General features: G+C 41.0%; 1 protein-coding gene across 2 annotated transcripts; it reads right to left on the bottom strand.

Moving 5' to 3' along the window:
- Window positions 1-16753: 16753 nt before the first annotated feature.
- ACTN2 (actinin alpha 2) lies at window positions 16754-114659 on the bottom strand. Of its 2 annotated transcripts, none has more exons than XM_030556963.1 (21): window positions 114224-114659; window positions 76228-76342; window positions 73785-73904; window positions 66328-66414; window positions 65261-65348; window positions 63938-64016; window positions 58377-58458; window positions 55862-55947; window positions 52887-52979; window positions 51008-51238; window positions 49646-49793; window positions 46268-46418; window positions 40537-40645; window positions 39487-39627; window positions 37856-38038; window positions 32185-32319; window positions 31471-31650; window positions 29701-29847; window positions 21826-21891; window positions 19985-20143; window positions 16754-18117 (listed from the first exon to the last, which is right to left on the bottom strand). In XM_030556963.1, the coding sequence occupies exons 1-21, from the start codon at window positions 114347-114349 to the stop codon at window positions 17959-17961; spliced, it is 2685 nt and encodes an 894-aa protein (XP_030412823.1). In that variant the 5' UTR covers window positions 114350-114659; the 3' UTR covers window positions 16754-17958. The 2 variants fall into 2 exon arrangements, with proteins under 2 accessions (XP_030412823.1, XP_030412822.1); XM_030556962.1 differs by lacking the exon at window positions 55862-55947 and adding an exon at window positions 54103-54188 and having other exon boundaries at window positions 114224-114656.
- Window positions 114660-115032: the final 373 nt, after the last annotated feature.

The raw sequence follows: 115032 nt of genomic DNA, 5'->3' as shown, positions 1-115032 counted from the left end.
GAGCAGTGGCCTGTCTAGCCTCCTATGTGCTCTTCTGCCAGTGGCCAGTGCCAGATGCTTCAGAGGGAATGAACAGAACAGCCTAGTTACTTAACAATCCATCTCTTGTTGGGCCAGTCCCAGGAGCTGGCAGTCAGAGGCTTAGGGATGCCCAAAGTCAGGCATGTTTGTGTTCTTCCCATTGCCTCCCTCCCTGCCTTGGTTGTTTCCGCCCTTTTGGAGAGGCTGTAGTAGAGTGAAAGAAAAAAGTCTCAGTTGAACTAGCTGATCCGCCTTTGACAAGATAGAGCTAGTCTGGCATTACCAGTGTCCATAGGAGAGGGCCGTCTGATCTGGGTGGCCTCCAGGAAGCTAGCACAAACCCTGGCTCCGTAATATAGCAGTGTGCTGACATAGCTAGAAAAGGTGCAGACTTTCGCAATAAGCCAAAAGCTTACCGCCAGCTTTTGGTTTAAGGTACTTAAATATTTGTAATTAGCCAACACAGTGCTGGTTACAAATCCTCTGTGGGACAAACAAGACCTAGAAGCCCCCATAACTCATGATTATTTCAGTCACTAATGCTGCTAATAAGTATTACAAATTCAACTTCATAATTCAAGAAAAGGGATTATTCACAGTGAAGAAATACAATTTGACAACAAATTAATTATGCTGGTATATGCAAGTAAGAAATTTAAACTTATAACTGGAGAAATAGCAATATAAAATTGACATGGTTGTTAAAAAGAATAGAGACTAATGTGGTCATTACCTCATATAAGTATTTATAAAGCTTACATTAAACCAGATGAAAAATCTGTTCTCGCCTTATAAATGTAGTGGAAGAGAGCAGGAACGAGATGTATAGTCAGGTAGAATGAACTCTTTCCATATATGAAAGGGGGGAAGTATATTAATACTAATATTTGCAAATATTTCTATGATGTAACTTGAGTGGAGTATTACATGCATTAGCCCTTTTAAAATTAATAACATGAGAAGTTAAAGTTTTGTCTGTGAATGGCATCTTGTACAGATGCTTTTGAGTATCATACACAAACATTCTGGTCTAATATAATAAAGATTTTAAGATGTGGTTGACAAAAAAATTACAGTTTAGTTATGTACCTTACCTATTGTCGAGCTGATTTCAAGAGTATAGTGAATTATATACCTGAATGTGTATCCTTAGAACTTGTAGCTAAATGAAATATCACACTTCAGACAGATGAAAATTACCCAGTGACATGATGCCCTGACATGATGAAAGCTGCTATGGTGGAGAAAGCTACAGTATGTCACACAGAGAAGAAACAGAAGATATCACAAAATACATAATATCAGATAAATAGATTAATGCTAGAAGGAACCATTATATTCATCTATAGTCTGACCTCATGCATAAACAAAGGCCGTAGCATTTCACTCAGTAATTCCTAGAGTAAGCTTTATAACTGGTGATTGAACTAGAACACACCTTTTAAAAAGACATCCCATCTTGAAGTAAAGACCTTATCACTTTGGAGAATTTATCACACCTGCTGGTAAGATGTTCCAAAAACTGACACCCCCATCTACCCCCCAAAACTCCAACCAACATAAAACATAAAACCCCTGAAAGAAATCCACTGTAAAACCATAACAATAGGGAGCAAAAACTAAAAACAACACGCACTACCCTATGCAGAGATTTTACCAAAATAAAGGAGAAGTACCAAAGACTCCATGAGGGCAGTCCACTTTGCTATTGCTATCAGTTTTGCATGGAAGTTGCTCAGGCCCCAACCCACAAAGGTACTTAGGCACCTAAACCTCAGATTTAGGCACTGTGATCCACAGAACTCTCACTGAACCCTGTAAGCACTTAAGTTTCTGCCTCTGAGCTTGTGCACTGTATTCTGTTGTAGTGATTTAGATGAGCCAAAGGTGTTACTATAACCCAGTCATCGTCCAACATTAAACAGTTTTAAAACAAGGTTCAGGGTTGAGTATAAAGTGACCTTAGCCTGCTTAGTGTCATGGCAAACGTATCATTTAAAATCCTTTAAACCTTTTATTAAAGATACAGAAAGGAAGGAAAAACAGTTAAACATTTGAAATGTAAGGAATTAAGTAAGATTTTATTTTTAACAACATCTCTTGTGCCCTTTCCCTTGAGCTGGAGAGAGTTTTTAGATGGAAAAGACCCCTTTTTGACTGTCTTTTAGATGGTATCAAAGATGGTAATAATTATCCTTTTGGGGAAAAGAGAAATTTGTTGAGCTGGGCTGGAGCTGTTGTTACTGCTGTTGTTGTTAAAAGCGTATCCCATTTCCTAAGAAGACAAAGCAAGACACACACAAGAGGGGAGAGGAAAGAAGAGCAATGAAAGAAAATGCAACTTCTGTCTCTAGTGTTGATTCTCAATTGTAGCCTCGCTGCTGGCTGGAAAAACACAGGACCAGCAAGCAGTCTGATCAGCCACTCCAAGACCTGGTAAACTCATATAAACATTGGGCTGTTTAAGACATTGCATTTAGTTGCCTTTTTCTGGTCACAGGCTTTCAGCTGTGTTACAAAATATGCTAAGCCAGCAGGGCCCGCTCCAGGCACCAGCGTAGGAAGCAGGTCCTTGGAGCAGCCAATGCAAAGGAGCAACACTCCGTCCGGTATCAGAGCCGCACGTCCGGGTCTTCGGTGTGAATTTGGCGGCGGGTCCCTCATTTCCATTCTTCCTCTTTGAGCTGCCGCTGAAGAGGAAGAGAGGGAGGACCCGCCGCCAAACTGCCGCAGAAGAAGCGGTGCGATTGAGCTGCCGCCAAAGTGCTGCTGCTCTTTTTTTTTTTTTTCCTGCTTGGGGTGGCAGAAAAGCTGGAGCCGGCCCTGCAAGCCAGACTCTTATTAAACAGAAGGATGGAGAGTTAGGCAAGTGAAGAAATATGGTAGTAATAAGAAAAAGGACACATGAGAGAGAGAGGGAGACAGACAGTCCCACATCCCAGGTGGTATTCAGGATTTAGCTGGAGCTGATGGAGGTGGCCATGTCATCTGGCTCCCTCTCTCTGGCCCAGTCCAGTCATAACATCTCTCAAGATTAGGATGAAGAAGGTCCAGGGTCCCAGGAAATGGTAGGGGTGGCAGCCACAACAGTGAAGCTTGCTCCAGTAACCAGTTTCAACCCCAGAATCTCTGTCTTTAAGGACCCACAAAAGGAGTGGTGGGTGGAACAGCCCATCTCCTCTTTATTTTGTCCTCCAATTCGGCCCAATATCTGAACACCAATTTTGGTTCATTAATTTCCAGTCCCACATTTTCTTGTTTACAAAGCATGATCTTAACACAGTTCTTGAGTTATGTCAGTAGGCCTCTTTGTTTGTACTAATTCAAAGAAGCCTATTGATTCCCTTTTGTACGTTTTCCCATCAACATTTGTTATTATAGGTTATTGTGACATTTTATGAACTTTCACCTACTTTTGACAGCTGAGTTCACAATTAAAGTAAATTTGTAGGCTCAATTATTACAACATGCCTCACTGTGGGTGTCTGGACACCTATTGCCCTAAGTCCCAGATTCACAAACCAAGGGAAGATTGGCATTCAATTTATCCACCTAAGTCACATGCAAGGCCTGATCTGGTAGGGGGCCTCAGAGGTCACCAACAAGATCAAATCCAGGGAGAGCAGTTTTTAACCGGATGATTAGAATACTTGCCTAGGCTGTGGGAGATCCACACCCAGGTTCAGTCCCCACCCACTTTTCTGCCAAAGGCAAAGAAAGGATTTGAACAGAGGACTCTAACCACTTAGCTGTGGGATATTCTGATGTAGGGCTTCCTCAGTCTCTCCTGTGGAAGTTGTTTCACTGTGGATAAATAATGAAAAGGTGATTGTAATAGAGGGACTGGGCCTCCACATTCCATATGGATGTCTTAACCACTGCACTACATGTAAGTGTTTGTTCACAGTAGAACAGTGATCGGAACAGAAAGAGAGAGTGAGTGAGAATGACTCTGTACTCCAATGGTTAGGGCACCCCAAATATTTGGGAGACATAGGGTCCCCACTCTCTCACTATTTATTCACAGTGGAACAGCTTCAACGGGAGAGATTGAGAGAGCCCTATGTATGTGCATACACTCAATATGGTGTCATATTGTTACAGCTACAATTTATTCAAATATACATTTATCATTAAAATTGAATTTGTATTTGAGCACAAGACAAGATTCTAAATTGTATTAATGTTGATTTGTTACAGCTTAGGGGATCTGGGGTTCCATTCCTTGGTTTCTTTATTTTTGCTGAATATTATAGAGGGAATTGGTAACTATCCTTATATTTATACTTTCCATTATAAAGGATTATTGCAACTTTTTCTGCTAAGACTTCTAACATCTCCATTGTTCGCAGCAGGTCTTTGAAATTCAGCAGTGAGGATGGCCTCAAGCTAGAGAAATACCTATTCTTGGTTCAAATTTAGCTATATTAGAGTGTTAAAAGATTATTGCCTTTCTGTTGCTTTCAAACCAGCATCAGCTCTGCACTAGGAACAATTGGGAACTCTGTGGTGGGGGAAAATTAAACCCTAATTCTGCCCTCCCCCCCAATTCTGGCCCCAGTCTTTAATTGCATCGTTACATGCTATTTTTACCACAGGAGTCCCCATTCATCCAGTACACGGATGGGACACACAAGGGAACAAAATAAAAGGTTGCACAGGCAACCATAAATCTGGCCTCTACTTTAGAGAGTTTGACTTTGCAACCTAAATACATACAAAAAGAAAATGTAATGTTATATATTTGGTAATTGTTTATTAATGGCCCTCTGGTTTGTCTAGCGCAGCAGTTCTCACGCTGTGGGTTGGGACTCCAAAGTGGGTCGCAACTGTGTTTTAATGGGGTTGCCAGGGCTGGCTTAGGCTTACTGGGACTGAAGCCAAAGCCCCAGGGCTTCAGCCAGGATCGCCACCAGCTTTTTTGCCACCCTAGGCAGCAGAAGGTCCCGCCTCAGAAATGCTGCCCCGACAGAGGCAGCGGAAGGTCCGGCCACCGCAGTCGCTGCCCGCCAAATGTTAGTGCCCTAGGCAACTGCCTAGGTCGCCTAATGGGTTGCGCCGGCCCTGGCTTCAGCCCTGGGCAACAGGGCTCAGGTTACAGGCTCCCTGCCTGGGGCTGAAGACCTTTGGCCACCCCACACTCAAGTTTGGCCCCCCACCAGCGGTGACTGGGCTCAGATGAGCTTAGGTTTCAGTTCTCTCCAGGGCTGTGTAGTAATTTTTGTTGTCAGAAGGGGATCACTGTGCTATGAAGTTTGAGAATCCAGGTCTAACATGTACAGACAAACCTATAGTGCAGTGGTCTCCAAAGTGGGGTGTGTGAACCCCAAGTGGTGCACAAGACGATCCATTGGGGGGTGCGGCAGGAGGAGCATCGCCGGAGGGAAAAAAAAGGGCTGCCGGAGGAGGGAGGGAGCGAGGAAGCTCCCCCGCCCCTCTGGGCCAGACAGGGCCTCCTGGAACTCAGGGGCTTTAGGGCCCTGGGCTAAGGGGGCCCCCAGGGCCCTGGCCTGCAACTCTAAAGCCCCTTTCAGAATGCGACCCTGAGTTCTCCGGCCCCTGGAGAAGCAGGGGCAGCCGTACAGCCAGTGGCAGGAAAAGAGCGGTGCTTTCCCCTTCAAAGCCAGCTGGAGAGAAACAGGGCTTTGAAGGGGAAAGGGCTTTGAAGGGGAAAGCGGCGCTTCTCTCTGGCCGCTGGCTGTGTGGCTGCCCTTGCTCCTCCTGAGTCCTCCGGCCCGTGCTTGCAGGGCCGCATTCCGAAAAAGGCTTTAGAACTGCAGGCCAGGGCCCTGGGGCCCCTTTAGCCCAGGGCCCTGCAGCCCCAAAAGCCCCTGCATTCTGAGTAGCCCTGCCTGGCGGCAGGGCAGGGGGGCAGCTCCCAGAATCGTGGCCATAGGGGCAGTGCCGCACTGCACAGATCACATGCACACCCCCTGCACCAAACAGGAGCTGCCCCAGGTAAGTGCTCTTTACCTCCTGCCTGTCCCAGCCCTGAGCCTCCTCCCGCACCTCCACCCTGAGCGCCCTTCCCGCACCCTAACTCCCTCCCAGACCCCGCACCCCACCCTGAGCACCTTCCCGCACCCTAAACCTAATCCAGACCTTCTAATCACTGTATCACAAAGTATTAAACCAAGTTTTTCAGAAATAATGAAGCATATTCATCACATTGCTCTCACTAAAAAGTATTAGTAATTTTTTTGGGAGAGCAAAAAGGTTTTTTGTACCTTTAAAATAAAATAATATTTTTAAAATATTATTTATTTCATCTTTGTCTCATCCTTTTTTAATTTCTATTTTTGTGTATATTTTATTATATAATATATTAGTACAGTTGTATGTGTATATAATTTATACATAAATAAATATACATATATTGGAGGGGTGTGCTCAAAACATTTTTACTGATAGGGGCACGCGATCAAAAAAGTTTGGAGACCATTGCTACAGTATACAAAAATACCATAAAGCTTTTTTATAATAGCACTCATGTACCCATCTCAGATTTGGGGAGGTGGATGTTTGTATTTAATCTGTAAAACAGGTGAAATGTTGTGAAATATTTCAGCATAAGAGGGGCGATATTATTTGCACTATGATAACACTGATGGATCCTAGTCGTGGCTTATAGCCCCATTGTGCCAGGCACTATACAAATAGTTTTTTGTTGTTTATTTATCTCTGCCTTTAAGAGCTTATACAGGTTAAGGGCCTATGTAAATTATAATTCAATAAAGCAAAAAATATTCTCTAGCTAGTAACATTGAGATAGTTAGTCATCAGAGCTCTAGAAATAGCAGCAACATCAAATAATAATGATCTATTTGGGCTGCCTTCTGTTTTACTTCTGCATCCAGCTGACTATGTGCAGATCCCACAGACATCACTTTCTCCAGATGTGCATGCAAAATGTCCTTCATGCTACTCAACCAAAAGGCAGAATTGTGCTATGGGCCCAACATAATATCTGTCAAAGTCAGCAGGAAGAGCCTGATCCAATGCCTGTCAAACTCAACAGCAGTCTCTAATTAGTGCTATGACAAGCGGTTATATTTCCTACCGGCTACCAATAAGTACCCAGAAAGCTGCAACACTCTATAAACTTCAAAAGAAATTATTTCTTACATGATCGTTAAGACAGAAGGTCAACTGGGTTAAAAAGAAGGGCCAATACAACACCAGTAGGAAACTTTCTTATTTAAACTAATATCAGTTCTACATATAATATAGTTTTATAACATTTGTGCAGGTATCTCTCAGCATGCACAGCATCCTGGTTTCTGCAGGAGACTGGAAATTTTGTGACATTGAAAATCTAATTTCTTTCTAATTGCATCAAAATGAAACTTTAAATCCAAATAAGTATTTTTAGCTACAAAAGGATTTAAACCATTTAAATCAGTTTGCATTCTAGTATTTCAAATATGTTTGGGCCTGGTTTCAGCTTTTTCCCCTTCCAGAAACGGCTTAGCTTTAAAAAAAGGGAAAAGTTTAAACCAATCAGTCTTTGAAGCGAACTAAGGCTTTGTCTACACTGCAGGGAAAAGTCGATTTAAGCTACGCAATTTGAGTTACATGAATCTACTTACCATGGGGTCCACACTACGCTATGTCAATGGGAGACGCTCTCCAGTCAACTCCCCTTACTCTTCTCAATCCAATGGAGTACATGAGTCGACGGGAGAGCGATCTGCAGTCAATTTAGCGGGTCTTCACTAGACCAATCCCTTGTCAATCCCCTAGTAAGCGTAGACAAGCCCTAAGTCTTTCTGGTTTGGTTTTCCAGTCATGTTACTTTACAACAAAAGTAACTCCTTTGAGTTACAGTACACCTCTTTGTGTTGTTTTGTGTATTCATAAGAAGGAGGCACAGGCTGGACTCTAAGAAGTAAGGCGTTATTAGAACTAAAACAGAGTTACATAAGACAGGGGAGAGCCATGCACCCCCAGCTGTATATCTGGCGAAGCTGATGCTAAACTGCTTCCAGATGGTTCTCTTTAGCCCCAGTCCAGCTCCCTCTAATGTATCCTCTGCTCTTAAAGGCATAGTACATACTCCTAATTCTCTTATGTTGCTGTAAGAGAGTAGGGAATCGGGCCAAATATATTAGAGTGTGAACTTTTAGCTGTTGAGCCTGTGCATTGGCCACTTCTATTATATCCATTACAAAATTATGGCCCAATCTTTCATCTCATGTGTGATCAATCTTAATTCATATGGGGCTCAGTTTCCACTATTTTTATTCACATGAGTAGTCTTTATTCAAGCAAGAACAATGGGATTATTTATTTCATCAGTGTTTCAGGACTGCACTCCTATTAATGCTTTCAAAAACATACAGCTTCAATTCTGAGACCAGAGCAAAAAACTAATCTGATTTCTGACACACAGATCTCGGCACGCTGTTTTGTACAAGTTAGCAGTGATTTGTACAGTTTTGTTGAGTACGGATTCTTTGCTCGTTAATGATTGTTATGTTTGCCCTTTGTATGCAGCATAGACCCTGTGTGCAGAATTTCAGTTTTATTTAAGAATTAAAAATGTTAGTCTTCATAGTTGTGAAAGTGATTTTTTTTGAAGTGAAACAAATATTAAACTGACATCAATGGAACTGAGATGTTAACATTTCCCGTTCTAAGGCGGACATTGGCATAAATACATTGGGTGGGTTCTACAAAGGGACTTAAGCATTGCGACACCCCCAGTGTCACAATGCCTAACTTTTAGGCACCTACAAAATCACATGAACAACACTGCAATCCACAAAGCCTGAGTTAAGCTCCCTATACAATGAATGGGGAAAGACTGAGGCACCTAACAACAGAAACCACAAAAGTCAACATGGTAGGAGGGAAGCCACCTAAACTAGCCAGTGAGAGATGCCAACAGAGTGGCATGTGCTAAGCCCCTCCTCTCTCTCTCTCTGAGATCCATGCCTATGGAAGGTGCCTATGTCAGCTTAGTGAGCCACAAACAGGAACTTGCTGCCTGGAGTAAGGCAGCTTAGGCACCTAAATGTCTTTGTGAGGGAATGAGTTAGGTGCCTACCTCACTCCCAGGAGCGGCTCCAGGCCCCAGCATGCCAAGCGCATGCTTGGGGCGGCAAGCTGCGGGGGAGCGCTCTGCCGGCACTGCGAGGGCGGCAGGCAGGCTGCCTTCGGCGGCTTGCCTGCGGAGGGTCTACTGGTCCTGCAGCTATGGTGGACCTCCCGCAGGCATGCCCTCGGAGGGTAGGAAGGTCCGCTGGTCCCACGGGAGGTCCGCCAAAGCCGCAGGACCAGCAGACCCTCTGCAGGCAAACCGCCGGAGGCAGCCTACCTGCCGTGCTTGGGGCAGCAAAATCCCTAGAGCCGCCCCTGCTCACTCCACACAAAACAGCCAGAGGAGGAAGTGCCACTGCCAGCATCCACTTTATAAAACTTTTAGGCCAGAGTTTAGAGCACTTGCCTTGGATGTGGAAGATCCAGCTTCAATTCCCCCTTTCCTTTCAGAAGAGGAGTAAGGCTCTGAAGGGGGGCGAGGGGGATTCCCACCAGCCTGCTCTAACCACTGAGCTATCCTGGCATAGGGCTGTCTCAGTCTCTCCTGGTAAAGCTGGTCTACAATGGATAAATACTGAAAGGGTTATTGGAGCAGGGGACCTGGACCCAAGGTCTTCTACTTTCCCGTTGTTTGCCCAAACCACTGGACTACAGTTGTTCTCACACTCAACTCTCTCTCTGGCCCACTAACTGTTCCATGGAGGATAAATACTTCCTATTCAGACTGCTGATTTAGGTGCCCAAATCTGTATGTATGGGGTATAAAATTGGACATGTAAGCCCAGATGCACAAAGATACTAAGCTGCCTAATTCCCCTTGAAATTAACGGAAGTTAGAAGCCTGAACTCCAGTGTGGCAAGGCACCCCTTCCACCTTGCTGGACTTAGCACTCCCTCCTCTGGCAGGGCCAGGGCCTGGGGTAAATCAGCACCCCACTCTGGAGCATGTCTGTCCTCCCTCTTTGGGATTTGTTTCTCAGAGCCTTCCTGGTAGGCCTCGGGGCAGACCTGAGGAGAGCTCCTCTGCCAAACAAAGGGAAAAAGTCTATAATGCACCAAAACAAAAGGGGAATATCTTTCCCTGGCTCCCTCACTGGGGCAGGTGTTGTCCTGTCACTGGCCCTGGGGTGTCAGTTCATTCCCTAAACAGGCACTGGGTTTTGGGATTCTCCACTATGGGGAGGAGCACAGTGTCTTACACTAGAGAAGTCTATCTCCCTGTGGCCTCCAGCCTTGCAGCAGTTTATATCCCGCTTCACTAGGAGAGAGATTTTAACAGGTTTCAGGCAGCCCTTAATTGGACTCAGGTGTCCCTAACTGACCTGAAGTAACCCCTTTCCAGCTTGTAGGAAAAAGGGTTTTTAGCATTCTAGGACTTACATACCTGTTTTCCCAGACCCTACTGCAGCCAGCTGGACTGACTTTGTCACAACCCATTTTTAAATTAGGTCTAATTGTCTGATTTTCAGAAGTGTTGAGCATCCATGAAGTTAATTGGAGCAACAAGTGCTCAGCACCACTGAAAGTCGGGACAAATGTTTCTTAAAACCAGCTAGATTTCCATTTTCCTTTCTGCTTGGAATTTCTGTCTTTTGAATTTACAAACATTCTTATTGAGAGGAATAAGAACATAGGTGGAGGTGAGACTATTTTGTTAAAAAAAGCAAATGTAACTACTTCTGAGGAAAATCTATTTAAGGAAAAGAAATCATCAAACGTACTGATGGCTAGTGTGTTTCTACTAATACCCTCTGTTGACTAGAATATGTTACTAGGCAGCTTCTGACACAGGACATGAAGAACTGGATTAAATACTGAAGTGTTCTGACGTGTCAGCCCCAAGCATTCCACAATAATGAGTCAAACAAATATTGGCTTAAAAATTGTGAGGGTGTTTTGTTTGCTTTTGTTTTTTTAATTGTTTTTTTTTTTTTGTGGGCATTTAAGCTTCATATTTTCAGGCTTTTCTCTGCAACCATGAAGGCTAGAAACTTATCTTGGGTTTGTTTTTTGTGTGTGTTTTTTTTTTTTATGAAAGCTGAAATTCTCTGATAATTACATGATTCCAGAAGCTGCATATTTTTTTAAAGAACACAGTAAATATCACAAGAGTTGGCACCACTGACACTGTTTGGGTTTCAGTTTGTTATTTGTAAATTTGTACTACAGTAGCATTTAGAGGCCAACTGAGATTGGAACCCCTTTGGGCTAGGGCTATACAAACACAAAGTGAGAGACTGACAATACCTGTCCTGAACAGCTTACAATGTGACTAGACAAGACAGAGGGGAAACAGAGGCACAGAAAGGGGAAGGGACTTGCCCACCATCACACGGCATATTAGTAGCAGTGATGGGCTTAGAATAGAGTTTCCCCTCACTCAGTCCAGTGCCTTGTACATTACTATACTACCTTCTCAATTAACATGATTTTCCTTGACTTACCGGCAATTTTTGGACCAGACCCTGTAACCTGTTCTTCATGGGAAGAAGGCATCAGCTTGTGTGGAACATCTTCCAAGATCAGGGCCTTATTTTGATTTCTTCCTTTGTGTCCTTGTGTTCCACAGATGTGCAATCCTATATTATATCCAGAGGTGAAAGTAAGCCAGTACAGGCTGGTACATGGCTGACATTAAAACACTGCCATGGCAGTGCTTTAGGCGCCGTACTGGCAGGGCAGCTGATGGGGAGGGGGCAAAAGGGGCAAATGCATTGGGGTCTGGCGATTAATAGGGCTCAGAGCTCCCCAGGTGGCACAGGCCAGGCAGTGCTGAAGGGCTGGCTGGGGGAGTCTGGCCCCAGCCCCGCCCCTTGTGCCTGAGGCCCTGCTCCTTTCGGGGGCCCAGAGCCACCCCCTCACCTTGCCCAGGACCCTGGCTGCCCTGCATACCGGCAAGTCCTTTAAGTTATTTTCAGCCCTGACTATATCTTCTTGAGAAGTATATTGGGAAAGAGTGTTTTATAGAAGTCTTCCTTTCCTTTATGAAGACTTTGAGCCTATATTGTTCATTTGGCTTGTTCTAAGGCTTAATGTGCCAGGTCTCCACATTTTAAACTCTTGAAAATTGTTCATGAGCACAGAAATAGCTGTAGTGATTGTGTGGAGGGTTTTCTTCACTCCTTAACCACCACTATCTCCAGTTGCTTCCAAATGTTTTGAAGCAAAACTGCCTCGTGTGTGAAGTTGAGTAGGACAGGCAATTAGGGGTAGGGTTAATTAAGAGAGTGAGGAGGCAACAGACAGTGGAGGCAGAGCTGAGAGAAAAATGGGATTGAGAAGAAAAGAAAAACAGATCCTCTTCCTTACACGTTAGAGGAGAATAAAATGAATTACCCTAGCAGCCTGGACAGGGATCTGTACTTCTGTGAGTCATTCTTAACAGACAGTAGAGAGACAAGGTGGGTGAGGTGATATATATTTTATTGGACTAACTTCTGTCGGTGAGAGAGACAAGTTTTCAAGACACACAGAGCTCTTCTTCCTTTATGGATGTCTCTTATTTATTAAGTCCACTTATTGTCAGGGCTGATCTTAAAAGCGCATGGAGAAACATTGTCACCAATGTGGGAAGTGAGCTCATAAATGCATACGCTTAGACTGTTGATTCCATAGTAGCAGCAGCAAACAGGGCCGGCTTTAGGAAGTGAGGGGCCCAATTCGAACACTTTCACTGGGGCCCTGGCAGGGATGACTTAAAAAGAAAAAAGTGTAAAAAAACCCCTTCCATTTCTTCCATGTATTATTTACTTTCCATAACTATATAAATAATAAAATTATATATTATGTACATTGCATCATATGCGCTGTTGATTGGTTATTAATGACTGCCGTTTCACATGTGTGGGTCCCTGCCACTCCCTGGGGGTGTGCACATGTGTGGGTCCCAGCTGCTCCCTGCCCCCCTCATTGAAGCAGGTGTGCAGGTTACTGCCCTGGGAACTGCAGGGCAGCAGTGGACATGAGGCTGGTTTGAGGCAGGGCAGGGGCTGACTGGAGGTAGAGTCTGGCTGCAGGCAGGGCAACGGGTGCGGGGCTGGCTGGAGACAGGGGAGTGTGGGGCGGGCTGGCTTCAAGCAGGGCTGCAGGGGAGTGCAGCAGGGGTTGGCAGGGCTGGAGACAGAGGAGTGTGGGACTGGCTAGCTTCAGGCAGGGGGGTGCAGCAGCGGTTGGCTGGAGACAGGGCGGGGCGGGCAGTGCAGGGCTGGTGCGGGCAGGGGTGTTTGTGGGGCTGGCTGGCTTTAGGCAGGGCTACAGGGGTGTGTGGTAGGGGTTGGCTGGATACTGGGCAGGGGGTTTGGTAGGGGCTGGCTGTGGGCAGGGGGTGCAGAGCTGGCTGAAGGCGGGGGGGGCGGGGCTGGTGCGGGCAGGGCAGGGGGTGCCGGAGCCCCAGCCCTTTAAATAGCCCCCAAGCCCCCCACCACCCTAGGGCTCTGGGGGCTATTTAAAGGGCCTGGAGCTCCAGCTGGGGGCATGGGGCTTGCCGCGCTCCAGCCAGAGCTCCAGCCAGAAGAGCGGGGCCGCGGGGCTTGCCGTGCTCCGGCTGGAACTCCAGCTGGGAGAGCCGGGCTGTGGGGCAGCAGCGCTCCCGCCGGCACTTTGGTCAGGGGAGCGGGGCCACGGAAGACCCCGGAGCAGACCGCAGCTGGAGTAAGTAAAAAAAATTAAAAAGGCGCCTAAGCGCGGGGCCCTCTTAGGTGCGGGGCCCGATTCCTGGGAATCGGGCGAATCGGCTTAAAGCCGGCCTTGGCAGGAAAGTCATGCCCCATAGAATTATTCTGAACCACAAACTTTGTGATAATCCAGAATGTCTCCACCTAGCATCAGAAATCAACTGCTCTGAGGAATTATCTCCTTCTTCATTACATCACCTGTATGTGGGATGGTCTGCAGAGACACCAGGAGCAAGTTGAGTATGTAATCAATAACACAGTATGATCCCTCCAAAAGTTTGGAACATGAAATCCTGGATATTCTAACGGAAATACAAGCCACTAAACTCTACTGGCATCTCTGATTCAGCGCTTTTGTGGCTAGTGAATAAGAAAACAAGAGCTTCTGGAATCCCTATTAAAGGTGATAAGCAGACAACATCAGCTCTGCATTTTGTTAACATCAAAAGCTGACATTACTGTCTCCCAGATACCCCAGCACCTGACTGAAGAATAGTTGGCTGAAAATGAACCAGGACAAATGGAGGCAATGCTGCTGGAAAAGAGATGTGCTTCAAATAACTGGTCATGTCCATAACATCTCCACCATCGAGGGACTCTGCTCTACAATTGTTAAGGCAGTCTACAACCTTGGAGTCTTTCTCGACTCCTCACTAATTCACAATATCCATGGGTGTTAAAAACATCCTCTAGCACCCACTACTTACTGGAAGACTGGTTCTGCTCTATCGTATCCCACTTTAATGTAGGAACATAGGACTGGAAGAGACCTCCTGGGTCACTGACTCCAGTTCCCTGCTGTCACCGGCAAACCTGTCATCTAATCCCATTCACAAATTTAACAAACTCAATCTTAAAACTCATTAGGATGTTTGCCCTCACTTTGGCCATAATGATCCATGAATGCTAGGGTTGAATATTGCAGGTCATTACACCTAGGAATCTGGCATGGATCTAATCAGAGCATCATAGTCAGCAAATGGCAATTCAGCCACCAGCCCCAAGTGTCAACAAAGTGGTTCAGTAGAACAATGCAACTGTCAGGCACAAAAGTGAAGGCTTGTGAGCACAACGGACAGTGCTTGCTCACTGGCTGTCCCACCACTCTGGAATTCACTCCCAGAAAATCTCAAAAAGACCACAAATGTCTCCCCCTTCAGAACAAAATATGGAACTCAATTATTTAACTTTACTATTTAAATAAACATATGGAGAGGGAGAGAAACTTTATAATTTTTTTCAGTGTAAGGAACAGCAAAGTGACAAGTACAGTGTAAAATCTTTAGGTAGGTTTGGATGAGGCATTAAAGCTCTTCTTTTGTAGGTTACCGGATGCTCTATGGCTAGTTCTGCTTGCTATTTTCTTTGGACACCACAGACTTGTTCCACGGATCAAAAATTATTTTACAAATGCTATTTCCTACTGGTGCTGATGGCTTTGTTCCTTGCTTGTCCCGATCAGTGGAACATTCAGATGAAAGAACGAATGTTTCAGTGCTTTCAAAGCTAGGGAAGAATTTCATGTCTTTTGGAGCAGCACTCAGCTGCATGTAAAGAATTTTGTAGCTTGTGGAAATGCCAGTTATAACCACACTGAACTGCTTTTGCATTAAAATGTCCAGTATAACTCTTTGTTTCTGTAAAACAGAGATTTTGTTTCCATGCCTGTGCCTAATTTGGAAGCTTGCTGGTTTACAGACACACTGTTCATTCCCACACAACAGTGAACATGGGATATACTCTGGCGGCTCTTTTCAACAGGATTCAGTTGTACAGACTCCTGAGCATTCGTTTGGCTAGAAGTCTGGGAAATTCCACAGTAATCCAAGTATTAAAATCAAATAAAGAGGTGATCATTCTTAGCAATTATATAGCGCTTCTCAGCTATAGGTTTCAAAGCAATTCATCAAGGTGGATAAGCATCATCTACCTTTTACAAGTGAGAAAAAAATAATGGTACAGACAGGTTAAGGTACTTGCCCAAGGCAGAGAGTAGGGAACAGAACCCAGTTCTATTCACTCCCAACCCTGGCCTTAAGCCACTAGATCAGGGACAGGCAAACTTTTTGGCCTGAGGGCCACATCGGGTTTCTGAAATTGTATGGAGGGCTGGTTAGGGGAGGCTGTGCCTCCCCAAACAGCCAGGCATGGCCCGGCCACCGCCCCCTATCCAACCCCCGCCCTGCTTCTCGCCCTGACGGGCCCCCCGGGACTCCTGACCCATCCAACCCCTCCATTCCCTGATGACCCCCAGACTCCTCACCCCTGACTGCCCCCCACCCTATCCAACCCCTCCTCTCCTTCCTGACTGCCCCCCGCCGGGACCCTGCCCCATCCAACCACCCCTTCTCTCTGACTGCCTCCGGAGCCCCTGACTGCCCACTGGCCTCCCCATCCAACCCCTCGTCTCCTTCCTGACTGCTTCCCCTGGGGACCCCTGCCCCCCATTAAACTCCTCTGTTCCCTGCCCTCTGACTGCCCCAACCCCTATCCACACCCCCACCCCCTGACCACCCCCCGAACTCCCCTGCCCTCTATCCAACCCCCCTACTCCCTGCCCCCTTACCGCGCTCCCTGGAGCACCAGTGGCTGGTGGCTCTACAGCCACGCCGCCCAGAGCACTGGGTAAGGATGGCTCTGAAGCTGCGCTGCTGGACAAGAGCTCACAGTCCTGCCACCCAGAGCATTGAGCCAGCGGCGCAGTGAACTGAGGCTGCTGGGGAGGGGGAACAACAAGGGAGGGGCCCGGGGCTAGCTGCTGGGGACAGGAGCTATGAGGCCGGACAGGAGGGTCCTGCAGGCCGTAGTTTGCCCACTTCTGCAATAGATCACAGCTGCTCCTCACCAACTAATTTGTTAGCCAGCCAAGACTGACTCCAGCAATGTTGTGTGCATTGTTCCAACTGGGATAATGCATGGAATGTTTACTCTGTTAGGCAAATGGAGAAATTTAAACCTCCTTTAATGTGGTTCTTTAGAGGAAACACTAGATGAATCTCAATGACAGAACCTTTATGAAGTTTTGAAAAGCAGAGTTTATTTAGTAGGCACATCATTGCTTTAGTAGCACTGGCTTGTACAGTTCACAACTTCACCATTTGTGAATGTTTTGTTTGGTTACATTGCATTTTCCAGTGTCTGTTAGGATTTAAATAAAAAAGTGATTGCTTTACTTCTCTACAGGTTGTCAAGATGGAAACATGACTCTGGTAAAACAACCTAGCATATGGTAGCAGAACTGCCATTCAACAGAAGTGAAGACAAACTATAATCTGAATTCTGTATGTGACATACAGTTAAAACTGCAACACAACCATACTCAGCTAGTTCAGATAGGATTCTGTGTCACGTGGGATGATGTAGGTTGTTCACCAGGAAAACAAAGAACTGGCTTTCACACAGTGGGAAGCAAAGAATCTGTTCAAAATAGACATGACTGAGGGTTTCAAAATAATACAACTTACATGTATTAGCTTTCTTACTATTTCCGGATTGTGAAAGTTGTGCTCTGTCAGCGGCAAAGAAAAAGGCTTAAAAGGAAAAGTACTGCTTGTTGATTTATTACAAGGTATTAAGATTATAATTATGACGGGTTTGCAGGATTATGCTTCTGATGTTACAGCTCTGTGTTAATAAAAAACAACCTTTAAAAGATATTTTAGTGGTTAAGTATTTACTTGATGGGTATTCTTCTTCTCTGAAAAGTTGCATTTTTTATTTTATTAAACTCCACCTGTGGAAGCATATAAAACAATAAAATCTGTAAAGTAATATTTTTATATGAAAGAAAAAAGTATGACTTCTAACATGGAGCTCTATGAACATAGTAAAAGCAGTATATATGGGATGAATAATTTTTGAAAATGGCAAAATATTTTGTTAGTCTTGATAGTTTCTATTTTCACAAGCTTTAATTTCTTTTATCTGAATGGGTCTCAAATGTAATATTTTTTTAAATTAGTGATTCACCTTTTCTTTAAAATACATTTTAATAATATATAGGCCAGATAAACTAATACCATCAATTCAGATACCTACTAGTGCTACACACTGAAATATATGCTAGTTATTTGCATTCCTAATATTCGACACAGATGAATGTACCTACTATATTTGTACAGATCATTTTTAAATTATTTTGTCAAAGCTTTCAAGAAGCAAACTGGGAAATCAGGGTTGTTGTTTTTCCCAAGGCATACAGTGAGTACTGCTAATTACTGAATTACAGGTCACTTTCTCCATACAATGCTGATGAAAATGAGGTATAATCCAGAGCTCCAGGAACAGCCCCTGGACCAGAGTAGGCAGGCATTCTTCTGATGCAATACTGAGCTTGTTCAGAAGGCAGTTCTCGCCGCAGCTCCTCTGCGAGAATATAAGGCTGAAAAAAAAGTTATTTTAAAAAAAACCCAGATACAGAACAGATTATTTTAAAAAACTGTATATCTTACAGAATGAATATTAATAAATTAGGACTTCCTGTCTGTTTTTGCAAGACCAAGAATATTTCTCCTGCTGAGTCGTAATTTCAACCATTAGCTGGTAGGAATAATCCTCTCAGCAAATAGACAAGGTTGAAGTCTAGCCTTAGTTATATACCGTTGACTTCAATATTATAAGTTTCTTGACAGACAATTTTATTATAATAATTACTGCTTTCAATTTAGAATGACATAAAAAAGCACCAATTTGCCACTCTGGACACCTGTGACATTATTTAAAATTTAAAACAACAGCAAAATGTTCATATCTCGCTTTCTGTGGGAATTTGGTTTGATCTTCAGCACAAACTCCTATTTGAAATGTGTTTGGAATTCAGAGTCTAGTCCTCATTAGTCGAGGTCACAAAATCAGTATTAGGGACCAGACTGAGTCTGCCCTGTGGTATTGCAGTCCTGTTCTCGCCTGAGCACAGAACTGCTTGTTGGCAGCACTCTCTGGGACACAGTCACAGACTACTCCAAAAGGGAGTGAGTTATGAAACACTTTTCTTCCCCCTTAAATCAATACTGTTCCATGGATATGCATGAGCAGAGCATGACCACTGTACATGCAGCTGTGTCAGCTGAGCAAAAACTATTCAGTGCATCTTATCTTATCAGACAATCATAGAAGTGTAGGACTAGAAGGACCTCAGTAGGTCATCTAGTCCAGTCCCCTGCACTCAGGACAGGACTATATAATAACTAGACCATCCCTGACAGGTGTTTGTCTAACATGTTCTTAAAAATCTCCAATGATGGAGATTCCACAACCTCCCGAGGCAATTTATTCCAGTGCTTAACCACCATGACCATTAGGAAGTTTTTCCTAATGTCCAACCTAAACCTTCCTGGCTGCAATTTATGACCATTGCTTCTTGTCCTATCCTCAGAGGTTAACAAGAACAATTTTAATTTCTCTTCTTTGTAACAACCTTGTACTTGAAAACTGTTACCATGTCCCATCTGAGTCTTCTCTTTTCCAGACTAAACAAACCCAATTTTTTCAATCTTTTCTCATAGGTCATGTTTCTTAGACCTTTAATCATTTTTGTTGCCCTTCTTTGGACTTTCTCCAATTTGTCCACATCTTTCCTGAAATGTGGCACCCAGAACTGGACACAATACTCCACTTGAGGCCTTATCAGTGTGAAGTAGAGCAGAAGAATTACTTCTTGTGTCTTCCTTATAACATTCCTGCTAGTACATCCCTGAATGATGTTCACTTTATTGCAACAGTGTTATTACACTGTTGACTCACATTTAGCTTGTGATCCACTATGACCCCCATCCCTTTCCGCAGTAATCCTCTCATTTTGTATGTGTGCAATTGATTGTTCCTTCCTAAGTCGAGTACCTTGCATTTTTCCTTATTGAATTTCATCCTACTTCCTTCAGACCATTTCTCCAGATCATTTTGAATTTTAAACCTATCCTCCAAAGCACTTGCAACCCCTCCCAGCTTGATATCATCCACAAACTTTATAAGTGTACTCTTTGTGCCATTATCTACATGTTATGTTAGAACTTTGTGATATGAAGGAATAAGGACCCAGCTTTGAATTCTACTCACATTCCTGTTGGAAGCTTGGGTCGACGTACAAACCAGTACCACAAGAATGAACGGCGAGCGCTTTAGTCTTCTTAATGAAAAACAGACCCTAGATATACTAGACATTTTGTGTATGACTTACATCAAAGAAAGGTTAAACAACACTGCTGTTGAAATACAGGGAATTCCTTACAGCTAGGAACAAAAGGACTGACCTTATCTGAAGCTAGGATTTTGAAAGAAGCTATGACTTGCTCAGCTGTGTCCGTGTCCGCAGTCTCTCTGGTCATGAAGTCAATGAAGGACTGGAAAGAGACGGTCCCCTGCCCATTGGGATCAACCAGGGACATAATTCGGGCAAACTCTGCCTCACCCTTTGACAAAATTCAAAAAGATAAAGATAGTAACCATAAAACCAAACTTCAGCATAATATATCTCTATGATATACTACTAGAGGCTCTGGGTAAAAATTATAAAAATACTTAAGTGACTCAGAAGCCTAAGTCTCATTTTCAAAATTTACTTAGGAGCCTAAATGTGACCAAAAGTCAATAGGACTTAGGAGCAAAAGTTCCCACATCAGTCTTGAAAATGGGATTTAGGCACTTTTGAAAATGTCCTAAAAGCATCATATGTGCCCTTCAATGAACTTTCTGCTTCCTGAAATATTTTCTACACTAAATCTAAATTATTTTTAATAGATCATTAATTTCCATCTTTTTTTTTAAATAGTGACATGATATAGTTTTGACTTAATCCTTTATTTAAAAAATCTTCTCTCTGTTTTTAGCATTCTATCAAGCTCCTCTGCTACTACGGCTCACTCCTGAAAAGAGCTGAGTGCTCTCGCCTCAGTCCAGCAAAGTACTTAATGAGCATGTGCTGAACTTAAGTTGCACTGAGTCCTTGGCCTTGACCAGGGTAGATGAAGCTGCATGGGTATATGATACACATTCATACGCCAGCGTCTCCCTTGTTACAAATGGAGTGAAAGGTTTGTTTATCTTTTCCATTTCTCTTCCTTTGTCCAGTATAACTAGTCTCCAGAGGTTTCACTTTCTCTTTACAATTAGTATCACTTTCTGCACTACCATAACAAAATTGTTACGTTGTATTTGGGACAACGTTGAAGAGCAATGGTTAAACATATGCAAAAGGAATGAAAACATTTTGATTCTTATTAAATTTGGAAAGTGCCCCCTCACACATTTTTTTCAAACAGAATCTAAATTTGGGGCCTAAACCGAGCTGTTACTTTAATGCAAAGCGTTCAATTCATGTTCAGTTCTGCTCAATGTCATACTGGTTCTCTATTCTATGAAAAGATATGTTAAATTCACATGTTCAAACAATAAATTGATGCTATCATCTCTTCTAAATCTGATCTGATCCCACTGAAGTATATGAATAAAAATTAACTCTGCACAGATGGACCCTTGCATCAGTGTGGTATGACAATGACATTAAAGAAGCTTCGACCCACATAGAGCAGCTTGCAAGATTGGGGCCTTTCTTAGTAATTAACATATACTTTGTTATTATAGTATTTACATTTGGCAGAAACAATTATTAAAATAATCTCCCTAATACATGGCAACAATAAAATTTATTCCTAAAATTTTTTTTCAGTAACAAGAGAATGAAAAATGTAGAGATTTTAAATAAATAAATCTCAACCCTGCAGTTTGCTTTCAAGAATTAGGAGTATTAAAAGCCTCAGAATAATTCTGTCTCATGCAGACAAAAAGCTAATTTATATATCTATAAACTGAAAGGACTTAATTGTATATTTATTTGATACAAATGTAAATTTCATGGAATACACTTCATAAATCAAAGCTAAATGCATCAAATCATAAAATAGGTATCTTCAGGGAACATATTTTTATTTTTAATGTTTTTACCTTTTAAAAGTATAGAAAAAATGGAATTGATAGGCAAAGTGTAAATATTATTGTTTGTAATATGTGCAAACTATGGTAACCTTTAATGCTGGTGGGGTTAGCATTATTACCGATATGCAAAACCAATTTCATTGTATCTTAAAATTCATACCAAATCATAACCCATTGAAATTAAGCAAGCTCTGAAATCATCATGGTCCATCAGCCCATTCTTCTTCTATTGATCCAAGTAGCATAAGGAATATATGAGGGAAGGTTTGAGATATCAAAGACAGGCAGGAGACCATCACCATTTCCATACAGATGACAAATGTGCACCATCAGAAGATTGGATCCATGGAATGAGAGGATGTTCATTGGAGGTATTGCCAAAGCAGGTCATGAGGAGCACCATCAATTTAAAGGAGGAAGAAATAGCTAACACATAACACACATGAAACAGACACACCACAGAGAATGATACCAGAAAAGGGGTGGTTTGAGTACAACATATGAACAGACAGCGCACAACCAGAAAGGAGAGAGAGGCAAGGAGAAAAGTTTGTCACTGAACTAGTCAAAGTCAGGAAAAGCAGGCTGGTTCATTGTGATACATCATACTTTTTAGGTTTCAGTGTTGGAAGGTTTATTAGAAATTATAAATATACTTTTTAGTGACTAGCAATCTAGAAATGTTTGCATTTTGAAAATACTGTTCTCCAGAGCCATGGCACACTGAGCTGTGTGCTGCCACATGGGAAGCGGATTCAAGAATTCTCTCTCCTCTGATCTCTAGCTAATGGGACTCTGAGTACAATAGAGGTATGAGCCAGTGGGGTTGTTGGAGGAAAAGTGTACTGTTTTGTATCCAACAGAAGTTGGTCAACGGCAGATCTCTGATTCTCAACAGCAAGGTGAGTGGGGCATTCATGGCTAATTGCACAGAGTGGACATTAAAATGGGGTGGTGGTAGAAGAGATGGGCAAAGGTCTATATGTACTAAGAACATCCAAATAGCCAGTGTAGAACTCTGGTGTCATGGGTCCTCACTGAGGGAGAGGGAGGGGTCCTGCTTGAAAGTATGAGTAGAGGACAATGGGCAACATGAATGTGTGATGGAAAAGGCAGCAGTGACCCACTGTGGCTCATTAGAATCCAAGTAGACCACCTTGGATCACACAAAAGCAGTAAAATGCAAACATTTTAAAAATCACCTACATTTGAATTTAAACCTGGGTCTCTTTAGGCTAGTATTATACCAGTCTATTTGAAAATACTATGCTAGGCTAGTATTATACCAGTAATACGATAGTTTTCTCTACCTGCAGGTCATTTCCAACCTGTCCTAGACTGATGAAGCAGGCTTTAAATGCATCAGGCTGTAGATCACCAGATTCATCCTAGTATCACATCATGGGTCATGCATGCAGAATGTGCAGGAGGAGGGAAAGTCATAAAGTGGGTTAGTTGGTTAGTAAAGAACACTGCAAAGTCATATCAATAATGAGTTGTTAAGATGGAATCTGACTAATAAAAATAAGGAGGATTCATTTTTATTGTTTACTTTTTTCAGGAGATCTTAGCTGTTGATATTATGTGGTTTGACCCATAGCTTATTAAAGTCAATTGAAAGGCTCCCATTTCACTTTAATAAGCTTTGGATCAGACCTACTGTGTGCTTGTTTATTGGTGTATTATTTTGAATGATTTGATAGCCTCATTGGTTTCATGAGTTTGGGGATTTGTTTGGGGTTTTTTTTAAGCCAACTACAGTGTTGAAATGTTGCTTTTATACAAATATAATTATTTTTATTTTTTCTGCATTTTCTCTGGAGGGATTTTTTATTCTGTACTCTACCATTTTCACCCTTCATTTTCTGTCGCCATACAATTTGTGAGAGATAGTCAGTGGATAACTTGACCTGGAAAACTATTTTTCCCACTGGATTAGGGTTGCTGCTTCTCCTTTGATCTGATAATATTTTTTTAAAAATTGAGTAAGCATATCTTAGAGAAAATAATTATATACTCATTAATTCATGGCCTAGATCAAAAAGAAAACCCTGATCAATGACATATCTTGTTTTAAACATTTGTCGTCTTATGATCCATTAAGATGAGGATCTTCTCTGAAAATTTATTATACAAATAGAATCATGGGATCCCACGTTTATTGTCTCCCAGTGATGCCAGATCAAATTTGCTCATTTTTTTCCAAGTATATTTTGTTTCTTTAATTACCAACCCAACAAACTCACCCAGCATTCTCAAAACCAGACTGTTTTCTTGCCTTCTTGTTCACACCTCACCCATAACCTTGACACAGCTGAGTCATATTATAGATTTAGTTAAGGTGCATGCAATTAAGGTCTGTCCCTAAAATCTGGAAATTGTTTTCCGGGCTAGTCTGACAAAGCCAGAGTTTGTACAACTTTAGGTTACAGTTCAAGATCCAACTTTTTTCTGTGGCTTCTACACGAGAGAAAGGATCTCAGTCAGCTGATGAGTAATTTAAAAGGCGGGAGCCAAGCCTTTTTTTTTTTTTCCTTCTGACTCTTGTATAATTATGTGTTTTGTTAATCGTACATGGTATTAAGAGAAGTGTTGGATGCATTTTATAAATTAAATAAATAATTTGGTGCCATAATCAGTTCCTGACCACCAACATTTTAAAGAGATTCCCCGGAGTCTCTGCTGTCAACTTCCCACAGCTCCATGGTGTGAAGGTGAGAAGAAGCAGTACATTGCCGATAGCCAGAGGTAAAGCAGGATGAAAATTTTGAGGGGGGTTTGTTGAAACTAGTAATTACCGGCAAATCCTTCCCTTAATTTCAGTCAGATTTTATGGGCTAGTATTTGCTGGACAGAATCATATTTCAAACAATTTCACAGAGCACTTCTCTTAGCACGTCAATCAATGCTGGCTCATAACTCTCCAGACTCACCCCAGGTCAGCTCCACGCCAAGTTACACTGGGGGAGCTAAGCTCATATATTTATAAGGGCACAAATCACAGTATTCCTTAAATCAAAACAATATGAAAACAGGAACTAACGGTCACATCATGTCCCTCTCTCCACAAGCATAAAGGACCTGGCCAGTGGAGGAACTAGGGCCATTCAACCACACATGGGGACAAAATTTGTGCATGCTCTTCTACATGGTGGAGAACCCATTGTTGCTGTGCAGCAGCTGTGTGGGGGCAGATTGAGGGAGGGGAAGTGTAAGGCTAGTGGATTCACTGCTACAGGTATCTATCAGTCATTCCATCTGCAGAGGACAGGGAGAAGGTTATACAGTAGCTAGCATCCACTTTATCAGCTGGGTGGGATTCCCCAGCGTATGGCCCAGTTGCTTGTGCTATGTATTCGGGCAGGATCCGAGGCTTAGTGAGTTTTGTAATATGCATCAGTCCTGGTCCAGGAAAGACATATCTGCCTCTGCCGTACACCAAAGCCACATAACTGCCTGGGATATGAAGATACTTTACAATTAAGTAATAGATTTCTTTATTTTGCCTTCTTTGTTTTAAAATAAAGTGCAAGGGGTTATTCACAGAGAAATAGCTCTTTGTATTATTTATATTTTTGTTATGGGACAACATTAAACATTTAATTATGTTTTTAAAAAGATATAAAATAACTTTTCCTGTTCATCCTGTTTAGCCAACTCAGAAAAACACAATGACGTTCCCCAGCTAGTTTCACTACTAGCCCCCTGAAACTTGTCCTTTTCCCTCTGTAATTTGTATACAGCTTTACACAAATACAAACTTTCAAGCCACCATAATGCATTCTCAAATGTGTGCTTCGGTATCCTGAATGTTAATTTATCTACATAAGCTTGTTGATGTGAATCCTTTTATAGGGAGCTGTTGTTTTTACTCTTAGATAAACCTATACAATCATATCTTTCTACTGTTTTCCATGCAGTGCTCCCATTTGAAATAAATGGTTTCACCAAAATCGAAAGTAGAATATGGCCCACATTTGCTGACATTAACACAGAACAGAGCCAATTCAATATTTATGATATTGCAGGTGTAGCTGCAGTAGATATTTTATCATATGCTTTGCAATTAGGGTTTATTAAAACATATTGAATCTGAAAAAGGAATCTGGAAGCCATAAAGGGATTGAGAAGCACTGATTGCCAACTTATACATTTCACCTGTGTATGGTAAATCAATTAGACACCATTTGGAGCATCCAAAAAATTGTACCCCATATCTCACTTATGTCCTTCTATTGCAGTACAAGGAATATAACAGTTTGGCAGCAGATTCCTATTTATACTTGAACCTTGACTGTGCCTTTATTTACAGCCTTGTGCAAGGAGTGGTGTGCCTTCTCAGGTGCCACAGGAGGTGCCATGCCACAACCCCGGTCTAAGAGAGAATTCCCTCCCTGCTTCCCCCTTGCTACAGGAGAGGTCATACTTTACTATTGGCCTATAGCTAAGACAATTTATGACACCTGTATGGTTCAGCTGTGCTGGTTGATGCACTGGGAGGGATGGAAACTCTCTATGCCCCTTTGCTTCAGGTGCATGCAGCACACCTTACTCCAGCACACCCAGACCCAAAGCTCACTATTTCAGGCAGAGGTCTAAAGGGGTAACTCACTCCTTCTAACTCCCCTGTGTGGGTCTGTAGTCCAAGCCAAAATCTAGTCCTTTCCATTTTAAATAGTATGCGGTTTTCTCTTTCCAATAGTCAAGACATACAGAGGCCACTTAAAATAATACGGGCCTGATCCTCATGCCCTTCCTCAATCAGATTAAGACTGGAGACTCAGGCCCTGTAACAGTAATGGAGTTTGAATGGTAAGATAATAATGATTTTGAATATTTGCCCTTTTTTTCTCCTGGAGAGGAAAAAAGGAGTTCCCCTCTCAAATTTATATCTCATTGAAGCCGTTCTTGGCAGTTACGTCTATAAACTGTTTAGTTTCATGCAGAGCAAAGTGAACTATTAAAAGTGGATCTTTTAGTGATTCTGCATATTAATACTCTATAATATTCATGCACACGTGCACAGTTCCAAACATTAAGATCTGATTTAAACTGGAAAAGTGCCAGGAAACTCAGAGCTCAGGCATCCATAACTGACCCTGTTGTGTATAAATAGTTAACATCTACTTGTCAGGAATGGTTTTCACTTTCTGGATTCTTGCTGATTGTTCATCATTGAACTGCACTCTTTAATTCTATTTATTTTTCTAAATACCTCATCCATTCAGTACCATGGTTAGCAACAATAATCGATTAGTTATAAAGCTAACAACAATTCTATACTGCAACTCTTTCTTAACGGGAAGGAAAATACTGGCAGTACCTGTTTCAAATATGCATGTATTTTAAAGATTTAGAAACAAATATATTCAATTAGCTAAAGAAAATATGTCAGCAAAACTCAAAACATAATGTTTATTTTGAAGATCTCTACACCCATTTCTGCTCTCTGCCTCACAGGGGGAATATGATGCCTTTGATGTTACAGAACTCCATTTGGCTGATCCAATTTCATTCACCCCAATTCCAGATTTCACAGCAGAGTCCAAATCTGCCTTATCGCTGTAAACAGCCAGTTTAGAGGATTGATAATTGTGTGTACTTGAAGAAGCTCTGAAGCAGAGTTGATACATTTTACCCTCTGACATTGAATGTGTAAGTTTGGTAGGATGAAGGGAAGGTATAAAACTGAAAAAGAAGCTTCAGTGTCTCACGTGTGTTTGTTCAATTAAAAAGATTTGCCTCCTTCTAGTCTGTGCAGATCGAGTCACATATGCCCACTATATTATACCTTAATTAGGGCTGGTCTACACTAACATTTAATTCACACCAAGCTGAGGTGTGAATCTAGCCTGAACTAGCCTATTGCGCACTAACTGTCTGTGTGGACCCTGCTATTGTGCATTAACAATTCTTTAGTGTGCTTTGAAACAGCTTTCCTTTTAGCACTATTTCTTGTACGCAGGAAGCCTGGCTTAGTAGCTGAGTTTTCAAATTTTGCCTCCTTTTCTTAAATTTGTACACTGGAGAACGTTCATTACTCTCTAGGCCTTCGGCCTTACCCTTTTTCTTAGGGTCATATGCTCCCCACCCTGACTAAAGTTGTGTGAAAGCACCACCTCTCTCCTACATCCTGTTATATAGGCTTTTCTACACTGCAGCTCTGCTGTATTGTTTCCTCTGGGACCTGGAGGTGTCTCTACCAGTTCATGGAAAGACTGCAGATCCATGAGAACAGGGCCAGCTGCTATAGATCTTAACTTGTGCATATCTAGGCCTTCTGCAGCACCAGAAGCATGATAGTCCATTCTGCTGGGCTGCCACTGCCTGGCAACAATACCCTCTCCATGGAAAGTTAAAGCCACAGAGCAGACATTCCTTCTCTGAAGGATTGAATAAAAGTTACGGAAGTGCTGGAAATGGCTGCACAGTGTGAGTTGTACTATGGCATAGACACTTTATCCTTTACGTGCCATACCGCTTCCAAACCTTCTCCACGCTGGGTGAGGGGAGCATATGCTCTTTAAGAAGCTGTCAAATCTTTACACAAAGTGCCTTCTTCCCCATAATGGATTTTTCTGAACTGTAGGTTGTAATTTTTTCGTGGGCCTGATGCTCTGTCTGTTTTTAATGGCTCTCATTGCTCAATTATCTGCTCCAGTGCATTGGGAAAGCCTTTCAGCATATTACTTCTTTCTCACCCTGAGAAATGTATCTCTGTCTCTATGATATTGTCTTCTCCTTCCTTAGTGAATACAAAGAGGAATTATACTACACTACAATTACATTTAGGGTCTCAATAAAATGAAGTACATCTGTCACTGACTCCTGTGGATCTACCTTCTCCTTGCTTCTATTGTATATATTTGAAAATTCTACTTTTTGTCTGACGTGCCAGATACCAAATGTTGACTATCAGGATCCAATATACACCAAGTACAAATCTAGATGCATGTAGCCACTTTGGAGTTGGGGAGCTAAGAAACAGAATATCAGGATGGAGATGAAAGGGAGGAGCTAGCATTGGGCATAGGGTGGACAGAGTCAGGCTGGGAGTCAGTGAAGTGCTCTGGAACACAGGATAGTTTTCAGGGAATCCAGGTGGTAAGAGGGAGAAAGTGAGGAATTCTGTATAGCCTCATGATAGAAAAAAGCCGGGGGAGGAGGGGGAGGAAGGAGCAGGCTGGGGCTATATTACAGCAGCCATTTTCAGTATTTAAGATTTGCACTGGATTTTGAAGACAGATTTGTATGAGCATCTACCCAGGAAAATTGTGTGTGAATATAGTTTTCCAACTGGGAATGTTACTCATATCCCTATTTTTACGCATGAAAATAACTCTGTTATTGCATCCATACCTATCTCTTTATTTACCTCTTACATATGCATTTTAATTATTTCTTTCATTTCTTTGATTGCACTGAGAATCACCAGTAGAGTGTGTTACATTCATCCACAAGGATATTTTCTTTCCTACTTTATTCATTTCTAACTAAGGAACTGAAACACACAATCCCTGTGCACAGAAAGAATTTTCTTTGAAAACAATCGCTGCCCCTACTGAGTTGCTTCCCTGAACAGAATATTTCTAGGGGGAAAAGTTATTGATTTTTTCCTTTTTTTCTTTTTGTTATAATGCAGGAGAAATCAAGTCTTAATATGTGACAGCAACTACTATTGAGCGTGTGTGACAGGCCACTGCTTTACAATAAGGGACCACAACACTCTGTAGCAAATACAAAAATATCCAGTCAGTCTCCTGCATTATTTTAACATGTCGTTACAAGCACTCAGTGAGCTGTCATTCTCTCTGAATATTAATTCCACAGCAAGATTGAAGAGCAGAAATTAATCTTTAAATCATCGGCATAATAAATGCTACAGTTTAAGAGAACATGGCTCCTCTTTTTATTTAGCTTTTTTACTTCAAAAAAATTATCAATTTTTAATTGGTATTTGGAATACAAAGAAACAATGTTATATGGACTTGTTTTTGGAGAAATGTTAGATGAGAAAGAAGTTGGAGTACTGTACCCTATCAAAGTGATTGAATGATGCTCTGAATTCATTCATTTGTTCTTGGGTGATACCCTTGGCATCTCTTGTAAGGATCTGCGTCTCAATCTCATTGATAGTTCGGGCAATGGTGGTCAGTAAGAGTTCCCATCCAACACGGATATGCTATAGGAGAGAAAACACGGATTCTTTATGCTGGTAATGAAAACCTGAACTCCTAGCATGATAACAAAGACAGTAAGAGAGAAACCAACAATGCAATCTGAAATTATTTATATAGATTGTTGTTTGGTGCCACTACCTGCATGCTACAATTATGGGTACACTGGAAATATAACAGCATGAGCAGTGGCTATTGTAGGCAGGGGGAGGCTGTGTCTCCCCAAACAGCTGGCGTGGCCCCACCCACACTATGTCCCCAGGCCTCCTTCTGCCTGCTGTTCCCTTCTGTGACCAAGAGGCCGGGGCAGGCAGGCAGGCTGAGGGCTGCGGTGTGCACAAGACTCCTGGGCTGGGGCCATGCTGGGGCTGGGGGCACTCCAGTCGTGCAATCCGCATGCCCAGTGCCGGGCTGCGGGGGCTCCGACCATGCTGCCTGCCCGCTCAGTGCCGGGGGCGCTCTGACCATGCCACCTGCCCACTCACCCAGTGCTGGGGTTGGATGCTATCTGGCTGCACCACCAGCCCAGTGTTGGGACAGAATGCTATCTGGCCATGCCACCTGATCAGCACTGGGACTGAGGGCATGCAGGGGGCCAGTGGCAATGGGGGGGGGGTGGGGAGATGTGCTCTGGGCTCCAGCGGGGGAGGAAAGCAAAAGGGGCTGGGCCTCAGGCAGAACAGGAGGGGCTGGGGGCTAGCCTCCCTCAAGGGCGTGCTCACCCGACATCCATGTATAACAGACATGCAACAAATATTAAATTAATTCCTAAACTGATACTTGTTCATACCCTCTATTGGTTCTTGATCATAGTGTTCATGTTAGCCATAAAGTCTGATGTTGGCTTAGATATCAACACTTGGATTCAAGAGCTGTTATATTTTTCAGCATCAGTTCAATTCTGGACAGTATTTAGCTGACTCAGCATGGTTCCCAAGCTTTCAGTTATAGTCACTTTCCCATCTTGGGCCCCAACTCTTTGAACACTTAAAATCATGACTTACTTTATACATGTGAGCAGCCTCATTTAATTCAATGGGACTACTCCTGTGTGTAAAGTTACTCATATATGTGTGTCAACAGGATTGGAGTCTTGGCTGATAATCTGTCATGGCAGACATGTAGGAAAGAACATGGCCTTATCATGACAAAAATGCAATAACAGTCATTAAAAAAAAAGGAAAAGTTGTGGCAAACTATATTTAAGAGGAAATTAAGATGAAAATCAAATAAATATCTTTTATGTTCCAATTAAAACAATAATAGTTAACAGTTTATATCCATATAACAATCCATGTTCCACCCTCTATGAATATATGCAGAGTCCACAATATAAAATGTATAAAGGAGTCTTATGCTCTGATCTTGCAATCAGCTCCATCCAGGACCAGAGTCTTTCTCAGGAGCAGCTGACCAGGTGACAAAGACCATAAGGCTTCATAATAAAGACCAAAAGTCATGGTTTTGTCACAGAAGTTACAGCCGAGACAAACGGAGCCTTAGTAATGTATATCTTCTGCTGCAAATAAACTAGGAAGTCTGCCAAATTATTTCCTCTTTCACAGCTCCCTCAGACTGGGGGAAGTGGATACATGAACCTAAGAGCACAGAACTGAATTCATAAGTACCTCCATAGTATAACTTGTGTGCTTGTTATCAAACACCAGGGCTTCTTGTATAAGCTGATGGTCTCCTTCCAATTTGTCAATATTGGTTTTGTAGTTGATGATATTGTGTTCATGCTGCTTCAGTTGATTCATCTGGTCCTCCAAGGTCCCTGTCAACTCAACAGAGCTGCGGGCAATTTCCTGTCACACAAAAAGAAACAAAAAATCTAAACTCCAAAATGTTAGTTTGCCACACATTTACGTGGAAAACGTAACCTTTTTACACTAAAAATCAGTGTCAATCAAAACTCCCTCCAAACTAGAGAATGTTGTCTTTTGCACACTCATATCTCAGGACAACATTGGGACAATGGTATTTATATAGAAAGAACACAACCAAACTAATAATCATAATCTAGGAGAGGATTTCAAAGGTCCAGTTCCCATGGACTGTTAATGTAAGTCAGGTGCCTATCTGTTCTGTGTGCCTTTGAAAATCACCTATCTAATGTCCCCATTCACTTCTCAAAAACCTATTCCAAAGTGATTTCATTTGCTTTTATAAGCTCTGACTATTTTAGAACCCTTCTTTAAAAGACCTGATTACATTAATGTTGGAAGGCTGGCAGGGCAATGAAGGCCACTGATGTTCTGTGTGCACAGCAGGGAGTATTCTGAGAAAAATGATGTGTGTTTTATTCAGCAGCCTCCTCTTGATGCCTCAGTGATACTCACCTCCATCTTGGTCTGGATCCATGGCCCCACGACATTGGCCTGAGCAGCAAATTGGCGACGCAGACGTTCGTTAGCGTGCTGACGGGCTAGCTCCTCCTGCAAACATTGATCCCTCACGGGCACAAGTTGTTTCACCTGTCCGTGCACAAAAGAAATGAGGGTTGAAGTGAGTAGATAAGATTAGAGCATGTAGCACAGATTGATGGTTTTCTAACCTCAGTTTCCCCGCTTCCTCTGTCACCCCCGAGCGCTATTTAGTGAGCAGATTAATTTCATTACCTGACATTCTTATTTGCTTTCAATCATGAGCAAACTTTGTGGAGTCTGACTGTTTCAACTAATGTTTACATATGGCCTGTTCTTTATTTCTTACTTGAATTTTTGTATGGTTCTTTAGGTACTAGAACTATTGAAATGAAGAGATGTGCTGTACAATGAAACAACAGTACTGACCTCTCTTTTTTAGTGAATATTAAGCATTAATGACCCACAAAATAAATACTGACTGAGGTGAAGCCATGTGAGGAAACAGGAACTTCACTGCAGTGAAAATAATTTTTTATTTTATTTGTGGATGGAAACATCCCTGAACAAGATTAATCAATAAAGAATGACAGGGAGTAATCAAATATGGTTTAATAAAGATATATGTTGGTGGTTGTTAGCTGTTAACCTACTAGGCATATCATTAGACCACAACAAACACCCTGAAAGAACTCAGTTATAAAATATTACAGCAAAGTGCTGCAGACACTTACTAGTGAGCCTATTACTTACTCCCTCAAGATGGAAATGAGACTACTGAAAGTAGTGAACACTCTGGCCCTAATTCAGGAAGGCATTTAAACATGTGCCTAAGTTGCACCCCTGTTTACAATTGCACTTAGGCATAGGTTTAAGTGCTGTGCTGAACAGATATGCTTTATTTAATTGGGGTCTTTGCAGAAGATGGAAAACAAGAAAGAACAAAAACATTCAGTTTGAGAATTTTTTTTTTAATTATGGTTAAGTTTATGAGAAGAATATACCCAAGTTATTCTAAAGTTTTAATGACAAATCATTAATTTATTTTTCAGATAAACTTTTATCAAACATAAAAATTACTAATTCTTTCAAGTGGACCTTTGTACAGCTATCAGTATTTTTTTTTAAATCAAGGCATTTTATTATATTCTTTAGTTAAATGACTAAATATAATGCTGAATATAAAACATTTAATCATATAATGATTGATTTTTAAGTTAATCATTTGGCTGGCTCTAGTGATTAATTTAAACTCATCAATTTTTAGTAGAATATGTAATGGCTAACATAGAATCATAGAATTGTAGGACTGGCAGTGACTTCGAGAGATCATGTTGTCCAGCCCCTTGCACTCACGTCAGGACTAAGTATTATCTAGACCATCCCTGACCGGTGTTTGTCTAACCTGCTCTTAAAAATCTCCAGTGATGGAGATTCCACAATCTCCTCGGGCAATTTATTCCAATGCTTAAACACTGTGACAGTTAGGATTTTTTTCCTAATGTCCAATCTAAAAGGCCCTTGCTTAAATATAAGACCATTGCTTTTTGTCTTATCCTCAGAGATTAAGGAGAATAACTCCCCCTTTCCTTGTAACAACCTTTTATGTACTTGAAAACTATTATCATGTCCCCTCTCAGGCCTGGTCTACATTACGCATTTAAACTGAATTTAGCAGCGTTAAACCAAATTAACCCTGCACCGATCCATACAACGAAGCCCTTTATATCGATATAAAGGGCTCTTAAAACCGATTTCTGTACTCCTCCGTGATGAGGGGAGTAGCGCTGAAATCGGTATTGCCATGTCGGATTAGGGTTAGTGTGGCCGCAATTCGACAGTATTGGTCTCCAGGCGGTATCCCACAGTATACCATTGTGACTGCTCTGGAAAGCGATCTGAACTCGGATGCACTGGCCAGGTAGACAGAAAAAACCCCGCAAACTTTTGAATTTCATTTCCTGTTTACCCAGCATGGAGCTCTGTTCAGCACGGGTAGCAATGGAGTCCCAAGCCCAAAAAGAGCTCCAGCATGGACCGTACGGGAGATACTGGATCTGATCGCTGTATGGGGAGACAAATCTGTTCTATCAGAGCTCCGTTACAGAAGACAAAATGCCAAAGCATTTGAAAAAATCTCCAGGCTATGATACTGAGTCCACAGCAGGGACTCAGCACGGTGCTGCATGACAAGCGTAACGGAAAGCCAAAGAATCAAATGGATGCTCAGGGAGCGAGGGAGGGAGGGGGGACTGAGGATTCCAGCTATCCCACAGTCCCCACAGTCTCCGAAAAGCATTTTCATTCTTGGCTGAGCTTCCAATGCCTGAAGGGTCAAAAACATTGTCCTGAGTGGTTCAGGGTATATCTCCTCAATTTACCCCCCAGCACCACCCCCCGTGAAAGAAAAGGGAAAAAAATCATTTCTCGCCTTTTTTCAGTGTCACCGTATGTCTACTGCATGTTGCTGGTAGATGCAGTGCTGCGGCGCTGAACAGCAGCATCCCCTCCCCTTCCTTTTCTGATGGCAGACGATGCAAAATGTTGGAAAACCATCCTCATCATCCCATGAGTGCTCCTGGCTGGCCTCGGTGAGGTCGGCCGGGGTTGCCTGGGCAACAACGGGAATGACTTCTAGTCATTCCCAGCAGATGGTGGAAAAGGATTGAAAACCGTCCTCATCATAGCAACTGGGGGCTGAGCTCCATCAGCCCCCCCCTTTCATGTCTAATGAAGATTCTGTATTGCCTGGTCTATCATAGCAGTGGGAAGCTGCCTCTCCCTCATTTTATCTCACTAAAAAGTCAGTGTTTTTTATTCCTGCATTCTTTATTACTTCATCACACAAATGGGGGGGACGACACTACCACGGTAGCCCAGGAGGGTTGGGGAAGGAGGGAAGCAACGGGTGAGGTTGTTGCAGGGGCACCCCCTAGAATGGCATCATCATTTCTGCGGGATCTCTGGGGCTCTGACCTGGAGCGGCTGTGCTCTCTGGTTCTCTAGTACACGTACCCCATATTCTGCAGGACTGACTCTATTTTTAGACAAAACAAAGAAGGGAATGACCTGGGGAGTCATTCCCATTTCTGTCCATGCGCCCCCGGTCGACCTCAGCGAGGCCAGCCAAAAGCACCCATGACAGCAGCAGACAGTACAAAAGGACTGATAACCATCATCGCCAATTTCCAATTGCAGATGGTACTATAGCTGGTAACCATCTCTTTAACCTTGCAAAGGCAAATTAATGCTGCTCTGTAGCGCTGCAGTACTGCCTCTGTCAGCAGCATTCAGTACACATATGTTGACAGTGACAAAAGGCTGAATGGGCTGCATGGTTGCCATGCTATGGCATCTGCCAGGGCAATCCAGGGAAAAAGGGCGCGAAATGATTGTCTGCTGTTGCTTTCACAGAGGAAGGATTGAGTGACAACATTTACCCAGAATCACCCGTGACACTGTTTTTGCATTGGGATCTCAACCCAGAATTCCAATTGGCGGGGGAGACTGCGGGAACTATGGGATAGCTACGGGATAGCTACCCACAGTGCAACGCTCCGGAAATCAACGCTAGCCTCGGTACATGGACACACATCGCCGAAATAATGTGCTTAGTGTGGCCGCGTGCACTCGACTTTATACAATCTATTTTAAAAAACTGGTTTCTGTAAAATTGGAATAATTCCGTTGTGTAGACATACCTTCAGACTTCTCTTCTCCAGACTAAACCCAATTTTTAAAATCTTTCCTCATAGTTCATGTTTTCTAGACCTTTAATCATTTTTATTTTTCCCCTCTGGACGTTCTCCAATTTATTCCCATCTTTCCTGAAATGTGGCACCCAGAATTGGATACAATACTCCAGTTGAGGCCTTATCAGCGTGGAGTAGAGAGGAAGAATTACTTCTTGTGTTTTACAACATTCCTGCTAACACATTCCAGAATGATGTTTGCTTTTTTTCCAAGTGTTACACTGTTGACTCACATTTAGTTTGTGGTCCACTGTAACCCTCAGATCCCTTTTCACAGTACTCGTTTCTAGGCAGTTGTTTCCAATTTTGGATGTGTGCAACTGACTGTTCCTTCCTAAGTGGAGTACGTAACATTTGTCCTTACTAAATTTCATCCTAATTACTTCAGACCATTTCTCCAGCTTGTCCAGATCATTTTGAATTTTAGTCCTATCCTCCAAAGTACTTGCAACCCCTCCCAGCGTGGCATCATCCACAAACTTGATAAGTGTACTCTCTCTGCCATTATCTAAATCACTGATGAAGATATTTAACAGAATTGGACTCAAAACTGATCCCTGCGGGACCCCACTTGTCATGCTTTTCCAGCTTGACTGTGAACCACTGATAACTACTCTCTGGGAATGGTCTTCCAACCAGGTATGCACCCACCTTAGAGTAGCTCCATCTAGGCTGTATTTCCCTAGTTTGCTTATGAGATGATCATGCGAGACAGTATCAAAAGCCTGAAGTCAAGATATACCACATCTACCACTTCCCCTCTTCCACAAGGCTTTTTGCTCTGTTAAAAGCAAGCTATTAGGTTGGTTTGATACGATTTGTTCTTGACAAATCCATGATGACTGTTACTTATTACCTTATTATCTTTTAGGTGTTTGCTAATTGATTTCTTAATTATTTGCTCCAATATCTTTCTGGGCATACTCTTCAGCATTTTGAAACCAGTCAGGCTGGAAGTATGACCAGAAAGACTGACTTTTAAGGAAAAGAAAATCTAATTTCTGACTAGATTTAAATTTAAGACTTTTTAACCTTGATCTAGTTACTACACTTTTTCCTGCTGAAAAAAAAAAAACAGGCTATTTTAAGCATATTCAATTCCTTATTAGTCTCACTTAGCTTTAAACAGTAAATTGACACACAACATTACATTCAAGCAAAGCCATGAAGGTAGATTCAAATGAGATGTGTTGGGCCAGCTCCACAATGCGGTTCTAAAAGCTTCAGTGGGAGCAGAACTGGGTCCCTGGTCTGTATACATTCAGTCATTAATTATATAGTCATGTGACTGGGGAGACCAGTTGCAATTCAGGGAACTGTAATGTTATTGTATAATTAAAATTAATATAACTCCCTGAAAAACATTTTAAATGTTTTAAATATATTTTATATCATAAAAACTAACACTGGGCCCAAATTTTCCTTGCAGTTCTACATCAGTTATTCCAGTGACCTACTAAATATTGAGTTGAAACTTGTTTAAAATGTTAAATGTGGCTGTAACTGTCATTTTGTATTTTTTTTCAGTATCCGTCTGTACTATGTTTCTCCATAATATATAGGTAGGCTTTTTTCTACACTAGCCATAATGACAACCAAGGTTCTTCTAGCCAATAGCCTAAATTTATGTTGACATACCTTTCTGCTGTCCAGACTTGCCAAAGTTTTTAAGAAAGAGCTTTCATTATGGGGCTGTTCTTGTTTTCACTCATTGATTGCAGGGAGAGTTTTGGCTGAGTGAGTGCTGTTGGATCAGCCCAGATATTAGACTTTTTTTTTTTCTTTTTGGTAATTCATGACAACTTCTGGAGAGTTAGTATGGGTCTCTGCTCTTATTATTCATACTACCAAAACATTATTCCTGCAATGTCATTTCCACCTTTAGCATACAATACCTTATCCCACTTGGCACGGATTTCATCCATAGTGACGGTGCTGTAAGGATTGCTTGCACTTATTCTGATGTTGTAACTCTGAATAACCTTCTCAACTTCATTCTGGATTGACAGAATAGCCTGCCTCTCACCGTCCGCCTCTGGCAGAGTGGCTTTAAACTGTTCATGGGCAGTGATTAAACTCTGGAATCAGAAACAAAGCAGGAAAGTATAAGGATTTTTGTTGTAGTGTCAGTTCTATGATCTCGAGGGCCTGATATAAATAATTGTATTTCCTCCCCAAATACATTGTACACATGGGGTGAAACCCTGACCCTATGGAAATCAATGGCAAAATTCCAGTGGAGACAGAATTTCACCTATAGGATCACCTCGAAAAAGACAGAATTTGCAATACGGTGGTTTTTGGGGTAGCAGACCATATTTTGTTGTTTTGGAAGTATTTAAGAGACACGGTGAAAATGAAAATGATTCATTTCTGAAAAATGTTTCTTTACCTGAGTTTCTAACAACATATGATATTAAGAATATGTAAAGAATAGTGTTAAAAAAACACTAATTTAATTTTCATACTTTGTTGCACTTCACTCACTCTGAATAGTAAAACCAGACAGATAAGTTTCACTTCATTTTTCATGCTACTTCTGATGTTTACCAGTACTGTGCTATTTGGGTTTCCAATACTGCAAGTGAATATTATCCTCTTTCCTTTTCCCCACCAAGTTTAAAAAATATGACAAGTTTTCTACTCACCCTAACCTCACTCTGTTTAAAAGAAAAAAGTAATTAGAGCCCTGACACTTCTTTGGAATGCTCTCACTTGGAGCCCTGTGTCCACATGGAGTCTCAATGACGTCAGTGTGACTCACATAGGCAAAGGGGTCTGCCCTAGCGGATCATGATGCAGCATCTGGGCCTAAATACTTGAGAGCACCCTTTAAATACAGCTGCACAAATGTACCACTAATGTTGAGTGCAACTGAACAAATGACAAAATTAATGCCTTCAGTTACTTTTACAACAAGCCAACTATGCACAATGAACAGCCGGATTCTCATTTATAGCATACACTTATACACTAATCTGGCAATATAAAGTGATTTTAAAGTGGGTGGACATGTAAATTATGCCTTGCCTTTAAGGAGACACAGAAGTAAAGTGTTAGGTTCCAGAAAGTTGCTTTTATTATTAGGTTAACATTAGTGCAGTCAGATATGATTGTTCTGGGCCAAGTCCCATACACTGTGACTGCTCAAGGCCACCAATCCCACCTAGCTAGTGTCTTAGGGCCCCAAACAACCTCCAAGTGCCATATAATGAGAAATGCAAAGAGACACTGTGTTCCCAAGTTCTGCTTTCCACCTGGTTTGCTTGCCTTCTTATCTCTGGCTAAGGATTCCTTCCAAGGGGAGAAGTACTGCAGCCAGCTGCCTTAAAAGGCCATGTCTGCTTATAGGTTATCACTTTTATGCTCACAGATGAGTGGGAAAGGACATTCTCTGTCAGAAAGATAGCTTATATGCAGGATATGTTTTCACCTACAAATGTTGACAATGTCCATTCAGTGAGAGGGAAGGCTTCCCTTTCTTGACTTCCTGAGGTTTGCAAACCAAAAACGGACTACCATTTACCTGAATTTCCTCTATGCTATGAACAATAAACATGTCCTGTAGGTCTTCCATAGCACCTTCCATCCAGTTGTTGAATGGCGCAGCTCTCTTGGCAAACTCCAGGTGAAGCTGATCAATAGTTTCCAGCAATTTCTCTGTCCTCTGTTAAGTCCAGTAAATGCATACAAACAAATTCATTGTTACCAAGATGAAAGCTAATTCTATGCATATACAGGTAGTGTCTCAGTTACCTTGGGCATACATTTTCAAAAGTGACTGATGATTTTGGATGCCTTATTTGCTGGCTGCCCAACCTGAGATATCTTAAAAGATGCCACTGAAGTCAGTGAGACTACTCACATTAAAATTATTTTCATGTTAAACTTATGTAAACTTAAGAATGTGCATAAGACTGTGTAAGATCAGGGCCTAAGTGATTTTTTTGCCATTTACTGCAATTTAAATATTTTCTGATAATCTGATCTATAAAATGAACAAATTAAATTGCACCAATTTTAAATGAATGGCCTACTTTAATCATTTCTTTCACATATGAAACGGAGCAGTAACACATACATGTCATTTTAAGCCCAGAGATATATGTAGGTGGCTTCCACTGATCTCAAGGGAAGCCATGAAGATACATCCTAGGGCTTTTAGTAAATTTGCTTTGGAACCTCCATCACCAGAGAGCCTGGCCACTGGCATACTGCTCAAACTGAGTTTTGCTATAGTGTGTATGACAAGATAGCTTCCTAATTATATCACTGCTATGCATCAAATCCCCAAACGGTGGGATTACACTTCATCTCTTGATAACCAAATTCGTACTGCTGCTGCTGCTTTATAACTTCTAACTGCACCATAAACTTCTAAGAAACAAAGCACCATCCAGTCTATTACTGAGCAATTCAACCTATATTGCAAATGAACTCACAGCAACCTGAAATGGAGAGCTGGGGAAAGGGTTTATTGCAGTCTGGATTACAGGAATTAACACTCAACAATGTCTATTATAAACCCCAAAGGATTCATTTTTTAAATGGAGCTACTTATTGATATCAATTTTACCTCCAGTGCCTCTCTTCTTTTCTGAGTGAGTGTTCCCAATTTGTCCCACTGGTCACATATCTTCTGGCATCGATCATTGACACTTGCAGCATCATAAAAGTCCAGTTCGCTAGGAAAGAGTGAAGACAAAAACTGCTATAGCTTCTGAACAAATAGACAGGAAAACACTGTACATTCTGCACCTGTGTACATGTTGCACTGGCCCTCCTCCTCTTCTTTTTCCTTCTCATGCTAAAATAGTCAGCTTGCAATCAGTTAGGCAGTGTAGTGGTATTATAATGTGTGGGATCTAGGCACTAAGGGTGGAATCCACAAAGGTACCTGGGTGCTTAAACCCCAGATTTAGGTGCCTATGGTCCCCTTTTGGTTCCATTGTGATCTACAAAAGTCCCACCGAACCTCATAGGTACCTAAATTCACTTGGCACTTAAGTATCCAGTGTAAAGGTTCTCTCAGCACCTATGTTTCTGTTTCTTGGCATGCACACTGCAGCCTCCCTCTATGCATCTGGATGGCTATCTCCCAGCTAAGCCCCAGAGTGATTCACGATCCTCAAGGAAAGACAGGTGTTGTTACCTAAGCCACCTGTGGGGCTTGATTGATAGGCATACTCAGAGGCTGCCTACTGGATTGGGTCCCATTGAAAATCTGGCATGAGGTGGTGGTGCTCACCTTCTAATTTTTAGCCCAATGGTCTGAGCACTCGTCTGGGATGTGGGAAATCCAAGTTCAATTCCTCCCTTAACTAGAGGGGGTCAAAAGGATTTGAACACGGGCCTCCTACATCTCAGGAGAGTACTCTAACCACTGAGATGGGATATTCAGATGTGGCGCACTCTCAATCTCTCCTGTTGAAGCTGTTGCACTGTGGATAAATAATGAAAGAGCAACTAGTGCAAGGGAATTGAACCCAGGGTCTTCAACCTACCACTTAAGTGCCCTATCTACTGGACTACAGGGTCATTTTCATCTCTCTGTGGCCCAACGACTGTTCCACTGTGCATAAATACTTATAGTCATTGGGACACAGAGAGTGTATGTGTGTGACAGAATCACTTTGCAGTGGCTATGCAGCAAGAACCAATGAACTGCTGGAAACTAAGAGCTTTTTTGATAAAAGTGCCCTAATCATCAAAAAGATAGAGTGAAACCATATGACAGCTAAGCACATTATTTATATAAAGGAGAGGGAGCTGCCAGCAAGGCATTCTCCATGAGGGCCCTTTGATTCTGGAACTGCTTCACACTTTGGTCTAAATCATTCCAGATTTGTTGACCTTCAGGGTATGCAGTAAAAACTATCTAATTAATAAGACTTTGGGGGAGATCTGAAGGTATGGGGCTGTGGGTGGAGTGGGAAGGGACATAATTTTGCTGTTTTGATGTATTGGCTGCAAGTTAATTTTTTTTATGTCATACTCCTACTGATAGATGATGTTCCATACATGGATTGTGAGTTTAGTAAGTTGTCAGGGCACCAAGAGCTTCTGTATCAGTATTTTTTTTCACAATAAGTCTAAATGAATACAAAGTATTTTTCAAGTTTTTCCAAGTGGCACCTCTGAGACTGTTGTGAATTTTATTTTTAGGCCAATTGATCTCCGGTTGTCACTCTCATTTTTTTAGGATAAGGGCAAATGTCACTTTTGTGAAAGTCAGGGACTAATTGTGCTGGCTATGGGTCAGTGCTGGAAGATACTGTACTAACTTCCCCAAACAGCTCTTCCAACGTACCTGTCATGACTTGCAAGATCCCTGCTACTCTGTTCCTGGGTTTTTATTAAGCACAGACAGTTTGTGTTGCATGTTTGGAATATGGATAAATAGGGAAGAGAATGAGATTATCAACGCTAATTTTAAAGGAGCATCTACAGTTTAAAAATAATAGGCTGGATCCTCAGCTAGTATAGCTCAGTGTGACTTGAATGACTTCAGTGGAGCTATGCCAATGTACCTCACATGAGGAGCTGGCACTATAAACTTCTCAGACACAAATTTCCTTTTAAAAGTCACATTTTACAGGGAATTATTAAAAAGGAAAGAAATGTAAATACCTAGTTTACTTTTGCACTACTTGAGCTGTTTGCTTTTTGTGATTCTCTCACCATTATAAGTAAAAATGGGCCAAATTTGATCTGACAGTAACTTTGATCCAGCAAAGCACTTAAGCATGTGCTTAACTTTAAGCACATGAGTAGTTCCATAGAAGCCATATTAAGTGTGTACTTAAGTAATTCCTAGATCAGGGCTGGCCTCTTTTCAACTGTGCTCATAAAAACAATTTGAATCCAGGTATCCAGAAGCAAAAGACTTTCTAGTCCATCTGTGTTGGAGACTAATATAGCTGTTTGCCTGGCTGAAAATAAGTTTTTACACAAGGTGAGATAAATATTTAAAAAACAATACATTCAGAAATTTTGATCCTGATTAGTGAAAATCTTTCAAGTAGTGCATAGGACCATAAATGAGTATAGCACCTTAGAGCACAATTTAGTCTAATTCTTTTTAGCATTTACAATGTATTAAATGGGAAATCCCTGATTTTTTTCCCTAGGTTTATATAGTGCCCCATCCAAGACTTATGATGTCTCACAATCTGGCATACAACGACAGCATAACAGCTTCCAAACTGGAATGATCCTGCTCACACACACACAAATCCTTTATCCAGACACCATCAATCAACAAGCTTTTAACAACTTTAACCTTTATGCTCTTAGTGGGCTCAGCTGCTGTAGCAGAAAATATCAGCGCTGACACTGAACTGTAACCAGTGCAGCTCAAGGTCACACAGCAATTGTTCTCCTTCAAAATAGCAACTGCAGGCAGCCAAGAAATGACTACCAAAAATATTGGGCGTGCTGACCTGAAGCACAGTCAATGCTGGTCTTTTTAAGGACCGGATCAATGGCCAAAGAAGTCAAGAGAAAGATCCTTATTTATTTTAATGACCTTTAGATCAGCTCCACTTTCTTAGCATGAAAATTTTTACACAGTCCTAAGAAATATCACTGTCAAGAGGAACTAGGTCTTTTCACCTCTAATTTCTATCATTTTGTAACGAACTGTTGGTAAAATTATTAAAATCAATATCCAAAGGAAGTTGTCTATTTGCTTGCAGATACTAATATTGGCATTTATATATAGCGCCCTTCATTCAATGTGCTCCAAGGGTTTTAAGACTAATTGAGCTTCACAACCCCCCTATGCAACCGGGCAGAGATTTCTCCAATTTACAGGTAAGCACATGGAGGTTAGTGCAGAGCACCTCAGAAGTCAACAGGGTGTTCTTAGGGAGAAAAATTGTTCTCAACATCTCGAGGTCCCTTCCAATCCTGCGAATCTATGATTCATCACCTCTGAAAATCAGGCCACAAGTAGCTTGTCCAACATGACACAGCAAGTCAGTGGCAGAGTTCTCTCTCCCATCCAGCCCCACTCTAACCACCTGGCTATGTTCCCTTCAAGTTGGCAAAACACAGACTTAGAGGATGTAACACTGACCCTGCCTGCATTAAGAATGTTATTTCAAAAATCTCACTTTGTTGCTAACACCAGTCAAACTTCACTGATGTTAACAGTGTTTGGAGCCCTAGCATAGATAGTCAACCAGCTTCCTAAGCATTGCGATCATTAGCCTGATCTGAACAGAGGCCAATGACAGCTCTAAAACAATGGCGGCAATTGCCAGGCTGTCCAGACTCTGCTCTCAATGCTACTAATACTGGTGGAGCTGAACCAGCATTAGACATTTTCAGAAAGTGTCTCTAGAGAGAGTCATTGAGAGCTTCTGTACAAACAATTACACAATAGAAAGTCATTATTACCATACAGGTCAGGATGAAAAGAAAGGCAAGTGTTTTATCAAGTGATGAATTCACTGATATGTGCATCCTTTTAAGTTTCATGCTTTTTTGGCACTAACTAATTACTTCATCTTTTTTCCTCTAAATATACACATTCTCTTTCAAATAAACTGGAAAAAATAGACTTTTTCTATAATCTCTTCCATGTTTTACTGAGGTATTACTGCTAACAATAGTAGGCAAAACATTTTCAGAAAGTGCGATTTCTAACTTTATGATGGATGTTTGGATTTGTTTGTAAACAGCGGAGACTTCCACTGGATGAGGTGGTAGAACTGGTGCCTGTGCTAGCCACACTCTGCCCCAGCACAAGAATGGAAGGCTCATGGCAAAGCTGTAAGGTCTCTTCTCCAGAGACATAAGTTAGGGTAGACTCCCAGATGCTCTGGACTGAGGCCAGGCACTACAGGATCACAGAGATACGATTGGAGCTAGTGGAGAATTAAGACCCAGGTGTTTCTGAGTGGTAGCCCTTAAAAAAAATTGCACAATGTTCTTTTGCAGTAGGTATTTAACCCATCAAAGAAATGAAGAAACTAAAACATGGAAAGGTAATAAAGAGTATGTCTATACAGCAACTGGACACCCAGAGCTGGCCCATGCCAGCTGACTCAGGTTCTCGGGGCTCAGGCTGGAGCCCGGGCTCTAGGACACTGCAAGGTGGGAGAGTCATAGAGCCTAGGCTGAAACCTGAGCCCAGAAGTCTACACAGCAATGAAACAGCCCGGCAAGCCTGAGTTGGTTGGCACAGGCCAGTTGTAGGAGTCTAGTTGCTGTGTAGACAAAGAGATTCGCCACAGGTGACACAGAGAGTCAGAGACAGGGATGGGAACAGTGCTTAAATGTCCTAACTCCCAGACAGACATCTGTTTTAACCACTAGTCCACACTGTCCTCTGTTAGCTTCATAAATTTATACTGCAAGTCAGCAATGCACTTAAGCACATGCTTAACATTAAGCACAGGAGTAGTACCACTGATTTCCAGTATAACAACACTAAATTCAATGGGACTATCCACACTCTTAAAATTAAGCATGTATTTATGTATTTATGTATTATGTGCTTATGTGTATTGCTGAACTGGACCCTTAAACTAATTTGTATTCTCTCTGTGAGTGTGTGCGTGCATGCATGTGTGTCTGTGTGTGTGTGCTGGCCCAGTGGTTAAGGCATTGGTCTTGGTCAACTTGGTTTCAAGTCCCTACCCTGCCACAGATTTCCTGTATGACCTTGGACAAGTGTCTGTGTGCCTCAGTTCCTGCTCTGTAAAACGAGGCTAACACCACTTCCTCACCTCACAGTGCGGCTCGTGAGGATAAATACTTTAAAGATTGTGAGGTAATGGGGGCCTGACAAGTACCTTAGACAGACTGAAAGGCACACACTATACAGAGAAGGAATATGAATTAGTTTTTTAAGTATAGGAGAAGCGATGCAAATGTAAGAAATTATTTTAATATCAGCTTGCGATATTGGATCTATATTATACTCATGTGAGTAAAATGAAAGAAATAATTTTTAGGAGAACGATTTCACATCTAGCATCTTGTAGGAGAACACATGAACTGGCAGGCTAATTCCACCTACCTGCACCCCACCAGATACACAATTTACCCACCTACAGAAACAAAAGCTTACTGTTAAGTCAATTTTAAAATGTTTGCTCTGAAACAATTGTATTCAGTTGCATGTCTATATTTAGTTCAATTAAAAAAAGGGGGAAAGGTGTCAATGACTAGCTCAGATAATATCCTTATGAAGCTATCTGTGGAATTCTTACATTGTACCTATGACACTATTGAATTCATTGGAAATAGTTTATCAGTTAAATGTCAGCAGCTGCATGCCTCTAAATGGAACATACTTCAGCTCCTGGGCAATGGCTGCGATCTGTTCTACTCTGTCCTGGTGGGCAGCCAAGTCACTCTCAAAAGCTTCATGTTTCCTCAACATAGCGCGGACTTCGGTCAGAGAAGCAGATTCATAATCCTTCTGGAGTAAGATCTGCTCTTTGCCTGAAAATAAAAACAAAAATATCAGTAATTCATTATTAATTCATTAATTGCAACAAGAATGCACACAAGTCAGTCATTTAAATTGGGGCCCAGCTTTGTGGTGCTTTGATCAGTATCACCCACCCCGTGTGAAACCTAGCCCCACTGAAATCAATGACAAAACTCCCATTGATTTACTTCAATAGGGCTAAGATTTCATCCCCAGTGTAATGCCTTTATTAACAACTCACTGGAAAAGTCCAATGGAATTTAATAGGGTGAAACAATAAATACCATATGGTAATCATTGTATAAAGCTGTAGAACATAATAAGATCTTTTCTGTAGGTTTCTGAAACAATCCTATAGAATTCTAAAACTGGGATGCGATTCTCTATTATGTTTCATGGAATCATTCATAAGCCTGTCTAAAGATTACTTTCTCTTCATTTCTAAAGGATTTTCCCACATGGGAATCAGCCTGTTTCACACAGACACATTGCTGTATAACATGGAATAAGTAGCAAGGTAATTCAAACTCATTCCAACACAGGGCCAGATTGTCAACTCCCTACTTGCATGAGTGAAGTGTTACTTAACCAAGTCGTTATTAACTTCAGCGGGACTACTTGGGTGAGTGCCTTCTTCCCAATCTGAGTAATGGAGTTCTCAAATCTGGCCCTTTGTTAACATTTAATTTATAAACACAAAGATGTAATAAAGCAGAAACATCCAGGTTGTCGGTACGTTGATCAATGTACTGGTTATTCTTCGCTCAGTGAACCACTATCTGTGATGGTTTAAGGCAGGCCCAGAAACTCTATTTTTTGGTTCCATATCTTTCAGGTGCTGACAAGCACTTCAGTGGCTTTTTCACGTCTAACATTGAACTGCAATTTATTCTCACTGTCTGCGGATGTACATGAATTTTGAAACTTTTGGCCTTGTTGTTGCTGTTTAGTTGTTGAAAGTGGAGTACAGTAGAAGAACAAAAAAACGAGTGTGAGGAAGGGACAAAAAAAGAAGAAAGGGATGGATGCAAAAAACAACCATTCCCCTAAAAAGTCCAATAATTTTGTTTAATTTCTTTTTAAAAAACCGCCAAGGAAAAAAAGAGTGGGAAAAAAAACCTGTGATTATGCCCTCACAAACCTCACACAATTCTGACCTACGCTCTAAACTTTTACCAATATAGCAATGTTGGCTATGGGTGTAATTTTTTGAAACGTTTCTGTACCAAAAGAGGCCCTACTATAGATACAGTTATAACAGCATAAAAGTTCTTTTGCTGGTATATCTTATTTTGCTCAGAGCACTGGTATAAGTTATACAGCCAAAAACAATTTTATGTCAGCACTGGGCACGGTGACTGGCATAAGCTATACTCAGGAGCGGCGCCAGGGTTTCTGACGCCCTAGGCGGACGGCCATTTTGCCGCCCCCCGGGGCCCTGGTGGACTTACCGCAGTAATGCTGGCGGACGGTCCGCTGCTGGAAAGGCTCCGGTGGAGCTGCCACAGTGATGCCAGCGGGCGGTCCGCTGGTCTAAAGGCTCTGGTGGACCTGCCGCAGGCATGCCTGTGGTAGGTCCGCCGGAGCCTTTAGACCAGCGCACCGTCCGCCGAAATGACTGTGGCAGCTCCACCGGAGCCTTTCCAGCAACGGACCGTCTGCCGGCATAACTGCAGTAAGTCCACCGGACCCGCGTGCCGCTCCCCCAGCAAAATAGCGCCCCCCCAAAATTCTGGCGCCCTAGGCCATTGCCTACATCGCCTAAATGGTAGCACCGGCCCTGGCTATACTGTCAAACCTTTTCTAGTGAAGACCTGGGTGATGTCGTCAGCAATCAGACCAATATGTTCAATGTAAGTTATGTTAGCAATACTTTATCTTCTTTGAAATTCTGCCTTCAATCCATTATTCACTTTGGCCTCATGCCCAAAACCTCCACAAAAGACTCAGATATGTGGCAGCTCTTGGTTTTTAAACAGAAAATGCCAAATCCTTACAACCCTATCCTAACTTACCAAAGGTTACAAAAAAAGCGAATAAAATCGGAAACTGAAAGATTACCTCTCACTCATCAGGAACTCTTACTATTAAGAGAGACAACTGAATTCACAGACAGCCACTTTAGCTTCAGTTCACCACATACTATTTCCTAGATTTTAAGGCCAGAGGGGACCATTATTTCTCTTGCTATATATTCCCCTGTGTCAGAGCTATGACACGTGGTCAGAGTAGCACATGCTCAGTAAAGAGTCTTTCAGAATTATCGCAGCTTCACTTCTGGCATTTACTTGACAGCCATGTACTGATTTGGGTGCTTCTAACCAGCTCACTATGGGCTTGACTCTGGTTTGAAACGGCCAGCAGAGGGGCTGTGGTGAGAGTGTAAGGGGCATGGTGGAGGCAAGCTAGGAGCATGGTGGGGTAGAACTGCATTACATAGATTCTCTACTGTGGTAAGGTCCTGAAAGAGACCTTACAGCAGTGCTGTATGCGAGAGCAGCCCCTCAGCTGTTCTAAATTACGGTGGGGTTGGACTAGCAGTAGCACCCCTCCCCTATGTTAAAGTTTAATAAAAGCTGTGGCCTGCCGCTTAATTCCATGTAAGTATCTGTCCTCACTTCGTTGCTGTGTCCACATCAAAGCAAGCCAGGTTCTTCATTCCCATCTTCTCCCTAAAATTCTGTGGAGGTAAGCTAAACTGTAGAACATTGTTTATTGAACTTGGCTAAGGAAAGTCACAATTTAACATAACTAGTTTTGGGATTTGGCTGGAACAAATCCTGGTTGTCTTTGCTGCTGTTCAGTAAAATCACACTCTGCTGAAATCTGCCTTTTACATAGATTCTTTCCTGGACTTACTGTAGCTCTGACTGGTTGGTCATATGACCTGGATATGCAAATGAAACCATGACGCAATCTTCGCAAAAATGCTGGATGATACATTAAACCAGAAGCATGGCATTGTTCTATGGATCTTAAAAACCAGTAACAAAAATTTCAACTTGTTTCTCTATTGAATGGTCAGCCAATGTAGTTGAAAGATAAATCTCATTAACTACGTGGCCGAAAAGTTAAGATGATGAGTGTAGGGGAAAAGGCTAGAAAGCTTCCAGAGTCATTGTTAGTTTTAGGTTTATACCACTGTCCAAATTATTCAATAGCTGATTTTGGTTTGTAAATACCCAGTACTGATTTACAGATAAATTTATCTGAAACACTTTCACCAAGGTCTGCTTACCATATGCCCAGGTTTCATGAGTAGAAGCCTTCTGTCTAAATTTCTCAGCCAGGTGTTCAAGTCGTTCCAGTCTTCGTATTTCATTCAGCAACCACTCCTCATAGCCCTTCTCAGCTTGTTCAAGTCTCTGCCAAGCACCAGCAATATCCTATGAGAAGTTTGGGGATGAATGAGACTATAATCATTACTCTGTATCTCCTCTGACTTTCAAATTTGTGAACTCTACAAGAATTTACAATCTTGCTCCAAAAATGGAAATTTAGGTCCAAATTTTTCAAATATAGGCACCTAAACTATACCAGACAAAATATGTGTAGGTGAGTGCAAACTGGAAACAATGTGTACAAAATGTTATTGTCCATGCAAAGCAGTTATCTATCCACTGCCTCCATGCATATTTTATATCTTGTAATTTCAATGAAGGTGATTTATAATATCCTTAAAGTGTACTGTTTTGTGCATCCATTATCAAAATAAAAATTTTTTGGTCTTGGAACCTGACAGTGATGGAACAGCTAATATCAAAAACAATGTGCACTTTTGCTGGAACACGAAGTCATTAAGCTTTCTGGTCTACACTGACAAATAAAAAAAAGCTTGATGCCTGTTGTGTGGTCTTTGCAGAATATTTTGAGCTTTTATAGATGCACATAGGCACCATTTATAGCCAGTACTGCCAGTCTCTATGATATTTTGTGAGCCAGATAGATTTTTCAGCTAACAGTACTGCCTGTTTATAAAACCTGAACAGCTTAAAAACAAGATTACAGCATAGTAGAGACATTTGTTGGCTGTATTCAACACCTAAAACACTCAAAGCTCATGACTCCAAAACTCTTATCAAGAGCTGAGAGTTAATTTGGAGGAACTATTGTTTGACTTCACAGATTATAAGGCTCCATTCAATTAAAAACAAACAATCTACTGCAAACTGAAGCTGAAAAAGATACTGAAACTGTGCCAGGACCAAATTCCGAGGTCCTGCACTGAAGAAAACTCCAAATGAAATCAATGGTAACTTTGCTTCAAACACAATCACACCATTTAGCTCCTTCAACAAAGCAGTACTGATTATGTTCCAAAAGAGGGATTTGTCTCACTCTCATGGCTGCAGAAGAATTACTGAAGTGGAGGCAGCCTTAAAAAGAGGCAGGACCACAGGCAGAGAGAGAAATGGTCTTAGAATGAAGTACTGAATAAAATAAGTATTGTTGATTTAGCACCGCTGGTACTTGAGAACTAGATGTTGCAAGTTGAAATGAGTGAAGATGTTTTGGAATAGTAATTGGATCCCATCTATTCACATATTACTGAGAATTTCAGGTGAAAGGAGAAAAGAGACTGGGCCCATATCTTACTTACTGAAACCATTTTCCCCTCTGATGGCATGAAAGCTGGCCTATTGCTGATCCTCAGTTTTGTCTGCAAGGTGTTGAAATTGATCTCCAGTTGACATTTTTCCTGGACTTTGGGAGGCTTGTGCTTGCGACGGTAGTCTCGGAAGTCCTCTAGTTTCTTCTGCATGGCCTGCATTGTTTTCTCGGGTGTTTTGTTTTCCAGCCAAGGGATCGTGCGACGAATCCATTCTAAAAGCTATCACATACAGACACAAACAATTAAAACCCAAAGCAATGGAAAATGGAACCAAAAAAAAAAACACCTGATAATCCTGAATGTACAGACTCCAGTGTCTTTTCTTTAACAAGAGTGTCATGGCCAAAGTCAATGGCTTAGTGACAACTAAGCAAAAGATTTTCAATGACTAGTAATTTTGCGTACCTCAATTTATGCCTAATTTGAGACATCCTAAAGGGACCTGATTTTCTGAAGGTGTTGAGCACTTGGCTTTTTGAAAATCGGGTCTCTTCAAGGTATCTCAAGTTGGGTAACCAAAACCTGAGTTACCCCAAATCACCAGCTACTTTTAAAAATCGTGGCCTTAGCAACTCAAGTAGTCAAGGCTATGCAAGGAGGGCAGACACCAACTCTCTGACTTGTCACTTACAAAACTCCACATTAAAAAAAAGAAACAGTTAGTACCGATACAGCATGTTTCTCCACAAAGCTATTTTGGTATCTAGGGAACTCCGTACGTTATTGCGAGGTGTGCATTATTAGTGTGGGCCAAACCCTGCTGTCCTTATTCAGGCAAATTTCCCATTTGCCAAGAAAGGACTGCAGAATCTGACCCAGAATGTCTACAATATATTCAGGAAACTAACTAATATCAGATGTAGTTTTAAAACAGAAAACCTTATGGTAAGAGTCCATTGTAATCTAATCAGTAAAAGACTTGGGAAAGATTAAAAAAACAACATTAATTCAATTAATAAACAAAAAGTTGCTGTAGTTTATCTGATAAAATTCACATTTCAAATTCAGGGCACAGTTTTAATCTGTTTCTCTTTCTAGGTAGGTAATTTCACTGCAGTATCTGAGAGCCTCACAATATTATTAAATTTATCCAGCAAAGGATCATTATCCCCTTTTTCCAAACGGGGAACTGAGGGGATTGCCTCAGATCACACACACAAAGCATGTGGCAGAGTTGAAAACTCTGATCTCCTGAGTCTCAGCGCTTCCAGAGATGAAGGGATGCATTATGATACACCTTGAAAAATACCTTTCCCTGGCCTGCCTGTGAAATACCTCAGACTTCATACCCTCATATTTCAGTTTGAAATAAAATCCTTATGGACCACTTTATACTTAAACGTCTTATTTTTATCACTTAAAGATTGTTTATATTTATCAATCATGTTACTATTTTTGGCTGAGAGGAAAGAAACTTTTTTTTAAACTAGAATTATGGAAAACAGTAAGTGAATTTAAGATTCCTTATTTGTGCAAGCAGTTATAATGTATAAACCCTCAAAGATCTCTCTCTCTCTGGTACTTAGATGGCCTCCATTACCACAGTATCTGAGTGCCTAACAATCTCCAATGTGTCTATCCTCACAACACCCCTGTGCTATTATCCTCATTTTCCAGATGGGGAACTCAGGCAGAGAGAGGCTATGTGACTTGTTCAGTGTTATTCAAGAAGCCTGTAATGGAGCAAGGAATCGAGCTGGGCTTTTCCGAGTTCTAAGCGAATGCTCCAGCCACTGGACGATCCTTCCCCTCTGATAAAGATGATTGTCAGCTGTATGTAACTTAAATTTTGCTTCATTTTCATTGTAAATAATGCACTGAATTTATCATCATCTGTATTCTATGAACCTCACTTGCTAGCCTTTACCTCACTTGCTAGCCTTTCATATTCTTCCATCAACTTTTCATTTTCTTGATTCACAGCAAGCACTTTACATATCCTGTTAGCTGCTGTCTCAGCCTGTAAAATACAGAAAACAAACAGGACATAGCTGTCATCATGTTCACAAGCAGATACAAACTTTGAGTAAGCTGAATGTGACTGCTCAAAATAAAAATTGCATTTCTTATCACTGTTGGTTAGTTCTCATGACTCACATGTAAGTTTGCCCTTCTCAGAGTTATTGGGACAAATTCTGCTGTGAGTCTCCCTGTAAAACTCTCCTAACTTCAATGTGCTGCACAGAGTACAAATCAACACAGAATTCATTCTGTTAAACATTAAAGCCTTATTATATAGGAGTTAGTTTCACACTAATGTTAGAGTCATTTAATAAATCTTTACTTTGGAAGTGACTTTAGACTATTCTTCAGGTTATGGTACACCTTTACCCCGATATAACACGACCCCATATAACACAAATTTGGATATAACGCGGTAAAGCAGTGCTCCAGGGGACGGGGCTCGGCACTCTGGCGGATCAAAGCAAATTCAATACAACGTGGTTTCACCTATAACACAGTAAGATTTTTTGGCTCCCGAGGACAGTGTTATATCGAGGTAGAGGTGTATTAGGTTAAAACAATCATACTAGAAACCTATTAGGTTTGTTAGGAACATGCAAAAGAGGACCCAAGCAAATTAAAAGCCCAGTTCACACAGTTTCTACAAGTCATTTGCATTTATAACAGCCAGAATGTACACAACTGGTCAAAGTCTGCTCTTCTATGCAAGTGTAAATCTGGAGTAATTCCAATAAGTCAGTTGAATATTGCATATTTATTCTGATTGTGCACCTGAGATCTGCTCCTGCAAGGAAAGTTGTGCATCAGCTAGGCCTGAGGTCCATATGCAAAACAAGGTCTCGCTAAACTTACTTTTCCTGAAAATAGTTTTTTACAACCATTGAAGACCCTCAGAATAGAGACGTCAATGGTAATGCCTTTTGGAACAAAAAAAAATCCAATTTGCTACAGGGCTTTTAACTGAATCAGGATCAGAAGTTAGTTAAAAACAAGCATCCACATTCAAATAATACCTGGGAATGTTAATTAAAACCACACAGATCTATATTCAGGTGAAAAAATCTCATGGAAATGTGAAACAATCAACCAAAAAGCACAAAGGGACCATTGATTAATACCTGCTCTGCTCCAGCAAAAGCATGGTAGAAGCAGGAAACATAAGTCATGATAGCTCTTTCATCAGGTTTGGGAGTGTTCACAATATCTACAAAAGGAAGCGGGTGGAGGAAAGAAAAGAAAAAAAAATAGAGGCGTAGAAACCAGGCTGAACAAAGAGAAGCACAAAATGGTTGTTACCCTGTCTTGTTTTCTGTATGCTAAGCAGGTATTGGCCCACAGCTATGTTCTCTGGAGACAAAGCTGGAATAAATGGTGTGTGAGATTTATTGGTGCTGACAGGGAAAAAAAATCAATATGCTGAAAATCAAACTGAAGTCTTGCAGACAATGAGGTGGAATTTTTTTTCTTTGAGGAAGGCTGGATCTTGCACCCCTATTCATGCACTGTAACTCACAGGAGTAAGCCCATTAACTTCAGTGAGACCACCTGCATGCATAAGGATTACTCACAACAGTAAAGCTGCAGGATTGCATTTAACAATTTAAAATCTGTCCTGTTAACTAAGATATGTAAAAGACAAGCTACATAACTCACAGAATTTTAGCTGTTTTGACCTGGGAAGAACTTCTCTATAGAAGAGTAGCTCAAGCTTGCAAAAGTATCTGTTAGCTTTTTAATACTATATATCAGTATTCCTAGAGTGACCATGTGACATTTGAACTGTGTTCAATTCTCAGTTTCTCTTTACAGTAGAACCTCAGAGTTACAAACACCTTGGGAACTGAGGTTGTTCACAACTCTGAAATATTCATAACTCTGAACAAATTGTTATGGTTGTTCTTTGAAAAGTTTACTATTGAACACTGACTTAATACAGCTTTGAAACTTTACAATGCAGAAGAAAAATGCTGCTTTTAACCATCTTAACTGAAATGAAACAAACACAGAAATAGTTCCCTTACCTTTTCAAACCTTTTTATTTTAAATTTCCCTTTATTTTTGAGTAATTTACGTTTAACATAGTACTGTACTGTACAGTATTTGCTTTTTGATTTTTCTGTCTCTGCTGCCTGATTGCGTACTTCCAGTTCCAAATAAGGTGTATGATTGACCAATCAGCTTTTAACTCTGGTGTTCCTAACTCTGAGATTCTACTGTATTTATTTTTTTGCTTCTATTTGCTGAAATACAATTCCAGATTTCCACTTAGATGTCTGTATATGATATTTGTGTCTGCATCACATATAATAAATGCCTTATGCTGCTGTGCATTTGCACATACATTAAAATGCTAACACTTAAAAAAATCCTGAAAATATAAAAGGGGGGTGTATTTTCTGAGATTTTGCTATATTTTTGACATCTACATTAGGAATAATATCCAGGGTTTCTGGCATGGTGGTGGAGATAATCTGACTGCTGTTGGGATCTCTTTTTTCCATTTGAGTTGGTTATTTTCATCTTGCTCTTTAAACATTGATTCAAGTCAATGCACAGAGGTTTCAATTAGAGGGAAGTATGTCTGCTGTCCAGTTCAGTAACCAACTATTGAGATCCTACTTGATATTACTAGTAAAGATACATAATAGTGGGACAGAAAAATATGTTTCCGGAAAACAAACAAATGGCTAAACTTCTATTGACTATACAGAGACTGTAGTGCACAGAGAAAATTAGGCAAAAGGAAATGAGGTCTTGCTCAGCTCTAGGATGCTCCCCTAATAACTAGCGGGGGAAAGATCAGAAGAGAAGAAAATGCTAAAAAAAAAACCCACAGAAGGTGAAGGGTGAGATCTGATCCATCTTCTACAACCTCACCCTCTGAGCACCCGCAAATGCATGGTAGTAACAGGAAACATAAGTCATAATGGCTCTTTCATCAGGGCTGGCAGTGTTTACTACATCTGTGTAGAAAGAAGGTTAACTGCTCAGATAGTCTAATGGCAATATATTTCCATCTGATGATGACTCCACTTCACATGCTGCAAGGATTTAAAAACAACAACAACAAAAAAACCAACCCAAGGTCATTCCGGTTGCTTTCATTCACTCATATCAATGCTGATCAGACTTTAGGAATCAATAAATGAACAAATTGCTCTACTTGAAATGTTAAAAATATCCGAATATCTAGGATGTACAGGCTTTGCCACATTCCACTGTTTTGTACAAGATCCAATTTTCAAGAACTATTGGGGAAGGTTGGCAGAAGCAGACCTCCTGAGATCAATTCTGCTTTCATTTACACTTATGTAAATCCAGAGTAACTTCAATTAAGTCACTAGACTTACTCACTCCAGAGTTAACCATGTGTGAATGTAAATAGAGTTTGTCATAGTAACTTAGTTATGGATGTAAAAGTGCATGTGAAGCATGTTAAAACAGTGTCCCTATATTCTGCCTGCCCTGCTCTATGTTCTCATGAGTAGCAGAGTATTGAACTGTATCCGACACCTGCAAAACAAGCACACATGTGCTATTGTGATCCAGAATAAATCTAGTACTCAGAAAAGCTTTGATTTTTAACAGTTTTGCATCCTTTGAGCCAGATTCTATTTTAAGTTAATCTCAACATAAATCATAATAGAGTTTAGCCTCTTATCTTGGAAGGCTGATGGATTTTTCATCATTATGGGAGGAAATAACTAGAATGCCAGTTAGGATATGACTGAAGTTTGGGCACATTGACAGTGATGGTCCTTTTAACACTCTGCAACAGATAAGGGCAGAACGTGACTAAGCATTTCATACTGATTATCAGTGAAGAGGCTTTTTGAACGGCATTAGCACCAACGCAAAAATGCCCATAGTAGGGTTGGTGAGATGACCAGGGAAAGCAGATAAAATTTCTAAAGTTAACTGTAGGATTTTATAAGATAATAACCAATATATTTCATAATTCAGCATCAGTTTCTTTTATTTTACAGGGGTTAAGAATGAACTTTTGAAAAGGATATATTAAAAGAATCTGAAAACTGAAATAAAAGCTGACAGCACATATTTGGATATTTCACATATTCATGATTATTCTAATAAAGTATATTTTTTCTTTTAAGGTGTAAAATGGCAGGATAGGGAATACAATATTTAAGGAAGCTGAACAAAAAAGAAAATAGTAATGGGTATTCGTATCTATGAATAAGGAGATGGTAGATATGTTGAATAATTACTTTTCATCTTAGTTTACAGAAAGAAGGACAAGGTGTTACTTAAAACAGGAGTCAGATTTCCAGGAACAAAGAGAGAATGAATTTTGAAGCATGAAATTGATGCTAGAAATCACTGAGTGATTCAGGTGGGGTTTTCAAAAGCACCCAGTACTAACTCTACTGCCATTTATTTCAATGGGAGCAGGCAGGCCAAGACTGAGTGCTTGGGAACATTCCACCCATTGAGACCAGTCAACTGACAAGATACCAGATCAGAATTAATATATTTAAAGTAGCAACTTTTCATATTTTGGCTCCATTCATGCCCAAACTACAGATTAGTTAGTTCCAAGAGTTACTTTAACATCATCTTCATATTGTTTCTAGAAAGACTCTGAAGTGTTTTTAAAGGACTCAGATATGGGACTACTCATTAAAACTGATCATTTGGAAAAAATACAAATAAAGGTTTTGTTGTTGTTGTTGTTGTTTTAAACAACAGTAATTTCCTCAACTTCAGCTTCCAGCATGGGTAGCACATGTTCCCAGCAGTATATTTGGGAAGGACTATATTAGCTATAGTTCTCCTTTTAAAGTCTTGATTTCAGCAGTATACAATGTTTGAGTGTTTTTAAACTGTTAACATCTGTGCACCATCTTGTGTTACAGTTAGATTTTAAGCTCTTTGGGGCAGCGACTGTTTTTTTGTTCTGTTTGTATAGCTCCTAGCACAATGGGGTCCTGATCTAAGATTGGGACCCTCAGTGCTACTGCAATATAAATAGTAAATAATAATATTTAACAGAACAAAAAAGTGTGAAATTCTCCAGCAAACAAGAAACTAAAAAGGAGGAATACACCTCTACCCCAATATAACGCGACCCGATATAAGACAAATTCAGATTTAACGTGATAAAGCAGCACTCCAGGGGGGTGGGGGCGGGCACTCTGGCAGACCATAGCAAGTTCGATCTAACGTGGTTTCACCTATACGCGGTAAGATTTTTTGGCTCCCGAGGACAGCGTTATATTAGGGTAGAGGTGTAATTTGAAAAGGAACCATAAGAAAGAGGCATCATTGTGATGATTCATGTATAAACAATCTTGAAAAAAAAGTATGTACAAGGTGACAGGTTTTACTGCCTACTTCTTATTCAAGGTACATAATAAATTTTAGCTCCCACCTTCTGCATCCAGCATCTTAGGGATATCGAGATGTTTTTCTGCAATTTCCATTGCAAGGTTAATATTTCTTAGAGGGTCATCCTGCATGAAAGCAAAAATTAGAACCAGTTAAACACCAGATGTTTTTCTCATAGCAAGAAGGGTACAGTACGTATATTGAAGATTATTCTGCCTGATACAAAGACTAGATTTTCCTCACTGGAAATGAGTCCTAATTAATGCTTTCAAAAAAGCTGAGCTCATAGATATAGAGCAGCAGTTCTCAAACTGTGGACTGGGACCCCATTTTAATGTGGATGCCAGGGCTGGCTTAGACTTGCTGTGGCCTGGGGGTGAACCTGACGCCTGAATCCCACTGCCCAGGGCCAAAGTGTTGGGGCTCAGGTTACAGGCCCCCTGCCTTGGGCTGAAGCCCTGGGTCTACAGCTTTCCCACTCCCCTGCCCAGGGTGGTGGGGCTTGGGCTTTGCTCCCCCCCCACACACACCTGGGGTGGTACGACTAAGGCGGGTTCAGGCTTTGGTCCCCTCTCCTGGGGTCATGTAGTTATTTTTGCTGCCAGAAGGGGGTCACAGTGCAATGAAGTTTGAGAACCCCTGATACAGAGTGAGTGAGTGAGTCTGTGCATGTGTACACACGCACGTGTATATGTATAATGTGTTTCTACCTTTTCAAGAGAAAACATGAATAAGCTATGAGATAAGATTAGGTATCCATTGTTAATTGGTTCTGTGGGGACACAAACATTATGTATTCAATATACACGTATATTATGATGAATATCCGACATATATGCAGAATAGCACAGAGACGTGAATTCTAGCAAGCTCATAAGCTGACTACTGGTCAAGCTCATATATAATGATGAACAAGCACAGAAAAGCAAGAACAACTAATCTCAGAAATGCACAGAGAAGCCACTTTAGGCATAGGAACCCTACTGAAATCTAAGCTGCTTTTCTGAATGAGTAACACTTTTAAATCTTGGTTTGGATATGACTTGTTTTTATTGTGAATGTACATATAACGTGGCTTTCAGAGGTGCTGAGAACCTACAGCTCCCATGGATCAAGCCAATGGTTTCCTTTTTGTTTTTTGAAGAAAAAGGAAAGGGAACAATAAGTGAACCCCAAATCAGAAGCATAAGTTCAATGTCTCTAATTATAGGTGATGACTACTGTTGGGTTTAGTGCAGGGGTAGGCAACCTATGGCACGTGCGCCGAAGGCGGCACACGAGCTGATTTTCAGTGGCACTCACACCACCTGGGTCCTGGCCACTGGTCTAGGGGGCTCTGCATTTTAATTTAATTTTAAATGAAGCTTCTTATACATTTTAAAAACCTTATTTACTTTACATACAACAATAGTTTAGTTATATATTATAGACTTATAGAAAGAGACCTTCTAAAAACATTAAAATATATTACTGGCATGTGAAACCTTAAATTAGAGTGAATAAATGAAGACTCGGCACACCACTTCCGAAAGGTTGCCGACCCGTCACTTAGTGTCTCAAATTAGAGGAATATGCTCCTTACATTACCTTGATATCTCATATTGAAGTCTTAGGGCATGTCTACACTGCAAAGAAAAACTGGTGGCACCAAATCCGAGGTTAATGAGGCTTGGACTGCAGGGCTAAAAATAGCAGTCTAGATGTTCCTATGTGGGCTGGAGCATGGGCTCTGAGATCCTCCTCACCAGGTTTCAGAGCCCTGACTCCAGCCCAAGCAGGAATGTCTATTTTTAGCACTGCTGCCTAAGCCCTGTGAGACCAAGTCAATTGACCCAGCCTCTGTGACTCAGTGTTGCAGGTTTTACTTTGCAATGTAGACAGACCCTCAGTGTTTCACATTAACAAAACGCTCTTTGTAAGAGGTCTTGGTTTCTGAAAATGCCATTATGGGTGGAAGACCTTGTCTTTAGAAGAGACACAGGTTCTCCTAGTAGATAGATCTGTTCCTTGCAGGCAGTATCCAGGTCTCACGCTGGGATGGAACTGCTATCCTAGAGAGGGGTCCTGATGTCTCAAGTAGGCTTGGGTTTTTTTCTTAAATTAGTGCAAATAGTGAGTTTTAAGTGATACTGATTATTCCAACTTTCATAGAAGTCTGTACTTCACACATCTTCTGAGTATGAGGTATTAAATTTTCTGCATATTATGCATGTGTTTCCAAAATATAAGCAGTGTTCCCAATGGTACCTCTTTCTAGCAAATATATATCATATTAATCAGTCAATTTTAAAAACAATATGTTACGAAGAACAGTTTGCTTTTGCCTAGCCTAAAGATTTTGGCTCATTTGTATATTATTATACACAATAGCTGCATTTTCTAACTTTACTAGCAAGTGTATTTCATTTAGCAGGTTATATCAGCTGCATCATTTCAATTAAAAGGCACTTGAAATGTGGACAATATTTAAAATCTATTGAAGTTCATTTTTGGATAAATATTTATGTATATGCAACACCATGTATATACAACATGGGTTAACGGCATGTACAAAAACTGTTACAGATACGAAATACATATAAAAACCAGACTAAATCTAAGTGAAACCTATTGACTAATTTGAGATACTTTTCTTATAGATGAGTGATAGACACCTCCCATTGGTATGTTCGTTGTTAAATCAATTATTGATCAAAGCTCTGAAGACCTGAGAGCAGATTTGTTTAAAATTATAGTGAATCCTGACATGCTGGGAGATATCCATCACCCATACTGTGAAATAAAACTACAAGCCACAGTAGTTAAAAATCTCTGTTGCGGCTACAGAAATACCTCATCTAACTTGTCATAGTCAAGAAGATCAGGCCTGTATCTATGGATAAGGGCACTGAGGGCAAGGCCATCCTTCCAGCTACAAGAAGTCCACACAAGATGCACAGATGAGAAAAGAAAAGAAGGCATGCAGGAGAAACCGATATCATGCCAAAAGGAAAAACACCAAGACAGTTGTTAATACACGCAAAACAAGTAGCCAGACAGGACAGGAAACATGCCCAATGTTAGGATCTTTCTGCATGTGACTGACATGGGAGTCTCATCAAGGCACATTTGTTCTGTTCTATCTTCCCACCACACATACATATATAAGATGGTTTTACTATGGAAGTTTTGTACACTGTGGGTCAAGGTTGCAGCAGGCCTTCCAGAAAGTTAGCATCTGTTATGCATAAGTACTTTTTAATGCACAAACAGGTTGTCTGTTACATAGTGGATATGTTGGTACAAAAAAAAAATTTGCTGGCTGGCAATTTTGACATATTGGTTTAGATTTGTAATTGGGGTAGAACTGTTCTAGGAGCACTGTAAAGAACAAATAGGGGGACCAAGCAGCTGTCAAAAATCATTAACCATAAATAAGATGAAATGCCAAATCCTGTTCCTCTTATTCACCCAAGTAAGAAGAGTAGGACTGAGCTCAAAATTAATACTTTTCAAATGCCTTAGTATTCAGATTAACATTTTATGAGTTTAAGTTAGCGTTATAAATCGATTGACTATTTATTATTATGCACCTCAGAGGCCCCAGCATAATTTTTTAATACTTATAAAACTGAACTAGCTTTATAAATCATTTCATTTTAGTTCATTTTTTTCCTTCAAAGCTTTCCCATAACAGTCAATTCCTTTGTAGAATCTATTTATTATGGGGAGCAATGAAGAATCTAATCTATGATTTAACAGTCTCTTTCCCAAATGAGAAGTGTTTGGTAGCATCTAGCAAGTTAAGACAATGATGGGGGTATGTTTACACTGCAATAAAAAACCCACTACACCAAGTCTCAGAGCCTGGATAAATTGACTTGGACTGTCAGGGCTCAGGTTGTGGGGCTAACACTGCAGTTTTTAGCCCTGCAGTCCAAACCAGCTGATATGGGCCAGCCACAGACATGTCATGGATCTTTTGGAGCACTGCATACATGCCCATGAAGTCTTCTCCCTGGCTGGCACTGAAAGAGACTTCTAGCTGTATTCTAATTTTAGAGCACAGGAAATTAACAGTAAATCCCCACAAACTGGGATGAAACAATTGTATTCCTCTTTCTTTTCTAGCATTGTTCATCTGTTACAATCTGGCACATGATTGCCCCTCATCCTCACACGCCCTAACATAGTTATTCATGACCCTGATAGATGAGATTTTTAATTTCTTTTCTATTGAAGACTTTCTAAACTAGTAAAGCCACCAATTTCAACAGCAACACAATCAGGCCGCATTTGCTCCCTCCATTCTGCTATGATCAGACCCATTGTGAGAATAACAAACTCCCCTTGTTCTGTAACCTAGTGACGTTAGGGCACTATGATGTTTATGCTTGTAAGGGACACTGGTGGAATTCTGTTAAAAACAAAGTAACAAGAAATTAATATTTTCTTTGTGAACTTTAATTTGTAAGTCTTGTTCTTTCCTGCTATAGATAATTTATTACCCATATTCAAGGGCAGAATTTGCACTGCAGAATTTTATCTTTAGTCATTACTATGGGCATGATTCTCTACTGCGATAGTTCTCAACTAGGTGTCCAGGGCCCACTGCAGGGCCACGAGCAGGTTTCAGGGCAGGGGCTGGCTCGGAAAAAAAAGGTTGAGAACCTTTACTATACTGCTTTGTGCTTTCCTTTACACCAGTGCAAAGTGGGTGTAAAACACTATCATCAGCATGAGTGGGGAATTCTGTTTTATTAAAATTTCACACCCACTTTTCACTGGTATAAATGAGTTCCCAAAATGCAAAGCAGGGGAGAATCAGGCCAAGTATATGTAACGTTAGCTGCTGAAGTGGGGCAGGGAGAGGTGGAAGGGAGGAGGGAGTGTCCTTCTTCCTCAGAATCAGTTTGGTCAGGAGCCTGGAAAACCAGTCAGAGGGCTTGTCTACATTACCTGCTGGATCCATGGGCCACGTCCAGACTAGGGTATTAAAATCGATTTTAGATACGCAACTTCAGCTACGTGAATAACGTAGCTGAAGTCGAATTTCTAAAATCGAGGTACTCACCCGTCCAGACGGCGCGGCATCGATGTCCGCGGCTCTCCATGTCGATTCCGGAACTCCGTTCGGGTTGATAGAGTTCCGGAATCGATGTAAGCACGCTCGGGGATCGATACATCGCGTCCAGACTAGACGCGATATATCGATCCCCGAGCAATCGATTTTAACCCACCGATGCCGCGGGTTAGTCTGAACGTGGGCATGGACAGTGATCAGTTCAGCAGGGGTCGATTTATCACATCTAGTCTAGACACGATAAATTGATCTCCGGTTCTCCACTAGAGCGAGAGGCGCAGGTGGAGTCGGCAGGGGAGCGTCAGCAGTCGACTCACAACAGTGACGACACTGCAGTAAGTAGATCTAAGTACGTTGACTTCAGCTACGTTATTCACGTAGCTGAAGTTGCGTAACTTAGATCAATCCCCCCCTCCCCATAGTGTAGACCAGACCAAAGTTAGTAAGCATTTCTCAGTTCATCCTTAAGGAAACATGCTAAGCAAATAGGAAGTGAAGCAGATCACTGCAGATCAGCATGCTGTGTCACTCAGACTGATGACCTTATTTAGCTTGGAGTAGTCAATAAGATCAGGTCGGTGTCTGTGGATAAGTGCACAGAGTGCAAGGCCATCTTTCCAGCTTTACAACAAACAATAAAAAATAAAATGGAAAAATAAGTTAATACAATCATTACATTGGACAGTTTGACCCTCACTTAATGTTTTACTACATGCCTGAAGGGCCATGTTGCATCCAGATAATTAAATCTCATGGGTCCACCTTCACTGTGTGGTTCTGTTAGTAGCCCGTATACTCACTCTTCTATAATCCATATATTCCTGATTGCCCTATAGTCATCTTTATACAGTGTATGTCATGTAAAATGCGACCTGAGTAGAAACTGGTTAGCTTCTGTGATACTCCAGGACAAAAGAGGATATAGGTTCTACTTTCAATGCATGTGCATAACCCTCCAGTATATTTATGGTCACATGCATATCAAGGGACAAATGAACCCCTGAAGACTTGGCTAACAGAACTTGCTTGTCCAAGAGTCTTTTTCAATGTCAATTATATCATGCAATTATAACACCACAACTGGGCTTTTCTCAACAGAACATACAGTAGCAACAGAAAAAAAGCTTAATTTATTTAAACACTTTTTATGTAGAATGGGTCTCATTCTGAATGTTGCTGAGCACCTACAGTTCCCCCTATCTTCAGTGGAAGTTTCAGATGCTCAGTACTTCTCAGGATCAGACCTTATAACAATAATGGACCCATCACTTAAATCCATTTAGGGATCATGTCAAAACTAATTTACAGACAATTGATCCTGCAAGATACTCCATTCTGGTGGACCAGTTGGACTCTGCATGGGCCCAGGGATCAACTTGTGTACAACAATTTGTAGGATTGCAGCCTTATACTGTACAAGACTTTTGTAATACTAAAAGCTTTTAGAGGTTCTGCTAACCTGACTTGAAAACGTACAAGCAAAGACAATTCCCAGATAAAGATTCAATACAAGTGTTACACATAAAAACTTCTGTCATCCAAAAGGTAAAATTCAATCAAAATAAGCATAAATTATTTTAAGAAAACCTTTTCCCTAACCAAAGATACATGCAATAATGAAATAGTTTGGAACATACCCTGTAAAACAAGAACTGAAGATAGCATAATCTATACTTTGAATATAAACTTGAATTTACGTCAGGGTTCTGTCAATAAAAACTTTTTTCCCCATACATTGAATGAGCCAGTATACACCAGTTTAAACATTAAGGGCCAAATTATGCTCTTAGTTACAACTGCACAACTGAGAGCAGAATCTAATACAAAACACTTGTATTTTATACCTTGAAATAACGTGATCTTACCTAAGATGAAAGTTCTGAATGTTCACATTTCTGTAAGGAGCAGTTTTCCTTTGACACCACAGCAGCAGACCTTCTTTGGCTGAAGTCTCTGTAAAGGACACCAGAGAGAAAAAGAAAGAATGAAAAGGAGCTCAGGCAGACAACTTACTTCCTATTATTTTAAATAATATTCACAAGCTGGAACTTGTTACCATCTGCTTGGGGGTGGCTGTGCAATAGATGTTGATGGTCTCAGTTCGTTTCCCCAGGGTCAGCTGTCAACGTCACAAAATTGCCACCACCACAATTGGCACCCTTGTTGGCAGTCTCAACACATAAATCAAGGACTAAATAGATCCTGGAAACTGAACTTCATCTCTACCATCTAGAGATGGTTCCTCCAGGTCTATCATGACACTCCTGGCAGGGCAGTGTGGGAAGCTTGCATTACCACTGCTTGTACATTATATCCTTTAGGTGGAAAGTAGAGATTAGTTTCTAGAATTGTCAGTGACACTTTTCACAATTTAAAACTGATTTAAGTAGACAGACATTTGACCAATAATACAATACAGCCAACATGTGAAAATGTCCTTCATACAAACTGCAAGACACCTTCCAGAGTTGAATACAATTACTTAGGGACAGTAAAACAAACAAACAAACAAAAACACTAAAGCAGTAGAAGAAAATAAGAGATACAGAAAAGGAAAAAAAAACATATGTACTCAGAACAGATTTGCAAAGAGGTGGAGAAGTAGACAGATACTGGATGCTTGCTCCAGAAGTCAGGAAGTTCAGAGAGCTGGCAAAAGTGTACAGTGAAGAGGCAAAGATTAAGCTATGGCTTGATGTTTGGAGGCAGCAGAATTCGACCTAACTCTGTAGCGCAGACCAGGCCTGGGTTGCATATGGAAACTGGCAGATCAGCAAACTCAGGCAGAGAAACCATCTTGTAAATCAGATGTCGCACCACTACACAGTGATCCAGCAATCTGACTAAAACAGATTTTATTTTATTTTAACGTCAACTCAGGTTGACATGCTTTGCCCTAACTATTTTAGGATAGCCAGGGGTATATTCTTACCTTCTACTGAAATGTCCTGAATAGCAAAGCGAAGGATGATAGTCCATATCATACCCAGGGTCATTTTCACATTGCCATCAACAATTTCTAGAGTAAAAAAAGGAAACCAGAATTCACAAAGTACAGTTTGCAGTGTGTCTCCTTACTTTAATCCTGCACATATGTTATACTGCAAGTTTTGTAATTCTTAACCTACATAGAATTTCTTCTAGTTGGTTTTCAACAAGCTCATGGTTCTGCTCAGGCTAATTAGGCTTGAAAATTATTTACAGCTAAGGTTGCCACTTCCATACTAAAGGGCTCTGTTCAATTGATTCTGATTTTCTCAAACTTTCACCATTCAGACTGACTTTTCTTTGTTTAGTCCAGTGGTCTCCAATGCCGTGCCCGCGGGCACCATGGCGCCCGCTGGGGCATTTATGTGTACCCGCCTAGTGCTCAGCAGGGGAGAGATGCCAGGGCCTCGCGCCTGCTGGGGACAAGCTGCGTAGCTTCTCTCAGGCTTCTCGCTGCACTGCCCAGAACTGCTGCCAAAAATAAAACAAAACACTCCGCCTCTGCAGAATGGACCGAATGATGCCCCGTAGCATGTGCTGACACAGGCACCTGCTTGCTCCACTGGTACCTGGAGCCGGCCTTGTATGTCACATCTGCTTGGGGGTGGCTGTGCAATAGATGTTGATGGTCTTCTGGTATTCTTCCTGTACTGATACTGCTGTTTTCTTGTGCTTTGCAATTTATTTATTTTTTTAACATTTTGCTCCAAAATGAGTGGTTCAGATAAGAGACAATGTATATATTATTTCAACCCAGAGTGGGAAGAATATTAAATATGATTTTTTGGTATTATTTAATGTACAAATACAAAATAAGCCTTGAAAAATTGTTGGCGCCCCCCACACTCCTCTGAAAACATGAATGTGCTACTGGCCACAAAAAAGTTGAGGACTACTGCATCATTCACATAACTGGAGCAGTGTAACTTGGGTCGACTTACAGCAGTAATGTAGACAAGGCCTTATTCTGCACTCTTACTCCAGAATAAGAGCATCCACACATGGAGTTAACCTGGAATAGCTATTCCAGAATAGCTATCCAGGTAGACAAGCACTAAAATTTGAGCAAAATCAGTCTTGCTGTTTTCAAATACAAAGCAAGTGAACAAACAAAACCAAAAATGGGATTTCGGCTCCTAAACTTTAGACAGGTTTGAAAATTTTACCCATTGTCCTTAAATAGGGTCAGATTTTCAAAAGTGGTCAACAGCCAGCAGCGCCCATTGAGAACAATGAAAGCTGCTTGTTGCTGAGTACTTGAAAACTTGGCCATAGGTTACATGTGCACCTTTTGGTTGTCTGATGAAAATTCAGTTTGATTTGGCCAAATTATAAGGATTTTTTTTAAAAGTGCATTGTGTATGCACACTGAATTGTTACTAATGATTAATGTTCAGCTATAGTTTAAGTCACATTCTTCTAAATATATACTGGCAATATACACGTGCACATAAATAATCTGAATGGTATTTTTATCCCTGTGGTTTGAAAGTGATTCAAGACACCAATAGTATTTGAGCTGACCGACCACAACATTTGCAACCCAATCAGAGGATTTTCTCCCTCTTTCCATGCGGTTTGTGGAAGTAACTCCCAAGGTAAACCCCAGCACAGTGACATTGTAACAGGAGCAGCAGAAGGTCCCTAATAGTGGGGGAACCACCAGCATCTGAACCGAGGCCCCAGCCTTGTGCTGCTCCTTCTCCTGGAGGCCCTGCCCTCTGCTCACTCCTCTCCGACCCCTCCCCTGTGTCGCTCACCCTTACAGCCAATAAAAAGTGAAAGAGCACAGCCGTCCCACTTTTAAAAATGGGGAGGCCATGGGCCCTGGATCCCCCTGTTCCAGTGCCCCTGCATTGTAACATTTATTTTTAAGTGCAACAATCAGAGTTAAGAAGATAACGGGTTTCTTATTTTTCCTCTTCACTCTGAGGGGGTTCCACCTAATTTTTCCAAGATTTACATCTCTCTTCTCAGGACTCCATGTGGCACTGCTACCACCCCTGTACAGGCCGTGGAGGATCATGGCCCTCCTGAAGTTTACCATGAATTATACCAAAACTGAACTTTCTTTATCAATCAGAGGAGATTTAATAGTAACTGGGCATATCTTAACTGTTTTTTCCTCACATACGCATTTCCTTGCACTTTGATTGGTTGTGGATGTCTGATGTACTAATCACTATACAGTCATTTCTCAAACTGTATAATATCTAGATCGCAATACTCATGGGGCATGCAGATTGTCAGCCAATTAGTGTATTTGCATAATCACTGTGTCCCAGATCTGCAAAAGTATTTAGGCTTCTAAACCAGTTGAAACCAATGGAAGTCAGAAGTCTGAACAATTTTGTGGATCCGGTCCTGTGTGATTATTTAGTTAACAGCTACAGTGCAAATATACAAATCTTTCTATTCTGACTGGTTTCTACAATCCCACTGTTCCAAGGGCTCTTGACAGAACTTTCAAGTTATTTGCCAACAACAAAGTAGATGCTTCAGCTCCTCAGTCTCCTTAGCTAAAAAATTGTATGAAAAAACCAAAACATATCTGATATACATAGAAAAAATACCAAAAAGCAAGGAGAACAAAGCAGCTAAACTGCTAAAAGTGATTAAAGCATACTTTGATTCATTCCTTTCTCCCTCCTCTACAGGCCATCAGGGATATTATCCCCAGAATAACTCTCATCTTTGTGTTTTCATTGCCTGTTTACTTTGGGAGATCTGCAGCCCCTACCTTTCAATTCAGCTCAGAACCCAACATAAGCTAAACTACATTCACAATTATTCAGAGGAGAAGAAGATGGAGAAGGGATAAAAATGAGGGGGGGGAAGAGGTTGACTGAAGGCCCAAAATGTGGTAGTGGTATTTTCTTATTTTATTTTGTTATTTGTCTTTCAGCAGATTCAGCAGCCCACTCTGGTTTTTGTAATTTTTTTCTTCTCATCTAACAAACAACTCCATGGAGGTCCTTCCTATTAATGATCTTCTGTACTACCAATCTCCTCAATTTCTTAGTTTATTCAGCCCAGGATACAACACAAAGAACTCTCAATTTATTTGATTTTTTTTTCTTTAAACCCACTGTGACACATGGTTAGAAAGAGTTAAAACATCCTGCAAAATAAATAACCCTCAAAAGACATGTTGGGAGATAATGTTTGTGGTTTTGTGTATTTACATATATATGAGTAGGGTGGACAATGCAGTCCCTGTCTATGTTATATTCTGATCATTCAGAGGTCAAAAGAACATCCTATCATTTAAATGAATTGTAAACACGGGATATCTCGGTATTCATCTCTCTTTGAAATGTACTGTGAATGGTGCAGGAACAAGCAAATGGCCTTATGTTAATTCGTATAGCTATGTACCAGTGATGGACCTCCTTCAAAGTCATGCTAGTTACTTTTTGAACTCCCATCTTGTCAAAAGACATGAAATTGTATAGAAGATCCTTGGGTCCTGATTCTGTCATCTCAGATCTGCTTAGGCTTCATCAGGGGAAGTTTGAGTTGCAAGACTGAGGTCCCAGCTATGCTGGCACACCCTGAATATGAGATTTGGACATTGGACTATTTGAACTATTGGACTATGAACTATTTCTGAAAGAACTCTTTGCAACTACAAAGCTCACCATCTATGCTGCGAATCAGCACCTCAATGAATTGAACTCATGTTTGTATGTATACTGATCTTTTAACCATACTCTCTCTCTTGTTTTTTAATAAAGTTTAGTTTAGTTAATAAGAATTGGCTGTAGTGTGTATTTGGGTAAGATCTGAAACATTCATTAACCTGAGAGATAGTCTGTCCAATCCTTTGGGATTGGTAGAATCTTTTATTTTATATGATGAAATAAGATTTACAGAAATGTTCATCATATTTGATGTGGGTACCTGGATGGAGGCCTGAGGCTGGATCACTTTAAGGGAACTGTGTTGTTAGGACTTCTGAGTAACCAGTGAAGTAATAAAGAAACTGTTTTATGCTGGCTTAGTAAATCTAAGTATTAGAATATCTACCAGCTTTTTGGGGTTTGGCTGCCCATTCCTTTCAGTTCACCCTAATTGAGTGACCATAGCTGGCTCCCCACAAGGGCCCCAGTCAAACCCACCCAAAAAAACCAAACAAAAACAGTGATTGGCTATTTCCTGAGCTATGAACACAACACATTTACTGAAGAGAGATAACTCAAATACATTAAATAGAACTTTGCACTAGAGCTCCACAGGACTAGTGGTTTAATCTTTATTCTGGGCCTCTGGTTTAAATCACAGTTGGTGGCACTAGGTTCACTACAGACTCTTCATTGCTCAGAGTGTCAGAAACTTAAACATGATCCTCAACAGATATAGAAACAGTGACTTCACAGTTTGCAAATTAGAAAGCATCCCAAAAATGTTTATGCAAGATTAGGTGACTTACAGCCACGAGTAGCCTTAGCTGAAACAGCACAATTTGACCTGTTTTAATTTATATGTTCCTCTTTGTGTCAAAATAAATATTATTATAATAAATAATAATAATAATGATAATACTTGGCTTTTCTTTTGTACCTTCCACCCAAGAATCTAAAAAGCTTTCCAAACATTAATGAATCAAGCTTTGCAACTATTATGTCCCATTTTATAGATGAGGAACCTGAAGCACAAAAGTTAAGTGACTTGCCCAATATTACACAAGAAGTCTGTGGCAAAGCTGGGAACATAACCTAGATCTCCAGACTCCTCAGTCCGGACCTGCTTTTCATTTACATTAAGGCCCAATTAATCATTCTGTGCTTCAATTTTCCCATCAGTAAAACAGGGCTGATACTTTACCTCACAGGGGTATTGTTAGGATAAATTTATTAATTCATTCATGTAAGTTTGAGGTCTTCATGTGGAAAATAGTATATTCAGGGGCCAATATATTAAAAAATTGTACTTGGGAGCCTAACTTTAAGTCAATACTTAGAAACCTAAATAAGTGACGTGATTTTCAGAAGTGTTGTGCACCCAGCAGCTCCTACAAATCAATGAAAGATCCCTGGGGGCTTCTTTAAGTCCCTAATTATGGATTTAGGAGCCTAACATTAAGCACCTAGAAAATCTTGGCCTATATGTATAAAATATTATCAGGTAGAGTAATCTTCACCTCAGCTAGCGAATTTAAGATTCCTATGTGACAGTGAAAAGCATTACTCACCAGACCATTAGTTTGATCCATTTTAATTCTAACGTTGGCCTGTTTGTTCAGTATTTCTGTACCAGCTCTGCAAACAGTCTGCCTTATGCTTGATTTCTATTTCCACGTGTAAATTGTCTCTTGGATGCCCTCTGCTGTCCATAGAATACAATATTGCTCTCAGAATAGCACAATTCTAAAGTATTACTGGGGGCGGTGGGGAGGGTGTCACTTTTTTTCCCCTATTTCTGCTGCATAGTTTGTCCACCTTGCTCTCCTTGTTCTATTCAGTAGCTGAAGAACAGCAAAACATTAATTAAAGCAGCACTTTGATATTAGCTTTGATTTGGGGAGAGACTGCGTAAACCACAAATATCCAAAGACGACCAATTAAAATCAATATTTTAAAAGCACAAGACAGCTATGCACACATCTAAGCACCCATGCAGTTCAGTCTAATCTAAGTCAGAGTAGAGTCCACCAAAAACTCAGCTTTGACACATCCGTTCTCTGATGCTACTGGAAATCTGAACCTAGACCTGGATCTGAATTTGGCAAATGACACCTGTTTATAACAGATGAAATGAACACCTCCAGCTCTGAAACACCAATCCAAACCTTAACTATACCTCTGAAGAGTGGCCCCAATTCAGATATTCCTTTGGTGGGGGAGGAATTCCATGTCCCTCCCACACAAACACACACACTGGCAGGGACCCCTTTCCAGTCCCTGCTTATCTCCCCTCGCCCCTCTCAAAGGGACTCCAGGTGTCCTTGTCTCTGACCCACAAACTGTATGAGCCAGAGCCACCAGGAGTCAAGTTCTTGATGGACTCTCCTGTGCTCTGTTATACAGGAACAGTTTCCCTATATGCCCAGTTGCAACACCATTTGGCCCAGCTGCTCCTCCATCTGAATGGAGGGGCAGCTTGGCCAAATCTGAATGATGCTCCAGCCGCAGCCATACTGATTTAGTATAGGACCATGGCTTAAAAGTGGTCAGGCCATAGCTCACCCCCAACCAGCTATATGGCCTATGGAACTTTAAGCAAGTCCAAAAACCTTAGGGGAAATATTCGCCCCCCCAAACATCACCTAATTGGCACTATTGACTCTGAAGCCATGAAGATTGTTCCCCCATTCACTTCTACCTAAATATGCGTCCTTCTTCACTCTAATCCAGTTTCGTCCCCCTCCCACTAAGCCCCCTGAGGTGAAGCATGGGAACCATGACTCTTATCTAATTTAGACAGCACAAATCACTGTAATGTCTAGATGCTGAATTGGAGTCAATGGGAAGCTGCATTTGGTAAATCCCACCTGCTGTGAGATCCTCCTTATTTCAGCAGTCAGATTATGTTTCCCAAAATCCAACCAGTCAGTCATGCATTTTAATGTAACCACAGTGACTATTTGGAGCAGAACAACAAAATAATCATGTCACTATGCTACATCTAGTTTCACTATGCTACATCTGAAAAAAAAAGCTGAGTGCTGCCAGCGGAGTGAAATATCGGGACAAAATGTGTCCCGACCAAAGATCGGTCAGGACACGGGACAGACACCTAAATATCAGGACGGTCCCGATTTTATCAGGATGTCTGGTCACCCTAGGTTCAATATCCAACCAGCTCCAGCCACCACTTTTCCCATTGTCCACTGTTTTAACTGCATCTAGAATGTTGAACCTTGGTCTTAAAAATGTAGTAACCGTGTACAGTCACCAAAGTAACAATATGGGAATAGGTCTCAATCCCCAAGCAGTTACATCAAAAGAAGTCCACTATACTTTTATATTCGCTTAAGAGATAAACAAAGATCCAAGCCTGTCTGAGGTACATTCTAGACTCCTATCTGATTCTAAAGTTACTGGTTTTTAATAGCATGTTGGAATAAAAGAAGGCACTGAAAGAACCAAATGTTGTCCTAATCTTTAGGAAAAGGAATGGGCAGGCACCAAGAAATTATAGACCATTAAACCTAACCATGGAGAGAAGCAAATTCTAGAGTCATCAAGCCCGTTCCACAACCCACATCTCCCCATACCCAAAACATTTCCAATTCTTGTCTTCCCACCTCTGCAGAGAAACCATCAAAGCATTGGGGGCCTTGGCCTTCCATGGCCAAGGAGGCACCAGGACAATTTGGCCTCTGAATCTCTGCTGTTTAGCTTCTTTGGGATATGTATACGTAGAGACCAAGGCCTATTGTCAAGTGTTTCCACATACCTTCTGCACCAATTGACACAAGTTTCACTCCTTTGCTGGCAATATAATCCAGGGCTTTGTTGACATTAGCAATTTTATGGAAGCGCATTTTTCCTCTGTCTGGTTTTGGTAGTCTTTCCCCTGTAGTACAACAAATTGAATGCAATTATACTTACAGGCACCTGGAAACAGACATAGAAGCGACTAGAAAACTCAGAATGTATGTAGTACATTTTCTAAAATCTAACAGTTATTCTGGAGGTATTTTTCTGAAAGAATATCAAGTGCCTTTGAACAAACCCACAAAAATCAAAGAAGTGACTTACCTTGATCTTCTGGTACAGCAATGAAACCTGAATAAAATTTTATGTTTGCCCAAACATAAGAGGTATATAAATGGATACACTTTTCATATTTTATTGTGCTACTAGTGTCTGCTTTATAGTTGAAAGGAAGTAAAAAGAAAGTGAACAGGTCCTTCCTCGTAGCTCATCATCCTTTCCTGACTGATTACAAGAGGAGAAAGTCATATAAATCAGACAGCCATGTCATCCTTTGCTTTCTGTGTAAAATCTCCCCAAATCCATGGCATTTGAACAGCTGCTATCAGACAGCAGGATTGGCAGAGATGCACAAGAGGGAAGAGGAGTATCTTGGGAAAAATGAAGAATCTGAGGATCGGTGTGGTTAAATGGGGCCAAATCCCAGACATCAGGACCCTGTGGGCATCCCTGCCACCTCTGGACTTATCCGAATCTCATCCATCACTGGCAAACTGGCTAATTTCAGAGCCATGCTGCCACTGTCTTGTACCAAAGGCTGCATGACTATATCTTTTCAAATGGTCAAGAGAGTAACTATATGTGAATAAATCCCCCATACACAAATTTAAAGCCTTCCACACAAAAACATGACTTGGGAAGAGGGATAGCTCAGTGCTTTGAGCATTGGCCTGCTAAACCCAAGGTTGTGAGCTCAGTCCTTGAGGGAGCCACTTAGGGATCTGGGGCAAAATCAGTACTTGGTCCTGCTAGTGAAGGCAGGGAGCTGGACTCGATGACCTTTCAGGGTCCCTTCTAGTTCTATGAGATAGGTATATCTCCATATATTATTATAGGAAATGATCCTTTCCCTTTATCATCCAATATGCGCCTCATAACCATCCCTTCTTCTCAGGAGCATCCTCGGCTAATCACACAGTCCGTTGGTGACTGCTCCCCACCTTTAAATGGCAGAGGAAATGGATGATTTAGCTGGTTCGCATAAATAAGTCAACAGGAACTGTTCAGTGCTCAGAAGTTTTGAAGATCAGGCCACTAATTATTTAAGGTCTCTAAATATGGATTTCTGAGCCTGATTTTAGGCACCAACTTTTGAAAATCTTGCCCAATAATTAAAAAAAGAAAAGAAAAAACTTGGAGTAATCATACTAAGGGGTTAAAAACTGAATAAAATGTTTAAAAGATAAATTTGTGACCTACACATGGAAAGGAAAGGTAAACTAAAAGACTCCTAGTTTCAGGGCATGAGAACTGATCCTTCAGGTTCTATGTCCCTCCAGCAGCAGTTTGTGATATCACCCAAAGCCAAATGTTTCAGACAGCTGCAGTCATAGTATGGCTTTGGAACATCATCAGCTCAGAAGAACAGAACCTTGAACACCAGACTTTGTAGGTAACGAAAAGCAGAGCCAGTTTTCAGCTCCTTTGTTTTAAAAAGTATTCATCTGTAACTCTTTAAGCTCACTCATGCATTGTGCTCAGTTTTTTGGATCTTTAATAGTTTTCATTCTTTTAAGAGAGTATTTCACTTATTTTTTCCTTCTGATGACCCCTCACCCTGAGGCAGGCTAAGAAAAAACCTTTTTTTTTTAAATTGGCCAGTCCAAGGATAACCAGGATCTCAGATCTGGTTGTCCAGCAAGAAGATGTGGTTATTTCAAAGGTTTTTATTTATTCATTTTCTGGTTTTGTTTCTGTAGGAATTAGGCAGGTGCACAATTTCCAATAGGAATATGCAGGAGGGGAACACAAATGTCCACACAATTTCCAATTGTGTGCAGTAGGATTCAGAACTAGAGGAATGGAGGCAGAAAAGGAATTCAGCAAAGCAGTAAGTGCGTGGTAGACAAATCATCCATTTCCTTTACTGTTCAAGAATATTTACAAAGAAACTGAGGTGAGAAACCGCTTTTTATTTTCAGCCTCAGGTCAGATGCAGTGGTCCATCAATTTGCTCAGGATTCTTAAATACAGGTCAGCAGTTCCTTCAATGGACAGTGAACAGATCACTTTTCGGACTGAAGTTTTGCTGTTCCATGCAACTGGAAAACAAGATTGCTCCTAACCCTCCTGAAGGTCAAGGATTAACTTCTGCTGTAGTTTTGCATTACAAAATCTCTACGAGGCTCTAGAGTCAGGGCAGGTGTTTACTAAATGCATTAGACATTTTGTTTCTAACAAACCTGAAATGACTTCCAAGAGGAGCATCAGTTTAAGGCCATTCCTGAAGTCCTCTTCGATGTTCTCAATCTGTGTGCCTGCTTTCCTGAGGTGGGAATTACACCAAGCTGTAAAGGTCTGTAACAGCAGAAGAAAAACAAAATACTTCTCACGATGACATCTTTCAAAACAACTGCTGAACCATTTGAGTGAGCAAACACTGCAGAAGAGATTGTCAAGGCTGCCTGGGGCTTCTAGTAATATTGATAAGAAACAAAGTGCCTTTTTAAACACAGATTTTTTGAAAAAGATATACAGCCCAGTCTCTTGGAAGCTTTACAATGAGCCATGCACAGCCATTACAGAATCTGCAAGACTTCTGTATTTCAGTATGGTCTGATTCTTCATGGATTTTTTTTTTTTAAATTTGGCTTCTTCCTTGTATTAACTTCCAGACTGTGGCAACAATTTGGTGAAACACGCAAGTGCAGAGATGGAAGTTTTCATGGTTACATTTATCATGAAAGACAACCTATAAGAGTACCTTTCTTTTTCTCTCTCTCTGTAAAACCACTGAGCCCGATTATTTTGTCCAGTTTTCATTGCTAAGGCTAGACCTTACTAACCCCATTTTTTAGGCAGGCTGTTGAGCCTACCTTCAGCATGGTCTTGGCGGGGTTTCAGTCCTTCAACCGCTACCAGGGAGAGTTGGGTCAGTGGCTGAAACAATGTTCCTTTCTTTTCCAACATTTCGGCAAGCACCTCCCTTCCCTCACCTCCTCCTTTCTGCTCCAGTCAGAGAGGACCTGAGAGGAAGGAGCACTTGGCAGGGGGTGTGATGCCGTGGCAGTTGCTGAAAAGAAAAGACTTTGAGGCACTTGTGGCAGGATAGGGGGAGAGCTGACGAGTGGGTGGAGACAAACTGGTGGCTTCACTGGGGGAAACGAGTAGGGTCCTACTAAATTCACAGCCCATTTTGGTCAATTTCTCAGTCATAGGATTTTAAAAATTGTAAATTTCATGATTTCAGCTATTTAAATTTGAAATTTCATGGTGTTGTAACTATAGAGGTCCTGACCCAAAAGAAGGTTGTAGAGGGGTCACAAGGCTATTGTGGGGGGGGGGGGGTTGCAGAACTGCCACTCTTACTTCTGTGCTGCTGCTGGCGGTGATGCTTTCTTTCAGAGCTAGGTGGCTAGAATGCAGTGGGGTCTGGCCAGGCACCCAGCTCTGAAGGAAGCACTGCCACCAGCAGCAGCGCAGAAGTAAGGATGGCATGGTATGGTATTGCCACCCTTACTTCTGTGCTGCTCCCTTCAGAGCTGGGCCCTTGGTCAGCAGCTGCCACTCTCTGGCCATCCAGCTCTGAAGGCAGCAGTGCAGAAATAAGGGTAGCAATACTGAGACACCCTTACAATAACTTTCTGACCCCCTTTTTGGTTGGGACCCCAAGTTTGAGAACCCCTGGATTCCTCTGTGAAATCTGTACAGCATAGGGTGAAAGTACACAAAACAGTACACAAAAGACCAGATTTCACAGTCCATGACACAATTTTCATGGCCATTAATTTGGTAGGGCCCTAGAAATGAGGGAGATGGAAACAGATGTGTCCAGAGTAAAATTAAGGGGGAGAGGAGAACATGTGGGAGCACAGCTCTCTGCCTCCTGTGGTAAAAGCAGACCAGAGCGCTCCTCCTCCCCCTGGCCTGAGGAAGCAGTGATTCTCTGAAGCTCCTACTCCATGGCTAACTGAGTGAGCATTCTACTCCCTTCTGTGTCCATCCACTTAAATAACTGTAGATGGCTATGGAGCAGAGGCAATGGATTTGGGGGAATCTGTGCAATTAAATATGTAAATTTTATGTAAATTATGTATGCACAAAAATATTTCTTCAGACTTTTCACTCAGCCCATGGAGGCAGATCTAGCCTTTTTCATTTTGGGCCCGTGGGCATGGAAGTGACTCATGGTTCATTTTTGTTCTTGTATTTTCAGGGGACTCTCTGTGAGACCAAAAAAATCCTATTTGAATATTTTAAATTGTTTAATAAAATTTGAGTTGCAGTTATATTTTTACATCCTTGTATGCTACTGTGGTCCTTGGGATATCAGGATGAGTGGGGTGACAGGGATGAGCCAAGGGAAGCCAAGAATTGCCTCTGCTGCTTTCAGCTCTGCATGCAGAGAACAGGTAAGTGGCTTGTGAGGTGACAAAACCAGGGCCATGGGCTATCAAAGCTGTCAGCATAGCACAGGCTGGCATCCTGCGACATTGCACTGCAGGGACTAACTGTACCATTGCAGCTGCAGCATTTGCAGCTCCTGTGCAGTGGCATTGCAGCAGTGCAGAAAAACATAACAGTGGATGCATAGAGTGGCATTGAACAAGTGCAGTCAGGACTGTGGTGTGCATGCCTGTACATTGTTGGAAAAAGGTGTGTGTGTGTGCGCGTGCGCGCGCGCGCATTGTAGCAACCTGTATGAACTTGGAGGAAGGAGCCTAGGTTGCAGAAGAAAAGAGTCTGAAGAAAGCACCAGGAAGTCAGTCTGCGTGCATGTGGCTAGAATGTTAGCTGTAGCATCTCTGTACATAATTCTCTTAATAAAGAGCCAGTTGAATTTTACAAACCTGGAATCTTGGATGTTATTACCCAGAATACAAAACAGACACAAGGTGTTTTCAGGCCTGGTAGGGGGCTGCAACACCCAAATGCTATAGAGTTGACAAGCCTTAAGAGCTATATTATGGCTTTCAGACAGAGCTCTGCACTGGGGCCATGTACTTGCACACTACACAAACAAGGGCTCTCAAAGCCTGTCCTATCAGATTCAGACACAGTGTCCCCTCTCCTTGATCACCACTGCCTCACCTTCCACAAAACTACTATGTGCTCTCCATGTTATATGAAGCCATATATGCTGCTTGTGAGGAAGCAGGGCCATGGTCCACAGCCACCTGGGCCCTCTCACTTTGGAGTGGCTTGCTTCGCTTTTTGGTACTAACCTCACTGAATCCTTGAGCCCACAGGAGTGCAAGGACCAGATTGACCAGGCCCCACCCCCAGGATGAAAGGCACTCTCTCTGCACATGTGAACCTGCACAGGGTTGGGCACAATGAAGCACTATGGTGTTACCTGGCATAATCAAATACTGCCAGAATCTAGCTTGTTATATCTTTTGTCTGCCTCCAACATCTTTGAGCATACGTAATCAGTATTAGTGACATGGGTCAATAAAGCACATTTGCCAATACCAGAAATTATAGTACATATCCTATGACAGAGAGGTATTAGAGTAATGTAGAAGACACAGTTGAAAGCACCCAAAGATAACATGCACAGGAACTTGTTACATGGGAATCTGGCGCACCCATTAAAAAAGCTAACCAACCAATGTCTGAGCCTTTCATGCTCACCAAAATGATGGCTATCCATTTAATTTCAGACGCCATTGTATTTTTCAGAACTGTTTTGAGGATACAGGACTAAGCTAGGTCTGAACAGCCAAGCAGATGGTAAAAATAGACCCATCAAAACTGGGAACAGACAGGTCACAGTGCTATGTTCGTGATCTCACCCATCTCAACACAGGACTTCATTGAGGGTTATGTTGATCTCTTACTACGCACGTCAATGAAGTCATCTCTCACCATCACCACTAAGTCCATAATGAAATTAACAATGATACCAGTAACTACAGGCCATGAAACCCAAATCTGATCTCCAGAATAAATAATTAACTTCTGAATCCAATTTCTAGAGGTCAGGACTTTTTGCTGCTGAGCAAAGATTAATCTGATACTTGTGATCATTATCCAAGCAAATTAAAATATCGCCCACCTCTAATTCCTCTGTTGGCCTCTCCACTTTGTATTTACACAGTGCTTAAATGCCCCAGTGATCAGCACAGTATAAGAAGCTGAACAGACTATTCTAAAATAAAGTTTCATCGGAGGATCCCAAAGAGGTTTGAAAACATTAACTAATTCAAACAACATCCCTTAGAGATAGATACTTTTTATTGTATTAAGTTTACAGATTGATAAACCGTTATATGACTTGCTCACAGTAACTCAGTGGCAAAGCTAGGCATAGACACTGGATGTTCAAGCACTCAGCCCCCGTGATCTAACCACTCGATCATACTACCTCTTTATTCCCACTTATCTCTTCTGCTTTACCCACCTTTTCTTTTTTCTCATGTTATTGATCATTTTATAAAGATTTTGAAGACACTGAGCAGCTGATGTTGCTACTCTATACAGAAATCAAAGAGGCTACTTTGGCCTAATCAAACTGTTTTAAATGAGCAGAGTGAAAAGGGATCCGTTCATCTTCACTTTTATAGACTGTCCCACAAAGCCTTTTCTGCGCTGATTTTTGCTTTCCCTTTTATTACATGTTTGTGTGTCCGAACATTAAATCAAAATTGATCCACAAACTGAAAATTGCCAACATAAGACATGTAGTCTCTCAAAAATGGTAAACTTAAAAAAACCTATTGGATTACTACCCACAAAACCTAGACAATGGGCTACATGAAGTTCTGTTGAAGCACTATTCCTTTATATGGTATTCAACCCACTTACACCAGGTCTCAGTTTGTTCTGATTGGTCAAGTGAAGCTAGAGACAACTACAGCTTCTCACAGGAACATTTTTTTCCAGTGCGATTCCTTTGTTATGTTTGTTTATGAAATGCTGTTATCTGTATTTCAGTTGTCTTGTGCTTCATTGAAAGCACAGCTAATGTACATTCCAGCAGACTATCTGCATCTGACTTTATAATCCAAGGGCCTCAGAAAACTGGCTTGTTTCCCTAGAACTAAACACGGCTATATGGACATCATTTAATTTCAAAGGAGAGTCTATTACTGATTTCACTAATGCCACAGTGTCATAAACAGATAGTTAAGGGTTAATGTTTCTTTTACCTGTAAAGGGTTAAGAAGCTCAGTGAACCTGGCGGACACCTGACCAGAGGACCAATCGGGAGACAAGATACTTTAAAATCTTGTTGGAGAGAAGTCTTTGTTTGTGCTGGGGTTTTTTTGTTCGTTGTTCGCTCTTGGGGCTAAGAGGGACGAGACGTGCAATCAGATCTTTCTCCAATCTTTCTAAAACAGTCTCATGTTCAAAATAGTAAGTACTAGCTAGAAAAGGCAGATTAGTTTTATGTTTGTTTTCTTACCTTGCAAATATGTATTTTGCTGGAAGGATATTTTACCTCTGTTTGCTATAACTTGTAACTTCGGCTAGGGGGGAAGGAGTCCCTCTAGTCTATGTATAGCTGAAGACCTTGTAAACATTTTCCATCCTGGTTTTACAGAGATAATTTTTACTTTTTCTTTCTTTAATTAAAAGCTTTCTTTTAAAGTACCTGATTGATTTTTTTCCTTGTTTAAAACCCAAGGGGATTGGGTCTGAACTCACCAGGGGATTGGTGTGGGGAAAGGAGGTGGGGGGAAGGTTAAATCCTCTCTGTTTTAGGATCCAAGGAGTTTGGATCAGTGTATCTCTCAGGGTAACCCATGGCGGGGAAGTCTGGGAAAAGGAAAGGAGGAGGAATGGTTTATTTCCCTTTGTTTTAAGACCCAAGGGGTTTGGGTCTTGGGTCTCACAGGGAAGATTTGGGGGGGGACAGGGAGTGTACCAGACACTGGAATTTCTGGTTGGTAGCAGCGCTATCAGATCTAAGATAGGAATTAAGCTTAGAAGGGTACATGCAGGTCCCCATTTTCTGGACACTAAAGTTCAGAGTGGGAATAATACCTTGACACACAGATAAGAAGTTGCTGAACAAAACTCACTACACATCAACTTTGCAATGCCTTCCACAGTCCACATTTTGTTCAATCCTCATTTTTTTGCTCTCTCATTATGATCCCATTTGTTGAGAGCATAAATTGACATTGCTCGGGCTCTGACTAATAATTCTAAAAAAAGTCTTTAAGCAGCAATTCAAAGCAAGCTCCAGTCCTGGAGATCATAACAGAACCAGCATATAACACTACATCCTTCAGATCTTAAATCCTTTGGGATTGAAATTAGGATGAATTAGGAAAAGCAAATTATTTTCACTGCTGACCTGTTGGGAGCATATCAGAGTAGCAGACTGCCATGATGAGCAGGGTGGAACTGACATCACAGAGCCATAGTATATGCTAAAATAGGTGCAAATAAATGCCTGGAACATTGGCCTTTTCAGGTTTGAATTTATTTGCAAAAAGCAGACTCTAAATTTTTTTTTAAATGCCCATCACAAAAACCACCAGTAAAAGAAAAACGGTGTTGTCACTCTAAGCAGAGAGAGCAATGAAAGAAAGGGCAAGGACTTTGAATTACTCTCTTACCCCTATAGGAAACTTCCCCATAACACACCACCAATTGTGTCAATCCTGATTTGGAAAGCCTATTTTGAGGAATTACAGAGTAACTCAGGTTTTATGCAGGCAGTGCCTGGCCTCTCTGTGAACACCACCAACAGGGTTGTCTGTGTCATTTGTGATGTAAAAATATGTTCACTGACAACTGGACTGAAGACCAAATTGATTTCACGTAGGCTACTGAATCGCCATGAACGTGTGGATTTGCAATCATCAGGATAACCCTAACTTGCAGTCCTAGAGCAAGTAACTCCAAAAACTATGTGTACTTTCGTAAGGATTCAAATTGAAGAACACAGTATTTATGATTGAATAAACAACATGTATGAAGGCAGAAAAGGTCCTATAGTCACAGGAAAGCCCACATATGTTGCATGTGTTCGAGTACTGATAAAAATTTAACTTTCTTTTGATGCTGCTTCAGAATTATAAAAGAAGAACACTACTGTAATTATGAGCGTTTGGTCCTGATATAACATTTGAGATATTTAATTGAGAAAGTGCCAGTTGTTTCTCACAAAAAGGCTAACGCTCCATTTGACTGATTCAATGGAACCAAAGAAAGATGGGTCGGAATACTTTCTTAAGTTTCCTATACTAATTATACCACCCATTTAAAATTCAAACTGATTTTAAAAGAGTTCTTGTTTTCTTTCCCAAAACAGCTACTGGCCCTACCCATGATTATTCCATAAGATAAAAATAGACAGTGCTCAATGGCAATCGAGCAATGATAGATCAAAATACACATACATATACACAGTGCAACACTAGTAAGAAACTTAATACTTTATATTTCTGTTTTGTGAAGCTGCACAACTGCCTTGTGGACCTTGCAGTGTACTGAACACGGGACAGAGGAGCAAGCTCAGATAAAGTGATCTTTATAACTAGATCTTTAGGCCTGCCAGAGAACTGGAAAATATCAGCTGGCAGTGTTTCCTAAAAGGGTGTGAATTTATGTGTTAATACACACACTTGGGTGACTCCTGTTACTTACTTCAAAGGGGCAATTGCTTAAAACTGACAATTATTTTGCTTCACAGCACTGATCCTGATATATCCCCGCTTTCTCAAATGGTGGCAATTGGGATTGTTCGTTACTGCAAGCCTAAATGGGATGCAATGACTCACTCTGTAGCTATATGTGGTATTTCTGTGTTCTGAGTATATGGGGAGAGCGCTGCAGAGAGAAAGCCAGCCAGAACATTCCTGCTAGAGGAGACTGAAGTCTCTCTTTGAAGCATAGCCAGCTTCTGCCTATTATCCATATTTCAAAATGTAAGCTCTGATCCTGCAATGTGACCGGCTAGCATGGACTCCTGTGCCCATGGGACTTCAGCATCAGGGCCTTTCTCTCCGCTTAGAACAAAATCTGCATGCTAGCTGTATGCATGTAACAAAGAAACTTTACCATTATTTTTAGTTTAAAAAAGAGAAGGAGAGAGAACAGTTTCCCTATTGGCACAACTTTTACTTGTTGCATAGATGTGATACAACACACACATTGGGCCAAATTCAGAGGTATCATAGGCAGGTCAAAGAAGCTGCACTCTTATCTCAGGGATGAATCTACTGTTATCATATCTGAGTAAGAATGTAGAAATCGAGATAGAAAACACAAACAATTAGGTCATTTGATTCATCCACCTGCCAGTGCTGAAAGACTCCCTACACAAAATCTGCTAAATCTATTCTAGCTGTGACAAAAGATGGTGTTCCTGTCACTCTCCCTGGAGGACAATTCAACAAAGAAATCTCACCTTTAGGAAATTCTCCCTTCCTCTCTAATATTTAACTTAAATTCTCATTTTCTCTCTCTTGTCCTGTTACTCATAGTTATAAGCCTCTTGGATGGCTCTAAACAAAACCTCATTACTAAAGTATAAATTAAAAAAACACACACGAACACTCAGCAAACTACGTGATCTGGTCTTCCTTTAACAAGTGTATATGGGAATTACTAGTATCCTTATCAATTAGGATGGAATAAGAAATTAAAGTGTTGATTTATTTCAACTTACAGTCAGACATACCATACTGTGGAGTCTGTTTTTTTAATGCGGTGGTCATTGCTTGCCACAATAATTTGTAATAATAATTTTATTTATAAATGAACTCTTGACCTCCACCAAGGGGCACAGGATGATGGAAAAACCACAAATGGAGAATGTTCTTATGGCTAATGCAAAAGTAGCTAGAGCGAGGAGATTATTAAAAGTTCAGAAACAACTCTCAGCAATTTTTGCAGCACTGTAAAATATTTTGCAACTTCTACGCTGTCTTTTAAAAAAAATGAAGTGTTTTTCACTGCTAAGATTTATCCCTTGTAATAGAACAGTTACCCTGTTAAACTGTCTTGCAGAAAATTGTCTCAAGCCAGACAGTAGCCAAGGCCAAGTGTACATGTGGGGTGAGAAGGAAGGAAAAATGGGTTAATAAGAAACACACGGTGGATGAAATTCTGTTCCCACTCAAGTCAATGGAAAAAGTACCATTGACTTTAGTGAGGTCAGGATTTCACTGTTTTTTATCAGGTTATTCCATAATTTTCCACCCTGGGGTTTCTTCCATCTTGCTCTGAAGCATCTGATATTCACCACTGTCAGAGACAGGATACTGGATTGAAATGATAATTGATATACTCTCCTATCACAATTCTTACTCTTATGCATATCAAGGTTACCTCAGGCACAGGGCATATATATTATTGTTTTCGATTTTGTTTTCCCAGGTAAGTATGCAGCTTAATATATTACTTAATAGCTTACTATTTATGTTGTAAAATGAATACCATGCAAACATATAGGAGATTAAACTCAGACAAGTTGATATCATTGGAACATTGACGTCTGCATTTTTTGCCTTTGTGATTTTAACTGTGCAAGTGTAAAACGTTAGGAAAAATGCTGAAAAGCCAAAGTGACAATATTTAAAATGGTAAGAGAGTTCCACAGTTCAGGGGCCACTAGAACAAAGGCTTTGTCACCTACTGACTTAAAGTGTGATAGTGGAACTGTAAAAGGGAGACTGATTTCCAGAGGTGCTGAACACCTACACTTCTTCCAGCTGAAGCCAGTGGGAGATGCAGGCCCTCAGAATGCAAATACTCACCAGGACAAGACTTAAGGAGCAGGTCTCAATCCAGGCCCCTCTCCCTTAAAAGCCTGAAAAGCCAAAAAGACCAGCCTCTTTATAGGCAGTCGTTGCTAAGTTGGAATAATATGATCATATTACTCCTCCCTGTGAACAGGCACTTTGCTGCCTTTGGCACAAGCCACAAACAGCAAAGAGACCCAGCTGGAATCCCTGCACAGAGGAAGCTACAATAACTATGGAATGATAATATTGCCATAAATGTACACAATTTTCTCCATTGTGGGAAGGAAACCTTTCAAATTGGAAATTCCTTTACTGTGCCTTGTCATTTTTCTCCTGGCAATTGCTGAAGTGACCTATCTACACTATTTTTACCATTTAATACGAAGTGCAGCTTGTACCATCATTGTAGATAATATCTTGCTTCTGCTGCTCTGTAGTTTGCTGCTGGGTAAAACAACAGCAGCTATTACTGTTTGCTGTTTGTACTACAGTAGCACTTAGAGGCCCTAGTGTGCCAGGCACAGTACAAACACATAGGCCTGGTCTACACTGGGGGGGATCAATCTAAGATACGCAACTTGAGCTACGAGAATAGCGTAGCTGAAGTCGACGTATCTTAGATAGACTTAGATTGACTGACTTTGCGTTCTTGCAGTGCGGGATCGACGGCTGTCGCTCCCCCGTCGACTCCGCTTCCGCCTCTCGCCCTGGTGGAGTTCTGGAGTCGACGTGGAGCGTGGTGGGGATCAATGTATTGCATGTAGATGAGACATGATGCATCGATCCCCAATAGACCGATCACACTACCCGCCATCCGGCAGGTAGTGTAGGCATACCCAGTGAGAGAAGGTCCTTGCCTCAAAAAAGAGCTTAAAGGCTACATGAACAAGACAGACAAAGGGTGAAAGGGAGAACAGAGGTGAAGATATTTGCCCGAAGACACACAAGAGGTCAGTGGCAAAGCCAGGAATAAATGACAGAAAATAGGCCAGCCCTGTGCAGCCATGAGGTAATATGTGCCAAGTGCAGTGAAACTGCCTATCACAATTTTATTGAACTTGCAGTTTTAAATGTACCCTCATGGATATTAATTGACATGTGGAGTTTTCTACACATGTATAGAAACAGCTGCACCATTACTGAGTTGATATGAACTAGAAATAATAAATAAAGCATTAGATTTTTTTTTCAGTTGTTTGAACTCGAGTTTGTATTTTACCCCTTTTCTTTTTTTTTCCCACCCCAAAACAAAAGCCAAAATGCATCTGGAACAATTTAATAAAATAACTAGAGTGACCTACAGTTCTGGATCCTTAAATCCTACCTCTTCTGGAAGTGTCATTTTTACAGGAACTTAATGTTATTCAATCACTGAGTGATAAGAAATCCTCTACTAGCCAAGTGAAATGTTAAGGCTAACAGAACATAGCACAGCAACTTGCTAACTGAATTTGATTATGTGAAGAATGTAAATATTTGAAGTGGGCGAACTATCTAGGGTGGTACCATACACAGGAGTCATTGGAAGAAATCAAGAAAAGGAAAATCTAGGCTAAATATACCTGACAGGGAGGTTATTTAAACTGCAGAACCCTCTTACATGGGAAAACTAGAACAGGCACTAGAAAATAAAGAATCACAAAGTCACAGAATTCAGAGATGGAAAAGCCCTACTAAGCTCTAGCCTCTCTGTCTGAAAGTGCAGTTATGGTCATATCAGAGATTAAATTGATACCGCACTGGATCATAGTACTGAACAGTCCACCCTACCAGGGGATCAACTCCATAAACTGAAAGGTCTTTTCTCATCTCTGATTCCCACAACTCTATTATTCCTGGGGTGTATCATTAAAGAGGCACATTCCCTACACATTAGACAAAATGTAAGTTCCACTAGCATTAATGGGAATTCTACTCACACAGAACAGCCAGGGAAGACTTTAGCCCTTCCAAAGCAGGTGGTCTAATCCTATGTGAGGATAGGGTTTCTTGGAAAATACGCAACCCCCATCACTGTGTGACTACATGTCCATTTCACAGGCCTGATTATTGCCAAAAAAAGCTGAAGATTCTAAAGCATTTAAGTATCACTTTAAGAATAATTTTAGGAGATCACCACCAAGGTTGGACACTGGCAAATGTCAAGAAGATCATCAAGCATTTTGTTACAGTTACATTAGTGCTTTCTTTTAGTGGAGTCGAGTCGACAGGAAAAGGGCTGCATTGCCCCACCAGTGTAAAAACCCATCAGGCAGAGAAGTTCCAGGGGAAACTGCATGTGGATCACCGCATACACTATTCCCAACTCATTGTCATCTCCTTGTGAGGGAAAGGTTTTTCAGGACTATTACAGGAATGGGTGGGTGTTCTGTGGCCTGCAGTGTGCAGGAGGTCAGACTAGATCGGGGCAGACAACCTACGGCATGAGCTGATTTTCAGTGACACTCACACTGCCTGGCCTGGCCACCAGTCTGGGGGGGAAGGAGGAGGCTCTGCATATTAATTTAATTTTAAATGAAGCTTCTTAAACATTTTAAAAACCTTATTTACTTTACATACAACAATAGTTTAGTTATATATTATAGACTTATAGAAAGAGACCTTCTAAAAACGTTAAAATGTATTACTGGCACGCGAAACCTTAAATCAGAGTGAATAAATGAAGACTCGGCACATCACTTCTGAAAGGTTGCTGACCCCTGGACTAGATGATCATGATGGTCCCTTCTGACCTTTAAGTCTATGAGACTGTAGAAGGGATAAGACTATCAGTTTAAGTGTGGATATTCCAGTAGATCCACAGGGAAATCCAGTAGACTAGGAGCATCCTGCAAAGAGCCTACATGATTCATTTTGAACTCTGGAAGCCGCAATGATATTGGCTCCCCTCCTAGATCTCCAAACTATCCCTACTCCAAGCCCTCATCCAAAGTCAGTTGAAAGCTATAGGTGTTTTTCCATAGACTTAATTGGGCTTTGGATCAGGCCTCAGATTTGGAAGAAGGCATGGAGCGAGAGTTAATACTGCAACTGTCAACATTAACTCCTAATATAAACTCCATGGCGATGCCAAGGACGATACCATCCAGCTAGAGCACTATTAAATATTTTAAATAATATAGATACTATAAATTGAAATATAAAATAATGAAAAACATTTTGTCAGCCTGATTACCAGCAGCAAGACAAGACGATTGGTGCTGCAGCCAGAGACAAAGGGAACAAACCCAAAAATGACACAGCCACCTAAATTCCTACTGTAACGTGCAGTCTAGTGTTTGTGTACAGTACTACCCTCTACTGGAGGAACTACTTAGTTGCATTTCATAGGGCCTACTATTGTAAAAATCACCAGCCTAAACCTATGTGAATTTGCAGATGAGGCCACAGAATACAGTTCAATATACTGTCAATCTAGCTTGAAAAAGGTGGCCAATATACAGAATTTCATTCCTTTCACTGATTTCTACAGGCGCTTTTGCTGGGAGAGCCAAAACAATGTGCCAGCTCCATTACAGTTCACTAGCTCTCGCTCTCTCACGCCAACAAGCCCTGTTCTAGCAAACAAAAATAACAGATTTACGTGGTCTCAGAGCTAGTAAACAAAGTTGCAGCAGCACAGGACTGGTAATGGTATTCTTAAGCATAAGCTTGTCACCTCAGGATGGACAGCAGCAGTTTAGACATGGTCATCTGGAAATCCTGGCTCCATCAACCATACCTGGTGCTCAGAGATGGTCCATTGGCTGCCCACCTTCCTATGGCATTGTGTCCTTCACAAGTTAATCTGACTCTCTGATTACACCACAGGGACCTACAACTTCAGATGAACAGCAGGTATAATGTTCCAAGTGCCCTCTCTCCTGTGGAAAGTTTCATTACCACTATTGACACAGGCCTTGTTACAAGACAAGTTTGATTGCAGAAGGCATCTAAGCAATCCATCAAAACCATAGAAGTTCTCAACTTTTATCCAATATCAAAAAGACCTGCCTGATTTCCAATTTTAAAATGCTTTAATTATTAAATAGAAGAGAACCAAAGGCTGCAAAGTTTGGATTCTTATCTAAAGCTGAAAAAAGGTCAGGATTCAAGGATTTGGTTCAAGACCACCTCTATTTTTAACAACATTCAAGAATGAAAGCTATATGTGCAAATAGAATCCTTTACAGTAACAGAATATTCACCAAAAAAAGAAACTAGAAGATTCCAATAGAAGAAGGCATGCATCTCAGTCATTAAAAAGTGCAAGTGGATTTTCGTCTTCAGTGTCATTACTGTCCATTTTATTAACCCAGAGATAAATTTGGCCCATTCAATGGAAGGAATTGAAAAAAACTAAGTAAACTGTCAGCAAAAGTAGGATCTGTTTCTAATGTATTTTTTATTTTGATTAATTTCCAATGCATTATGACTGTGCAAATCTGAAAAAGCAGGCTGAAGTAAAGTTACCAGTGAAGAGAAAGGACAGTCATATGGGTAATAAAGGGCTTGAAGTTGTGAAGATAACTGTCTAAACACAAGCAAGTGTAAATAGATGCAGTGCTGACTTCATGAAATTGCAGACAGATAGCTCCATTGCCTATGCTATTAGTTTTGCCCAATTTATTGAACTACAAATATTAGTATCAGTCTTATTATTTTAAATCAGAACTCTATGGGAGGCAACAAAACTCTCAAAAAGCAGGTCAGTTTCATGTTGCTACTGCCTAGGAAAGCAATGAGCAACAGCAGAGGGAGGCACGGGACCTATTTACTTGGTAGAACTAAAAACAAAAACTGAGGCTGGGAAAGAGGTGGTTTAGCAGAAACTCCCAGCTTCATCACCATCCATGCAGGCTCTAGGGTGGGAGTAGAAAACAGAGAGAGAGAATGCTCCTTTTTCTTTCCAGGTACCAGAGGAGTTGTGAGGCAAGGAGGCCTTCAAATTTACCAAACACCTGCTAGCCAGAAACTACAAAAAATGGAGTCCCTCAACAGCATCCATCAATGCCCCCCATGCACCAACTGGCACTGGATCTTGGCCTCTTATCTGTGGGCTGCCCCTGGACAGTTCCCTCTTTCCACATTTTTGTATTATCCCCTGATTTAAGTTAGAAAAGTGAAGTATGATACTGGGGGACCCTTATGGTGGAATTGGGGGAGGGAAAGAACATACAGGGGAAAAGAGAGAATACAATGTAGGAAAATGATACGCCATGAACTATTATAATAAAGGCATGGAGTAAAAAGGAGGCAAACCTAGAAAGGGAACAATATAAACCAAAAGCAAGAGTAACAGAGGAAATTATGTATTTTAAAATGTATTAAATAGAAATTTGATTGAATATTACAATTAAAATCAGTCCATTAATATTTCTCCCTTTAAATTAAATACAGTACATGATCATTGCAGGGAGTAGATATCTTCCACCTTGGCTAGTAGTCATTACATTTTCCAAGGCCTGGGTTATGGCCCTGAATTAAAAATGATGAGATTCAGGTTCTGTTCCCAGTTTTGCCACTAACTTTAGCAAATTACTGAGGGTGGAGATTTAAAAAATGTTCAACATTGGACTCACTCTGCTGAGCATTTTTGCAAATTCCTCCCACGACTCCTAATCAAGGCCATAACCCATTTGACACCAATGGGAGCAGGGCGAGGCCAACATTGAGTGCTTTGGAAAATATAAATGTTCATCTTTCTGTACCTTAGTTGGTCACCTGTAAAATGGGGATAATAAAACTTCCCTATCTCAAAGGAATATTGTGAGGATAAAGTCATCAGTGTTTGTGAGGTGATCAGACACAAGAACAAAGAGCACTATAAAAAAGCATAATAAATAAAGGCAGTGGCGGAGGTTAGAAAGTTGACAAAGTGATACATATATTGTAATAAACATATTCTAAATTAAATCAAATTCAATACCTATCACAAACGGATGGAAGAAAACTCATAATAATTACAAACATCTTTACAAAGCTAGTCTCCATTATCTAAATGGAATCTTGAATTGAAAAATCAAAAGCTAGCTGTTCAGCCTAAGCCCATTTACTACTATTGTAAGTCTGGCTGCATGCTAGCAGGGCCGTTTTGGTGCCCCATGCAGCCTCCCCACGGGGTGTGAAGGGTGGCCCCAGGCCTCCACTGGAGGGGGCAGGAGCAGGCTTGGGGGGCAGGAGGAAAACAGCCCTCCAGCACAAGCCAGCAGAGTGGGTTGAGGGCGGGTCGCTCCACTTCCTGCTTGCCCAGTGATTGCAGGGCAGGCCCGACCTCGCACTCACGGGGCGGCGGTAAGTGGAATGACCCAGCCCCAGCCTGTTCTCCTCTGTTCCCCTGGTGCCCAGCCTTGGGGGGCAGGGGGGAACCACCACCCCCAGCACTCACTGGTGGCACAGCTGGGAGCTGGCGGCGTGGCACAGAGTGGGCTAGGTCAGGGTCACTGCACTTACTGCCATCTGGTGAGTGCAGGGCATGCTAGACCCCTCCTGCAGTACTCAGGGGAAGGGGTGGAGTGGGGGGCGTGGCTGGATCAGAGCAGGGGTGGGAAGAGGTGAGGCTAGGGTGGAGCGGGGCAGGGGCTTTGGGGAAGGGGTGGAGTGGGGATGGGGCAGAGCGGGGGTAGGAAGAGACAGGGCTGGGACAGAGCAGGGGTGGAGGCCATGGGGAAGAGGCAGAGCAGGGGCTGGAGCAGCACGCAGCTGCGCAGGGCACCAGGGAATTTGGTGCCCCAAATTTCCTGGTGTCCTATGTAGCTTCGTACTTTGCATATGGGTAAGGACGGCCCTGCATGCTAGTTATCTTCCCACTACCCCCTTGAAAAATTTTAGTGAATGCTTTTCCTTGTGAAATGTGCCAGAGTGACAGCTCTGGAGACAGAAGTAATCTTTCTATCCACCGCATGGAGAATGGTTGTGTAAACGGTCCTTAACTGCCCCACAGATAGAAATGTTCCCTTCAGATTACTTCTCTGACTGAAGTAGTGATTCAGCTTTTATGTCCATTACACCTGTGTTGTTATTGATATTACAAACCGGGCCCCATTGTGCAAGGCACAGTTCAGAAAGCCCACAAGCTAGGATCAATCTTTGGCCTCTCCAATGAGGCTGCCAAGTGTGATGATTTATGCAATGTGGACAGCTGTCCACTGACAGTGAAACCGAGCATGCCAACTCATTTCACACCAGCTACCAAACAGCCTCCAAGTCTTAACAACTTTGTCACTATCCACATGGCCTCTGGATTCAAAACTGTGACCTAAAACTGGAAGGCTCCATATCTCCAGTATCCTGAGCTATCCAATCCCCAGTATACAAATTAATCTCCACGCTCTTGTTAATATTGAAATAGGAAGTTCAGTTCCTTAATATGGTCACTACCCTGCTGACTGGTAGTAGATCTCAGGGTCTTGCAGGTTGGTTTCCTGCTGGAGAAGACATCAGTGATGTGGAGTCTGGGTATTTTCATAGTATAGTTTGTTTATATATACTACACACACCCATCTTTGAACAGAGTTGGTGACAAATGGCATGTAGGTAATTCATGCTTTCAGAAACCTCAGTCCAACACCAATGCCCTGCTGCAGAAAGCAACTCTGCACAAAGAATTGATTCTAACTAGACAAGGTAAAGCAGAGAGCAAACTCTCCAGCTGTTGGCAACCGCTCCCCCAAAAAGAATATACATCACAAAACTTACAATAATATGTATATCTTCAAGGACCCAAACACTGCTTGCATGCTAAGAAAACAAACTGGTAATGCTTTGTATAACAACGTCCTCCAGTGACTCCCACCATAACAATATTAAGATCTTAATTTTTTTTTTTAGTATTGAAGACTGTTCTTTTAATCTGTGTTAACTGCTTAGGGTATAACATTAGCACTATAACAGTTAAATAAATACTATCTCTTATGCCAATACAAAGTATCTACAATACTAACAAATTTCCCACATACATTAGCCCCCATATTAAACTGCTATACTGATCAGAAAGGAAGCATGATCCAGTGGCTAAGGTGCTAACGTTAGACTTGGGAAACACGGTTTTGAGTCCCTACTACACCACGGACTTCCTGTAGGGCCAGGCAAGTTCCTGAGGATACATCTACACAGCAAATAAAAACCTGCAGCTGGTCTGTGCCAGTTGATGTGGGCTCATGGGGCTCAAGCTGGGGGGCTGTTTCATTGCTATGTAGATTTCTGGGGTCAGGCTGGAGCCTGGATGGGAGAGTCCCAGAACTCAGACTCCAGTCCGAGCCTGGAAGTCTACACAGCAATGAAACAGCCCCACTGCCTGAGTCAGATGGCATGGGCCAAATGCGGGTTTTTCTTTGCTGGGTAGATATGCCCTTAGTCTCTCTATGCCTCCATGCCCATCCATAGACTACTTCTTTACCTCATTCGAGTGCTGTGAGGATAAATATATTAAAAATGGTCAGATCCTCAGACCCCATAGTGATAGAGGCCACTCAGAAATGTTAGTTCTGTAAATATAAAATATGTTACAAAAAGTGAATGAAACTGGATAAAGTTACAAGTGTTCTTATGCTGAAAGTACTACTGAGTGAAAAATGACCGCTTGACACACATAACCTGTGAGAAGAATAAATCCAAACATAAAGTTGCTAAATTAGGTTAAAGTCTTGGGCAGGGGCAGGCAGGAGGGGGGAGATAAGAAAAAAGGACTGATCGAACAGAACAATACCTAGGTTTGAATGCTGTGTTTTTGGCACTATGGCCTTTAGTGTCTTTTATTTTTACAAGGTTAATTTTAGATCTCCCCTTAGAGCAAAAGTTCATTAACACATTGATCTCTTCCAGTAAACCATATTGTTCTAGCATTTAATAATTTAACAATTAAGACATTATAGTGCTTTGTTTTACATATAGTACAGTGCCAAATTCTGCCTTTATATGTGAATCCCATTTAAGTAAATGGAAACCATACATGCCTCTGGGGGCCCAAACCTGCAAGGTGCTGTACCCTCAACTTCCAATGATATAAATAGGATTGATCGTACTCAGCAGCTCTCAGTCAATACTCAGCACCTTGTAGGATCAACCCCTCGAGAACAGAATTTGCCATTTGTGCTGCTGAAGAGAACATTTCCTTCTATCAGGGTCACCCAGCTTTACGTCAGATATATTTCAGCACGCACAGTGTACTTGTGCTTTTGGATGACTGTAGAGACGGTGACATTTGATGTGTCTTTATGCCCCCAAACAGATTTGTGCTGCACTGGAATACATAGCAGGATGTGGGGAGGCTTTTGGGGTTCAACTCCTGCATAACTGTGAAACAGCAAGGTAGACATGAACATAGTATGTAGTATGGAGCAAACAAATCCAGTGAGATTTTGAGTTGCTATGCAAAGGCATCAAGTCACAAAGGAGGGAAGTAATCAATCCTCTACACAGTTCAAGTGAAATCATGTCTGGAATCTTAAATTCAGGTCTGGCCACCTTCATAACAGAAGGATATCAATGAGCTATTCCAAGAAAAGTAACTACACAGTATTAAAGGGACTAGGGCAACTGAAGACGTGTAGCTTGGCAGAGGGATGACGAAGGGTGTGAATAAAGAGATCTAACAAAGGAGATCAAGTATCAGAGGAGTAACTGTGTTAGTCTGGATCTGTAAAAGCGGCAAAGAATCCTGTGGCACCTTATAGACTAACAGATGTTTTGGAGCATGAGCTTTCTTGGGTGAATACCCACTTTGTCAGATGCATGAGACGAAGTAGGTATTCACCCACGAAAGCTCATGCTCCAGAACGTCTGTTAGTCTATAAGGTGCCACAGGATTCTTTGCTGCTTTAACAAAGGAGATGTCATTCTGTTTTCTGTGCACTGCACCTTACATGTAGGTTCTATTCCAGCTGCATGGCCAGTCTCCTATGGCAAGCGGCTTGTAGAAAAGAACAGCATAAGCTCTGCTATGACTCTCTGAGAAAAGGGAGAATTGAGACAGGATGAAAGAGGAAGGTGCCAGAGGAAGCTTCTCCTTAGCTATTCTGGTGGTTCGGCAGAGGCACTTCTACACCTGTGTTACACAGGTGGACTCTGAGGTGGAGCACGTTCCCATGGCACTGGATGAAGTTCTCCACCAAGTCAGTTAAGCAGAGGGAATCAACATGACCAATGCCCCATCATCAGCAAATGAACATTCATATCATTGAATTTTATTCCTGGTTCCCTCCTCCAGTCTCAGGTCCCACTCACTGCTCTTCCACCATCAACAGCATCATCTGATCCCCAACACCCTCCTTCCGGCATCTCATTGCCTCCTGAACCACCAATGTAGGTGCTGGCTGACTTTTTTCCTACAGACATATTTTTAAATGATCCTTAGCTATTTAAGGTAATGTGAAGGAAGCAATTACATCCAAATGATAGTGTGGGTGAAACGGAGGGTATGCCCTCTGGATAGTAGGATTAATTGAAGTAGGCTAATTCAAGATTTAGTAGACTGGATTTCCAACAGTCTCCCCTGCTTTCTCTGAGGTTTTTTCTTCACAGTGCTACCTTTACCTGTTAATTATATGCGATACTGCCACTCCCCTGCCCCCCACCTCAGTGTACAATACAGCCAGTTATAGGGTAGATAGAAAAGTTTTCATAATTCAGTTTATCAACATGCTTTTAAAAAGCTCACAAGTGTAAGATCATGTCTTCCATACTGATAAAGTGAGAAGAGACTCAGAAGAGACAATGCAGTCTGAAGATCTTTTGGTTTTTTAATATCGTTTTACCAGCAAGTGATCATAAGGAGATATATTTCTAGTCAGACATCAGAGTATTTTTGAACAGCAAATTAATGCATATGTACTCTGATAGATAACAGATTTGAAGCCCACCAAATTCAGTTTCTCTAAACCAAGATTTCAATGGAGGTCCCTTTCCAAGAAGTGAAAGCCTTGTGCATTAGCTCACTATGTAACCTAACCCACTTGTGTGTATTACATGCGGTATTTCTCAGCACACAAAGCATATACTTAATCTAGTGAAAGTTAATTTCTCTGATGAGTCACAATTGCTGACTGAGAAATAAAAAAGTATTCACTTTAGATTTAATACTTTAAAGGTTTTGTCTTTTTTATTATTATTAGAACACAACTGAATAAATATAGGAGGTGCTTTAAAAATGTACTGTGCTTGATTATTTTTAACCTCAGTAACACAATTGCTTGGTGACAAATTAGACAGAGAGTAAAATTTTCAAAAGCACCAATGTATTTAGGTGACTAAGTCCCATTGACTTTCAATAGGACTAAAATGCCTAATCATTTTTGAAAATGGGACTTGTGTGCCAAAGTCACTAAGGTGCTTTTAAATATCTTACTCAGAGACTATAAATAGATATCGTTATATGTGCACACAAAATGGCATTAAATAGCTTGTTTTTGCTTAAGAACCTAACCAAGGTAAATAGAAAAAAATAATAAAGTGACAGCTCAAATGCAGGGAGCAGGAACATCTGTTTTTAGAGTGAGCACTGAATTTGTAATGAGCAAATGCTTTGTCAATTAAACATAGAAGTTATTTGTTAAAGTGCATGTTTTCAGGTCATAAAACATTTTGACTATGGGGCCTGCTTTGGGTCATGGAAACACAGCCACAAGGCAAAGGCAGATTTGGACTATTTGTATGGTGTTTTGTTTGTTTGTTTTTAATAATTCTAGTAGCTCTCAGAAACCCTGGTAACAGGTGCATAATACACTATATGTGTAGATAAAGACATTAAACAGAATAGATCAATAGGGCCAAACTGATTCCTGACATGACTCCACTGAAGTTAATCTAGCTACAGCTGGGATTGAAATTTGACCCTACAGGTTTTCCACAGCCTGAAGAAAGACCTATAGTTTAAAAAAATCCCTCAAAGCTACACCAGCATTTATGTTTTCTTCGCTCAAACGCCATGCAAGTGATTGTTGGTTTTCTACAAACGGTAAATTCCTTATAGTCTCACATACAAATATGCAAATGATTAGTCCTTCCAGCACCAGAAAGCTATGCTGGGACCGAGATTTTCAAAAATGTTTGCCCAAAGATAGGCTCCTAAACCCTGTGCCCTGATTTTCAGAAGTGCTGCATAGCCTGCAGTTCCTATTGAATTCAGTGGGAACTGCTGAGTCCGGGTGTTCAATACTTTTGAAAAACCAGGGCACCTATTTAGGTACCAGTCTAGGAAAGCATCCCCATCCAGAGCAGCACTCAGACACATGCTTAACTGCAGGCATGTGCATGTCCTATGTAAGGCTGGACTTCAGCACACGCAGAAGTGTTTTCCTGAACCAGGCCCCTAAATAAGAACTGGGAGCCTAATTTTTAGGCACCTATTTCTGAAAATGGGGTTGAAATTTGGTCTAGGTTTCTGGATAACCATTCATTTGTCTTCTGATGTACCCTGAGCTTACATTGACTTAAGCATATTGTACTACTCTTTTAAAAAAACAACAACACACGACTCAGGGACATTGACTGTGTCAAGGATAACACAGTTGTCATCTAATCATGTCAAGGTAATAGATTTTTAAGGCCTAAGGGACCATTAGATCCCTTCTGACCTCCTAGGCAACACAAGACGTCAAATTTCATCCAGTTCCCCCTGTTGTGTTACAATTCATTAGTGACAGGACTGTAACATGATTCAGTAATGTGGCTAAAATATGGTTTGGTTCCATCTACACAGACAGGACCAAAACACGTAAAATCGTTGGGACAGGTACTGTCTTTTTGTTCTGTGTTTATATAGCACCGAGCACAATGGGATCCTGGGCCATGTCTAGGGCTTCTAGTTGATACAATAATTCAAATAATAAACAAAAACATAATCCCACAACAAGGTCAAATTGTTTATGTAGACAGCCCCAAAACAGAGGTATTGGTAAGTGTGACTCCAAAAACAATGGCAAGGATTTATCATAAAGCTATGAAAAATACTGTCAGTATTTAACTCCTTTTGTAATTTTCTAAAATTCTACTTACCCACTTACCCTCGAGAAGTAATTTTTTTAAAGTAAAATATTATTCTTTTCATGATTATCAATTATCACGGTAAAGTGGGGCAAGCAAGTAGATTTTGTTGTTCAATTTTCGTGACATTGTTCTGTCTACTATGTAACTCCACAATTCGAAGTATTACAAAGTTTGGTTTTTTGGAAGAACTGCTTGAGTTAGCCAATGGAGGGTGAACTATTCACACTCCACCTTCTCTTTTCATGACAAACACTGAAGGATATTTCTCACCACTAATTCAAGATTTATCATCTTTGATCTTTCTTTCTGTAATGTGGTATAGTAGCTGAAAAGGTTGGAAGGAAAAATTTGTCGGAAAAGGAAGCATGCATTTGCTTTCTAGGGCAAGGGCAAGGCCGTGGAGTTGTTGGCACAGTGGTTTTTATCTTTAGAGACCTAGATTTAATGTTTGGTCTTTCTAGCTTCAGTTGTTTTTCAGTTATGTGCGTGCAAAATATCTGATCAAAACATGTGAAAGTGCTAGGTATTTTTCAAACAATTTAGAAGTGGCTAGACTGATTTTGCTCCAACTTTCTAAAACAAAAATAAAAAAAAAACACTTTTGCATTGTCTACAATCAATAACCAAAAATTTCAGCTCAAGGGGAATTCATTTGACAATGTTAGGACCAAGTGAAAAGCAGCATTTTAAAGTAAGTTGGAACTCATTTTCATAGATTCATAGACTCTAGGACTGGAAGGGACCTCGAGAGGTCATCGAGTCCAGTCCCCTGCACTCGATGACCTCATGAGGTCCCTTCCAGTCCTAGAGTGGACTAGTTTTTAAGTGACAAAGTATAACAAACAACAATGCTTAGCATTTATTCATCACTTTTAATACACAAAGCATTTTATAAATATTAATAATCAATAGATCCCTGTAAGATAGTTAAGTATAATCACCATTTGACAACCTCTTTGCCTGTTTCTCCAGCTATGTCTTATGTCTAAGGTCACAGAGGAAATTAATACCAGTGCTGTGTAAGAACACATGAGTTCTAGGCACCTAATCTCAAGCTGAGATCCTAGCTCTCAATTTTCTTCTCTCACACATTTGGATTGAAGATGCAGTCCTTAACAGAAATAGATCCAAGTCACCGCTGGTAGTCTCTATCAGCCATAGGATAGGCCTGACAGAGGAATAACAAAGGTGTTACAGGTCTGAAGTACAAAGGCGGGCCCAGTACTTTACTTTCATTTGTGTCTATTCTATTACTGTCTTCCACTACCATTTAATATGGGAGATTTAATTATAAAGGCGGGGCACATTTTTTTCAGAGGTTTATTTAGTTACTCTCTACTACCACTTCTCTATCCTCTTTTTCTCTAACTCCTCTTTTCCATGTGCCTGTCTCTTCTCCTACCCTCATTATATTCTCAAATCACGCACCACACAAAGAGCCAGCTTCCTCCAGGACACAACCAACTTCCTCCAGAGAATCTGCAACATTAACAACATCTTCAGAACACTATCCTTGCCACTATGCATATCACCTCCCTATACTCCAACATCTCTCACAATGATGGCATCGCTACTGGCCTCAAATATCTACAAAAGACAATGGACAACACTCAGATATCCATCCCAAACACACATCATCAAACTCATCCATTTCATTCTCACCCATAACAATTTTATATTCAACAACAAATATTTTGTCCATACTATAGAAACAGCCCTGGGTACTAGGATGTCTCCCCAATAGGTCACCCTTTTCATGGGCCACCTTGAGAAAGAATTTCTGGACAAATGCACCACAAAACCAATGATATACCTGAGATACCTTGATTATATTTTCATCCTCTGTACAGACGACCTAAACTTTCTCAAATTTCCATCACAATTTCAACAATCACCATCAATCCATCAAATTCTCTTTAGAACACTCCTGCAGCAGCACCAACTTCAGCAACGGAACCCTACAGACAACTATATACAAGTGTCGGTTACAGCTATCCCGCTATTCCATTTTGTTTCTTACAGCTGTCCCCATACTCCGTTTTGTTTTTGTTCTCCTCCTGTGGCCGCCCCTCCCTGGCTGTTAAGTTGTTTACCAGGGCCACTGTCCTTCTCAAAGAGAGGGCCCCTTAAGTTGTTTAACAAGAGCCATTGCCCTTCTCAAAGGGATGGCCACTTGTGCTGCGTGCTAAGTGGGACCACTGCCCTGTTCAAAGGGTTAGTCCTGTTATCACCTTGTTGAACCTGGGCTTGGTGTAGAGCAGGCAAGGTCCAGAGCTGCAAGACCTATTGTGTTTTTAAGATCCTGGGCATGAGTCATAGGCCTCACGTGCTTTTGAGTCACCTATTGCACAGGACTCTGCCCAGGCATGTCTCTGTGCTCACCTGCATTTTTTTCCCTGTGCCTCCTCCCCTGTGACAGAGGGAGCCTATCAGGATTACTGGCGGGAAACTGCCTAAATTTGCCTTTAAAAACAGACATTTTTGAAACAAACATCAGAAAGGTTCCTGCATTGCTGCCTGGTCTGATCAGCCAGGGGTTTTGGGGGGTCCTTTCTCCGCTCTCGTTTTATTTTTGAGCGTACCCCCAGTTTTTAACCCCCTCCCCCCGAAGAACGAAGTGCTGCCTGAGAGATCTCCTGATTATCGAGACCGTACGGAGCCCTCCTTGCTTCTTCTGATGTTGCTGCTGCTGCTGCTTCTGCCTTTGCTGCTGCCTTGGGGACTGGTAAGAATCCCTCTGTGAAACTTTCCATACTTTTATTTTATTACTTTAGCTGCTGGCTCTGTTTCCCTAGCACACAGACTCAAGCTAAACCTTGGTCTGTGTCTTAAAACCTCTCTTAAACTCCGCGGCGCTTTGCTGCTAAAAATAAGCTTGTGCCGCTGCTAAGCTCTGCTCCCTGCTTTCAGCTGTATCCACTGCTGCAGCCACCATCCCTTGGCTTCCTTGGGGGCTGCCTTGGAAGCTGTATCCTGGACACATACCACTCTGCCCTCTGTAACTTTCCCATAGCATAAGGTGCACCATAGGTTTTGCTTTTTAGTTTAATAAGTCATAGTTTGCTAAGATTGTAGAGCTTGTAAGTTTCACCTGCCTTGTTATAGTTTGCTGTTTTGTTGCTCTGTATAGTTGCTTGTTATAATTTGCTTAGAATTGTAATATTTGTTGTTTTGCCTAGTCGTTGATTAAGATTTAAGATTTAAAAAAGCCATTGCCTGGTTGTATTCTGTACCTGTTTTATTACTTTGTATAAGCTGCTTGTAATTTATATGTTTGATTAAGTTAGAGGATAGATAAGGTTTTTATTGCTTGAATTCGTCTTCCCGCTGTCCCAACCTCTCCCTGAACTTTCCCGTGTCTGTTTCTCCCCCGCTCCAATCTCCCCCTCTGTGTACTTCTTCGTGTCTCCCTGTTGTAACCCCTTGCTGCTTCTCCCCCCGCCCTGTGTAAATTCCCAAACCCTTTGCCACTTCTTTCCTTTTTGGGGGTGTCCCTCTAGCCCTTCTTTACACCTCTCTGCTGCCCCTCCCTGTATCCCCTGTGTTCGTGCCCCCACTCCTCCGCTGCCCCTCCCCTACCGAAGATCACCATCACACTGCTCCGTTTGTCTTCACCCCGCTGCTCCGCAACTTCCCTGAAGTGCTCTCCGCTGCTGCAGCCTGTTTCTTCCCTCAGCCGTCTCCCCCATTCTCCACGTGCCTTCCCATCGCTTACACGTTCAGCGCCCTCCCCTCTTGCTGCTCCCAGACTCCCCTCAAGTGCGCTCCAGCTGCTCTTGTCTCCCGTACCTCCAGCACGCAGGCTCCTGAAGACTGCTCTGGGCTTCACCTCACAGGGCTTCAGAGTCTCTCGCTGCTTGCAACTGCACTCTCCTCTCATCAGATACTACTAATCACTCACTCCCCTCCCCCCTCCTGTTTCTTGACCCAGCTTTTAGGTACACTCTTGCTATCACAGCCTCACAAATTAAGTCAGGAATTTTCTACATTGCATAATTTCACTTATCACCCATATTGTATTATTGCACTGTGACTCACATTTTACTTGTGGTTATAACACCCCATTAGTTGCCTCCATTTCTCTAATATACTTTGTATACCATTTTTATATAGAAGCTACCATTTTATTTTGCATTTTCTTTTGGGTACGTTTTGCATTCCACACTGTATCTAAAGTTGTTCCTATATAAAGTTAAGTTGCTTATTGACTGTACTGTATCCCATTGTGTTGAACCCCACTTACTGTACCACACTGTTAAAACTCCCTACATTGTTCAATAAGAACCCCCCCATCATTGTCTATTGTAAAGACCTTATACATCCCATCGCATTTCATCGTTAAATTCCCACCACTTCCTTTTCCCTTTAATAAAGCAATTAATTGGCACCCCACCTGTGTGGTAATTGCTCCCCGAGATCCCATATATCTGCAGGCAGGGACAACAAGAAACCCACAGATCACCACAGTTACTTTCACAGATCCAGTAGCCACTCCAAAATATCTGTTATCTACAGCCAGGCACTCAGATACCACAAAATATGGTCTAAGGAGAATGTCCAGGATACACACCTTTACACACTTAGAGCTGTCTTCACCAAATAAGGCCACTTCACCAGAGAAGTACACTGCATCCACCCAACTACCCCAAGAGAACCTGCTTCAATACAGAAAAGACCCCCTCTGACTACACACCCTAGTTGGCACCTACTCCACCACATTGGAATCCATATGGGGTATCATTAAACAATTACAACCCATACACGATGGGGACCACATCCTGAAATAAATCTTTCCCAAACTCTTTCTTCTGGCCTTCAAACAACTACCCAACACCTCCAAGCTCAACATTAGAAACAAGCTCCCCATAGACCATGACCTACCAACCCAAAGCGACACCAGACTCTGCCATAACAACAGATGCAAAATCAGCAAACGTCTCCACTGCCAAATAATCATTATCCCCCGCAACACATATTTCAAGAACTGTGGGTCATACATGTGCCTTATCATGACATATGGTGTATCTCATTTGGTGCACTAAATGCCCTGACAACAACTATGTGGGTGAAACAAGTCAGTCGCTAAGCTCTCAAATAAATTCACACAGAAGAATTATAAAAGACAAAAACATCATATCACCTGTAGGTGAATACTTCACAAAATGATCAATCCATATCTGATCTATCAGTCATCATCCTCAAAGGAAATTTGCACAACACCTTCAAAAGATGAGCCTGGGGGCTTGAAGTCATAGCTTTGCTAGACACTAAAAATCATAGTCTTCATAAAGACTCTGGTTTTATGTCTTATTACAGCAATTTGTAACCCACTAACCCCACTTTTTCCCCCCCTATGACTGGAGAGGTGTTAACAGGTCACTTCACCTTGAACAGTCTCTTACAATAGGTGTTAGCTACTTATACTAAACAATCTGTTCTACCTTGTATTTGGCTGTGACACTCTGAGTACCTTTCCCTGAGCTGCAGAAGAGCTCTGTGTTGCTCAAAAGCTTGTCTCTTTCACCAACAGAGAAGCTGGTCCAATAAAAGATACTATCCGCCTTGTCTCTTATTATATCCCTACATTTCTTTCTTATACTTCTCAGGTTGTGTGTGTTTCTAGCAGAGGTGACGCATGCGGAGGGGGAACATGCAGGGTCACATGCCCCTCCAGGTTTGCTGCTTGGCTTGTATTGAGCATGCTCACACCGACTGAGCATGCTCAGTAACACTGCTGATGCAAGCTACCCCTCACTCTGTGATTCCCCCCACCCTCCTATCAGCAGGCATGGCTGGTCTCTAGTTTCTAGTCTCCCTTCAAGCTGTTTGGTATCTGTCCTTAGTCTCAATCTCCCTCCCTCTCACCCCTTCTTTTGTTTCAGTTCTCTCTCTTTCATGTCATTCTCCTACCCCCTCCTCCACCTGATTTATTCAGTCTCTTTCTCCTGTTCCAACATCCCCAGCAGCCGCCGAAAATCACCACTGACTGCAACTGAACCTCTGGTCCTGCATAGTAATTCTTTCCCACCAGTAATTTGAGAATTATTAGAATCATGCTACTCTAGTTAGTTTAAAAAAGAGTTGCTTCCAGTACCACTGGGAAAAGTTACTGTATAGGAACAGAAGCACAGTCACAGAGGGTGATCATTCCGTTGTATTTTCCTGTTACATAATGTGGTATAGGTAATTTTCTTAAATTCATGCCTGATTTTATAAACTGAAAAGGGACCATTTTGCACAGTGCCTGATGACATTGTGAATGGCTCTACCTAATGGTCTCAGTTTGATGTATACCAAAATCCATCAATGGGTTTTCTTTTAGAGGGCTTCCGTGCAATTAATAACAACCTTGGTTGGTCCAAGATGATATAGGTGCAAATCTGTTTGCAAATGCAAATATTATCAGTGCCTTATTACGCCAGCATGAGGTACATATATTTCCTAGAAACCAGACCATGATGAAAAAAGTCTCTCTCTGATCATTCCATATTTTTCAATGTATTTCAATTAACTTTAAAGAACAGAAAATTAATTTTTGAACAATATTAACTTGACTGAGATGTTCACAAACTTATGCTCCTTATCAGGAAGCTTTTTAGGCAATTCTACTTAATTTAAATTCTTCTGTCTGTAGTGTATCATATATACATGCCAGAGAAATTAATAATCTAACATAGTCCTCTGTAACCAAGTTCAGCTGTAGAATGCTTAAATGTAGCCAGCTGTGTTATAAAGGACACTGAGTATTTTTTAAAATCCAGTCATTCAGTCCCAGTGTAATGAATTCAGTAGAACTGCATAGTGTAATACAGATTTTGACCATTAGAAAGCAACAGTGCTACATTCAGATTACAGGATGACTATAAATTAAAAGGAATAAAATAAATGAATAAGTATTGGTACTACACCAATGCGCTTATTTCTTAAAATAAAATGCTGTTTTGTTTGGGTTTTTTTTAAGGGATATTTCCCAACAGAACTCTAAAATTCTGCCACCATTAAATATTTCTGGTTCAGATAGTTTCATAAAAGCGCTGTTTAATTTTCTTTTATATTCTGGGTACATATGGCCATAACTTTTATGTATTTCTCCCTCAGAGCAGAGTTTATTGATAATATTTAGATAAAATATTAAACACGCTGACAAAATATGATCATTCTACCACTGCTTCAGTGTCCTCCTCTCAGACACAACTCCATACAAGTCACATCAGCAAACGAAATTCAGCATGTTACTATTTTAACTTAAAACCAATCTTAAAGGGCCCAATCCTGCAAAACAATCCACATACACAGAATTTACTCCTACATGGAGCCCTACTACTTTCCGCAGGATGCTGCAAAAAAGTAGGGTGCTCTGTTTGTGGGTCCCTTTGTAGGATCAGAGTCCACAATTTCAAGCATAATACTATAAAATATTTAATATATAATAACTTCTCAACAACCTACATGATTATATGATAGCAACGAGAAGACTCTACAGGGTGCCTGATCCAAACCTAGCTGAAGTCAACTGGAGTCTTTCCACTGACTTCAGTGGGCTTTGATTCAGGCTATATATGGAGCCATCTGCCATCCAAAGTGTGGCTTTCATAGGAAACAGTATTTTAAAAGGAGAGGACAAAACTTTTGTTACCTACTGTTTAATGTTAAAACTTTCAATGTCTGTTTTAAAAAAATGGAAAATCCTAACTGACTTGAGAAAAACACTTAGCCTCAGGGTGCTGAAAGTTTACGATACGAAGATCCATGTTGGATGCTTGCCCAGAGCCCAGTGGCTGCATCTAATTTTCATTTTATAGGTACATCATTCTTTTTTAATGCACACAACCATAATATCCACTTGAATCTGTTGATAAATAAACCTTATAAACATAAATTGTTTGCTGCTTTCATTTACCAGCAGTGAAAACCCTGCAGTTTATCAACTGTGTCCTCACCCAGAAGATACAGGGTTTCCTTACAAACGAAATCCCTTCCCTAAGTTAGTCTGTAAAGCCACTAGCCTAGGGACCCACATCTACTGCAACACTGACAAGAAATTGCCAATTAATATTGGCTAGGCAGTGAAGCAGCGGGAGTGCTGGTATTTATTTATTTTTAAAGATGGTATGTCTTCATCTCTCTCCCTTATCCTTCAAACACTGTTTCCTTAGGCCCTGGCCCTACAGTGCCTGTATAGAGCCCCATTAAATTCAGGGATTCCATGTGGGCATAAGGAGATCCTGCTGTATGTATCAGTTTGCTGGAAACTCTTTGCAGGAGACATCATCTTCATATACTATATGTCCTTGACTCTTCATGCAGATGCACAGAGACATTTATTTCAATGGGGCTCTGCACAGGCGCGGGTCTGCTTACCTGACTCTCAATGCTAGGTCGACCTGTAATTGGAAAGTGCTTATCACAATCTGTGGAAGCTACTATTCTCCAACAACAACAGTGGTGTCCTGTCCTAGGGCACCTTAAATATAACAGTAATGTTTCTACACTTCCTAATGTTCCTAGTGATCTCCAGCCAGTCCTGGCATCCATTTAATTTCTTTTTCCTATTTTATCCACAGAGTGTGCAACCCAGGCTTGATCACCTCTCTCTCATCCCAGAGGTGAGAAATGGGACTGCTGCCTTCCATCACTTTAAACTTCTCCTCACCCTGTCAGACTTTCCAAGAAGGAGGGGTATTTCTACTGAGGCTACACCGGTGGAAGCCAGCATGGACTCTGGAGTGAAATTTACTGTAACTATTTACAAATGTTGCCTGCAGATTTAGAGAGTCAATTTCTCTTAACTCCTGTTCATCAGTGCAACTTCACTGAACTCAAGTTGCACATGTTCAACTAGATGGATAGTTTGGTCCATAATGGTGCATAGTCTTTCCTAAGAGTCTTCTGTGCCTATACTTCTAAAATGCAAACTTTTCTTATTTTCTAGTATGATGGAGGCTGTAATTACAGGATTTACATGCCAAATTAATGCATCATAAAGGAAAAATTAATCTGTATATTGCTAAAGATTGGATATTTAGTAGGATACAAAACAACATTTTTTTTTCCTGGTGAGCCTGTACTGTTCTGGCAGTCTTCTACATGCATACTTCCCAGTGAAATCAAAAGGAGTTTTGCTTGCAAGAGGAGGACAGGGTTTAGACTAAATAAATACTTTGAGAATTATTCTTGTTTACATTTGGCACTACTCTCGCAGTGCAAAAAGGCCTTAAATTAAGCAGAAATTAAATTTACACCCACCTTAAAAGAACCCTTTATACTGCCAGTGTAAATAAGTTTAAGGCTCTTTGTGCTGACTTTGTCTATAATGGTATAACTAAGGCCAGAAATCTCGTTCCAGTACACTTTCTATTAATTTATAGGACAATGATAGATAATCATGCCTGAAGAACTGCAAAGGATAGTATCACACATACAGAATTCTGGCATACATGCTGCCCTAGTCTGATATTCCCTTGCATTACAGATATCCTGAAGAGTGAATTGCACCTGTCCACAACCTTCAGACCTTTTCTTTATCCCAAAGGCTTAAGATTTCCTTTAATAACAAACAAGAATGTTTTATGTCAAGGTTTTAAAAAACCCATAGCAATAAATCATTATATGACAAAAGCCATCTAAAAGTAAAACTTAGGTATCAGATAAATCTTACTGTCCTCTACTTAGAAGGTGGCAATGTTTCTACTCAAAAGAATCATGAATTTCCAGGCATCTATCTTCCTAGGTGGCCACTAGATCAGGAGCACAAAGATTTCTAGATGCCCCCTCCAACACACGACTTCTCCCTCTTCCCTATATTTTGGGTCTTCTTGTTTATCTGTCACTGCCAAAACAGACATCCACTCTCAGCCCTGCACTCTCAGTAGGAGGCACTGATGTAGAGATGGGTCTGCACACAAGCCCCCCTGGAGGAACACACTTATCATTCACTTCTGAGATAGTCTCTAGAATGCACCATTCTGTTGTCCTGGACACAGAAAATACAGTAAAAACAGGCTTGGGGTTATAATTCATTGTATTTTAATATCATATTGAACAATACATAAAGTATCAATAATAGCTTATTACCCCATGAACTATTATAATTCTGTAAACACAGGATAAGAATATTCAATAAAACCATTTTGTTTTCTTACTTAAATGTATCTGAAGTCGATATAGACTTTCTGCCAGGTTTGGCGTTTTAACCAAATACATCTTTATATCCGATTAATAAATGCAGAAAAGACCAGCACTTCTCCTATTAATACACAACATGAAAGATCATCAGTGTGACCAAAGCAGTGTCCATTATGGTCATTCCATTTTTCTGCTCTCATAACTTTTCCAATACATTCATCCTTTGAGAAGAAGTCATCTATTCTTGGTCTCTGGTCAAAGATAATTTGTTTTTAAGTTTGAGCAAAATCCCTTCTGACATACTGTCTTTACAGTGAGAATGCAGGGAAGAAAAAGAAGCTGTTCTCAATGTAAAACAATTCCAACCACATATTTTAAAAGCAGGGTTACAGCAAAAGGGCTGTAGGATTACCTTTTGGGTCTCCTGACTTGCTAATGCTGAATATCTTAACTCATAGTATTTAATACATATCAATATATTCCTTTAAATAAACAATGTCTCTGGGGCCCGGAAAGCAATTGTAAATCAAGCAGTGTTTAACTATATGAAATTAAGTATTTAAATTCCATATATGTCAAAGGTTAAATAATATGGATGAACCTAATTATTCAATAGAGGTTTGCATACTTGGAGTCACAGTCTGTTCTCAATTCACATACATAATTTCTATTAATATTAAATAGGAGTTACAGGGGCACCTCAGGACAAAAATGTATGCCCTCAGCATTTTAAAAAGCCAGCTTAATATACCTCCCTGAGTGGCAACCAACCCTAATTTAGAATTGCAAATACTCAACAGGATACTCTTGCTTTGTTAAGATAAAAGGTAAGCTCTGAAATTTCCATGACATTTGAAAGTCTTATTCATAAAAGCACCGATCCTTCCCTCTGATCTGTGGGATCGAACTGCTGCATCCATGCAGAAACACATTGACTCCAGTGGGACTCTGCACAAATGTAAGGATCTGCCTAAATGGATTGCACTGCACAGCTGGGTCAATGACAGCCACACATCCATTTTTACCATTGATTTCAAGGGGGGTAAAAGTTAAGCCAAAATGTGTGCTTTTGAAAATCTCACTTTATGTGAAATATTAACTGGAATTAAACAAATGAAAAATTGACGGCTGCAAGCACAGTGTTAAGTAGTTGGCATTAGAGAGAGCTAGTGGGAAACAAACAAGCAAATTAGCTAAAAAAGGAACAAATGAAGAAATAGCGATACAGCTTTGTACAAATGAAAACAAATTTACTAGAGAAACAAAATACTGCCCCTGTACATTACTACCCCTGGAACCCTCAGCACTCAGACACAGACTCATCAGTGTTAGGACTGTAGGTTTCTTGAGGCAGGAATTTTATTAATAATTATTTACATTGTGGTAATGCCTATGAGTCCTAGTCAAGGACCAGAACTCCACTGTGCTAGGCACTGTACAAACACAGAACCAGAAGATTGACCTTTGTCTTCCTATCTAGGTCTACAAATTCTAGAGCACTTGGTTCTATATATGACATAAATAATAAGAGGCAGTAGAATTTATTTTAAAAAGCCACCTATAATTTTAATCCAAATAATGAACATGAAATGTCAACATAATGCCCTTTGTGCGGAAACCAGGGCTCAAGGGATGTAATGCCTTTCACCTCAATGTCTTCAACATACATGCTGATACTCAGTCTTTTCACCCACGCCTCAGCCTGAGAATTCTCCAAAAGCCTTTGAGACTGATTCCAGAATCTCAAGACATTTGGTGATGCCACAGGCATTGGTGTCACAGGATCAGATGCCAGTTGTAAAGATGGCATTCATTAAAATCAAAGGGGCAGGCTGCAAAGAATACAAGACTTCAGTTCTTGAGTTTACCATTGCCCCAATTTGCCTAAAGTAAATTGATATAGTCTTTTCCCGACTGAATTATTACTGAAATATTTTATTGAAAGTATTAGATGTCAGGTTTTTGTTCTGAAACAGCAGAAATCAGAAGGGAAATCTCAGGCTTTTAAATTTTCCATTGTCAGCAAGTATGGCTTTCAGTTCATATCCAGCCCAGGTTGGCAGTGACTGAAGGGTATTATCTCCCATGACTAGTAAGTGGCCCAATATAAACTGTGCTTGATGGCTTCCTTTTAGGTTCAAATGATCAAGTCTCTACATCCACATCACTTGTAGAATACTTTTTAAACAATGAAGCAAGCGAAGTGCATATTGACAATGGCAATGCACTGTGTTTTTATTAAGCAGTAAACTTCTGAAGTACTGTACTAATTGACCCTGTTCACTTTCTCCTGAAGATGAAAACAAGACACAAAAATTGAACTTTTCTGATCAACATGTATTGGAAGCATCTCTATACAGGGCATAATGAAGACATATTAATAATCTCATCATTTAATCCTTCTTTCAAACCTCTGTTTGAAATTCAAAACCTACAATCCCCAATTATGTTTTGCACCATTAGCGTCTAATATTGTATACTGCCAACTGCTGCACTTTAGTGGTGTCCTTTAACACCGGTTGAATTTTGTGCCAACTGAAACTTTCAATTTGCAGTTCACGTTCACAACAGATATAGCAAAGCTACTCCCCAGCTTCCTTTTGTACAATGTACATCACATTTAACTGAGACTTCTGCAACAAAGAATTCCACAGCAAGAGCCTGGATTACTGCAGATCATAATACCCTATGAGCTGTGGTTAAAATTAGCGTCATATCCATTGTAATCCTATGGACGTCATCGTGTGTTACCAGCATCTGTTGACAGATTTCATACCATGCATATCAGTGAAATGGCAAGTCTGGAGAGGGCAGCCCACAATAGATACAATGGCATTTATTTTTGTCCTCTTCCAAGATTATCTCATAGAACACATATGCTGCCAACTGCCAGTGTTGCACTGAGATCACTATTCATTATTATATTTGAACAAAGCTTCATGCCCATGCATACACATCCTTCTCCTGGTAAATATGGAAATTGACTTTTGGTAACTTATTTTAGCACCCTGAAAAAACGATTTTGACACCCTTAGATCACTTCAGATCCATCAGGCTACCTCCTGAGATATTATTAATCCAGGGGAAAATATACTATCAAACTCCTTTCCAAGCCAAGGAATAAGAATGCCCTCTCTTAGTTATGTTTAAATGTATGTATCACTTTGGCATTTGTTTTAAATGCACATGGCAGACAAAGTAACAAAGCCACAATATAGCTAATCTATTGATGTGCTCTGAACTGGTAACTTTCCACTGAAGCCTTGTCTAACCGGAGTGAAAAATCAAACTGCTTTAGAAGAAGGGATAGAAATGTAGAGTCCACTGTTGGTGACTCACATGAGCTTTTCCCTGTCCCACTCCCTCCCCTCCACCCCCACCAGTTAGATTAACTGCTAACAAAAATAAACCCAGATTCTCTGCATACCTGGTTTTCACTCTAGGAAAACTCTTCTGGAGAATCCAAGAGTTATTCAACTGCCACACTATTAAAAAACCCTCAGTACTTTGTCTTCTTATCACAGCATTCTGTGCATGTGCCAACTCTGCCAAAAAAAGAGACTCAAATGGGGCACAGGATCTGTTTTATCCTGGATGCTGCAGTCTTATGAATTCAATATTTTCAAGGAAAGTAAATCTAGCTGATGCTATTTGGAAATACAAAACTGTTGTGCAAAACTGCAGTTGTTATGCAATGTGGTTTTTTGCTGCATAAGAAACTGTATTAGATCCTCAGAGGAACTATAAGCACCATACTTTACAAAATGAACAATCTCAATTTTCTAATATTGAAAAGCCTTCCATGCTTTAATTGCCATATAGGTGCAGTACTTCAAAATCACTTGCTCACCAGGTAAAAAGAATGTCCAACTAAAATAAATCTCAGTGATGACTGGTGTAGTTTTATTACTGGTTCAGGGATACACCAGAAATAACGGCTATAAAGACCAGTATTCAGGATATGCCCATAGCTTATTACCTACACACAGTAGTGTTATTACCTGCACATTACCTACACACAGTAGTGTCTGAACAGATGCTACCATGCCAGGTCCTAAAAACTAAACAAACTAAAACAAAAAAATAACAGGCGGAGAAAGGTTTGCAATTTTGCTAGAAGTAGAAGTTTAGGGTGAAATCCTTGCCCTATTGAATTTAATGGGGAAAAAAGACCCTTTGACTATGGTTAGGATTTCACCCTTCGTTTCCTGCTAAAAGCAACTAATTGCTCTTACCTTGAGAGGGAGATTATATACAGAGGGTAGGTGTTCAATAGGCTGAATTCTGCCTTCAGATACACATATGCGACTTCTAATGAAATTTTCAATGGGAGCTCTTCACACATAGCAAAGGACAGCATTTGGCCCAATTGCCTGATGGATATCACATATTTTATTTTTACAGTTAGCGCATGACCTCATAACTCCAGATCTTACAGCCTGAATATCAACATTATCTGTTACTTTAGGAAATAACAGAAATATTTCAGTGATCATCCCTTTCCCATGTGCTGCTTATGCAACAGCTTAGGTGATTTCTACTTTTTCATGTTTTAATGAAGCTGTATTAATGATTATCTAGTGGAGTGTCAGAACTGTTAACCAAGTTGCTGATAAGATTATAAATGCCACCTGTACTCAGCAACAGAGCATCAGCAGCCTCTAAACCTTCAAAATTCAGAAGGTAAGAAGCATTTCCTCCACAGTGGGATGCTCAGGGAGTTTAGAGTTGTCTCTGTAAGTTGGTAGGATGACAGCTGGGTATCTTTCAGTCCCTAACTCAGTAAATAAAGAGATTTTTTAAACCACAGCCTGAACATTTCCCAAGACTATATTTTCTTAACCACACTGTTCCACTGGATTTGACAGTAAGTTCAAATACGAGTCAACTCAGAGGACCACAATTTCAAACGTCGTCTTTCAGTTTGTTCCTGGAAATATACGGTTACACAAGCATTTTGGGTAATTGCCGGCATAGCTTCTCATTTACACTTTCAATTACCTTATTTTTACAGGCAATCAGGTGCACACACAAATTCAGAGGCCACTTTTTGAAAATATGGCCCAGAAAGTAATTTTAGAATGGTTAAAATCTCTGCCAACAGCCAGTGTGAGCATGAAAAATATTGAACCAATATTTTGTCAGCAAAGTGTATCAAAAAACGTTCATGATGTTCATTTAATTTCATATACAGCCTCAATTTATATATAAGAATTCTAAAAGTGAAAGTGAAGGACTATTTCATAAGCTTTATATAACGATATAGCTAAAAATGTTTATATAAAGAGTAAAACTGATCATAGATTCCTTTGCAAAAATTATAGCGGTTGAATTCACTAGTGCACATGCATTTACAACTGCAAGATAAAGTGTTATAATAAGGTGGTGATTATTATTCCACAGACACACATCAACAGACACACAGTTTATTTTCTTTCCTGACCTTCCTTTGCTGTTTCTCCCATGCTGGGTCCAGGAGCATGTCCCTATCCCATTCTTCCTCTTGGATCATATACTCATCATCTTCATACTCATAGCGGTACTGCATACTTGTTTCTATCTGGTTCATATTGCTCAAGGACCAGATTCAACTCTACACTTGCTGTGGTTTTTATTATTTGATTTTTATTATTATTTTTTACTTTTTTCTTTGAGTTCAGGCAGTGGTGTTTTTCCCTGCTTCCTTCTTTCTTTTTTCAAGGTGAGAGGGTGTTAATATTGATGAGTCTTGCTGGCAGGACAGGTTGAAGCTGTCAGGATACAGGTATGAGCTGAATTGTGATGACCTTCACTCCCCTCCCTCCCTCTCTGCTGCTGCTGCTGCTGCTGCAGGTTCCTGTGGCTGAATCTCCAGAGAAGCTCCGGCTCCAGCTCACTGCTGCTGCTTATTATCCTCACTGTGTCACGTGGCTCAGGAGCCTAGAATATCTCCCACCCACCTTTCTCTGCCGTTTGCAAGTTGCAAGGCAGGACCTTCAGCCTGGTCAGCAGAAGCAGAATGATCTGTTGATATACAGAAGACTATGTAATTTTGCATTTGCTATTAACTGTTATTAAACCATTACACAAATACATGTAGGTATTTACTGTGCAGAGAAGAGCAATGATTTATCTACAGGAGTGAAGCGTAATCAAGGAAATTCACCTCTGTATACAGTCTCTGTTCAGTGGCTCTGAACATTTTCGGTGGTTTGCATTATTGTCTTTTTTCTTTTAATTGCACTCAGAAACTGTTGAAGTTTCATCTTTTTA

This window comes from Gopherus evgoodei, chromosome 3, assembly GCF_007399415.2.
Source record: "Gopherus evgoodei ecotype Sinaloan lineage chromosome 3, rGopEvg1_v1.p, whole genome shotgun sequence".
In the NCBI taxonomy this organism is placed as follows: Eukaryota; Metazoa; Chordata; order Testudines; family Testudinidae; genus Gopherus; species Gopherus evgoodei.
Note: the sequence above shows the minus strand (reverse complement) of the source record. Positions and strands in the feature narration are given on the sequence as shown.

Excerpts from the sequence above, each read along its gene's own strand:
- ACTN2 (XM_030556963.1), bottom strand. The coding sequence starts at position 114,349 with ATGAACCAGATAGAAACAAGTATGCAGTACCGCTATGAGTATGAAGAT. Across the intron at positions 73,905-76,227 it reads CCTCTTGGAAGTCATTTCAG|GGGAAAGACTACCAAAACCA; the intron begins GTTTGTTAGAAA and ends GTTGTACTACAG. Across the intron at positions 39,628-40,536 it reads AAAGAAGAGAGGCACTGGAG|AGGACAGAGAAATTGCTGGA; the intron begins GTAAAATTGATA and ends TGGACTTAACAG.